The 140400-nt window shown below is 51.5% G+C and overlaps 3 protein-coding genes and 1 long non-coding RNA gene across 8 annotated transcripts; 3 read left to right on the top strand and 1 right to left on the bottom strand.

The window, feature by feature from the left end:
• Positions 1–34213: 34213 nt before the first annotated feature.
• On the top strand, positions 34214–80812 carry IFFO2 (intermediate filament family orphan 2). Of its 2 annotated transcripts, XM_006188325.3 has the most exons (9): positions 34216–35212; positions 65980–66040; positions 67232–67327; positions 68502–68642; positions 70009–70148; positions 73730–73850; positions 73990–74082; positions 74985–75115; positions 76298–80812. In XM_006188325.3, the coding sequence occupies exons 1-9, from the start codon at positions 34554–34556 to the stop codon at positions 76401–76403; spliced, it is 1548 nt and encodes a 515-aa protein (XP_006188387.3). In that variant the 5' UTR covers positions 34216–34553; the 3' UTR covers positions 76404–80812. The 2 variants fall into 2 exon arrangements, with proteins under 2 accessions (XP_032351199.1, XP_006188387.3); XM_032495308.1 differs by lacking the exons at positions 67232–67327; positions 68502–68642 and having other exon boundaries at positions 34214–35212.
• On the bottom strand, positions 70151–71852 carry LOC116668272. Its single transcript, XR_004325371.1, has 3 exons — positions 71733–71852; positions 70836–70944; positions 70151–70274 (listed from the first exon to the last, which is right to left on the bottom strand). It is a non-coding gene; the product is annotated as an uncharacterized LOC116668272 (long non-coding RNA).
• A 1580-nt stretch (positions 80813–82392) lies between the features above and the next one.
• On the top strand, positions 82393–112320 carry ALDH4A1 (aldehyde dehydrogenase 4 family member A1). Of its 4 annotated transcripts, none has more exons than XM_006188267.3 (15): positions 82401–82707; positions 92064–92157; positions 92718–92810; positions 96519–96566; positions 97342–97497; positions 99227–99376; positions 99454–99528; positions 100602–100789; positions 103179–103252; positions 106311–106507; positions 106660–106707; positions 107442–107594; positions 108302–108423; positions 109245–109363; positions 110087–112320. In XM_006188267.3, exons 1-15 carry the CDS (start codon positions 82646–82648, stop codon positions 110197–110199), a joined length of 1692 nt encoding a protein of 563 aa, XP_006188329.1. In that variant the 5' UTR covers positions 82401–82645; the 3' UTR covers positions 110200–112320. The 4 variants fall into 4 exon arrangements, 3 of the variants coding, with proteins under 3 accessions (XP_006188329.1, XP_032351197.1, XP_032351198.1); XM_032495306.1 differs by lacking the exon at positions 82401–82707 and adding an exon at positions 85214–85263; XR_004325370.1 differs by lacking the exon at positions 110087–112320 and having other exon boundaries at positions 82393–82707; positions 108302–108521.
• Positions 112321–116383: 4063 nt separating this feature from the next.
• Positions 116384–137422, top strand: TAS1R2 (taste 1 receptor member 2). The gene is made up of 6 exons (XM_006188266.2): positions 116384–117223; positions 119047–119347; positions 121755–122528; positions 126850–127059; positions 135351–135474; positions 135944–137422. The coding sequence occupies exons 1-6, from the start codon at positions 117048–117050 to the stop codon at positions 136870–136872; spliced, it is 2514 nt and encodes an 837-aa protein (XP_006188328.1). The 5' UTR covers positions 116384–117047; the 3' UTR covers positions 136873–137422.
• Positions 137423–140400: the final 2978 nt, after the last annotated feature.

Raw genomic sequence — 140400 nt, 5'->3', positions numbered from 1 at the left:
GATTTGTGGAATATCAGATTATTAAAAAAAAAAAAAAAAAAGGAAGCACTTTGGGACATTTCCTAATCCAGTGCTGTCCAATAGAAGGAGAGCAGAAACCACAGATGTAACTAAATTTTCTAGTACCCACATTAAAAACAAAAAAAGGAAGCAGGTGAAATTAATTTTAGTACTATATTTCATTTAACTTATTAAATCCAAAATATTATCACTTCAATATGTAATCATTATAAAAAGTGTTGATGAGATATTTTGCATTCTTTTTTCATAGTAAGTCTATATTTTATACTTATAAAATCTGTCTTTTACACTTACAGCACGTCTTAATCCAAATGTTAAATTTTCTTCAGAAACATTTCATCTGTCTTTAGATCTGATCAAATTTACAATGGAAAAAAGTAGGTTCTGTTTGTTCCAACTGTACCTAAAAATTCTCCAGGGACTGACTGTGTATCAGTTTTAAAATTTATATTAATTAAAACGAAATAAAATTTCACATTCACGTCCTCAGTCTCACTAGCCGCATTTCAAGCAAGTGGCTACCATATTGGATAGCACAGCCCTAATCCAGTAAGTTCACCTGATGGAGGGGGAAGTGAGGTCCAGAGAGGGGAGTGGCCTTGGCCAAGGCCACTGAGCTGAGTGGGACAGAGCCAAGGTCTCCTGACTCTGTCAGGGCCGTTCCACTCTGCTTCACCAAGTACCCTGTTGTGAGCAGGTCGTTGAACACTGACCCAGGAAGCAGCAATCTTGGAAGTGGAATAGGGGAGCAAAGCCTTTCCTTGCTTCCCACTTCTCAGCAGGGAGAGTCCCAGCCTGCAGAAGGCACCGCTTGAGGTGGTAAGACTTCATATCTTGCTGAGGCTCAATTTCTTGCTGTAAACTGTAAACATCTTAGTGTTCCTTTATTTTATGTTAATCTTGTCTGGGTGATCAGTGCCTGCGGAATGAGTGTATAAATGGCATTAGCGTGCATTTGTTGAGCACCTACTGTGTTCTAAGCACTGCAACCAGTCTTCGGGACACCGAGATGATGATGGCCCAGCTCCTGCCCTCAAGGAGCTCACCTTCTGGCCCAGAGAGGACAGAGTGGCAAACACATCATTTAGGCTGCCTGCAGGGTAGTGTGGGCTTGCTTGTGGGAGCGAGCACATGGCATATCTGGAAACACCAGCACACAGCCTGTGGGGCTGGTTGAGTCCTTGGGAAAATTTGGAGGGAGCCCACACCTGGCACCACTGGGTGTTGGGCCTTGGCCTGGGGGTGTGGGGGTGTTTGGGTAACAGCCCAAAGTCTAGGAGGGGTTGTTTGGTTGCTGATGTTTGGCACTGAGAGGGGCTATTGTTAGGTGATGTCTCAGCTTGTCGGTGCGCAGTATTGGCTCAGGACCACAGGGCGGGTATTGCCATCAATTAACATCGCTTCATTAATGAGAACATCTCTCCATCTCTTCATTGGTCACCCATAACAGCATCCTTATCTCTCTCTCTCTCTTTCGCCCCTCCTCTCTCTCTCCCTCTCTCACACACACAACCCAGCTCCATAATTTAATTTGTGGAGCCCAAAGCACACCGAAAATATAGGGTCCCTTGTTCAAAAATTACGAATTTCAAGATGGTGACATTAAAGCAGAGCATTAACCAAGCACAGGGCCCCGTGTGACTGCACAGGCCACAAGGCCAGGAAGCCGACCCTCCCCTCACAAGGTCCCTGCGGTTGTCATTGGACTTGTGCCTTCCCTGCTCCTCACCTGCTGTGAACGAGGTGAAAAGCGTTTCAACCAGTGCCAAGATTTGAGATCTGTTATCTCATGTACTCTGTCGACATCCGGATGTGGACGGTGACTGTCGTGCCCACTTTACATATGAGGAAATGGAGGTGCAGAGGAGGGCCAGGCACTCAGGCTCATTTCCTTGCACCCCCACATCTCCTCCTAAGAGGAATTGGCCATCTCATTCTTAGTGTCCTTTGTCATTTTTTTCTAATATTCTTTTCCGCTGAAGAAAATGGGGAACCTAGTAAAAAAAATGGAATCACCAAAATCCTCTAGTCTTGTGCAGTCACTCTTCCCTCTAAGGTGTCCCCACCTGGCCCGAATCACCAAGGATTCCCAGGGGCGCGTGTTTCTTGGAGTACCCCCTACAGTTGTTCTTGTCTCTCCATCCCCACGTGGACTCAGAACCTGCCCATCTTCCTTTTACTCCTCCAGGGGTCACTCTCCTGAGCAGCACAGGCTTTTACTGACATCACAGAGAGAACTGCATCACAGAACAGCAAACAGTTGGAAGGTGCCATTAGATGCTCATCCTCTTAGCCATGTCCTGGCCTCCCTTGCCTCCTAGGACTCCTTCTTGACCCAGGTTTCCCTTGAGTACCTCCTTACTTCTCTCCCTTTTCTCCCTGGTTCCTAGGCTGCCTCTTTCTTGGCTGTCCATCCATTCACTCATTCATGCACGCGTTCATTCCTCACTGAGCATCTGCTGTGTATCAGGCACTGTGTTTGGTGCTGGAGATACAGGGAAGAAAAGATGGGCAAGTCTCTGTCCTCATGGGCTCCCAGTCTGGTGGTGCTGGACCCAAAATATCTGAAATAGATACATAGGTTAGCTTCTGCATTTCAGTGTTGACGGGTGCCATGAAGGCAAAGGATGGAAGATTAGAACAAGATGGGGAAGACATGTTTTATTTTTATTTATTTTTTAATTGAAATATAGTTGATTTACAATGTTGTGTTACTTTCAGATGTATAGCAAAGTGGTTTGGTTTTACATATATATATTCTTTTTCAGATTCTTTTCCATTGTAGGTTATTACAAGGTATTGAATATAGTTTTCTGTGCTATACAGTAGGTCCTTGTGTTTATCTATTTTACAAATAGTAGTATATATCTGTTCATCCCAAACTCCTAATTTAACCCTCACCCTCTTTCCCCTTTGGTATCCATAGGTTTGTTTTCTATGCGAGTCTGTTTCTGTTTGTAAATAAGTTCATTTGTATTATTTTTTTAGATTCCACATATGTGATATCATATATTTGTCTTTCTCTGTCTGACTTAACTTCACTTAGTATGATCATCTCTAGGTCCATCCATGTTGCTGCAAATGGCACTATTTCATTCTTTTTATGGCTGAGTAACATTCATATATATATATCCCCCACATCTTCTTTATCCAGTCATCTATCGATGGACATTTAGGTTGCTTCCATGTCTTGGCTATTGTAAATAGTGCTGCTATGAACATTGGAGTGCATGTATCTTCAAATTAGAGTTTTCGGGGAAGACCCATTTTAGATTGCATGGCATTAAGCTAAGACTTGAAAGATAAGCAGAGGCCAGTTTAGGGAAGAGTGTCCCTAACAGAGGGAGGGACCCTGAGCATGGAGGAGCTGGGGGATTTTTGGGGAGTAGAAAGGGACCCAGGGTGTCTGGACAGTAGTGAGCAAGAGAGTGGAGGGGATGAAGTCAGAGGTGGGGGAGATGGTGCAGCCTTGGAAAGGGGCTGGGATGTAATTCTCAGTCCAGCAGAAGCTACAGCAGTCTTTTGAGCACGGGAGTGACGTGATCTGAATTACACTTAAAGGAAGATTTCTCTGGTTGTTGGGTGGAGAATGCATGGGAAAGTGGGGGGCAATTGCAGAGAATTTCGGGGTTTGTGTGATGGATGAGGACAGCTGAGTCTGGAATGGTGGTGACTGAGGCAGAAGATGAGGACAGATTTGACATTTATTTTGGAGGTAGATCCAGTAGTGTGTGCACTGTGTTTGGTGGTGGAAGGTAGTAAGGAAGAAAATAGGGTTATCAAAGGTCATCCTATTTAACCTCCTTATAATTAAAGTAATACACAAAAAATTAAAAAGATTGATGAGGATGTCATGTGTTGGCAAGGAGCAGGTAACTTAAATACCATTTGTGGGAAAATCAACAGGGAAATCTTATTTTTGGAGCATACTTCGGGGTTGTCTACTTAAATGTGAAATGTATATGACCACAGACTTGGTTTCTTAGAATCTTCCCTAGATAAGTGGGTAGGCACCTGCATGCATAGAAACATGGACGAGAATTTTCATTGCATCTGTGTTTGTGCATCAGAAACTGTAAACAACCTTAATATCTATCAGTTATGGATGGGTAGACCAGATCCATGCAGCAGTTAAAATAATTGAGGTAGATCTCCTTATACCAACATGAAAAGATCTCCTAGGTCTATGGGTAATGGAGAAAACCAAGTTACACATCAGTACAGTACATACATTAGAATATCAGATATGTAAAAAAAAAGAAAAAACCGCTAAAGAATGCTGCGTATTTCTAAATAGGCACATCTAGGCAAGATGCGTAGGAAAGGGACTCAAAGGCGTGACATTAAACTCATAGCGGTGGTCACCGATGAGAGGGTGGGCACTGGGGTGGGGTGGGGGGCCTTATGTGTTTTGTTTGATAATTTCACCACGAATCTATTTTTGTGCGTTCCTGGTGTAATTAAGAAGTGAAAGCTAAACCTAATATATATTTGTTGTAAAGTCTCTGGAAATACAGCTATGCAAAGGAGGGGGAAAGTACCCATATTACATCCCACAGGTAAGTATTCTTAAGACCTTACTACATAAGCTTCTAAATCTGTTCTATATTTTATTACATTTCAAAAATAAAAATATTAACTGTTAAACATACTATTTTATGACTTGCTTTTAAAAAATACTATATTGTGAGTATCTCTCCATGTCATTAAATGTTCTCTCAAGCCAAGTTTTTTTTTCTGTTTATTTATTTATTATTTATTTATTTCATTGACGTACAATTGTTTTTTTTTTTTAATGGATGCATGTAATGTTCTATGCTGCTTGCATTTACCATCATGCATTTAAATCCCCTGTGGCTGACACACAGCTCTTTTATAGTTTCTCTATATTATCTACGACCTTGTAAGTACATCTTTATATGGCTGTCCAGTTGTTTATTTAGGATAATTTTATTCGGAATCTATCTGGGGTGAAGCTGTTTTAAAGCTTGTGATGCACAGTGCCCCGTCGCCTTCCATAAATGAGAATCCATTGCAGATAGCACAGGGCGGTATGTTCCCGACAGGCCACCTCTGCCTTAAAGCCTTTCGAGAGCAGCTTCTTGTCCAAAGGGAGAAGGGTTCCTAAGAGAATCACTGATGTCTCCCTCATAGGAGACGTTCAGAGACAGAAGAGATGTGTCTAATCTGGGTTGCTCTGCAGAGGCAGAGCTGCCCAGATAACCTGTTGAAGTCCCTTCCAGAACTGATCTGAGGCTCCAATGACAAGAAGACAAACCATGTAGACTGCATCAAGGTTCACGCTGACCTCTGACTGTGAGCGCTAAGGCCCCTGGGAGGATCTTCAAAGATGCTGTCTTCTGAGATCCCAGGTCAGGAGTCAGGTAACCTCGAGGCCCATGAAGACAGAGTTCCAGTACGGATTTGCTATACCTTCCAAGGCTAGCCACCTCAGAATGTGTTTATACCTCCCCAAATAAGATCCTGGGTGTTTGTAAGCAGCAAGGAGGAAGTCATGTGATGGGAGGGTTCCATGGTGAGCCCCAAAGGTGACCAGTAAACTCTGAGTTTTCCTAAGGGCTGGAGAAGCTTTGATCTATGAGCTGTGGCGTGTGCTCCTGGCTCCCAGGGCAGGCTCAGGGAAGGATCCTCCAGCAAATCGTTGATTCCCCATCCTTTATAGGACCTCTCCACCTACCTTTCTTCAGGCCAGTGCCCACATCATAGATAGAAATAACCATCCATGTGACCCAAACATCCATGAGGAATAACCATCACCCCTGCAACCCTCAACTGCCTCTCCTCCACCGGTCCCTGCTTGGTTTTCTACAAATACTAAGTGTCTGAAGACATACAATGAAATCATAGTATCATTATTAACTCTCTTAATGCCTTCCCCCCATTTAATTGCTCTAAGCTACAAAGATCTCTCAAATAGATTCCTTTTCCCTATACCATTTCCCCTACAACCATTGCCCCCTGCCCAACCCTCATCCCTGCAATAAGAGCAAACACTTATGTAGACCTTGTCATGGGCTAGGCATCGTTTTAAGCATTTTAACACTCGTGATTTCATTTAATACTCAGAAGACTCCAGGGAGGCAAAGCCTCGTGGCAGGTCTCCCCTCTCCAGTCTCTCTTTGGCATCCACACCACCCTCATGGTTGCGAGAGTGTGGATGCTTACATGTGGCAGTTGCATTTCCTTTTTAAAATTAAGAACATCTCATCCATGTAAGACATATAAGCGAAATACCAATACTGCTACTACTAAATTCAAACCCTCATCATCCAACTTAGGAGAGTGGACGTTATAAATTCCTGAAGCCTCCCCTAGTCCCTCCTTGAGCTACTCTGAATTTTGTATTTATCATTTCTTTGCCCTTTTCTTTCTGGTTTTCTCACAGGTGGATGCAGTCCTGAGCAATACATTGTCTAGTTTTGCGTGCCTTTGAACTTTGGAGAGAGTTAGACTGTCTGCATTTTCCTACAGCACGTGTGTTTTTGATCGACACTTTGTTTATGCAACTCGCCCATGTTGTTGAGTAGAGTAATACATGCATTTTTGCTGCCACAGTGCAATGCATGAGGAAACCACAGGTCACCAATCCATCCTCCTCTTGATGGACAGAGGGCATCGATATTTATTGCCTCCCCCGATGCACATGTGTAAGAGTTTCCAGGCACACTTAGGATAGAAATGCTGGGTAGGAAGGTATACGCATCTGAACTTGACCAGACAATGCCAAGTTGCTTTCCAAAATGGTTGTATGAATTTACACTCCCACAAGCAGTGTAATAGAGCTCACATTGTTCCACAGCCCCGGCAACTCTCGGTGTTGTCAGACATTCACACTGGTGCCAACCTGGTGGGTGTAAATTGGCACATTATGGAAGTTTTCGGTTTGCATTGCCCTGATTCCTAATGAGACTGAATGTCTTTTCCTATTTATTGGTAATACTTGTTTCCTTGTCTGTGTAATGCTTGGTTATGTTTTTAGTCTTTTTTTTTTTTTTTTGCTGTGTTGTCTTTTTTCTTATTGATTCTGTAGAAGATTTAATTTTTTCCAATCCTAATCTTTTGTAAATTATATGCATTTCAAGTATCACTTCCCAATCTGTGGCTTGTCTTTTCACTTTCTAAATGCTGTGTTTTTGTGAGCAGAAATTCTTATTCTTGACATGGTAGAATTTATTGATGTTTTCCCGTGTGGTGTGTGCTTTTTGTGTCTTTTAAAGTAAGTTCTTCCCTCCCCGAGGCCAATAGGGATAGTTTCCTCTGTTTTCTTCTAAAAGTTTTGCCTTGCACATTTAGGTCTTTAGCCACCTGGAATTGATTTTATGTAAATAAGGATCCGGTGTCAGGGTTTTTTTCCATGTGGATAAGCAACTGTCCAACTCCATTTATTGAATAGTTCATCTTCTGCAGTACTTTAAAAAAAACACCTCTTCTCTTGATCACGTTTCCATTATTCTTGAGTCTGTTTCTGGATTCTCCAGTCTGATGCACTGGTCTCTGTGTCTGTCTCTGAGCCAAAACCACACTACTCCGATTAAAATGCTTTAAAACAAGTCTTAATGATCACTTTATATTGTGTGTGTTGATACCCAGTAGGCCAAGCCCTACTTGTAATTCTTCAGGAATGTCTTGGCTCCTTTTGGCCCTTTGCCCTTCCTTAGCACTTACAGAGATGTCATATGCCGTGAACACTTTATTGAGGTTTTATTTGGAACTGTGTTGAACGATGAATTAATTTGTACAGATGTTATATTTTATATAGTTAATATTTGTTTATATTTGCCTGCATGGTTGTCTCTTTTAAAAAATTATTGTTCTATCTTGCACTTTTGACCTTACATCTGGGCTCATTTTCTTTCTTCCTGAGGTACATTTTAAAACATTCCCTTGTGGGGAGGGTATAGCTCAGTGGTAGAGTGAATGCTTAGCATGCACGAGGTCCTGGGTTCAATCCCCAGTGCCTCCATTGAAGATAAATAAATAAATAAGCCTAACTGCATCCCCTCAATCAATCAATCAATCAATCAGTTGCCACTTAGACATTCTCTTGACAAAAGTTTATTGGTGGTCAAGACACCCAGTATTGGTTTATTTGAAAATTTTGTCCTTGTTCTTGAAAGATAGTTTTGCTGGGTACATGATTCTAGTGACAATTATTTTCACTACAGGACAATTATTTGGCCCTTTGAAAAAATATTGTTCCCCTGTCTTCTGGCAATAGTTGTTAGGATTGAAAGTTAGCTGTCCATGAATCCTGTTTCTTTGTTGATAATCTGGTGTTTCCCTCTCTGACTGTATTTTCTCTTTGACCTTGCTCTTTTGCAGGTGCATTATGTTATACATAGATGTAGATTTAAACTTTTGCCTTACTTGAGATTTACTGTGCTTCTTGAGTGTGATGATTCTTGTCTTTCATCAATTCTAAACAATTCTTGTCATTATCTTTTCAATTATTGCTTCTCTACCATTGTATTAGTTTCCTAGAGCTGTTGTAACAAATTACCACAAACTTTGTGGCTTGAAACAACAGAAATTTATTCTTTCACAGTTCTGGAGGCCAAAAGTCCTAAGTAAGTATGACTGGGTTGAAATCAAGGTGTCAGCAGGGCCGTGCTGCCTCCAGGGGCCGTACTGCCTCCAGGGGCTGTAGGAGAGAATCTACTCTTTGTCTCTTCCAGGTTTTGGTGGCTGCCAACCCTCCTTGGCTTGCAGCAGCATTGCTCTAGTCTTCACGGGCAGTATCTTCAAATCTATCTCTGTTTTGTCTTCATGTAGAGTCTCCTCTGTGTGGTGTCAGATCTCCCTCTGCCTCCCTCTTATAAGGATACAAATGATTGCACTTAGGGACCCTAGATAATATAGGCTAATCTCCCTTTCTCCTGACTCTTAACTTAATTCACATCTGCAAAGACCCTTTTTGGCCATGTATGAAAGTAGCATTCATGGGTTCCAGGCATTGGGACATGGATATCTTTTGGGGAGCCACTTTTCAGCCTACTTCACTGAACTCCGATGAGATTCATGTTACAGCTTCCCGCTCTGTTCTCGATGTCTCTAGTTTCTTTTTCATAATTTATAATTTTATCTTTCTCTGCTACATTCTAGATGGTTTCTTCAAATATATCTTCAATTTCCCAATTATCTATTCAGCCCTATTTAATCCAGCTGTCAATTTTTAAATTTCATGTAATATGTTTTTCATTCCTACTTGGTTCTGTTTGGTTCTTTTTCAAATCTCCACGGTCATTTTTATAATCTCTTGTTCCATATTCAGTTTGATTCTCTTTTTAATTAATTGAGTTCTTTCAATTGAATGTGGCTAGAGAAAAATTCATAACTATTTTGTGAATGGTGCTGTGAAAATGATCAGAGAAATGGGCCAGTTGCTGGAGGTGAGAGAGGGTCAAAAAAAAAAAAAATGAAGGTTGAGGAATTACTTTAAGATAAGGTAGAGATCTGTATGGTGATGAGAATGACCCAGCAGACAGGGGCCAGCTGATGGGGCAATGCCCTTGTGTAGGGAAGACAGACAGTTTCAATGCACAGAGGCAGTGATGGAGCTCAGGTACTGACAGCCACAGTGGAAATGCAGAGCAGAGTTGTATAGGTTGGAACGAAGTGATGGATGGGTGTGGGCCATCTCTTCTGGGTGCTTCTTCTCCCTTAATAAATAGGAAGGGAGGTCATTAGCTGAGAAGGAGGATGGGGAAGAGGTGTCTGAGCTGCAAGAGGCAGAAGCTGCGAAATGCTCGTCTAGGAAAGTGAGTGAATGGACTGGGAAGTGGAATGTGATTGTCTGGTGGCCACAGATACCCAGTGGGCTGAATTTGATAAGAAATTGATCACTATGGCTGCATTTTTCTGAAGCACAAATTTGACCATGTCCATCCCCTGCCTAAAACCCTTATTTGCTCCCCTGGCTCTAAACTCCTTTGTATGACAAGGTCCTCCATGACCCCAGCTCTACTAGATCCCAGTTAGGCCCTTTGCACCCAATATCCCAGAGCTGCTTACAGCCCCCAAACAGATTTTGTACCTCTCTGTCATGGCTTTTGCTGTTCTCACTACCTGGAATGCCCTTCCTGTCTCTGCCCTCCAACGATGAGTCTGTCCATGAAGTCTGCTTCCCTCTGCCTCCAGCCCCTCGCCCTACAGTTCCCTGCGCAGGCTTTTCTCATCTATTACAGCTCCTATAAAACTTTACTGGCTGTCAGTTATTTATGGTTCTGCCTCATCTTCCCTATTGAGGGCACAGACTATGACCTCTTCTTTCTGTATCCCTGGTGTCCTGCACTGAGCAGGCACTAAGACAGAGTCTGCTGAGAGGACTGACCGAGGGCTTTTAGAGGAGAGCTGGGTCAGGCCAGCAGGGGTGTTACTCAGAGTGTCACAGTGGAATCACTGGGCTGTAGAGAAAAAACCAGAACAGTAGCCAGGAAGCTGAGCCAAGGCCTGAGGTCAGGAGAAAGCAGGCCATGCTCCCCAATGAAGGGCGGAGAGAGGGATGGATGGAGAGGCTGTGGGAACTGGATGGGTGGGGGAGCTACATGGTCTGTGACACACGTCTTTGAACGCTGAGCACCTGGCAGCGTGATTCTGGGCTGTCACGCGGTCCTTGTGCTCGGGAGGGGCACAGGCTGCTGTGAAGTGCTTTTCTTTCTAGGGATCATAGACTTCTAAAGTAGGAGAGATGGAGGAGTCTCTAAGCCCCTCACTTCCAAAGAATCAAACATTCGACTCTGGCTGATCTCCAAAAATGCCCATAGGGAATCAGGTCAAAGGATGATATACAGATGGCCTGGAGTCGTGCCAAGGGTGGTGCTTCGGTATCAGGCTCCCTGTCCCCCCACAAGCTGTGGTGCTGTGGGCAAGCTACTCTGCCTCTCTGAGCCTCAGTCCTGTCATCTGTACAAGGAAGGTGATGAAGAAGACACATAACCCCATTAAAAAATGGGCAAAGAATTTGAACAGCTATATATCCAAAGAAGATGGCCAGTAAGCACACGCAAATTTGCTCAACATCCTTAGTCACTAGGGGAATGCAGATCACAACCACAGTGAGAAACAACTTACACCCATTGGACAATAACAAGTGTAGACAAGGGTGTGCAGAGTTGAAACCTGCATGCGTTGCTGGTAGGAATGGCAAATGATGCAGTTGCTTTAGAAAAACATCTTCTCAAAATGGTACTCAGAGAATTAGCACATGACCCAGCAGTTCCACCCCTAGGTAGCTACTTAAGAAAAATGAAAATATATATCCACACAAAAACTTGCTCATGAATGTTCATAGCACCGTTATTCATAATAACAACAAAATGGAAACAATTCAAAATGCCCATGAGCTGGTGGATGGAGAAACAAAATGTGGTATTTCCATTCAATAGAATGCTATTGGACAATAAAAAAAGATAGAAATACTGAAACATCTACAGCAGGGGTGAACCTCGAAAACATTATGCTAAATGAAATAAGCTTGACTCAAACGACCACATGTTATATGATTCTGTTTATATGAAATGTGCGGAAAAGACAAGTCTATAAAGACATAAAATAGATTCGTGAATGTCTACGGCTGGTGGGGGCAGGGTGTTGGTTTGGGGGAAATAAGGAGGGACTGTGGATGGGCAATGTCCTAACATTAGATTGTGGTGATGGTGGTCCGACTCTGTACATATAATAAAATACACTGAATTGCATGCTTAAAATGGGCGAATTTTGTGGTATGTAAATTATGTCTCAATAAGACATAATTTAAAAAAGAGAAGAGAAATAATGGTGTCTCTTCTGCAAGGTTGTTGGGGGATTGAGTGAGAAATTGTGTGTATGGGACCCAAGAGCATGGAACAGAGTAGGTTCTCATAGCAGATGAAGGGGATGTCCTCATTGGCCCTCCCCCTCATGACTCCACAGCGCACAGGCCCCACTTCAGCTGCTGCCCCTCCAGGATTTACCTGGGGGCTTTCTCAAGCCCAATCTGCATTCATATCCGCATCTGTACCTGCATCTGTAGCAGGTCTGAAGTGTGGGACGTTCACACCCCTCCCCAGCAGGACACACTTAATGATAGATGGGAGTTGGGACACTGGCTCCCAGAATTTCCCCACTGGGACTGAGCCCCAGCTGCTCGCTGCTACCTCCCCTTTTCGAGCTTGCTTCCCCCCTCCCCTACTGGCATTTCCTGGGATCACCTCCCCAATAAACTACGAGTTCAGGTATATGAATCTTTGTAATGGATCGGCTTTTAGGGACAACTCACGCAAGGCAGTGCTCCCAAGCACAGGCTGTGCTCATGGTCCCAGTAGGGCTGATCCAGTCTCCTGACACAGCGGGCCCATCTCCATGTGCTCCCTTGCACTGTACAACCCGGGGCTCTCTACATTGAGGAGGGAGGACTTGCCCTGGAAGGAGCTGAGGCCCAGGGAAGGAAAGAGGGGGACCCGAGGATCCCCCAGGTGATGATAAGAGCTAGGTGGGCTGAAGAGTACTTGGTGCCTGGCACTGCGTGCAGAACACTGCCAGGGTATCACTTCATCCTCACAGCAGCTCCGTGCTTCATTTGACTCAGTTGAAAACTGAGCTCAGAGAGGTGAAGGGACTTGCCCAAGGTCACACAGCAATTAAGTTGTGATGTCTGAATTTGTACCAGGGCCTGAGCTCTTGGACCCTGCACTACCCTGGCTGTCTCAGAGCCCTGCTAAGCAACTGACCCAACTCCTTTTCATGTAGACTTATGAGGAATCTGTCTGGGGGAGGCTTTTATTTGCTCTGCCTGCTACCACACTGGCCCCAAGCCCAGCTATAAGGACAGCATTCAGGTGTGTCTTTGGTTGGGCGGTTTTTACACATCTCTTAGGAGAGAGCTGGGGGGCTGGATGGGGAACAAGGATGCTGGTGTGGCCTTCTTTGAGGTTCCACTGACTCATGGACAAGGCAAGCCTCTTAATCTGTTTCCTGGCCCATAAACCAAGTTTATGTGGTACACTTTTGGATTTGCAAGGGGCTGAAGGAGCTGCTGTGGGGGCAGCTCCTGGTGTGGCCCTGGGGAGCCTGGGCTCCTGGGCCCTGGATTTGGGGTCAGGGACCCCCATGAGAAAGCAGACTTGTACTTGGTCAGGCTGAGTCCCACCGCTGGGGCCAGTTTGCTTTGATCAGCTAGGAGTGGAAGGGGTGGGGTGGAGCTGAGGAGGAGAAAGGCGGAGGGAACTCACTTTTCCTGAGTACCTAACCCAGACCTGCTGCTCCCTCGGGCACTGGGGAGTCACGTAGGCAAGAGCCAGTTCCCTCTCTCGTGGAACCCCCATCACTTGGCGCGCAGGGAGACAAAGAAACTGACAATTACAATCACAGTGCTGTACTAACAGCGGACATTTATGGAGCCCTCCTGCTATGTAGGGACCTCACGGGTGTTATCTCATCCAGTCCTCACCCGGACACCAGGTGCAACCGGCTGCCCCCATTTTACAGGTGAAGCAGCTGAGGCAGGGCAAGCCTCTGTCACCTGTTCAGTGACACAGGGCTAGAGCTGAAAAGAGCAAGATTTGAACGCGGGCTGTCTGGCTCCAGAGCTGCTGGCCAAGCCTCCCCTTCTACTGCCTCACCAGGGGCTGGGGGCATGGAGGAGCCCAGGGCAGGGAAGGATCTGCTCTGTTGGGATTAGGGTATACAGCGGTCTCCATACCAATGCCTGGTTGACGCTTTGAAGGATGGGTAGGAGTTGGGTGCAGAAGGTGCAGGGACGGTGTTCTGTTAGAAGGAACAGCCTATGCATGGTAGAGAGGCCTGAGTGAGTTTGATGGGTTTGGGGAGTTACGAGTGGTTCAGCATTGCTGGAGCATAAAACATAGGTAGGGGAGAGGTGAGGTGAGGGCAGAGACCAGGCTCAAGGCACTAAAGGCCTGTCTTGTCCTGCTAAGTCTATAGAATTTTCTATATGATACAGTCCCTACCCTCCAGAGCCTTTTCTGAGCCTGGGAAGATGAGCCACGTTGTCACGAAATGAAGATGAATTATCTACCACCATGCAGGTACCGCTGTGGGGAGGGCAGAGGAGGGAGGCCTGCCCTGGGTCCAGGAGGGAGGGGCCATGGGGGAGGCTTCCTAGAGGTGGGGCCATCTTGCTGGGGTTAATAATGGGAAGAAGAGGTGTGTGAACAAATGTGCAGAGGTTGGGAAGAAAGTGCCAGGTGTCTTTGGGGGCCATGAGGAGGATGAAGGGATGGGAGTTGTGGGAAGAAAGATGAGCAAAGCATATATGGTGTTTATCCCTGCCCACCAAATGCCCCTTTGGAATCTGACCTGGGTTCAAATTCCGACTTGCTGCTGATGAGCTTTGTGACCTCGGGCTAGTCACTAAACCTCTCTGAGCCCCAGTTTTCTTTTCACCTGGAAAATGACCGGAAACAAATGATGATAACCTCCCACGGTTCTGATTAGGGATTCACTCACTCTGGGACTATCCCCAAGATCTTTGCCACGTCAGCAAAGCACCTCCACCAGCCGTCAGAAATATTTTAGACATTGTGGGCCATTTGGTCTGTGTTGCAACTACTTACCTTTGCCATTGTAGCAGGAGAGTAGCCATAGACAAAAATGTAAATCAATGAGCATTGATGTATACTAATTAAACTTTGTGGACACTGAAATTTGATAATGGATGAAGATGTGAGATCACACACACACACACACACACACACACACACACACACGGAATACTACTCAGCCATAAAAAAGAATGAAAAATTTTGCCATTTGCAGCAGCATGAATGGACTTGGAGGGAATTATACTAAGTGAAATAGGTCAGACAGAGAAAGATAAATACTAGATGATATCACTTATTTATTTTTTAAATTGAAGTATAGTTGATTTACAATGTTGTTAGTTTCTGGTGTATAGCATAGTGATTCAGTTTTACATACATATATTTGTCATATAATTTTTCATTATAGATTATTACAGTATATTGAATGTAGTTCCCTGTGCTATACAGTAGGTCCTTGTTGTTTATCTATTTTATGTATAATAGTTTGTATCTGCTAATCCCAAACTGCTAATTTATCCCTCCCCCCACTTTCTCCTTCGGTAACCAAAAGTTTGTTTTCTGTGTCTGTGAGTCTCTGTAAATAATTACATTTGTGTCATTTTTTTTAGATTCTACATATAAGTGATACATTATGATATTTGTCTTTCTCTGTCTGACTTACTTCACTTAGTATGATGATCTCTAGGTCCATCCACGTTGCTGCAAATGGCATAATTTCATTCTTTTTTATGGCTGAGAATATACCACATCTTTTTTTTTATGGGAACATACATGTATTTGTTTTCATATTCTTTTTCATCATAAGTTACTACAAGATATTGAATATAGTTCCCTGTGCTATACAGTATAAACTTGTTGTTTATCTATTATATATATATTAGTTAGTATGTGCAAATCTCAAGCTTCCAATTTATCCCTTCCCACACCCTTTCCACCCTGGTAACCATAAGTTTGTTTTCTATGTCTGTGAGTCTATTTCTGTTTTGTAAATAAGTTCATTTGTCTTTTTAAACATTTTTAGATTCCACATATAAGTGACATTTTTCTTTCTCTTTCTGGCTTACTTCACTTAGAATGATGATCTCCAGGTCCATTCATGTTGCTGCAAATGGCATTATTCTTGTTTATGGCTGAGTAGTATTCCATTGTATAAATATACCACAGCTTCTTTCTCCAGTCATCTGTCGATGGACACTGAGGTGGTTTCCATGACTTAGCTATTGTAAATAGTGCTGCTATGAACATTTGGGTGCATGTATCTTTTTGAATTAGAGTTCCCTCTGGATATATGCCCAGGAGTGGGATTGCTGGATCACATAGTAAGTCTGTTTTCAGTTTTTTGAGGAATCTCTATACTGTTTTCCATAATGGCTGCATCAAACTACATTCCCACCAGCAGTGTAGGAGGGTTCCCTCTCCTCCACACCTTCTCCAGCGTTTATCATTTGTGGACTTTTTAATGATGGCCATTCTGAGTAGTGTAGAGTAATAGTTCATTGTAGTTTTGATTTGCATTTCACTGATAATTAGCGATATTGAGCATCTTTTCATGTATCTATTGGCCACTGTATGATATCACTTACATGTGGAATCTAAAAATTACAAGAAACTATTGACTATAACAAAAAAGGAGACTCACAGGTATAGAGAATAAACTAGTGGTTACCAGGGGGGGAGAAGAACGGGAGGAGGGGGTAATAGCAGTAGGGGAGTAAGAGGTAAAAACTATTAGGCATAAAATAAGCTACAGGGATATCTTGAACAACATGGGGAATACAGCCAATATTTTATAATAACTATAAATGGAGTATAATCTTTAAAAATTGTGAATCACTATTTGTACACCTGTAACATAATATTGTACAGCTTTACTTAAATTTAAAAAATGAAATTTGAATTTCATATGTTTGTCACATAACACAAAATCTTATTATTCTTTTGGTCCCCCCCTGCTATTTAAAAATGAAAAAGACAATTTTTAGTTCATGAACGGTACAAAAACAGGCAGTGAGACAGATTTGGTACGTGGGCCACAGCTTGCTGACCCCTGACTCAGACTATCATTTCTTTAATACTTTCTTTAGATCCCCCCTTTTACCACTCGAAAAAATTCATTTGAAAAGGGAAACTTTACATCCCATCAGCGCCATTTAACATGAATGGGAGGTGACCATAAAAATAGCACGAAAAAGCAAACTGGTATCATTACATTTTCAGCAGGTCCAGCTCAAGGGTTCAAGCCTGGGGCCTGTTCTGGTTAAAAAGACACAAAGAGGTGTCGGGGACAAATAGAACAAGACAGACCTTCTCCTGGTCAAATTAAAAAAATATATATATGGAAAGGGAGTGAATAAGAGGGTATCTCATTATACAGGTCAGTGTTTGATGCTGTATCTTGTATGGCTTCACATCCTCTTGTGGGAGGTGTTACTGATGTAACCTCAAAAGTGCCATCACCCTGCCTGACTGTGGGGCTGGGGACTGCTCGTGGTAGCACGCGGTCCTGAATTCGAATTGAGATCTCTGACTATCGACTATCGGGGGAGGAAAAACACTGCCTCTGACCTGCCTGCGGGGCATGAGCCAACCTCTGTAAGTGTTTTGAAATCACTTAATGCCAAGTTGATGGCCAGTGCAGGGAATTATTATTGTTAATAAAATACTAATCACAGTAATGGTGGTGAATTCAGGCTGATGAAATGTTGGTACCCAAAGGCCTCAGAGCATCTTTTAAAAAGCATTGCTAAAGTAATAATTAAAATTGTAATAAGGGTGAGTCAAGGACACGAAAATAACGTAGGCCTGGTGGAAAAAGGCAACTGAGATAGCCTTGGGACCCTACCTGCCCGCTCTGAGCAGAGGCCTGCAGGAAGATAACAGAGTCAGGCTGTTGGGGATTTTGAGGCCCCAAGTGAGATGATGGCTTTTGAAGTGGGGCCTCGTATTGGAGGTTCCTGGGCCTCGGTAGCCTGATCTGAGAAATGTGGATACAATACTTTATGTGCAGGAAGAAGGGGGCTGGACCAGATGAGCCCCTTAGGTCCTGTTCCAGTGCCGCCAGCTCTTACCTGATGTGAATCTCAAATCCTGGTACCCTGGTCATCTCAGTAGCCAGGTGCTCCTCAACTGGGAGAAAATATTTAACTCAGGGGTTGCAGACTTGCTATGTGGGGACCAAATCTGGCCCTTCGATAGGTTTTCTCCAACTGGTAAAGTTAAAGTTTAAAAACCAACCTTTGGGATTCATTACATATTATAAAGTAATAGAAATAGAAACATGCACAGGACACAATTAAATAGCTCAGTGAACTGTCACTTAGCAAACAGCTGTATAACCACCACCCAGGCCAAGAGACAGAGCACAGCTTGGCAGGCCCTCCGGGCCCCCTCGTGTCTCCTCCAACCACCTGACATCATTGAAAACAAATTTTTAGTTTGATCATGTGAGACCATTTTTTTTTTTCCTGACACTATTACCGACCCCAGATTGTGGGGTTTTTTTTTTCCACACCAATTCTGTAATTCTCCGACACCAAATAATGGTCCAAAAGTTCTGACACTATTTGGAGTTAGCACAGATCCCGCAGGTTAAGGGCTCAGTCCCATAAGACTGCCCTCCCACACCCACTTCAGAAGCCAGTGACAAGTCCCGGGGGCCACCTGTACTTCTGTCCAACCGGCAATAAATCCAAATCCCGTGGTCCCCTCCTTAGGTTTGGTAATTCACCAGAACAGCTCACAGAGCTCAGGATAACACTTGACTTACTTTTACTGGTTTGTTTTAAAGGGCACAACACAGGAACAGCCAAATGGGAGAGAAAGATGCTCAGGGAAGGTGGGCATGAAACTTCGTTGGCCCCTCAGCGGCACCACCCTCCAGCACCTCAATGTGTTCACCAACTCAGAAGTTCTCTGAACATGCCATTTAGGGGTTTTTACGGAGTTTCATTATTGAGGCATGTTGGATTACGTCACTGGCCATCGGGGACTGAACTCATCCTCCTGCTCCGCTCTCTTCTCTAAAGCTTGGGGAGGGGAGGCTGAAATCCCAACCCTCTAATCTTTCTGGCCACCAGCCCCCATCCTAAAACTGTCTAGGGCTCCCCCCACCGTGAATCATCTCATTACCGTACAAAAGACAGTAAACTAGAAACAGTTTCAGAAGCTCTGTATCAGAAACCAGGAACTGTGGACAAAGACCAAGTATTTATTTTTTATTATACCACAGAGCATCTTCAAGCAGGGGCAGGAATACTCCACTTTGCCGCAGACCCTCCCACCTCCTGTTGTCTTGCACTGCCCCAGATTTGTGTTGCCTACTCAGTCTCTGTAGGTATTTGAAGTGGTGATTGCTGCTTAATAGATGCTCTTTGTCTTAATAATAATAGAAATAGTAGTTTTCATCCTCATCATAATATAATTATAATAATAATAAATTAGCTGTCAATTGTTGGGTTTTTAGAACATGCTGGAGACTGTACTGAGCACATCAGACACAGTATCTGGTTTAATCTTTACAGAAATCTTTCCAAGTAAACTCTTATACTCTCCATTTTTCCGATACGGCAACCAAGGATCAGAGACTTTGAGTGCATTTCCCAAGGCAGCACAGCAAATATCGTGGAAAGCTGATTGAGCCCAGGCCTTGAAGTGGGATGGGGTGATGTGGGGAGTGGGACCAGCTCTAATCCTCGGGGAGCAGTTTTATGTTGTGGGAGGGGTACAGGTTTGGGGATCCGATAGGCCGGGGTGTTAACCTTCCCGCCACCACCCTGGACAAGTTGCTCAGTCTTCCGGGCCTCAAGTTCCCTCTCTAGAACTTGAGCACAATGAGAGCCACCTCACAGGCTCACTGTCAGGACTGAAAGAGCTCGGTGCTGAATGGAAGCTCCACAAATGATTACTTGCTGCATTCAGCCTAAGCAGAGGGGTTGCTGGAAACCTGGGATCCCCATGGAGTGTCCTGTCTCTGCCTCCTGCAAGACCAAGTTCAAGGTCACCTCCTCCAGGAGGCCTCCCCAGGTTCCCAGCAGCCCCACTGCCCTCGTCTTTACCTTCAAATTCCCCAGGACTTTGGTTTATGGGACAAGATCCCGTCCTGTACCTGCTGCCCCTCCCAGCCTGGTGTACACACTTTCTCCTCTGAATGGCTTTGACCTCCCAGAGCACTTTAGACCTTGTCATTCATCACATTTGACCCTCTGTGGGTGTCACTGGTGAGCCTGCTCGTCTCTTCCCTGAGCAGCAGAGGCTCCTGGAGGGCAGGGGTCTGGGGGAGAGTGGACGGTGAGGCCTGGCAGACCCTCTCCCACCCCTTGCCTGCTCCGGGGCTCAGCCGAAGGCACTCCTGTTAGTGAGGGACTTCTGTGGGCCTCCTGTCCTTTCTTGGCAAGGAAATGTGTGGGGATGACATTCCTTTTGCCAGAGAATATACTGGGAGTTACACGCCTCTCACTTAACCACCCCATGAGTTTTTTTCAGATGGTATATTAATTTTTTTATTTTGGTAAAATAGACAAAACATAAAATTTACCATTTTAACCACTTAAAGTGTACAGGTCAAAGTGGCATTTAAGTGCATGCACGATATTGTGCAACCATCACCACTATCCATTTCCAGAACTTTTTCATCATCCCAAGCTGAAACCCCGTGCCCATTAGACGACTCCCCACTCCCCCCGTCTCTCCAGCCCCTGGTAACCTCTTTTCCCCTTTCTGACTTTATGACTTTGCCTGCTCTCGACACCTCACATAGGGGAATCGTACCGTGGTTATCTTTTAGGTCTGGCTAATTTCACTTGGGATAATGTCTTCTAGGTTCATCCCTGTCATAGCACGTGTCAGAATTTTTTTTTTCTTCTTATGGCTGAATAATCCCCCATTGGATGTCTACACCACATTTTGTTTAGTCATTCACCTGTAGATGGACACTAGGGTTGTTTCCACCTTTTGGCTCTTGTGAATAACGCTGCTCTGAGCATTGGTGCACAGTATGTGTTTTAGTCCCTGCTTTCAATTCTTGGGTATATACCTGGGAGTGGAATTGCCGGTTGTTCTGTGTTTAACTTGAAAGACTGCTGAACTGTTTTCCACTGTGTCTGCACCATTTTATATTCCAGCCGGTAGTGCACGAGGGTACCTGTTTCTCTACATCCTGGTCAACACTTGTTATTTTCTTTTTCTTTTTTCTTTTTTAATGATAGCCATCCTCATAGGTGTGAGGTGGTGTCTATCTCATGTGACTACACTCCCTATTAATTTAAGGGTAGCTCTTATGGCCCCATTTTACAGTGGGGGAAAACCTGAGGCTTACAGAAGTTAAATAACTTGAGGTCACATACTCGGAGCTGGGATTTGAACCCAGATCCCAGGGGCTACAAAGCTCACAGTCTTCCCACGACCCCAGCCTCCCCACTTGATTTCCTTGAGGGTGGGGACTGTGTCTTCCTGTTCCTTTGTGGACACCAAGCAGGAAGTGAACACTATCATAGAATCACCGCATTTGGGATGACTGAAAGGTCCTGAGTGGCTGTCTAGCCCAACATCTCATTTTTCAGCTGGGAAGGCTGAGGCCCGGAGAGGGGCAATTCACACCTGAGTGAATAGCAGGACAGAAGCAGGTGTCATGAGCTGCGGGTCTCGTCCCCAGGTCCTGCTGGCTCTCCCAGAGGCATCTAGCTTTCCCACTCTGGAGTGCTGCCTCTCTGGCTGCTGGCCACCCTCCGACCTCACCCATGGCGTGGATGGGTACAGGGAGGCGGGTCTGGACTCCAGGTCAGGTGACCAGTGTCTAGGTCACAGGGGATGAGGTGTGTCTCCCCAAAGGCTTCTCCAAAACAGACGTCAATCCTGCCTGTGGGCTGGGTGGCTTAAACCTCCTGTGACAAGTAGGGATGGTGGGCAACCTTGAATGGGACCACCAGAGGGGAGGGCTGAGACCAGAGAATCCTGACATCTGGCCAGACTAGCTTGTTCCTCTAGACAATGCCAGTGGTTGTCTCCAAAGGAGGCCAGAAGGTTCCATGGTTGGATTCCAGCCAAAAGGTAGAGGCTTGCTTGTCTTGGCTACATGGGAGGGGAAGCCATCTGATATGGGGGACCCAGGAGGTAAAGGGGTGGGTCTGTCCATCCACTGTATCAGGGGAGTGCAAGTCATAGGGACAGAGTGTGGGGTTAGAGAAAGAATGTGGGCTTTGGGTTTGTACAGCCTGAGTTGCAGTCCTGGCCAGACCACAGATTAGCTGTGTGACGTTTGCAAGTTATTTGAGCTTCCCGGGCCTCAGTTTCCTCATCTGTAAAATGGGGGTCTAAGCATGTGTTCATAGCATTGCATGAGGATTGAATGATTGCCTGCGTGAATAAAGTCAAGGGAATTGCCTCATCCAAACAACTGCTCAACAAGGTGAGCTGTAATTAATTACCATTTTCTGCCTCATCTTGAGCTGCTAGGACTGGGCTGGGTGAGGAGCTAAATGTTAGAGTTCTGTCAGAAGTGACCTTTCCTCCCAGTTAAGGCTCTCCTGGGAGAGGCTCTTCCCCTTCCGTTCAAGGCCCCTTTCACCCCTGCATCTCCATCTGTCATTGTCATTTGTGACACCATCTCCTCCCTCTTTAACAGGGGTCAGCAGATGGAAACTGGTGGTGTTACTACCCCTCCCAGGGATGTTCTCGTTTCAAGGTGTCCTTTAATACCCCTAATAGCAAGGAGCAGGCGCTGATGACTTCAGAAGTCATCACAATACAAAAGGATGTCAATAACAATAATGACCTTTTTATAGCCATCTGCCACGTGCCAGGCGTTGCTCTGAATCCTATATGCATTCCCTTATTTGATTGTCCTAACAAAAGTATGAGGTTGGGACTTCTATCGTCAACCAAATTTTGTAGGTGAAGAAAGTAAGGCACAGAGAGCTTAAGTAACTTGTCCCTTGTCACATAGTAAGTGGCAGAGAATGGATGCAAACCCAGGCAGCCTGACTGCAGAATGTCTATTTTACCGAGCGTTCAACGTGCACCAGGCATGTCTTCAAGATGCTTGAATCTCATGATTATCTCTGCCCGGTGATGTGTTGGATTTCTCTTTCAACCCTCACACCAGCCCTATGAAGTAGATATTATTACCCTCAATTTAAAGATGAGAAAACGGAGGCCCGGAGAGAGAATTGCCTTTTCTTGCCTCTCCTGCTGTTGCAATATTGCCTAGGAAGCAAGTTTAGGCTCAGGAGCTGCTTTATCCTGAACACCCCCCAGGGATGGTGGGAGTGCCAGGAGTGGGAGAGAAAGCATTGGCTTTGGAGACAGAAATTCAAGTACCATTTCCACTACTGCTAGCTTCATTGCTCTGAGAAAACTCCAGAGCCTTGTTGAGCCTGGATATTCTCATGAGTACAATGGCAGAAGTTATGCCTACATCAAGGGCTATTATGAGCCTGAAATGAGATAAGATGCTCAGAGCAGAAGGCACATAGTGGGTGTTCAGTAAATTGTTTCATTGCCCTTAAAGCTACATCTTTTGCTCCGTGTTCTCATAACACTTGGCCTGGTGCCTCTCTTGGTCCACATACTAGAGGTGAACTAGTGTCTAGTTATTCAGGACTTGGGGCTGGCACCTTCTCGAAGTCAAAGGCCACATCTCATGCATCTTTAGATCTCCCACTTGGCCCAGAGCTTTTTATGGTGTGCAGTAACATTTTTTTTTTCCGAAGTGAAAATAGCTTTTCTATTTTTCTCCTTATAAAGGTAGTAAGTGCTCATTTTTAAATGAGGAAAGATAGCACAGGGAACTATATTCTATATTTTGTAGTAACCTATAATGAAAAATAATATGAAAATGAATATATGTATGTATAAAAATGACTGAACTATTACAGTGTACACCACAAATTGACACAACATTGTAAACTGCCTATACTGCAATAAAAAAAAAATGGGGAAAGAATTTGACTGGCCTTTTCATCTTGATGTGAGGCTTAAATGAGATAATGCTGGTGACATTCTTACCATTGTGTCTGGCGTGGATAATAATAATAATAATAATAATAATAATAATAATAAAATGATAATAATTAACTAATTAATTAAATTATTATTATTATTATTAATAAAACATATAAAGGTATGTAAAAGAGTAAAAACCATCAGCTGACTTTTTGGATGTCCTTACAGACTTTTTTCTATGCGTAGACACATAGACAACCCTACAAACATAAGGTGAATAATTTTTTAATTTTTTAAATTTTTATTGAGGAATGGTTGATTTACAATGTTGTGTTACTTTCTGGTGTACAGCAGAGCGATTCAGTTGTATATATTCTCTGTCTGATTCTTTTCCATTACAGGTTATTACAAGACACTGAATATAGTTCCCTGTATTATACAGTGGGACCTTGTTGTTTATCTATTTTATGTATAGTAGTGTGTATATGTTAATCCCAAACTCCTGATTGATCCCTCTCTCCCCAACCCTTCCCCTTTGGTAACCATATTTTGTTTTCTATGTCTGTGAGTCTATTTCTGGTTTGTAAATAAGTTCATTTGTATCATCTTTTTTTTCAGATTCCACATGTAAGTGATGTCATATGGTATTTTTCTTTCTCTGACTTACTTCACTTAGCTGATAGAGTCCACCCATGTTTCTGCAAATGGCATTATTTCATTCTTTTTTTTGGCTGAATAATGTTCCATTACATATATCATATACATATACCACAACTTCTTTATCCAGTCACCTGTCGATGGACATTCAGGTTGCTTCCATGTCTTGGCTATTGTAGATAGTGCTGCTATGAACATTAGGGTGCATGTATCTTTTTGAGTTAGAGTTTTCTCCAGGTATATGCCCAAGAATGGAACTGCTGGATCATATGGTAGTTCTATTTTTAGTTTTTTAAGGGCCCTCCATACTGTTCTCCATAGTGGCTGCACCAATTTATATTCCCATCAACAGTGTAGGAGGGTTCCTTTTTCTCCACACCCTCTCCAGCATTTATTATTTGTAGACATTTTAATAGTGGTCTTTCTGCCCGGTGTGAGGTGATACCTCATTGTAGTTTTGATTTGCATTTCTCTGATAATTAGTGATATTGAGCATCTTTTCACGTGCCTGTTGGCCATCTGGATGTCTTCTTCGGAGAAATGTCTATATAGATCTTCTGCTCGTTTTTCCATTGGGTTGTTTGTTCTTTGATATAAACTGTATAAGCTGATTATATATTTTGGCAATTAATCCTTTGTTGGTCTCCTTGTTTACAAATATTTTCTTCATTCCATAGGTTGTCTTTTTGTTTCATTTTTGGTTTCCTTTGCTGTGCAAAAGCTTTCAAGTTTAATTAGGTCCCATTTGCTTAGTTTTGCTTTTATGTCCATTACTCTCGAGACAGATCGAAAAACACTTTGCTGCGATTTATTTCACAAAGTGTTCTGCCTATGTTTTCCTCTAGGAGGAGTTTTAGAGTGTAAGATGAATACTTTTTAAATGAGTGATTTTTATTTTATTTTGTAATTGAAATATAGCTGATGTACAAAGTTACATAAGCCACAGGTGTACAACGTAGTGACTGACAATTTCTAAAGGTTATAGTTACCACAAAATATTGACTCTATTTCCTGTGCTGTATAATACACCCTTGTAGCTTATTTATTTTAAACACAATTGCTTGTACCTCTTAACCCTCTACCCGTATCTTGCCCCTCCCGTATTTCCTCTTCCTACTGGTAACCACTGGTTTGTTCTCTATGAGTCTGTTTCTTTTTTGTTGACTTCCATAATTTGCTTTATTTTTCAGATCCTCCCTACAAGGGATATGGTTTTACAGTGTCTTACAGTGTGCGTTTTCGCTTCAGTGGCAACTGGAGGTGTGCCGATAAAGAGAAGTGTGTATTATCCTCAGGATCGCTTGGGTATGACTTCTTATGGATGCTCTGTCACTTAGTCAGTCCCCAGTTGCTGGACACCTAGGTGACGCTTGTCATCTGATTAAGTTGGGCTGGGAGAGGCAGGGCAGGTGTAGACCAAGGGAGCCTCTGGCTGGCTGTGGCCTTTGCAGTTACGAAACAGCCATCGGGGAAGTCACCAAGGCTGACGTGGTGACTTCTGTGGAAAGTAATTTCAAGCTTGCGTTAAGGACAATTAGGGAGATGGTCCTGTCATCGGGGTCTGGGATGAGCTCAGACGTGCTCCTCCTTCTCAAAGTGCTGGAAGGGGCAGTCCTCCGGGAAGAAGGGCTTTGACTCATTCCTCTTCTCACAGTCACCTCCCGGGAGGCGTCCCCACGGCTGGCCTGTCTGTTTCAGGAGAAATAGGACCACGGGCCACAGAGGACCTGCCTGCCTTCCTCTGAGGGCTTTTCCTGACATGTGACAAGCTGTCTGCAAACCAGAAAGCAGAGGTGAGATAAGCGAGGATTGACCCAGCTCACCTTCCAATGCGAGCAAAGCCAGCCAGTGGGGAAGACAGGAGGGTCCCCACGGGGTACGGACTCCCTGCCCTGCCTTGTGGTTGCTGGAGCTCCCAGGGCTTCCCTGGCACCAATTCATGCCTCCCTGTCCCCCACACAGCTGCAGGGCTCTCTCTCCCTCTGAAGTTGGTGCGAACTCTGCAGTGTTCACGCAGGATCCGGCTTAAGGTTTTGGACCTGTGATCTCTAGGCTCTGGAATGAGGGAAAGACTAGAACTAGCTCCTTCTCTCCAAGCCTCAGTTTCCTCATCTGTAAAAGGGGAGTGAAATCCTTCCCTCAAATTGACGAGGTTAGGATAGAATGAGCTGATGCCCATGAAGAACTTAGAGGATGCCTGGCACGTGAACTATTTCTACTGGAACTGATCCGAGCAGGATAACGTGAGGGATGAGTGAGATGCCACGTGTGGAGCAGAGAGAAGGCTCTCAGTACCTGATGGTTCTCCCCCCACAGCCTGCTTTTTTTGTTTGTTTTGTGTGTTTTTTGCCCTTTTTCTGTACCTGTTGGTTCTTGAGGTCTGGGCCCATCTCTTGCGGCAGAGCTGGGCATGTGGGTTCACGCAGCTGCGCACTTTGTACTGCTTTCCAAGGACAACGAGAATCAGTTCCAAGAGGTCATCTCCTGAGAGTGGGCTGCGGGCTTTCAGAGAGCCATCCCCCTCTGTCAGGCTCCCTTCCAGGAACTTAATAGACAGCATTTTATTTAACCCTCACCACAATCCGATGGGGCAGAAGTATCTTTTCTATTTTTATAGGTGGGGAATCGGAGGCTCAGAGAGGTCCTGTGTCACATAGCCAGTAAGGAGCCATTTTGTCAAGCACTGGGCTTAAAATTAACTAGGGCACGTGAAAGGGAAGGGCCCTGCATCCTCCATCCTTGGGGCTGGACCTCTGGCTGCACTGGAAGAGGGGGAGTGGCCTGGGACTGGGGTCCAGGGTTTGGCTTCTCCTTCCCAAGGAACTGTTGGTCAGATTGATGGTGTGCTTCCCTCCTTCAAGGAGCTCTCCCTTCTTGAGATGAAGGAGACATGGAACTGCAGACAAATGAATCTGCGACGGGGAAGACCGGGAGGCCCCCTACCTACCCTGGTTTTGGGGGTGCAGAGTGGCTTCTCGAAATACAAAGGAGTGACTACACAAAATATTTTTAATATTGAAGTGTAGTTGATTTACGATATTGTGCATGTTTCAGGTGTACAGCAAAGTGGTTTTTATATAATTTTTTTTCAGATTATTTTCCATTCTAGGTTATTACAAGATATTGAATATAGTTCCCTGTGTTCTGCAGTAAATCCTTGTTGCTTATCTCTGACTATACTAAATATTAGCTAGGATTTGGAGCAATCAGAACTCTCATACACTACATTTATATGGCCAACTTGGAAAACCGTTCGGCAGTATCTACTAACTCTAAACATACATGTACCCTGCCACACAGCAATCCTATTCCTCGACTTCTGCCCAAGAAGAACAAGTGCTCACGCTCACCTAAAGACAGAGATGAGAAAGCTCCTAGCAGCTTTACTCTGAATAGCACCCCATCCAGAAACTGCCCAAATGTCTATTCACATTAGAATGGATAAATGCATTGTGACATGTTCATACCATAGAATACTACTTAGCAAAGAAAAAGAACAAAATGCTGCCACATTCAACTACAGGAATGGATCTCCCACAGATAAGATTAAGCAAAAGAAGCTGAAAACTTACCCTATGATTCCGTTTACATGAGACTAGAAAGGAATCCATGATGAGAAAAGTCAGAACCTGACTACCTTTGTGAGGTGTCGCTGAAAAGGGGCACAGGGGAGCCTTCTGTGTGCAGGAAATGAGCTGGGTGGGGAGGACACTGGAGTGCACATACGTAGAAATTCGTTGATCCATATGCATAATATTTATGCTCTTTACTGAAGGTATGCTATCTCTCAATGAAAAGTCAGAACAAGTCAGCAAACAAAGAAGGAGAAGTGGTGACAAAGCTGAGATCAGGAGAATCAGTAAGAGCTAGCCAGCAAGAAGGGGAAGAATGTCTCTGGAGGTGGAATCAGCATGTGCAAAGGCCCAGAGGCAGGAATGCATGGTGTTGCTTCTCATCATGGCTCTAGGCTCATCTGATGATGCTGCTACCCCTCGCTTCTCTGTGCCTCTTCCCACTTGCTTAAAGGCCTCCACCTTGGAACAGGGTGGCAGAAATCACTCCTCAGATCAGTGTTTGAATGTTCCACCTTTGGGTTGATGAGGAAGAGGCTAGAACCAGAGCAGGATGGACAGGACTTGGAGTTCAAAGTTGGGTTCAAAGCCCCACTCTGCCATGAATTGTGTGTTCTCAGGAAGGCCCCTTCACCCCTTGAGCCTCGGGCTCCCCATCTGTAAGAAGGGTCTTTAACAAGTAGAGTTTTAGTGACAGAGTCAGGGTAAAGGAGATGTTTAACAGATGCCTGTTATATGGGAGTCAGGGAATAAAGCCTGCGAGCAAGGGCCTCCCCAAACTCGTGGCTCCCTGTAGAATGATCCAGCATGGCCCTAGTTAGGCCTCTCCAAACCCCCGCCTTGATTTCCTGTCACATGGAGCTCAAACCACTCCCTAGAATGGTGAGTGGGTAGGGGTTTGAGGAAGGTGGACTCATGAGAGGTGGTGCTTAATACGCACTGGGTGCTGCTCTCAGCTCTTTACACCTGTGGACTTGGTTAATCCTCACAGTAACCCCATAAGCTACTACCACCCCATTTTACAAAAGGAGAAACTGAGTCCCAGAGTAGATGACTCACTTGCTCACAGTCACACAGTTAATTGATGGAGCCTGGCTCTGCATCCCCTGCTCATAACCACACTGCCACACAGCAAGACTATATGGTGCTGCCCGGCTGGCCTTCAGGAGAATAGCCCGAGGAGGCCTGGAGAAGGTGCCGGAAGCAACCAGGGCTCCCCCAAGGCTGCTGACCAAGATCAGTGCCGTCCGGGGACACTCTGGTGCTCTGACGACAGTGATACCCACGCCCTTTTCGAGGAAGGCGAACTCACCCAGAATAATTGTTGAGGCAACAGGCAGCTTAAGCTGCCTGTAAGCCTGGAGGTGCCCAGGAGGGATGAGGCCGGGCAACGTGCCGCAGCTCCCGGGACAGGCAAGAGTTGCCCTTTCTGCCAGCTTTTTTTTTTTTTTTTTTTTTTTTTTTGTGAGATGGGACAGCTCAAGCATTTGCCTGTGCCATTTAAAGGATTAATTTTCACCTGTAGCATCATGTGAGGCTAGCAGCCGCTCCCTCTCCTCTGTGCCGTCATGTTTTACTGCTCTCTTTTATTTCACCATGAAGACACCTGATGGGAATGTTCTAGAAACTGCCGCCTGGGGGTGGGGGTGGGGGATGCAGGGAGGAGAGCACTCCTGGCAGCAGGACTGGACTCAGATGCCAAGGCAGCCCCTGGATGTGGGATCATTGGAGAGGCTTATTTTTACCCCCTACTTCTTTAGACATTGGTGGGCTTTTTGCACAGGCATAAGCAAAAAGAACAAAAAAATTATGGTGATAAAAGCTAATACTCATTGCGCACTTACTGCACACTGACTTTACATGCATTAGCTCATTTAACCCTTACAAAATCACCCTTTGGTGTCAATATTCTTATTAGTCCTATTTCCAGATGAGGAACTAAAGTGCAGAAAAGTAAATAAGGTAATGAAAAATTCAAGTATTAAAACTGAAAAAGAGACTGTCAATAGAAAGGAATGACTTACCGATGCTGCAATGTGGATGAACCTCAAACACGTGATGCTGAATGAGAGAGGCCAGGCATGAGAGATCACATGTTGTGTCATTCCATTTATATGAAATGTCCAGAAAAGGCAAATCTATAGAGACAGAAAGTAATTAGTGGTTGCCTGGGGCAAGAGGTGGAAACAGGGAGAAACAGTAAATGGCATGAGAGATGAAATATTCTAAAACTAATTTATAGCGATAGTTGTGCAACTTGGTTAACGTCCTAAAAACCGTTGAAATGAGTGGATTATATGATATGTAAAACATGTCTCCATAAAGCTATAAAGCAAAGAAATACAGTTAAAATGTGAAAATCTGACATTTACTGAACATCCATTATGTATTTTACAGGAATTATTTCCAGTGCCAACAACTCATTCACTTATTTATCTGGATGCATCTTTGTTAAGCACCTACTATGTGCCAGGCATCATGCCGGGATATGGGGGTATAGTGGTGAACTCAACCGGGTTCTGGTTCAAGATCCCTGCCCTGATGGGAACTGTGGTCCAGCGTGTGTTGGGGAGGTAGGATGGGGCAAGGGTGGAGATGCAGATGAAAACGCCAGCAATGACGAGTGCACCTGCGTCTGTCATGGGGTAGCCGTGGTGTTGGCATAGCCTAGAGGAAGCACCCCCACCCAGACCCGGTCATGCTGGGAACGCAGAGAAGCTTTTGTGCATGAGGCTGGGGGTAGTTACTAGGTGAAAGGGCACGGGGGTAGGGTGGGGAAAATGAAAGTTGTTTGTCCATTCGTTCATTCTTCCTTCATCCTCTGTTCATTCATTCAGCAACTGTTTATTGAGAGCCTGTCATGAGCCCAGCACTTTGACGGGACAGGCAGGGTGGCTGTGACAGAGGCAGAGGGTATGAGAAGGGCCTCGTGGGTGAAGTCATGCCCATTTCATGGATGAGGAAATGGAGCCCCAGGGAGATGAAGTGACTTGCCAGGTTACACTGCTGGAGCAGAGATACAAACTTACGCCAACTTTGATTCAAAAGCCCATCTCTGGAAACATTTTCCCTTCTTGCCTCCAAGAAGAGGCCAGGCAGCTCAGACATACCACTGTGATTTTGAAGGTCGTGAGTAGGTATCCTGCTAAGAAAATCCATCCTCGATCAGTGGGTGGGGGCTGGCATCCCTTCTGGGGACATTCCCAAGTCTGTTGGGATGACCCTTCCCTGCCACCCAGTGAGGATCCACCTGTAGTCCCTTTGGATGATGAGTGGCGGAGGTGATAGTAACCAGGACTGAGGGAAAGGGACTTTTGACTTCACTGTCTGTTCAGCTTGGTAGGACTGATCATTGGACAGGGAGTGGGGCCAGAATTCTAGACCAGGCTTTGCCACTAATTATCTGGGCACCCTGGGACCAGTCCCTACCCGTCCCTGGGCCTCCATTCTTTTGTTTCTAGGATGCAAGCACTGAGCTTGCTGCTCTCTGAGCGCTCTCTGTCTGACATTGATGACCAGGACTTCTGGCCACAGAAATTTCAGGAGCTGTATAGGCCGGAAGTGGGGTGATCAACACATCCTGGTTTGCCTGGAACTTTCTGGGTTTCAGCACTGAAAGTCCCACATCAAGGGAAGCCCCTCGGTCCTGGGCACATGAAGACAGTTGGTTACCCTAGCTGCAAGGACTTTAGATCAGCTTCCCTTCTCATTTTGCCCACAAAGAGCAAGACACAAAGCATCTCGCTTTTGCTCCTCTGTGACCACAGAACTATTTTCTAGCCATTTTGTTTGTATAAATCATGTTTCTGTGACTCAGTTGAAAAGCTCTTCAAGTCCAAGTCCCACTTCCTCGGTCTCCTTTAGCTCTCCTGGTCCTGCTTAGCCATCTCCTTCAGGTCAGACTTCTGTCCTCTGAACCCCCTCCCATGTCCCAGGATGGTCTGTTTCATTGTCTGTCTGCATTAGCTCCCTGGGCCTCCTTGCGATCTTGCATTGCTCATGGCTGTTTCCCTGCCATTAGGGCAGGGTCTGTGCTGAAGCAGGTGCTCAGTTAATGATCTTGGAATGTCTGGATCTCTCCAGGCCCAGGACGAGGCTAGGCGCCAACCCCTGCCCCTCCAAGAGGCCTTCACACCCCAATTCCAGGGCAATGCTGTTGGCAGGACAGATCCTGCCGAGAAAAGGCTGCAGGGAACCACTCCCCAGGTGTGGCTTCTTAACCCTTTCTGTGGGTTAAGGTCCCTTGGGCATCTGGAGAAGCCTGTGGACACATTTCATAACAATTTCTTAAAAATTACATTCGGATAACAATGGAAACAATTTTACTAAAATATTATCAAAATATTGAAAAAACTTGTGATATAGTAACATGTGCTTCTTTATTAATACATTAAATAAGATTGAGTGGTGAGTCTAACATGATCTTAATTTCAGAGTTGGGGCAGCTTAAATGATACTTTGAGGTATCTATAGAAACTGAAGGTGATGTGAAAATACCTGTGATTTCTATTAGTGACCAAATCACAGGGACTTCTACTTGTTGCCTGCATTCATGATCAAGGGAAAGGCTAAATACCATTTATAGACTTTAATAAAAATAAAGATGTAACTTTTGTCCATCCCAGTGTCATGGACTTCTCAGAAGTCTATCCTCAGCCCCCTTGGGGATCCATGAACTCCTGCTTTAAGGCAAAGGGTTTTGATTTCTTAGGTAAGATTAAGCAAGAAAATCACCAAGAGGAGAACAAAGAGTACAGTGCAGTGACCCCATCGGGTTGGGTTAAGCAGAGAAAGGTTTCAAGACAGGTGAGTTTCCGTGCTGAGTGTTGCTAAGGTGAGCCCAGGAGCTGGGGCTGAGGGAAGGAAACACGGGGAGGATTTGCTCTTGTGATTGAATCAAAACAGCCGACTAACATCAGAACTACGACCTCACCCCAGAGCATCCCCATGTTTCCTTTGTGTCTCTTCTGTCACTGAGAACACCAAGCCATTGTCCCTGTAAGACAGGGTACTGGCCCTCAAACTTCCACACAAAGAGACAGAATAAACACAAAAATTAATAACAAGACAAAAATTAAATTGCAATTCAAAAAATGCAGCCGGAAGAAACTGGAACATGCCACATATTTGGTTAAGCACACACAGTGCAAGCCGCAGGCGTTCAAAGGTTGGGGGTCACCTCTCCTCTGAGAGTTGTGGTGAGGATCAAAAGGGGAAATGAACAAGAGGCCGGGGGTGTCAGAAGGCCAGTTAGAGCATGTGCTTTGGGATGGCTTGCTGCTCCTCTGGGCTCAGTGACCTCCATAAAAATGGAGATAACAATGACAGTACCCGATATATACTCAGTAATGGGGGCTATGATTACCATTCAAAAAATAACGATCCATGTTTGCAAACTGGTTTAAGAGACATAAGGAGACTGGAGAACTTCGTTTTTAGGATAGTAGATCCGAAAACAGAATTGCATGAATGAAGGAATGAGTGAATGAATGAATGCGTCCTCGGGCTGGCTCCGCCTTCGAGACCTGTTCTGCCCTCATGCTGCCCCCTCAGCTGTTCGAAGAAATGGACCTCTAGCAGCATCTCAGCATATGAGTGTGCGCTGGTGGGGAGGTGGTCATTCGGGGCCGGGGAGCCGCAGCAGCCCAGTCTGAGCTTGCGGGTGTCACATTCCGGGAGGGTCTTCGCTCAGCCTCCCCACTAGCATCCCCACCATCCGCGCTGCGCATCCTTGGGCCCGAGGACCAGCGAGCTTGGCATTGCCCAGGCTGATTTGGGGACGACAAGACCCGCAGTTAGAGGCGGGGGCAAGCGGTCGAGGAGCCCTCCAGGGTCCACCGCGTGGGGGACGTGCCGGCGGAAGCGCTGCCTTATCCTGGGAAGGTCGATCTAGGCCGCCCCAGGCTGGAGTGGGGGTGGGGTGCGGATGCACCTTCGGATGCTCTGATCCCCCCAGCCTTTCCAGGACGAGGTCTCCCTCACCCCGTGGGAATTTGGGGTCAGGGGACTTGGAGTGGGCTGGGAGAGAAGCGGAGCCTCCTTGTCAGAGGACGTGGGGGAGGGGGCTCCCTAAAGGGGGAAACAAGCGCTGCCGAGGCTGCCGGTCCCTTTAAGAGGCCGGGCTGGCTCTGCGGCGGTTCCACCTAACCGCGTGTCTGGTGCAGCTCTGCAGTCCTCATCCCGGGGCAAAGAATCGGAGCCGGACTGGGCGGCAGGACCTGGCGCAGGAGAGGGAGTGGCTCAAGCGGGAGCTGGGAGGAGCCAGAGCTGCAGACAGCAGGTCCACCGAGCAGAGAAAGCGGGGAGCCAGGGTGTGGGAGGAGCCAAGGGGCCGTGGGCTGGGCCGGGCGCTGCGGGCCTCGAGGGCGGGGCCTAGAGCTGCTGGAGCGCCGCAGAGGAAGGCGCGGTGGGCGGGGCGAGGATGGGGGCGGGGCCTGTGTCTGCAGTGGGCGGGGCCCGCCGCAGAGGGGCAGTGCCGGCGGAGAGTCCTCTACGCGCGGCTGCCGCGGCGCTTCCACAGCGTCTCTGACAGCCCCGGCGCCGGGACCCGCGACCCTCGCTACCTCGCGCCAGCCTCCGCGGCCTCCACCGCGGCCCGAGTCCATCCCTCGCCTCGGCGACCACATCCGGGGGCGGTCCGACTCGCCGTCGCCGCGGAGGCTGCATCTGGCGCGCATCTGGAACCACCCGGCCGGCCGCGCTGGAGCCCGCGCCCGCCCTGGCCCGGCCGCGCCGGGAGCCCTGCCCGGAGCTGGAGCCGCACCTGGAGCCGCGGGCCCGGGGCCCTGAGCCGCGCAGCCGGCGCATGGTGAATTCGCTGCTATTCGGGGAGATGGCCTTGGCCTTCGGCTGCCCGCCGAGTGGCGGCGGCGGCGGGAGCTGCCCCGGCGGGGGCGGCGGCGGCGGGGCCGGGCCAGGGCCATCTCCGGTGACGGCGGCGCTGCGGGATGACCTGGGCTCCAACATCCACCTCCTGAAGGGGCTCAACGTGCGTTTCCGCTGCTTCCTGGCCAAGGTGCACGAGCTGGAGCGGCGCAACCGGCTGCTGGAGAAGCAGCTGGAGCAGCAGCAGAGTGAGCGCGATCGGCGACTGCGCTACAAGACCTTCTCCCGCGAGCAGGCCGTGCAGACCGGGCCGGATCTGCTGCGGCCACCCGCGCCCGGCGGCGGGCACGGCATCGGCGCGGCGGCCGGCGCCAACGCCAACGCCGTGGCCCTGGGCGGCCTGCCTCCCGGCGGCGGCTCGCACCCGCAGCACTACGGCCGCCTGCCCGGGACCATCTGGAGCTACACGCAGGTGCGGCGCACGGGTGGTGGCGGCGTGGAGACCGTGCAGGGCCCCGGCGTGTCTTGGGTGCACCCCGACGGCGTGGGCGTGCAGATCGACACCATCACGCCCGAGATCCGCGCGCTCTACAACGTGCTGGCCAAGGTGAAACGCGAGCGCGACGAGTACAAGCGAAGGTGAGTGGGGGGCCGCCCCTCCCCCCCGCACTCCTGGGGAGAGGGCGTCCAGGTCCTGGCGACCGTGGAATGTATGCGTTCGGGAGAGGCCGGGGGAGGCCAGCTGATCCTAGCAGGTGGGCTAGAAGCTGTGTGTGCAGAGCGCCCTACACACGCTTGGAGAACTCAGTTATCCAGTTCCAAGAATGGGGGCGGGCGATGACTACGGTGGGGGACACCTCCATCCGTCATTGGACCAGGCACATTGTTTTCTAGGTGACATAATGACCATCGGTGTAAGTCTTTTATGTGATCTCATCCATCCTCAGGGCAACACAGAGCGTGCAGCATTCTTAACCTCTTTTGTGTATAAGAAAACCTAGGCACAGAGATGCAAGTGACTTGCCTGAGGCCGCTTGGCTAATAGGTGGTGAAGTCAGGATCTGAACTGGTGACTTTAACTACTCCTGGCCAGTCTGTCTTCCAGCTTCGGTATTTTCCTAAGGATGTAGTAGGTGGGCTCCCCTCCCTCAGTGCGTAAAAAGAAATAACTCTTAACTAACCCACTGGCTCTTTGTTCTTTGAGTTAAATGAGACGGTATGTTTGAAAATGAATGGGTATGTCCGCCGGGAACAAAGTCTGCTGTGTTGCTCCAGCTCTCTAAGGTCCAGTTGGCTGGGATGGATAACCAGCCCTACAACAGACTGGCCACAAGCTTTTAAAAACACCCTCCGTCACCCCTCTTCTTCCCACTCTCCAATTCTCATGGTTTTTTGGGTCCCAACAATCTGAGCCCTAAAGGCCGACAGGAGGAGATAACCTTGGGCTGGTAGCTGGGCACTGAATGGACCAGGACCACCATCTCTGGCTGGAGTGTGGCGTGGACTCCCTGCTAAACTGGCTAGCACATTCCTGCCTAGCCCAGATTCCCCAGCTGGGAAACTGACATTGCTTCCTGCCTGCAGTCTGGCTGACGGTATTGTCTGCTCGACTTTCCGATAAAGAGGAGAGGGGTCTGTTTCTAGTATCTCAAGCTTGGATGGGGGCAGGGCCCTCTGCTGTGACCAAGCATAAGCAACTCTGCACTGGATGCTGTGGCTCTGAACTCCTGGGCTTAGAGGATGCCCTGAGAAGGCTCTTTCCTTCTACTCCTTGAGTCCTGGTGCTCACATAAGCACAGAGAGCTGGGCATGCATCTCCTTCCTTTTCTGCTCCTGGGCAGGCTGGCCACTGGGCAGGACTCAAGTGCCAGCTCTGGCACCTGCCAGTGAGAACCACCGGCTGAACCACTTGGAAGCCTGTTTGCTTATCAGAGAAATGGGAATAATAAAGGCCACCCACAGTTGGATAAGGGGAGAGTAGACCCGTGATACTTTTTGGAGGGTGTAAAGTAATCAAAAGTGATGTTATTAAAGATGATAGGCTCTTTGTCAGGCTGTCAGGGAGCAGATGCCTGGAGTCTTAGGCCTTTCATGCAGGGCCTGGCTTCCTAGGGGTAGGTCTTAGACCCCGCTGGGAGACTACTCTTCTCTGTTGATTCTCTCTTGAGGACTTGAGAATGGCCTGATGCCTGGTCATGGGGAGGCCACCTCTCTGCCCCTCGTGGGCAGCTTCCTTGAGGTGGGGCAGAGAAAGAGGCACTTGCTCTCGATGGTGAAACTCGGAGGGATGGGCCCTCCTGTCTGCCACTGTTGACTGTGTCGTCATGCCCCAAGCTCGCGCTGTGTTTGTTTTATTGTGTGTGTGCTTTTTGGACCTGGCTGCTAAGGAGATGGAAAAACCGTGCCCAGTCTTTAGAGGGAGATGGGTTGGCATTGAGCAATGCCCGGTTCCAGTTGCACCCAGGGTGTGGGGTGTGATGTCAGCTCTGGCGCTGGCCTGGAATGAGATGGGTGCTGCTGAGACAGGTGGAGTGTGGGTGTCTCTCTTCCCGCCCTTCTGAGGTGTCTGTGCCCCTTGTCTTCTCCCACTTTTTGTGTGAACTGGGGAGACGCATCTTTTCTGCAGTTGATTCAGGACTCAAGTTAGAGTTTTCCAAAGCAAATATACTACCCTTTTTAAGCCTCAGTTTCCCTATCTGTCAAGTGAGAGGAGGGTGGACTAGAACGCCCTGAAGGCAGAACCAAATGTGGAACTGTCATCTGTAATCCCAGTTCTAAGTGTCAGTGGATCAGAATAGCCCCATCAGCCACATTGATTGGATTTAGAATAGGTAACTGTTCTATATTTGAGCCTATAATCTAAATGTATACAAGTAACGTTCTGTTTTTACTTGTTTCTCTATTTGGGCTTCTCATAAGAATTTTCTTCTGGGAGGAGGGAAGGCATATGGTCAACTTTTTGAAAAGTTTAAAAGCCACTGGGCTAGATAACCTCAAAGGCTCTATCAGCCTTGACAATATATAAATCTGAGCTCCCAGACGGCTCCTGATCTGTTCATAGGAGAGTGAGACCAAGGTGGTTGCCTGGGCTCTTGGCCCCTGAAGGCTTCAGACCCTTCCAGGATGTCTAGCATGGAGCCCTAAGCAGCAACCAACAGAAGGAGCATGTGCTAGCAAAGGAAACTTCCAGGGTTTCCTCTGGTCTACCTGGAGGAACTTGCAGCCTTGGAGATCCTCACTTTGCTTCCCCAAAGGGCAACCCGGGATGTGTAGCTCAGTGGTCTCCAACTGGGGACTTTTTGGTTTTCATCTCCCTGAACTGTGGCTATATTCATGTACCACCATCTACATTATTACTTACATAGAATATATTAAACAGCTTTATTGAGGTATAATTTGCATATCATAAAATTCTCCCATTCTACGTGTCCAATTCAATAAATTTTAGTCAATCCACAGTGTTGTGCAACTATCACCACAATCCAGTTTTAGAACGCTTGCATCATCTCGAAAACATCCTTCATGCCCATTTGCAGTTAATCCCCATTCCCACCCCAGACCAGGCAAACACTGATCTGCTTTCTCTTTCTATAAATTTGCCTTTTCTGGACATTTCATATAGATGGAATCAGACAATATGTTGTCTTTTGTGTCTGGCTTTTTTCACTTAGATAATGTTGGTAAGGTTTGTCCACGCTTGTATCAGCAGTATGTTCCTTTATAATGCTGAGTAATATTCCACTATATGAATAGACCACATTTTGTTTTTCTGTTTACATACGCAGTCAATAAAACATCAATTTAAAAAGTCACCCACGTACCACCTCACATCATCTCATGTGCTGTCAGTGGTACAGGAGCCCCGATTTGGAAACACCAGCCCAAGCCAAAGCCCCTGGCCCTGCACACTCCAGCTTTGATTTCCCCTTGGTCCAATCAGCTCTGAGCTCTTTCCCATGAGGGAAATGTGGTCACTGAAACTGTAGCCGATGAGGTTGTCAAGCGTTGATTTGGAAACCAAAACAAACATCTCTACCCTGTCACCACCCAGTGTCACTGAAATATCCTGTTCTGAGTTTGCAAGTTTGGGGGCCTTTCCCTGGGAGATTCCTGCTGAATCTATCTGAACTTTAGATAAACAGCGAGTTTTTTGAATTTGCATCCTAGAGACCCAGACTCAGGTCTGGCTCTGCCATTAGGCACTGTGTGACCTCGGGCTAACTGCTGCCCTCTCTGAGCCTTAGGTCCTCCACCTATACACAGCGGGCTTCCTTTAGATGATCCCTCTCAGCTCACTACGAATCGGTCTGTGACTTGGAGAGGCCCTGGTCAGGGCTGTGCTTTCTGCCTCCTGGGATGACAGTGTGGCCTTTCTCTGTTCTGGGCCTCCCCTTCTCCTGCCTCAGGCCGAGTGTGGTTTGGAATCAGCTGGTTTTGTCCCCACCCCTTGCAAGTTGCTGGGTGTCTGTGCCCCTGACTCAAGTCAACCTGAAAGTCTTGGTTTGTTTTCCCTGGAACTTCGTTTAAGAGCCAGGAGGGCCCACAGTGATCGTTTAGCTTGGCGGTTTTCAAGTAGGCTCTTTGAGGCCCAGAGCAGTGTGCTTTGGGGCAATTCTGGGGACGGGGGAGGGCGGAGCATGACGGATTTGGCCCACACCAAACAGCAGCTCCATTTTCATGACTCTCAGATTGATATTCTGAGGGAGATTCAATTAGAAAACAGGGTTCTACAGTTTAGAAGAAAAGAAAGAAAGAAATTGCTGATTCAGCTGAATACTTTCACTTTAGAGATGGGGAAACCGAGGCCCAGAGGGAGCTGATCTACAAAGCTGAGCTGGGTAGGACTTCTGCCTGCCATTGAGAGCTTTTCTCACTGCTCCAAGGTGTTGCCTGCATCATCTGCCTTCCTTTGGGGACTCGGCAGAATTCTTTCCACCTTTGTGTGTGTCTGCCTTTAAGCATTTTTTAAAAAGCTACTTTCAGGGATGGGAGGGACTTTTGTCACAGCTATTTCTGATCATGAGCCGGAAGGGGCTGAGCCGTTGGCCCGAATGGAGGACTCCAAAAAGGGTTGGTGGGGGAGCCAGCTGGAGTGTCCCCTGCCTTTTCCCATCACGCCCTGGGAGGCCCTTAAGCAGGTGGGTGCTGGCCCCTGAGTGCCCCAAAGCCACAAGACTGCTCCGGAAAGCTGCTTTGTTCCCTGCCACTTCCATTCTTTCTGAAGCTAGTGTTGATATGGATTCTTTATTTCTGATTTTCCTGGGAGGCTGCCTGGGTTGGTGGAAAAAGGGTTTGAATCCCAGCTCTGCCGCTCTCTGTGTGACTCTGGGCAATTGCTTGGCCTCTCTGAGCTGCCTGAGCCACTGCTTTCTGTAAAAGAGGGAGAATAACATTGCTCTTCTAGGGATGGGGAAGAAGTAAATGAGCTCATGTGTTAAGGCACCTAGGGCTTGTAGGCTCCCCGAAGAACCCCCACCCCAGCACAATGCCCCCCCCACCCACGATGTCTGCTCCTTTCATTTACAAGGATTTCTCAGCACAGCGCTGGACTGCCCAACACATCCATTTCAGGACACGTTGCCGCTTTCTGTCCCGTGGATGGCGCCAGAGATGGTGCTGGGGGCGGAGGGAGAAAGGGCTGCTTCTTTGTCCAGCATCTAAGGAGGCTGTTCTTCCTAGTCTTAGTGGTTGATTTGTGCCTCCGGAAATCTCTGGCCACCCCCTGCCCTTTCCCCTAACCTCCTTTAAAAGAAACACACAACCGCCCCCCTCCATCTAGCTCCTCAGTATTCCAAAGTCTCTTGGCTAGACTGGCAGGCTCTTTGGGGACGCATTGGGGAGGGATTTTCCGAGCCTCAAGCTAGAGGGAGGGGAATGAGGTCCCAGAAAAGAAAAGGAAGCAGGAAACAGGGAGACAGCTGACGCTGAAGATTCCTTCTCCCAGGAATGTGAGGCGGGGCTTTTGCCTTGGCCACCGGATGCGAGGCCCCTGGGCCCCCACTAGCATGTGCGCGCGCGCGCACGCGCACGCGCGAGCACACACACACACACACACACACACACACACACAATCGCATGCACATGCGCACTCAGGCTCTCTCGCCAAGCCCATGCCCACATCCCCACACGTGTCACTGTTTGAAGGACATAGAAGGGTAGACCCAGAACATGAACACATCCTTTGCTGCTAGGAGGTGTGGGGCCTTCCAGGGAATTGATTTAAACTGTGCCATGTATCAGTGATACCGGCGCCTGTGGACTTTGCATGGGGAGTCCTGGCTTTTGATCCCGTTGATGAGATGCAGCCGGGCTGGCCCTCTATTTAGTTCCCATGTCATTAGAGGCTGGAGGCCTGGGACAGGGAAGAAGGCAGCCCTGTTGTCCCCTGTGCTCAGGAGCAGGATGTGTTGCTCTTCCCTGACGGTCTTCCGTTGGGCATTCCTGAGCATCCACTACCTCGCCCATCACAGCCCCCTACACCCTGAATCATAATTGACTAGTATGTGTCTGCTCCCTCCACTGACCGTAAGCCCTGCGGGGGGCCGCCTCCGGTCTGTCTTCTTTGTCATGTACTCGCAGAGGCCAGCCAGGGCCTGGCCAGAGTCCATGCTGAGCCAGTACTTGTGCAGTGAGGAGGGCTCTGTGGCTGGCTGCTGCGTGCTGGTAGGCCCCAGTGGGGCAGGGTTGACACTGATGACCCCCACACATGGGCTCTACACCTGGAGACTTGCAGCTGGTGGAGGGAGCAGTCTGGACTTGGAGTCAGGAGATACATGCTCCCATCCCGACACATCAGTTCAACAAGTCTGAATGAACACAGGTCTCCTGGTGCCAGATGCTGGATCCCTAGCTCAGAAGTTAAAAGCTGAGCAAGCTTAGGCTAGTCGCTTTGCCTCTCTGGGTCTCAGTTTCCTCATCTGGAAAAGGGGGATGCTGAGATCTGTGTCCCGACATTGTGGGAGCAGTTAATGGGCTCACAGAGCTACAGCATTTTGTAGATGGTGAAGTTACAAGAGTTACACGGCCAGATTTCACAGGGCAAAAGGGTGAGTGCTCTAAGAGGTAAGCAATGCTGGCCGGCTTTGTGAGGTGGACAGAAGTCAAGAATCAGTCTAGGAGCTGGAGGGAGGGTGGTCCATGACCTGGCTGGCAGCAGCTGGGGGTTGTGCAGCCTCTGTTCATGGCTGGCCGTGAAGTGCTTAGAAGACCCCAGGCCAGGTGGGAGGCTGGTGAAGATTTCTGGTGCTACTGCCTGCCTGCCAAACAGGGCAGTGCCCTCCCACTCTCAGCCCCTCCGTGGGCACCTGTGCTTGGCTTCCTGGGCAGGATGTGGTTTCCTTATCTAGTTCGTGGTACAGGAGTAGTTGTCACCCAGTTTAAGCTGGCACATGCTTCTGGTTCCCTTGAGGGCCTGTGGCCTGGCCGAGCCCCCTGGGGTGTGGCAGGGGGGCAGCTAGAGCCCTGTGGAGTCTGGGTTGTGGTCCTGGCTTGCCTGTGGTGTGATCTGAGCTTCCTGCTGCCCACCTGGGAATGGGGAAGGTGGGAAGACAGACTTACTCAGTGCCCTAGGAAGTTGCTTGTCCCTGTAACTTTATGTGTGATTTGGATTCTGTGTATGCTGCTTAATCTCTTGCACCTTAATGTGTTGCCCTGTAAAATGGGGGTAAGATTTCTCATGAGTTCTGCTTCACAGGGTTGATGTAAAAATCGTTTGAGATAGTGGAGAGTGAAAACATTTGAAAAAAGGTTTAAAAATAGTCATAGTGACTTAATAGCCACTGTTAATTGAGTACCTACTATGTACTAAGCTCTGTGATGACTTCTTTAAATAAATGAGATTTAATTATTAGAGCAATCCTGAGAGGTGGGAAATCGATTCTGCTCATTTTACAGATGAGAGGTTCAGAAAGGTGAAGAAATCTGCCCCAGATCTTGCAATGAGTCCATCAAATTGGCTAAAGAAATAAAATAAGAAATTAAAAATCATGGAGGGAAATACTGTTATCAACAAAACAAACAGAAAGACTTGAAAACCAGTGAAATGAAAGTTTCAGAAATAAAAAATATATAGCTTTTGAAATGACCAACTCAATAGATATGTTACACAACACACTACACATAGCTGGAGAGAAATACTGAGCTAGAAAAATGGTCTCCTGGGTCTCCAGACTCCGAGTCCAGTGCTCTTCCCAGGGGAGGTGCAGGCTGGCCTTGCCTCATGCCGCCTGAGGGCTGGTGAAGGCTGGCACAGGGTGGAGGAGGCGGGCGGGAGGAAGGCTGAGGTGTGGGTCTCCCCCGGTGCCTGTCACAATATTGCTGCGGTGGTGGCAGAACAGGAGGTGGCTGCTGTGCAGGGAAGACTTCCTGCTGTGACTTTACGGTGATTGTTTCTTGGGAAGCCAGTGAATCACTGGCAGCGGGAGGCAAATGAGCCTCCTGAGCCACCATAGAGGGTGGTCCAGCCCCCCTGCTCTTTGAAGACTGGACTCTGGGTGAGGGGAGTTGCTAGGTTGGCACCCCTACCTAGCTGGTGGGCCTGGCAGGGGAAGGGATGGCAAGCAGGGAACACGAATTATTACTGAGGCTCAGAGAGGAAAATTAACGCTCTGAGTCACACAGCAAAAGCTAGGGCTGGATGTGGGTCTCAGACTCGAAGTTTTAATGCTTCTTCTGTCCCACCCAGCACCTACATGCTCCCAGGGCAGTGTCAGGGGTTCTCACCACCTGATGACAAGCTGGAGAGAGCAGAGGGCATTCTGATGGCTGGAGGGAAGCTGGCCTCCACCCTGGGCCCATGCCTTCCTAACTTTTGCTTTCAGTTGGTGGCGTGAACTTTGCCAACAGTACAGGGAACTTATTACAGTCACGCCGTGCCTCTCATTGGGGAAGAGGAGACTCCTGGGTGTGGGTGTCTGAGAAGCCAAGGTGCCCTTCTCTGGACAGTGGCTGGACACCACCTTGTGCCAGGCCCCACGCTGGACACTGGGGTGAAGCAGACACAGCCCCTGCCCTCAGGAGCCCAGAGTCTGGGGACGGAGGCAAATGTGACAATGCCATGTGACAAGTACCTGCCCAAGTAATGCCTGTGCAGACTACGGGCACAATAAGTATTAATTAGTTAATTAAAAAATCTTTATATACCATTTACTGTTTGCCAGGCTCCATTCAAAGCAGTTTACCAACATTTAATTCATGCCATCTCGTAATAACCTTATGAGTTGGGTACTATCATTAGCCCATTTTAGGGATGCTGAAACTGAGCCTTTGAGACATTGAAGGAAGCCTGGTCAAGACAGGAAGCAGCAAGCCAGGATTCAAACCCAGGAAGTCAGGCTCCAGATCCAACCTTGCATTCTATGTGGTTGGTCCCCAGGAAGGGGCATGTCCGTTGCAAGCAGCTTTCCTGCTCTGAGCCTCAGTTTTCCCTTTTGTGAAATGGGGGTAATAAATCTGACTCCCATGGAGCCATTTGGAAGATTAAATGAAGTGCACGGAAGTGTTTTATAAACTGTTGAGTGCAGTGCCCGGAGTGACTAAGTGATCGGAAGCTCTAGGCCCCACTCACACTGCTGTTACTTCTGCCCATGCGACCTGGGGCTACTCAAAGTTCCATGAGATGTCTTGTCCTCCCCTTGCCTTTATAGTCACGTCTCCCCGGGATCCCAGGACAAGCGGGGATGGGGTTGCTGGACAGAAACCTGTGAAACTAGCTAGTCAGCTCAGAGCAGAGTGTTTGTGTGGAACTTGGAAAGTGGGAAGAGAGGAATCCAAGAGTGTGCCTACAACCTATCAGCTCTGTGACCTTGAGAAAGTCCTCTCTTCCTTATCTGCAAAATGGAGATGGGTAGACATAGTACACGGGTAGCCCTGGACCCTGGCCCGGCAGAGCTGGGCGGGGCCTGTCTCCGAGCTGTCTCCGAGATGCTTGCTCAGCGCGCTCTGGCCTGTGTGCGCTGACTTCGGGATGTGCAGTTGAACCCAGCTCCCCCCCCCCACCCCGCTCATCTGCCACCCGATGGAGAGACACCCCCGCAGTAGAGACACTGCCTCCCACCCTCTTAATTGGCCATTTTTATTACTTGGGTTATTTAAGAAGGTTCTTGGCTCGCTGCCCCCTGTTTGCCGTCTAGGGGGAGGGAAAGAGCTGCTGGTCTAAGTGGACCTTGGGAAATTCCCTGGCGGACAGGCTCCTCTTTGGGCAGGGTTGGGACATCTTCCCAGGGCCCATCGGCACCCCCTTTTTACCCTGGCCTGCCTTGGTAATGGGCAGAAGGCCATCTAGGGGCAGGGGAGGGGGCAGGTAGAGACTGAGACTGTAATAAATTGGGGAAAGCTTGTTGCGAAGTCAGAAAACAGGACCAGAGAGAGCGCCTTGGAGCACTGGGTGCAACCCTGGAGGGAACCCTGTAGTGCTCTGAATCCAGGGATTCTGGAAGGTACCTGAGCCAGCTTAGGGCCAGTCAAGGAAGGCTTCCTGGAGGAGGCATCACTTGAGTTGTATTTTGAAGGTCCAGTAAGAGTGGAAGAGAAGAGGAAGGGGTGCTCCAGGTAGAGAGAATAGCTTGTGCAAAGGCCTGGAGGTGAGACTGCCGTGCTGGTGCACAGCCTGCTCCCAGGCCCAGGCTGGAGTCTGGACACAGCCAGTGCCTGACTCACCTGCTCTTTCTTCTCCCTCTCGGCCCTTCCCTTTCCCCTCCCTCCCTCCCTCCTCGGGGCCTTCTTGGCTCTCTGTTCTGATTTGCTGCCTCTTATCCTATCTCCTCACTTTTTCCCTTCTTTCTTGTTTTGGTCTCTGTTCCCTGTGGCTGGCTCTCTCACCCCTGCCCTGTCCCCCATCAGAAGCAGGGGACGGTGGTGAAAGGGTGCTGTCTCCCATCCCTCTGCCCAGTGCCAGGCTTCAGTAGGGGATTCTTTGCCGCTCGGGCTTTGTGGGCCCGTGTGTGAGCATTTGTCTGGGAGCCTCTGTCTAGCCCTGTAGACTTGGAGCTCCCGCGGGTCAGGACCCTACCTCTGTCACCCCAGACCCCTTGTACTGCAGGGGGCTGGGGTCTTGACGTCATCGTGGTGGGCAGGGGAAGTTGCCTGGTAAGAGAGAGAGCTTCCAGGTTAGAGGTCAATGCCAGGGCTTCCCTGGCCCCATCAAGATCTGGGGTTAGGATTCGGCATGCATAGGGGACTGGGGCTGGGGAGGGTAGGCTGCTCATCTCGCCTCTCCCATTGGACCATCCTGCCTGCCCCTTCTCCCTCACAGCTGTGACGTCCTCTTCACTCCCGGTGTGCCCAGAGGGTTTGAGGCTCTCTCTGAGGTCAGTTAATCCATCCCCTGCTTCCAGGTGACATCATTCTCTGTCATTCCAGATGAGTAGATGTGCCTGGTGTCCTTTGAAGAAGACCTTCTAAGAGTTTCTCCGTCAGTGTTTTGTATTTTTCTCTCTACCTGCATTCACATACCCATGACCATTTTACAGATGAGAAAACTGAGGCCCAGAGAAGGAGAGTTAACTCCCTTGATGTCACACAGCAGAGGAGGGGAGGGAACCCAGATCCCCTAAATAGGGTTCCTTTGAAACCCTTGGCCTAAGAGATTATTCTGGAGGCTGTAGTCCTTTAAGAAGGGGTTTGGAAAACTCCCAGAGGCCAGGGGACTTAGATTGAAGAGGCCTTGGAGCCTGTCAAGGGGAGCCCATGGAGACTGAGCACTGGCCCTTGACCAGACATCCGGGTCCTCGGTGCCACAGAGGAGGCTCTCTGGGCCTACAAAAGAGACATCTGAGGTCGCCTTGGGTCACTTCCCTGGCCTCAGCCTGGCACTGGGGCCTTGGGGTGTTGACTGACTAACTGACCTACCATCTTCTTCTGCCAGCCCTGGGTCAGCTGGGTCTTTTTTCTGTGCCCAGGTTCCCTCTTGCATAAAATGGGATAATGAGACCCACAGAGTTGCTGATAGGCCTCGCCCAGTGAGGGCCATTCCCATCCCCTTTCCTCTGGGGTGAGCCCTGGAGTTGGAGGTCTGAGAACTTTGCCCACAGGGAGGAGTTGGGTGAACTGTAAAGGCTGATCCCCTGGTTCCCACAAAGACCTTGTTTCCTGAGTCCCCATTCCAGGGCTGTGGCCTGACAAATAATATGTTGGGATTTATCTAGTTTTATATGGAAAGTCTTAATATGACATCGCAACTGGTTTGACATTTGCCTTTAAAGAAAATACTGACACTGAAAAAATCAGGACTTTTCCAAGCTGGGAAAACGAGGCCGGAACTCACCAAGCTACTGACGGAGCCAGGATTAATCTACTGCCACGTTCAGGGGAGCCTCAACTCCTAGGTTGTCCCTTAAGGCATAATCTATCCACAGGGAGTTTAAAAAGAAATTGTTCACTCTTCTTTGGTTGCATTGATGGCTTGATCAGGGCCTTCACTTGGGTGGGAGCTCTGACCCTGGAGTGAGACTCCCTGGTTTGCATCACCACCCCGAGCCTCAGTTCTCTCATCTGTAAAATGGGAATGACAACCTTCGCTCACAGGTTGCAGCAAGGATGCAGTGAGAGAGTGCACGCTGAGTGCTCAGTGTGGTGCTAGCCCCGGAGCTGTTATCACTCTGTCCCTTCTATCCCAGCCTGGCCCTCCTCAGCCGCTGGGCCTCCATACAGTGAGAACTGCCTATTCCTTCCCCCTTCCGGCTGCAGAGTGGCCATTGTGTTTGGAGCACTTCCTTTCCCCAGCAAAGCCACCTGCTTGGCCAGCGAGGAGGAGGTTACATCCCTTCTTGTCCCTAGCAGACTGTCAGCGCAGGGTCACCGGTAGGGCAAGACCTAGCATTCGAGGCTGTGGCCAGCACAGTGTGTCGCCTGGAGCCTGTGGCTTCCAGTGGCCTGGTTGGAGAGTGGTCCTGAATGGAGAGTTTCTCTTTATCCCTGCCTCCCTGGGGTTGGGGGGACCTCTAAGTCCCAGCATCCTTGTGTGGATACGGAGGCAGCCACAGGAGGTCACATCCCTGGCCTGAGGTCTCACCGTGAGACAGGGGCAGAACTGAGATTCGAACCTAAGTCTGGTGGACTCTTCCAGGTGTCTCTTGCCACACTTGGCAGGCTCAGTATCCCAGGCTAAGGAATGGGCTGCACGTTCCAGGCCCTGGTCCTTGGGCTGAGATACAGGGGTTCAAGTCCTGTCGTGCCCCCTGGCAGTCAGCAGGGCAGCTGTTTTTCCTTCTGGGTCTCTGTCGGGCCATGGGAGAACGGCTTCCAGGGTCCTGTCCAGCCCACAGACTGTCTGTGCAAGGCCTTGTGGGTGAAGCGCTTGCTCCCAGACCTTGGCAGAGGGGTGATGTCGAAGGCCGTCTTGGCATTGTTTTTCAGGGTTGACGTCAGGGCAGCTGGTTTAGGGTTTCATCTCTGAGACAAAGGCTGCTTTGTACCTTCTGCTCGGTTTAACTACAGACACATCACCCCCACCCAAGGTGGGAAACAAGGTGAAAGGGATTGCAGGACCCAAGCAGAGAAGCCTCCGAGGCTTGGCGCCCCCTCAGCTCCTCCAGGAATGAAGTCAGGATCTCATAACCCCATAATACTCATCTCCCTGCTTCTCAAGGGAGCACATCCCATGTGCCCAATGCAGCGCAGAACATCACAGACCTGTTCTCTTGAACCTCACGATACTCTTGAAGGGTAGCTGTGGTTATCCCCACTGTAGAGATGAGGAAACTGAGTCTTGGCAGGTGAAATGACTTGTTACTTGTCATAGCTGGAAAGTGGTAGAGCTGGTATGTGAACTTGGGTCTTAAAAGATCCTCCCTGGGTTCCACTGCTGCTGAGTCTCATTTCAAACCCAGCCTTGGGAGGATGCTTCAGGAAGGGGAGGCGCCCTGGGGGAAGGCTGGAGCAGAAAAGTTTTGTGGCTTTGGGAATGTTGCATATATAAGTATTGTATGTAGGTGTGTACACATCTGTGTACAAGTTAGAGAAGGGGGTTGGATGCTGGAGGGTCACAGGAAGGTGATTCCAGGAGGCCTTGTGGGTAAGTGGAAGGAATCATTCCAGGGGACACCTCGGATGCTGTGCTTTTCTTTTTCAGGACTTACCCCACTTGATCATTCATTCATCATCCATTCATCTATCCATCCATCTATCTCCCCCCATCCATCCATCCATCCACCCATCTATCCATCCATCCATCCATTCATCCATCCATCTATCCATCCATCCATCCATCCATCCATCCATCCATCCATTTTCAAGGCCCCTCTGCTTGGCCCTATGATTGGGCCTGGGGAATGGTGCTGCATGAACTTGAAAGGCAGACGCCTGTCCCTAGCGAGCTCGCCTAATGACTATTAAATCAAAGCTGCAAGAGTCCTTAGAGATACTCAGTTTCTACCCCAACACACACTTTTCAGAGAGATAGTGACTTGCTGAAGTCCCAACAAGTTGGCAGCAGACCTAGGACTCAGAACCAGGTCCGCGGACCCCAGCCCATGTCCTCCCACCTCTCCTGTGCTGCCAGCTGCCTCCGGTCCTGGCTGACAGCCTTCCCGCCCAGCCCTTCCCTCCTTGGCTCTTTTGGTGTGTTTTGGGGCTTTTCTGGAGCCCTCTGCAGCCTCTGTCCCAGGGGATTTCCAGAGATACTGGTTGGACCAGCGTGCAGGCCCCAGACCGGAGTCGAGCCTGGCTGTGCTCCACCCTGAGGTGACACCATTGTCCATTTGGAAAGTCAGTTTGGCTGGGCACCTGAGAGCAGAGAATCTGAGGCCTTCTTTGCTTGTGGACACCAGCTTGCTGTCCCCAGAGGGGCTCCAGAGGTCATCAGTTCCTCCCTTGCCTTGAGGGTGGGACCTTTGCAAATCCCACATAAAGATTTTACTGTCTTCAAGGGCATTCCAGAGCCTTGTAGATGTGCCTTCTAGTGTCCTTGTCACCTTTTCTGTTGGGAGATGCGTACTGGTCTCTAGCCATGATCCCATATGCTGCATTTCCCCTTGTTTAGCCTCCCACAGGGTAGGGGAATGGGTGGAGCTCAACTGCCGGGTGAAGACTCTTTCCAAGTTCTCAAGGCAGCACCAGTCCTCCTCTGAACCCCAGAAGCTTACCTTCTTCCTGCCCGGGGTCCCTCTTGACTCATGCACGCTCCTTGAGACGTGTAGAAAGGATCTGCCCAGGCGGTCTAGGATTCCACAAGTTCCCGGGGACAGGGGCACATTCCTTCTCCCAGAGCCATGGAGCCCTCTGAGTGGGAAGTGGCCCTGGGGCCCAGGGATCACCCAGGCCCCACCTTTCCTGATGGGGAAACTGAGGCCCAGAGAGATTGAGCAGCCTGCCTGCAGCCATTCAGCCAGCCTGGTGGAGTTGGGTCTCCTCCTTCACAGGGCAGTGCTGATGCTGGCGTTCGGGCAGGGGAGTGGCTTTTCTAGCCTGATAGAAGTAGCCGGTGGCCTTCGGACCTGGCAGTCCCTGCCCCAGATGGGTGTCCTGGAAATAAGGCAGCTGGCCCCACGTGGCTCCACAGGGTTCCCGGGCCAGGAACCAGCACCCTCCCTGCTCACCCTCTGGGTTGGCAGATTCCAGGCCTGCCCTCGGAGCTGAGTGCTGACACCTCCTCCACACCCACCTGTCCCATGGTCCCTCTCACTCCACCTCCTCCCTGGCTCCCTTTTGGCCCCTGGGAGGCCCCTCACCTCCAAGGGTGGAGGGCAGGAGACCTGAGTGTATAACAGTGATTAAGTGGCCAGGGGGACCCTGACTTCTGTGGCTGGGGCAGGAAGAGGTTAAGCAGCTCTGCCTGCTGGGGCAGGACTCCCAGCCAGTGTTCTGGCCCCTCGGGCCAACCAGGCCATCTGGCTTGGCAGACGTCACACTAAGTTCCATCTGTCCCAAGGCAAAGTCACCAGGAGGAGGCCGCCTGCTGCCTTTGTGGGCCTGCTGGGGTGGGCGTGGACTGGCCGTCTGTCCCTAGGAGGCCAGGCTAGTTGGGAAGGGGCCCTCCGCTGGCAGGCTGCCCAGGGGGTGGCTGGCTGAGGGAGAGCCTGAGCTCCCAGGGCTGGGCAGAGCTTCCCTGTGCAGATGGGGCCCGAGACATCCTGGGACGCGGGCAAAACAAGCCTCGCACCCAGGCCCTGTGAGCTGCTCTGCCCTGTGGCTCCACCCACAAGCTCATTCAGTCATTCATCCAGTGTATAAATACCAGTTCAGGGCCTGCATGTGCTGGGTACTTGTAGATTCGGATGCTAGACAGTGCCTCAGTCTCAGTATGGGGGAGAGGGACCCAGGGAATGAAGCATCCAAGGGCAGAATGGCACATCTTGACCAAGCCCAGGACCCTGGACCCTAGAACAACCCCCGCACCCCCAGCAGCTGGGACTGGGTCCTGCTTGCTAAGATGAGCAAAATAACATTAGATGCTTGGTGATCGTGATCTTGTATAATCTTCACAACCCAAGGAGGTAGGTACTATTGTCGCCCCCATTTTACAGATGAGGTAAATGAGGCTCAGAGAGGTCAAGTCACTTACCGGGCCACCAGCTGGGGCATGGCTGAGTCTGTCTCTCTGATGCCAAAGTGTTTTGAGATAAGAGGCAGCAGGACTGCGTGTGTGGCCTCACCCCTTCCTGCAGGCCACTCCTCGTTCCTTTTCTTGGACCATCTCCTTTTGGCTTCTGGCTGAGTCCAGGGATTGTGTGGCTGAAGGACCAAGTCTCAGTGGGGAGAGAAGCCTTAATTGGGTTTGAGTTAGAAGGGAATCTCTGCTGGCCCCTTGTCAGGGCTGGGGTTGGTGACCCTCTGCCTCACCCTGGGCTGGGCACCTCGCAGGATGCGGGCAGCTTGGAGGACTGGAGGATCTCCAGTGTCTGCAGGACAACCTGCCCATCTGAGAGCCCTGGGGGCTGGGCCAGGCCTTGGAGACCCTCACTTCCAAAGCTATACTGGCAGCCCGGGGTGAGGCCTCTGCACATCACTCTTATAGTTTGGAGGTGATTCACTTGGAGTCCATCCTGACCCCTGGGAGACGGAGGTCCACACTCCCTGACCTTCTCCCTCCCTGACCTTCTCCCTCCCTCTAAGAGGCCACCTGGCACAGAGAAGGGAGCATCAGCTTTTGGATCAGAGAGACCCGTGTTCTATTCCAGTATCTGCTGCTTTATTAAGGTGAGCAGAGGCAGGCAAGTCTGGTGATTATGAGTTTGAACTCTGGAGCCAGACTGCCTAGATTTAAGTCCTGGTTCCACTACTTCTGAGCCCTGGGACCTTGTACAAATTGCTTCACTTCCCTGGACCTCAATTTCCTCACCTGTAAAATGGGCATAATAATAGTACTTACCTTGCTCATAAGGCTGTGGTGAGGATTAAATGAGTTAGTAACACTGTCACCTAACACTTCTTGTTAACTGTTATGATCATGTGACCTGGACAAGTCACCTTACCTCTGTGAGTTTCCCCACCAGCAGAATTGGGGTGAGGTAACCAGTAAGGTGCTCTGCCAGGGGCATTACTGTCACAGAAGGTTCTCTGGGAGTCTGCTGTTTTTGACTTCTCTCTCCTTGGAGAGGTGTGCCCAAACCCCTTCAATGGAGGGAGGAATGCTGTGCGTGTATGTGTGTGTATTGGGGGTGTCCTGGTGCCCTCCCCACTGGTTCACATCAAGTTGAACGTCGGGATTGCAATACGATGAGAGGCTGGTGTTAAGTAATGTGTCTGTCCCCTGGAGCTGCGTGCAGTCACTAATCCCTCTGGGCGCGGGCGATCGCAGTCTCATTACCTGTCCCCGCTGTGCCTGCAGCCTTCCCGGCTGGTTATGACAATTACAGCGCTGCACCTGCCCGCAGTGCCTGCCACAACCCATCCCCTGTGGCACGAGCCCCACGTGTAATTGGTTCCCTGGGTCCTGGTCACTCTTCCCTCCTTCCTTCCTGGTGGTGGCTTGGGTCGGTCTTCTCCCCTTACCAGGAAGCACACAGGCTCTGGGTTCCAGTCCTTGCTCTGCCCCTGCCTGCCTGTGTGACCTTGGGCCCGTCACTTCACCCCCCTGAGCTTTGGGCCCATTGCAAATGGCCTGGACTTCTGAGCATACCCTTCTAAGGTTTCGGGTCCATGTTCTGTTTTGTTTTTGTTTTCTTTTTTTTAATTAAAAATTTTTTTTTATTATACCTGGAGCCTGTTTGTGCTTGCCAATCCTCATTTAATCCAGGACTGGGGTGGGGGATGGTCACCCCCATTTCACAGATGAAGAGACTGAGGCCTGGAGAGTTGACTCAAGGCTACAGGGCCTGGGTTTAAACCCAGAATGGGGTGTGTACCAACTCCTGCCTGGTGTGCACCAACTTCTGCCTGGTGTGCTCTGCTTGGCTGCCGACCCCTCGTGGGTCCAGGCACGCTCGGCTCGGAGTGAGTGACGTGGCTTTGCTGGGAAGGCTACGTTGAGGGCAGGCCCACACTGCCTTGCATTCACCTGTGGGGCGGCACGGTCGCTTGAAATAAACAACAGAGAGACCCAAAGTGCACATTAGGTTTCCAAAATAGCCTTGCGAGTCGCTGTTTTTCCCTCAAAGCTGTAAACATTTCCTTGGGCGGGGCTCCCCCAGCTTCCTGGGCACAGACCCCCCTGGGCCTCCTGCTTCTTGGCCTGGGTCCCCAGACCCCCTCCTGGCCTCTGGACTTGAACAAGAGATGGAGCCCTGGAGGCTGAGAGCTGCTGACTCAGCAACCCCAGGGATGGGGGTTGGGTGGAGGGTCTCTTGGGGCTCAGCCAGGCCTGGGGAGAGAGGCTAAGTCCTGGGGATGGAGAGCTGTGACCACTGACCTGCCCATCATCTGCCCTGTGAGAGGTAGGCCCAGGTATCAAGGTGACAGAAGAGGATTGTTGGAGGAGAGTGGAAGATCTGGAAGGAACTGTGGAGGTTGTCTGGGGAAACCGAGGCTGACAGGGAGGAAGGGGCAGGGAGGCGGAGGTCATGTCTAAGTTCAAGGACACAGAGTGAGCTGGTGCTGCGCTCACTCCAGACTGAGTCTCCTAAGGAAGTCTTGTAGGTGATACTCGATGGGCCCTTTAGCCAGCAAACATTGATTTGGTGCCTGCTGTGTACCCGGCTCCATGATGGGCTCTGGGGTTGCAGCTGGGAGCCAGAGATGGGCCTCCTTTTTTGCAAGGGCTGAGTTAAGTGGGGGAGGCCAACAGGTGAACAGATAAACTCAGTAGCAAGTAACCAGCATTTGGAGTACAGAAGAGGGGCACTTGACCCTGACCAAGGAGCCAGGGAAGGCTTCCTGGGGGAGGGGGTATAAAAGCTGAGTCCTGAAGTTGGCATAAGATTAGGAGAGAGAAATGACCAAGAAGGCGTGTAGAGGGAGCCTTCCAGGCAGAGTGTAGAGCACGTGCAAAGGCCTGGGGGTGTGGTGCCGCTTGGCACACCTGGGGCTGGAGGTGACGTGGGTGATGCTGTCTTGCCTTGCTCCGCCCTAGCACGTGGCCACTTGCTCCAGGGCTCATCACACACCAGGTGGGAACTTCTACCCTTTTGGAAGAGAGATGACAGGGCCCATTTCTCAAATGAGCTGAGCTCCCAGCCCTTGCTCCTTGGGGAAGGCAGAGTGCCACCCCACTGAGGGTGAGGAAGGACAGTATTTATGGTGGGGTCTTCCTCCACCCAAGGGAGAGGCAGCTCTTGGACTAATGGGGAAACCAAGGCACTCGCTGCTGAGCTGGGGTGAGGACCCAGGGACCCTGCTTTTCCTTGGCTGGGCATCTGCCGAGTCCCGAGAGAGTGCGGGCTCGTCACAAATGACACTTTCGAGGGACACAGAAGCTTTTCTATATCCATAATCTTGACCCAGCAACCCACTCCATGGAGATAACAGGACAAATATGCAAATATGTGTGTACCAAGATGCTCTTTGCTGTGTTGATTAGATTGCAAGGATGCGGGAATGGCAGCGCAGGACCCATCATATTAGTGATGCCGCAGCCCCCTGCTGTATCACCTGCTCGGAAGGATGCTCACCGTATGTTGTTCAGTGGGAAGAGCACACTTGAAGACCACACGTGGTCTGATCCCGTTTTTACTATTAAAAGATCTCATAAGAGGAAAAAAAATCTCATAAAAAAGCATTGGGAAGGTTTGTGTAGCCAATTTTAGCAGAAATTCTCTTGTATGCAGGATTGTGGGTTTTTAATTTTTTTATTTGTTTGGCTTACCTGATTTTTGTCTATTTTTTGTGTGATCACTGTAAAATATTCATGCCACTTAAAACAAGAGGAAAACAAGCAGGTATTTTTGTCTTTTTAAAAATGTAAGTGGCTTTGATTTTTTTTGATTAGATGATACATTACATGATTCAAAATTAGAAAGCCGGAGAAGAAGAAATTCTGACCCGTGCTACAGCACGGATGAACCTTGAGGACATTATGCTAAGTGCACTAAGCCAGTCACAAAGGGAGAAACACTGTATGATTTCACTTGTATGAGGGACCTAGAGCAGTCAGTCATAGAGACACAAAGTAGAATGGTGGTTGCCAGGGGCTGGGGGGAGGGGGGGGGAAGACTTGTTTAATGGGGACAGAGTTTCGGTTTTGCCGGACGAAGAGTTCTGGAGATGGATGGTGGTGATGGTTGCACAACAATTTGAACGCACTTAATGCCACTGAACTGTACACTTAAAAATGGTTAAAATTGTAAATTTTACATTATGAGTATTTTACTACAATTTTTAAAAAAGGTACAGAAGGGGACTGAGTGACAAGTCTCCTTCCCACCCCTGTCCCCAGCCATGAGGCTCTCCCTCTGGAGGTAACCACTGTTTTCAGTGTGGTGGTAGACCCTTGCTTTCTTTCCCTTCTCCTACCCCGGGTACCGATGGGCAGGGGCAATTCAGACGGGGCCCCGTCACTCATGGGCAGAGCAAAAATGTCTCCCAGCCCCGAGAGCCCGGAATGAGCACCCCCTCCCATTCCCACTCCCAGGGCACGAGGCAGCGGTGCCTAGTTCTCCCAGCCCCGATGGGTCGGAAGGACTGAGCACCTAAGGCTGGGGTGTAGGGCAGAGGTCCCTCCTGGAGGGAGCTCCGGAACTCGCTGCCCCTCTTGCAGTGGGAGGAGAATACTCTCAGTTCAGTCCTGTGCCCCTGAGTGAGCACTTGGGAAATGTTTGCTGACTCTGTCGTGGGGGAGAGAAGATGGAATCTAAGCCCACAGCCAGAGGGGCTGGGCTGCGGCAGACTCTGAGTCTGCTGGGCTGGGCATCCCAGAAACACCCGACGTTCACTCACCAGAGCGTTCTCGGGGCCGGGTCTTGTACCAGTGCTGGGGCGTGGTGATGAGATGGCCTTCTGTGTGTCTTTGTTTGAGGGCTCCATGTGTCATCAGATGTTGACAGCAGGGAGATTGGTTTGGTACCCGGGGATCCTGCCAGGTGCCCGGGGCTCTGATCATCTACAAAGCAGAGCTGCCTCCCCAGGCTGAGCCGCCCATTCTCCGTGGCAGGAGAGACAACAGGAAGACCACATTCTGTGGTGAATCGGTGCTTATCTACAGAGCATTTACGAGGAGCTGGGCTCTTGGCTAAGCGTGTAACACATGCAGATTCATTTCATATACCAGCCCCACGAGGCAGGTGCCTCTGTTAGCCCCCACCTTAAAGATGGGGAACCAGGAGCACAGGAGGTTCAGTGCTTTGCCCCAGCCGGTTGTGGGGGTGGGACAGGTGGCAGGGCTGTGGGCAGATCGGTCTCGGCCAGTGCAGGTAGAACGCTAGGATAGGGCCTTTCTGCCCCAAGAAGTGAGTCAACAGGCAAAGCCAATACCCTGGCTAAGCAGCCTTTTCCAGGTCAGTGCCGGTGACCTGGGGGGTACACATCTGTGCTGACCCAGGGCTGGTAATTTGGGGGTGTTTTCTGAACAGTGTGCTGGGCGGCATGGCAGGGAGTGTGGTTTATGAAGTCGATGAGACAGTCTTACCGCTGAGAGGCTGCCCGGATTTGAAGTCAGATGGACCTGGACCTGGCCTGGGGCAAGTCATTTCACCTGGGCCTTGGTTTTCTTGCCTATAAAGTGGGAGTGATAATGCCTGGCTCACAGAGCTATGGTGGGAGTACAGTGACTTTCACTAAGTGCACAAAATAAGCATTCTACAGTAAAAGCAAGTCCTCCCTTCCTCCAGGAGAGCAGAGTCTTATGAGAGAGGCAGAGAAGGGAAAATGTACAGCACCCTGGAAGCCATGAAGAAGGCATGCGCCGAGGCTGGAAGCACTGTGCCCCTAAGTGAGCACAGTGACTCATTCTGGGGGGAATCAGGAAGGGCTTCCTGGAGGAGGTGATGAAGGTGTCACAAGCCTGGAAGAGGTTGGAAATGGTGCTCCAGAAACTTCACAGAGGCCTGTGATTTGGGCCAAGATTCCTCTTCACTGCAAGGTGCTCACTGAGCCACTTCTTGGAGTGGCTTACTTGGTTGGGGGGTTGTGCCCACTGGGTTTGGTTTCTAGACAGAGGCGCTGGAAGGAGGGCACTGCCCTGCACACAGCTCTGGGTGACGGGTGTCCACAGAGCTGCAGGTCGCCAAATAAATGATACCGAAGTGGGAATGGGAGTGATACTGGGCCCCCGGACAGCTGTGGACACCAGGTGACTGGAACAGAAGACTCGTAAGCAGCTAGAATCTTGGATTGGCACTGGGGCAGGTGACCAGGGGCATTTCCGGGCCCGTGAGAATGCCCTTCAGTGTCTTGTGCCTGCCAGAGTGGCACCATGAAACCAGCAGGGCTCTGGCTGGTGGGACCCCCCTCCTGCCTTGGTCTCAGCTTCTGTCATGGTGGCCCTCGTCAGGGCAGACCTCAAAGGCTGAGCACGTGCCTGTTCATTCTTAGGGCATGTCTGGGAGCACCAAGGGCAGAAGCAGGACACTTGCTGGGTTTTGTTGGCAGTGGAATCAGCGGTGTCAGCATCTGGTTCCTTTCCCTCAGCCACCCCAACCCCCATGTGCCCCTGGTCCCCCAGCTGAGTGACAGTGGCATTTCACTCATTCTCATTATCTCCCTGCGGAGAGCCCCAGAGGCCAGCCAGCTGCCCTGGAAAGTCACTGCGAGAGTGGGGATGACTCCATGCAGCTCAGCCCCACAGCCCGTTGGTAGGGCTTGCTTTTACCTCCCTGCTAGGAAAATTCACTAATTCACTAGCCACTCTCTCAGTGGCTTCCAGATCCCCAGAAGATCAGGGCAGGATGCAGAACGGTCCCTGCTGAGGTGGTCCAGGCCTTACACACCCTCCTGTGCCTGTCCCCGACCCCCAGACCAGTGCAGGCAGGGTTAACACCAGAGATGAGAACGGCTGTTGTCCAGCAAGGGGGCCTGTGTACCTTCACTTAAGCTCATTTAATGTTGGTGAACCCTGCAAGGCAGGATATCTACCCTCATTTCACAGAGAAGGAAACTGAGGTTTCTAGCTAGTGGGAGGCGGGCCCTCCACGAACCGCACAGTGGCAGACGGCTTTCTCTGTTTGCCTGCTCTTCTTAGTGGGGCCGGTGGAGAATCTTATCCCTGATTCTACAAGGCTGGCGCAGCTCATGGAAAGCCCTCCAGCACTGATTAGAGAGTGAATGAGTGCATGCGGCCACCCCACCCCCAGCTCGTCGGTGACTGGTGGTGAGGACAGGGGTCAGTGGCCCGATCCTGTTACCCAGGATAACTCTGGATGGCGGTGACGTCCCTGAGGTTGTCACCTCTTCCGGGCTCCAAGGAAGGGCCACATCCAGTGTCTGCTGCAAGTGTCATATCCAGAGGGACTCTCAGAGATCATATTAGAGACATATTAGAGACTGAGGCCCAGACTGAGGAAAACGGACCTGCTGCGGTCATGCAGTAAATTAGTGACAGAGTCAGGACTTGAACCAGGATCTCCTGCCTTCTAGTCCAGAACCCCCTCCTCCTCAGGGTGCTTCTCTGTGGACCTTGGTCGCCCGCCTGCCCCCGAGCAGCCCAGTCCTCTCCTCTGGGATCCCTGGAGGCAGCTCCTGTTTCAGGGTGTGTGTGTGTGTGTGTGTGTGTGTATGTGTATGTGTGTGAGTGTGCTAGGGAGAGGTGCACACTTAAGAGGGTGGCTCAGCCCGGCCCATCCCCTGCTCGCAGCCTGTGCCCCGGCCTGCCCGGGCCATTACCGCCCGCCTATAATGGAATCGGCTGCCCTGGTTAAGTGTTCACATTAAATTAATGCCTCCTCCACGGAGACAATCAGTTGGCATTTAATTTGTGTTTCCTTTGGAGCAGCAGAGTACAGCTGGGCAGCCGGGCCTCTGATGGGCACGTCTGTGAGGCATCTCTTCCCCAGATCAGGGGCTCAGTGCCGATAGGTGCACCAGAGTCCAGGGAGGAGGATGGTGAGCGCGGGTGAGGCAGTGCGGGAGGTACGCGGAGAGTGGGGCGTGGGGGAGGGGAGGCCTCTCCGCTCACAGGCTGGCGGACCCGGCCCTCCTTTTACTGGGGAGAGAAGATACAGTAAACCAGATGAGAGGAGGAAGTCAGGAGATGGAGAGACTCCATGCGTTTCAGTGTTGGGCTTCCTGGGAGGGGGACCTCCCTCAGAGAAAAATGGGTTCACACCACGGATTCCCGGCCCCACCCCCACTCCCACTCCCCGTATTGCTCATCTGTATTTTTTTTTCCTGCCACAAACATGAATTTTTTAAAATTTTATATTTTATTGAAGTGGAGTTGATTTAAATGTTAGTTTCAGGTGTACGGTAAAGCGAATTTAGTTATACACATGCGTACAGACATAGGTAGATACATATATTTTCAGATTCTTTTCCGTTAAAGCTTGTTACAAGAAACTGAATATAGTTCCCTGTGCTATACAGTAGGTTCTTGTTGTTTATCTATTTTAAATATAGTCGTGTGTCACAAACGTGAATTGTTTGTGATCTTAGACAAGGAGGGTGGTGTGGAGTGAGGAAGTTGACTTACTTGTGACTTGTCAGCTCTCTGGGGGGTGCTCAGAAGAAACTAAGGGGTGAAGGCCCACCGAGCGCCCACTCTGATCTGTTACCCATTGGCTTCTGGGAAACTGCATTTGAAGAAGGGTCCCCCTGGTCTTTGCCCCCTAGTCTGTCCCCCGGATCTGCCTCCCTGCCTGCACAGCCTTGTCCTCCAGCTCGGATATTAGTCTAGAGAAAAGCCTGCCAGTGAGGGCACCGGCTGGGTCGCAGCTCTGCTGCAGAGCCCTGGGGACAGGGGGGCAGAGTGGCTCCAGCACGTCCCCGCCTGTCTCCTGGCAGCCCTCACCCAGCCGTGCTGCAGTGGGGTGAGCTCCCCGTGGCCCGGGTGGAAATTGCCCTCCGCCCATCTGCCCTGCGCCAGAGGCAGGGCCCACGCTTGGCCCAGAATGAAGTTTTCCACTGGCGGCTCCAGCCCAGTCTCACCTGAGCTTGCTTCCCATCACCTGAGTGAGTCGGCCTGGGCGTGCCGGCGGCTCACCTTCCCTGGAAAGGTGTGGACCGTTCCCATGGCGCCCTCCCAGCTCTCTGAGGTCTGGCTGCTGGAGCCAGCCGTGGGACTCTGCAGTTCACCCTGAGCCACGGAGCATCAACTGTCTGCTCTGTGCGAGGGCTGGGGCTGAGCGTTTTCACCCGTATGTCATTCTCACAGCCACCCTCCAAAGGGGCGCTGTGCTCCCCATCTCACAGATGAGGCAGCTGGGGCCCAGAGAGGGTAACTGCCTTGCCCAAAGTCACACAGCTGGGAAGTGGCGGGGGCAGGATTCGAACCCAGCCTCTTGGTGCTCAGGAGTCTCCAGGACTTTCTCCCAAGAAGCCCCAGGGCTGTCCCAGGAACCTAAATTGTCCTGCTGGGGCTGCACCCACTTTCTTCTGGAGCTGGAGCCCAGGAGCGCCTTTCTGTGCCTGCACAGGAAGTGAAAAGTCTGTGAGTCAGTCCCTCTGCGGTGACTTCAGCTTGGCTTTCCGCCCCTCAGTAGACCAGGCTTTGTGGCCCCTTTCCTGTGGGTCTGTGTGTCATCATGAGCCGACGGGGGAGGGGAGACCCTGGCCCTCAGTGTGGTGTCGAAGCTGCCCTTCCCCTCCCCCCAGTGCTCTGTGGCGACTTCTCGTCCATCACGTGGTCCAGCCGTGGCTCCTCCGGAATGCGGGGAGACCACATCTGGCTGAGGCGGTGCGGCCACCTCCCCCTCCTGGCCACCTCCTCACACGTGGGCTCCTTGTGTTGTGATGGTGGCTGAGAGCTCAGCTGGGGAGTCACTTCCTCTCCCTGAGCTCATTGTCCTGAGCTCCCTGCTTCCCCTGCCCAGCCTGGAGGGTGGTGGGAAGTGGGAGAGGCAAGGCTTCTTCTCCCTGCCTGCTTCCTGCCCTGGCTGGCCCTCCCCCTGGCCTGGCCTCTCCCCAGGGGGCTCTGGAGCCAAGTGGATGGAGAGGAGCCCCGGCTGGGGCCGTGCAGACTGAGGATGTTCCAGGCCGAGGGGCTCTGGCTGGAGACGGGGTGAGCAGGAGGTCCCACAGCTTGGGTCATTCATTCATTCATTCAACAAATCTGTTCAACAACTGACTCCCTACCAAGTGCGGGTGGGTTTAGGTGCAGGAAGTACAGCCGTGAGCGTAGTTACAGCCAGTTCTTTGTCCAGCACGGCTGTGTTGCGGATCATGCCCAGTGGGTTTGGACACCAGTCAGCAGAGGAATTGGAATGGCTGAGTCGCAGGGGGCAGTAGGCTGGGCTGGGGAGATGAGCCCTGAAATCCAGTCCAGCCAGAACTGGCCCGTGGCTGGGGGCCAGTCACATGACCATCAGAGGATGTGGGAACTGAGTGGCTTTTCTTGAGTGTCCCTGGGATGTGTTGGGTTCATACTGTGTCTCAGCTACAGATGGAGAGACTGAGGCTCTGAGCGATGGAGGCAGATGCCAGGGGAGGCAGAGCTGGGGTTCAGTCTCATGTCTTTCCCCCTCGCTCCTCATGAGCTCTGTCTTGGGCCGGGGGAGGGGAAGGCGCTCTTCTGTCCACTCCCTGGGTGACCCTGCACCTCACTTTCCTTATCTGAACGCTCAGAGGTGTGGTCCACATGAACTCTGGTCCCTTTCAGCCTTCACTTCTAGAGAGTCTCTGAGTCTCTTGTCTCCGCAAAATAGAAAACCCCTGTTGCTGGCTGTGTGATGCTGGGGGAGGGGCTTCAAGCTTTTGGACTCCAGCTTCTTCATCGATAACGTGGAGATAATAATAACCCGACCTGAAGGTTACTGTGAACCTGAAATGTGAAGCCTCTGGGGACGGTGCCTGGAGCATTGTAAGCACTCGGTCTGTGTTAGCCACCCTGTCCCATCATCATCAACACCATCATCATCGTCATTGTCATCCTCGTCACTGCCACCATCGTCCATCCTGCCTGCTTTAGAGGCTGGCGTGAGCATCATAGACTGAGCACTTTGAGGAGCTGGCACTCACATGAAGTTGCTGTTGAAGGATGCCTGCAGGTCGCGGGAGACTGAGAAGATGCTGGGGGCGACAGAAGGTCTCCTTGGTGTGATTGGGGCCTGGCCAGTGCCAGCTGGGGCCTCAGTGCTGTTTGGGGGAGGTGAAGATGGAGGGCTGTCCATCGCTGTCCCTGGTGTCATGGGCTGGCTCTTTGGGTGGGAGCCATGCTTGATGAGATGCCACAGCCAAGCCACCCCAGAAGACGGCACCCTGAGGCCTGCTGCCTCAAGCTTGAGCTCAAGGAGGGAAAACAATGGATGTGGCTGCTGGGGCTTAGGTAGGAGATGACATTTGAGACAAGCCTGGGAGAGCGGATAGATTTCCCGAGGCTGAAGAGGGGGGAGGGAGAGGGAATCCAGTTACCTCTGAGTTTGTTTCCTCATCTGCAAAATAGGGACCACTGTTAGGGGAAGGTGAAATGATATTTTATATTTTGTATGTATATGAAGGGCCGATATAGTGGACGTCACCCAGAACGTGACCAATAAGTGCCCCGCCCTCCTGTCCCTTCAAGAGATAAAAATTTGGAAGTTTTATGAGCTGATGGGTCAGGGCAGGCAGGGGTGGATCTAAATGATTCAGGCCATCTTGACATTGGCTAGAGTTGTTTGTGTGCGGTGGGCCTTCATTTTCCCACCTGTAAAATGGGGAGGTTTCTCTGCAGCCTCACAGCCCACTGTGTGAGCTCGGAGAGGCAGGGTGGCAAAGACTTAAAGGACATGACATTCACCAGCCCCTGACCAGAATGGGTGTGTCCCCTCACGGTGGCAGCTGGCTACTCCCTGGCCTTCCTGCTGGCCCATCTTTGCTTATGTTGGTACCTCTGCCTGAAACACCCGTCCTGCTGAAACCTTACTCCTGTGGGAGGATCCAGGTCAGGGGAGGGGACCGTTCCTGGGAAGCAGGTTTTGGAATGTCAGAGCTCACAACTTGGTGGACCAGTTTTCGGTTAAGCTGCATGTTTCCTCCCCCGGGCTCAGCTGCAGTGAATGCAGGGCATCTGGGGCGCCTTAAGGAACATCACCCGTCCATCCTTTCACACCAGTCAGCCAGAGTAGCTGAAGGGCAAGGCTTTTCTGCACTGTCAACATCGGAGCCGGCACAGCCAGGCTTTCCTGCCGCGGCTGGGAGGGGACATCAGCGTGGGCAGCGGATTCTGTTTGTCAAGCCAGCTGCTGTCAATACACAGGCATCCTTCCTTGGTCTCCTGCGGGCAGGTGCACCGGCTGCCCACCCAGTCCAGCTCTGGAAAGAAAAGGCCCATGAAATCATTTGTGCAAATGTATCAGGGGTGCAGTGTAGCGAGGTGAAGGGGACACCAAAGTGCCTTCTGCAGGGGAGCTCGTTAGAAATGAGCCCTATCCCAGACCTGCTGCATCTGGGTCTGCCTGTGTGCAAGATGCCCTGGTGTGATTCCCATGCACAGCATAGTTGGACACTGGATGCTTTAGGGCATAGGCTAGGCTTGAATCCCATCCCTGCTTACTAGCTGTGTGACCTTAGACAAGTTACCCCGCCTCTCTGAACCTCAGCTCTCTCATCCACAGAATGGATGTGGGGAGCAATACTTTCCCCAAGAGGGTTAATAATTCATATGAAAGCTGATAAGATGCGTACGAGGCACTGAGCCCTGTGCATGGAACTCAGACCTGCTCACCAGTCAGCGGCTGCTACACCTGCAGCTAATGTGTATGGAGATCCAAAGACATGGCTTGTGTTCTGACTCTGGGTTGACCTGGGGCGGATTGCTTTCCTTTGCTGGGCCTCAATTTCCCCATCTGTTCATTGGGTCTGTTGACCCCTGCCCCGCCTTCCTCACAAGAAGGTTGCTTAAAGGAACACTGGGGGTTGGGGGCTGGGCTTCGTCCCCAAAAGCCTGTCTGGGAAATGGGTGTGTGTGTCGGGGGTGAGATGTCCCTGGGTGTCTGCATCTTCACCCCTCGCTGCCGCCTCCCCTGCTGTTGTTGCAAGACTCAGTGGTGAGGCCAGCCTCAGGAGTCAGGCTGTAGCCAAAGCCACCCAGGCCCTCCCTTGTCCCTGCTCTGCTCAGCGGCTTTGGAATCAAGTCCCCTGCCCCCCTCAGGGCAACGTGGCCAGGAGGGATGATTCAGCTCAGGACCTGTGTTTTGGGCCTTGGCCTCCCTTGAGGGAAGCCCCAGATGCCCCATGCTACTGGGTGAGGGGAAGGTGGCCTGAGAACTTCTGCCCACCTGGGATTCCTGTTCCGCATGGAGGGCCTGGGGCCGGACTCCTGCCCTGTCCCTGACATACGGGGTGACTTTAGGCGAATTCCTTGTACACGCTGGGCCTCAGTTTCCCTTTTTTACAATGCGGGTGTTCAGTGAGACCATCCCGCCTCGGTTAGACCCTTAGATTCTCTTGCTGCTTCTCCTTAGCCTCCTCCGTGCCCCTCATCCTGGGCAGGACCCCTGCCCCAGCCCCACTGCCTACTAGGTTCTGGACCCTGCAGCCCAGGGCAGATCTAGACCTCGCCGCCAATACTGGGGGCTGGTAAAGACCAAAAGGAGCGGGGCAGGGGGAGCCAGTTTGTCCTCTGGGAGCCCTGGCCAGGGCCATCGTGTCTCATGTGGGAAAGAGGAGGAATTTTCCTCTGTGTGTGCAAACAGTATCCGTTTTCTCTTGTTTCCAAAAGCCGGTGACGTAACCCACTCTCCATCCATTCCCTCCCCTTTGGCCTATTTTTAGCTGGCCCCGACAGCATCCTAAAATGCTTCCAGACCTGCCTGCTCTGAGGCCATGTAGGGAGGCAGCCGTAGGGTGAGGAAAGAGAGACGCTCCTGGTCTTGTCTGTCCCAGGATGGAGGGAGGGAAGGAGCCTGCCACTCTGGGGAGTGAGGGGATGTGGGTGGGGAGTGAATTAGGGCTCTGATGGGTCCTGGGTCTACAGGGAGCCTGGCTGGGTCACCAGCACTCAATCCGGAGCCTGGTTTGAGTCCTGGCCCCACCTGTCCTCACCCTGACCTTGGGCACCTGATTGCCTTGCTTTCTTCACCTGTAATGGGGATCATGGTGGCATCTCCATTAGAGGTTTGTTTTGAGGATTGAAGTATATCACGAGAACAGTGCCTGGGACAAAGTGAGCATGCAGTTAAGGTGAGCTGGTATTGTGGTGGCTCTAATGCTTACCACCCCACCCTACCTCCAGTTAGTGCTGGGCGTCCACTGTGAGCCCCCGTGCCTTCTCTCCTCTATCCTTTCCTGTCCCACTATCAGCCAATGTGTACACAAACAAGATGACACACGGAAAGCCCCTGGAACTGAGCCTACCTAATAAGCATTAAATAAATGAGAGTCGTAATTTTGTTTGTTTGTTTTAGTGTAATCAAACAGACCTGGGTTCGAAGTCCAGCCCTACCTGCTAACTAGCTGTGTATCTTTGGGCAAGACATTTAACCTCTCTGAGCCTCAGTTTCCTCACCTGTAAGATAGGGATACTAACAGCTAGGTAGGAGATGTCTCTGTTGGTTACGGTAGGTTACAGGACAAGTAGACTCCGAGATTGCAATGGTTAGCATGGTAAATTTATTTCTTGTGGGTGCAAAGAAGAGCCTGAGTGTGTGCTGGCTGCAGCCTGGCTCCCGAATCTAGCCCCAGTACCACACTTTGCAGCAACAGAAGGAGCAGCAACACAGTACTTTACAGTTTGTGTGAAGTGGGGTGGCGGTCCCTCCTGCCGTCATTGCCCTGGGATGCTGTGCTCATGGCTTGCGCATGGCACTGGTCACCACCACCTGGTATTATGGTTATGTGTCAGCCTGGCCGTCCTCCCCAACCACTTCTAGACTGGGAGCTCAGAGGGGCAGGCAGGGATGGAGTCATTGCTGCACCTTCCTTGCCCAGCCAGGGGATGGGCCCAGGGTGGGTGCTGGCATTCTGTTTGAGGCTGGACTGTCCTCCAGGGGAGGCCACCCTCTGACCACTGTCCTTCTTGGCTCTTGCAGATGGGAGGAGGAGCTCGCCAAGCGCATGAACCTGCAGACCATGGTGGACACGCTGCAGGAGGTAAGAGCCGTCGGGGGTCTGACCTGGAGAGGCTCGTGGGAGAACCATGTGGCCACAGGGCAAAGCTGGGGGCAGTTTCCAGCACAGCCTCTCGTCTGTGCTGCCTCCTGCTGCCTCAGGCTCTTCTCAGTGGAGCCGGAGGGCCTCTCCAGCTTGCCCTGCTTCGGGGCTGGGAAGGCACCAGCACAGTTTTGCAGAAAAGCTCGGGTCCAGGAAGCTGGGGCTGAGTCCCGGTGCGGCCCCCCGGCTTGCCGGAACTGACTTGGAGCTGAGTGCCTGGGAAGGAACCGGTGGGCGTCTCACAGGTGGGCTCCCGGCCCCAGGGCGGTTGTGAGGACACTGTCTCGCTCTCCTGGCTCGGTGGCTCTGCATTCTGGGCCCTGCTTCTCACTCGCCTGCTGGGTACCTTGGGCAGCAAACTTTACCCTCTCGGTCTCTGTTCTCTCAGCCAAATGGGCACAAGAGTGGCGAACCCATGAGAAGGCTTGGAAAGCTCTTTCAAACATTTTTTTTAAATGCAAATATTTAAAGCATTGATCTTCTAAGGAAGTTAGAGATGGGTTAAAATAATGTCAATATGTGGAAGGAAAAGGATGACCGTCCCTCCCCTTCTTTTATAACGAAGTACTTTTTACTTTACAAACGTATGACATGCTCATGGTCAAATATTTGAAAAATTCAGAAAAGCACAGAGAGGAAAACAAACTTACTTCCGGTTCTCCCCCCTCCACTGTTGAGAAGTTGCGAGCGACCTTCTGGTCTTTTCTGTGCAAACAGGCACATGCCCTAGATATGTATATTCAGTTACGCTGACACATGTGCTGTTGCCATTCTGGAGATCAGAGATGGTTAAATATCAGTGGTTCTACATGAATCAACCTACTATTTTAACCGATTGGAATCACTTTTACATTCAGCTGCTCTTTTTCTCTTAATGTCTGCCATGGATTTTTCCACACGATAACTATTCCTTTGAGAAGTGTTTCAAGCTGAGCTGTGCCCTGCAGTGAGCGAGGGCTGAGTGGGGATCCAGGCTGGGACCAGATCCTTGGTGCCCCTTCCTTCCCTGGTACATGAGCGCCCAGCTTGGTGGGACATCAGGCGTCCGGGGCTCTGGACCTGTGTTCCAGCCCCTCCTCCCCTTGGGGAGCCCGGCTCCCCTAAGCCCTCCCCCATCTCCATCCCCCGTAGGCAGCGCAGGAGGCCGAAGCCATCCAGGAGGAGATGAACGAGAAGATTGAACGTCTCAAGGCTGAGCTGGTGGTGTTTAAGGGGCTCATGAGTGATGTAAGTGCCACCAGCTGCCACCCCTGGCGTCATGCCCTCCCCCAACACCCATCATGCAAAATGCTTCATTCACTCCTAGGCTCCAGAGCTCGGCTTCTAGTTAGAGTCCTGGCTGGCTGCGTTTGACCCGTGAGGATGACGGATGCATCGGAGACCAGGCCCCTTTCCCCGCCCCCTACCCACTTCTGCTTCCCTTGGTCTGAGTAGAGATGCATTAATCCGCTGCTTAACCCATCCCGCCCTCCCCGGGGCTCCTCTGATAGTCTGTGTGTGTTTGCTCGACTCCTGCCAGCTCCCCACGATGAGGGCAGGTTGTGGCCGTGGGCCTCGGCATCTGGGCACAGTGCAGGCCGACGGCAGGTGGCAGGAGACCCCTGAGTCTGGTCTGCTCCCGCCTAAGATGCTCTCCCAGCCAGTGGTCTTCAGCGGGGTTGCTTTGTAAAGTTGGGAGAGGCCAGCGTGTGCTTCCTTGGGATGATTGGAGCCTCTCTGAGTAACGGGTGGAGGCAGCTGTTGGCAGCAAGGGTCTCCTTCCTGCCGGGGACCTGGTTTCCTGCCACCTTCAAGCAGTGGGCAGTACGTGGAGATCGTCTCCAGAAAGGGGAAGGAGCCCCGGTACAGGTGGCTCAGCCTGGCGTGGCTCCTGGTCCCGGGGGGTGCGAGGCTGGGGTGGCAGCAAGAGGCCACCTGGCTTCCCCTCACTGGGGTCCAGGGGACCCCCCTCGTCCTAGGCAGCCCCCATGGTCAGCCATGGGAGGAATCTCTGCGTCGGGGACAGGTGGGGCACGCCAGGTGGGAAAGCAGGGAGGTCCTTCAGCAGTGGGACTTGTCTTTCTTTTTTCTCTGCTCTGACAAAATAAAACACTGATGCTGCGTCTGCCGAGAGGATGCCTTCCAGCCCTTAGGGAGACCAGCAAACACGGTCTCACATGGTCCACTCGGAATTGAAGTCCTTAGCTCCCACAATCCCTCCACCCCTGCCCTGACCCCGAGTAGCTGGCCCAACCCTTCCCGCTCAGAGAAAGTTCAAGGACGCCCTGGACCCTGGGGCCTCCCAGCTGACCCCAAGGGGTCTCCCAAACCCCCTGCCCAGCAGGAGCCTGGGCTCGCCTCCCCCACCCCCCATGCTTGCTCCGTCCCTCGCTCACGTAACCCCCTGCTGTCCTCCCTGCAGCCCATGACAGACCTGGACACAAAGATCCAAGAAAAGGCCATGAAGGTGGACATGGACATCTGTCGCCGAATCGATATCACGGCCAAGCTGTGCGATGTCGCACAGCAGCGGAACTCGGAAGACGTGTCCAAGATCTTCCAGGTGACTAGGGCCGCCCTGCTCACCAGCCGCCACTCTCACCTGCCCCCGTCACCCTTCCAGAGCAGCTGGCCTCCACCCCTGCTTGGCCACCCCGTCCCCCTCACACCCGCCCATGCCCCTTCCCCCAGAGGTAGCGTTCACCCAACCCTCTGGCCTCCTCAGGGAAACAGAGAATCAGGGCTGCGTAGACTCGTACGTAGGCAGCTCCGACTCCATCGTTAAGGCTGACCGCTTCATCCTAAGGCTGAGGACACCACCCACCCAGGGTGGGGATGTGACGGGCTCCGGGAAATGGTAGAGCTGGGACTAGAACGCAGGTCTCCTGACCCTCCAGGGCTCGGTCGACCCGTCCACCCTGGGTCCGCTGCCCTGCTTCCTGCCTCTTCCTTTGGGAGCCAGACCTAGGTCCTGATGCCACAGTTGGGGAGCCCTGGCCAGGCTGTGGGGGCACTGGGCTAGCTGGCCTGAGCCCTGGCCGATATGAGCCTCAGAACTCAGAAGAGGAGCTTTGACTATTTTTCATTTCCATGGAAGACTCTCTCAATACCCGCTCCCTCACCTCCAGTGAGCAAGTGTGTGTGTCCCGAGTGGAGGCGATGGGTTAGCACTGGAGAGTGTCCTCCAGGGAGGGCTTGGGGACTATCCAGCTGCCTGAAGGGTGTGCGTCATTGTCCGAAGGCTGCTTCTTGAGTTTTGGGTTGTGGTTTGGCTTTTGCTCGAGCCTAGGGCAATACGGTGTGTTGTCGCTTTAAGTGTGTGACTTTGGATGCAGTGGGGTGAGGTCCGGGCTTCCCTGGGGCCCTTTGTCCACCTCCTGCCTTCTCGCCGCCCATCTGCGGGGAAGCAGGGGAGACCATTTCAGCCTTGTCATGTCTTGTCTGCTTGGAGTGAAGGAAGCTTGTTGAACCTGGGGCTGCCTGCCTGTTCATCACCTTTGCATGTGAGCAGGAGGGCTCTGGGAAGCATGGAGCCACCTGTGCCTCTGTGAGAGGTTCTCCTCTCTCTGGCTGGCTCTGAGACATCCCAGGTGCCTTGGTATCCCAGTCTGGTCTGCTCCTCTTCCCAAATCATGGGGCTGCCTCTCTGGTGAAGGGGTGAGCTGAGCCGGCCCAACTACCAGGCCTCCCAGAGCAGGGGAGGGTCCGGGCCATCTGTTCCTCCATCCTGCATGTCTCCCCTCCTCACGCTTTCTGCTAGTGCTGCCTGCTTCTTAGAGGACCTGTGCATCTTTCCCAGCAGTGGCTGGCCCCAGCCACACTCCATCCATCCCGTGGGACACCATCTCCCTTCCCAGTCCACCCCACCCTCCACCCCAGCAGAGCCTCCACCCCAGCCAGTTACCTTTATCTCTTCCTTTCCGGGTCAGGTGGTCCCCAAAAAGAAAGAGCGTAAGGTGGCTTCAGATGATGACATCTCAGAGCAGGACGGGGAGGTGAACCGGTTTTCGGATGACGACGTCGGCTCCATGAACATCACGGACGAGATGAAACGCGTGTTTAACCAGCTGTGAGTACCCCTGCTGCCCCGGCGAAGGGGGCTCCTCTCCATTTCCCCAGATTGCTAGGGTAGGGGTGGCAAGCTGGTGGCCTGGGCTGAAAGTAGCCTGCACATACTTTGGCCCAGCATGGTGTTCTGAAAGAATTTGGAATCATTTTCAACATTTATGATTTGGGGAGTTTCACATTTTTAGAAAGGGCCAAATTGGTAATGATGGTCACATTTGTGGGTAGTTTTTTTTCTTAACTGAAATATAACTGACATATAACACTGTATTAATTTCAGGTACACAACGTAATGATTCACAATGTTTATATGTATATACAGGGAAGTGCTCACCACAAAAAGGCTAGTTAACATCCTTCACCATACAAAGTTACAATTTTTTTTTTTTTTTTAAATTCTTGCAAGGAGCTGCTGCCTGGGTTAGTGGCAGAGTCTGGGCTGGGTATGGTCAGTGGTGGGCTGGAGCCAGCTTGTTCCAGCTCGTGACAACTGACTGTATGCATGCCTGCCCACTCCAGGTTTAGTGATGGTGCATTAGTAGCTTAAAATTTGCCACTGTGGGAAATTGACATGCCACCAATCTGGGCGGCCCTCTCCCACCCCTGCGGACAGCTGGTTTACTAGAACTTCGCTGGGTATAGTCCTCTGGGGCAGGGATGCATTGTAGCCTTGGTCCATCCAGTGCCTTACCTGCAGTCTTGATCCACCTTTAGCTGTAATCCATGTAGTATCCTGAAGTGGAGTCGGGGAGGGGTGGGGAGAGGTGCAGCTGCGGGCGTTGACTGACTCACCTAAGGGCCTTGAGTCAGAGGGGCAGGCTGGGACTGGGTCTCCAGTGTCCTCCTTTCCCTCTGCCCCACTAGCCTGCTCTTGCCTGCTTTCCCCCAGATTCCTCGCAGTTGGGCCCCGATGCCCTGAGAACTCAGCTTCAGCCTAGGACTCCATCCCTCCTCTCCACCCCCAACCTCACCCCACCCCTTTGCATCTGAGGACCGAGCACGCTTCCTGGCCTGATGTCCCCTCCCCGGAGTCCTGGGTTTCCAACAGCAGGGCTGGATTTGAGCTCTTGGCTCTGATGAGCCATCACAAACCTCCCAGAGCCTCATCCAGGAGGGCGCCTCCTATCAGAAGGTGCTCCTGATCATACTCGTTTCAAAAGCCGGGGGCACGGGCCTCTCCTCGTGCTTCCTACAGTGCTCGGGGCTGGCCTAGCACAGGAGAGGCCAGAGATCACTCTGCCCAGCCCCTCTATCACACAGATGAGGAAACAGGCTCAGAGAGGGCTAGCGAGGAGTTGGGACAGAGCGGGGCCCCGACTCTCGGTCCAGTGCTTTGCCCCCGCCCAGCTGTCTTTGTGCTCAGAAGCAATCTCCTTCTTCTGCCCCCCTGCCACACCGTCAGGAAGACAGGAGTTGGAACTGGGCAGGAGGGATTTCCCTGACACTTCCCTGTACTTGCTGTTCCCTTGAAACTGAACTGGATGGGTGTGCCTGGGGAGGGGAGGGGTGCTATCTTGAGGGTGACGAAGAGACTCCTAGACCTTGATTCATCTTTTGACACCCCACCCCCTAATCCATATATTCTCACCTTTTGCGGATGAGAGGGGCTCTGGAAGAGAACATTTGCTTGGGGCTAGCTTTTCGGAACGTTGCTCTGGGCATTCCTGAGTGCAAAGCAGGACTGTACACCCCCTCAAGCCCCGGCTGGGTTCATCTGGTTGAATTAAAGGGCTTCTCTGAAGAAATTGTCCCCAGTTTTCCTAAAGTCACCAGGAATCCATAGGCTGCCCAGGGATGGGGTGAGCTGAAAAGCTGTCCTCCCGTGTATATGAAAGAGCTTTCTTTCTGATGCTACAAAAATGGGCACCTGAGTGTAGACACGTTTAAATTGGGTTCAGTATCCAATTAGATTTATCTGGTTGTAAAATCGCTTAAGTTAAAAAAAATATTCCTCTGATCACCCCCTCCACCCTTGTAGTTCTAGCCAAGGCCATGCAGACCTCACCCTAGGCAGGGCTCGACGCCCCCCCCCCCAACCCCCAACAGCTCCGCTAGCTGTGGGCTGAGACCCAAGCCAGAAGCTGCAGCCAGTTCCTCTGAAGTCTTTGAATAACGCACCCGTGTCAGGGTTGTTTTGTTCTGATCAAAACCGGTTGCTTGGGCTTCAGACCAGGGAGAAGGGGAGGAATTTGCTACTTTCTCTGCACCATGGCCAGCCCTCCTCCTCAGTCCTACACCTCCCCCACTCTCCTTTCTCTTGTCCAGCTTCCTGTCCTTTCTAGTTCCCCATGACTCGGCTGGGGTGTCCTTCGGGTCCCGCCGGGAAGGAAGTGAAGTCAGCAGTCTAGTATGTGATGCTGCGATTCGTCGACCCCAGGGGCTTGCCTGGAGCTGCCCGGCAGGCAGCGCCTTCCCCTGCAGCCCTGTCCCTGGATGCAGGGAGCCACCTGCAGGCTCCCCCAGGAACCACCTTTTGGTGTGGAACCTGGCTCCAGGGGGCGCTCTGGACAGCTCTTTTCCTGAAATTCTTGGGCCCTGCCCGGTGGCCCCAGCCTGGTTCACTGTCAGCAGGTTGGGAGCAATGCCCCAGAGGATTCAGAAAGTAGTTGAAGGAGTGAGTAGAGGGAGTGGGGAGAACCCTGATATGGGAATCTGAGGACTTGGACCCATATCTTCCTCTGCAGCTGACTCACTGGGTCAAGTGATTTAACTCCTATAGACGTCAGCCTTCCCATCTTCTCATCTTAAGCTGAATGATCCTATGATCCCCTCCATTTGGGGTAACCAGTGCATCTCCAGAAACCCCAGTCCCAGGCAAACCTGTATGGTTCCTCCTTCCAATTCTAGTGAATAGGGAAGCCCTGAAATCATGCTTTGCATTCAGATCTGATTTCCAGCATATATTATTCCAGAAGTCCACCTAATCCCTCATCACCTCAGTTTCCTCACCTATAAAATGGGACTAATGATCATGCTCACCTCGTAAGATTGTTGTGGGGATGGAATGAATTGCATTTTAATAGATGCTTAGTGGCCAGTCCTGTGCCCAGCACATATTAGGTGCTTGGTGATGTTTTGATGGGGTGGAAAAAACTGTAGGAAACGGAAAAAACTGTAGGAAACAGAAAAATCTGGTTTCTGGTACAGGCTAGCTGAGTGACTTTGGATAAGTGAATTATTCTTTCTGAGCTCCAGTTTCCTTATCTGTAAAATGGAAATAATGATACCAGCCTTTCCAAGTTGAAGAGAAGATCATATGAATCACCTTGTGCGTAGTAGGGGCTCCAGGAATGAGTTTTGAAATGAATGGAAAACAGTCATGAGATTGGACTCAGGAGGAAAATATCTTTAGTCTACCTTAATGAAAACCTGGCACTTTTAGGAATATACATTTTAAATTGTATAAATAATACATAAATTCATTCTACATTTGCAAAGAGCTGAACTCCACAGAGAAAGTGCATGTCCCCTTTGGCCACTGCCCCGTCTTTCTGGATGGCCACCTGGCAGGAGCACAGTGTCCCTTGCTTCCCCCACCTCCATCCAGGCTTCTGTTCAGTCATGCCCTCCTGTGTCACCTCATAGGCGGGAGACCTTTGATTTTGATGATGACTGTGACAGCTTGACATGGGAAGAGAATGAAGACACGTTACTGCTGTGGGAGGACTTCACCAACTGCAATCCAACCATCGACCTGCAGGGCGAGGTGATTTGGGGCCCAGCTTCCTAGAGGCTGGGAGGTGGGCGCCTGGGGGCACCTCCTTTCCATGACTCCCTCATCCCCTGTTCTTTCCCTGCAGCCCCCACCGCCCAGCTAAATTGTCCCCTCTGTTCTGTTTCCCCAGCAAGAGGAAAACCTGGGCAACTTGATCCATGAGACTGAATCCTTTTTCAAGACACGAGACAAGGAATACCAGGAAACCATAGGCCAGATTGAGGTGAGGCCTTTTCTAGTGAAACTCGTTCATGTTATTGGGTCGAGACCCCCTGGTGATTAAATGCCTGTGCAGACAGGGGCTGGTAGAGAGGCAGACCCAGCATTGGGAGTCGCGAGGCCCACCGATTCCCTGCCTGATGCTGTGCAAGTCACACCCCTCTTAGGGCCTCAGTTTCCTAATCTGTAAAATGGGAGTGGTGATCCCTGTCTGCCGCAGAAAGTTTTTTTAAGTTATTGAACTGAGATGGTGATCTCAAAATGGTGAAAGGTGACATTTGAGTGACATTGAGTGACGCTGGGCACTCAGTCAGCCCTTTAGAAATACACCCTCCCTAGTATCTGCATACCCCAAGTCTGTATCTGGAGGTACCTGGTTGCCTCCACCCTATGCGGTAGGTACTGTGTGCCCCGTTTTCCAGAGAAGGATGTGAAGTTTAAAGAGACCAATTGACTTGCCCAAGGCCCCACAGCCAGGAAGCAGCCTTCAGGCCCAGTTCTCTCTGCTCCAGAGCCTTGCACTTGGCCACATCTATCAGTGAGAGTCATTGCTGTTGTCATGCTGGAGAAAGAGAAGGGCGGCTCCTTCCCTGGGGGATGTATCACTTGGAAGAGGAAAAGGAACAGAAACATGAGAGACTTCAGGGCTTTTCTAATCCAGCCCACCTGAAGGAGTTCAGGGATGCTGGTTAGGGCGGAGTTGCTGGGGCTGCCCGTGTTGCTAAGCTACCATTCCTCGTCCACCAGCAGCAGTTCTAGGGTCCTTGGACCAGTATGCAGAGAGCAGAGGGCAGAGGGAGCGCCCTGGGGGCGTGGTGTCCTTGGGTGGCCCCGATGGGAGGTTGCTGAGAGGTCTGCTACAAGGATGACTTGGACACCCCTTTATCCCGTGTTGATTCCTTTCAGCTGGAGCTGGCCACGGCCAAGAGCGACATGAACCGACACTTGCACGAGTACATGGAGATGTGCAGCATGAAGCGGGGCCTGGACGTGCAGATGGAGACCTGCCGCCGGCTCATCAAAGGCTCAGCAGACAGGTACCCGGCCCTGTCCTCCACGGCGATTCAGTGGCGGTGTCCTCCGAGGGGGATTTGTGGGGCTGCAACTGACATCCTGGCTGTTTCATCTGCCCAGCCCGTCCGTCCATATGTCCATCTACCTGTCCATGCATCCAATGAATATTAGCCACCTACTGTGTGCTGGATGCCCTACACATCTAATCTCACGTAACTCCCGCCACAGTCCTGCCCGCATTGATTCAACAGCTATTGTCAAAGGCTTGCTCTGAGCAAGGCCACAGCCCCTGCTCTCCTGGAGCCCATGCCCCACTTCCTGCTGAATTGGTGGGTGGGGGAGTGGGTGGGGCTCACGTGTGTCCTTAGGAAGCAAATTTCCTTCCTTTCCCATCTTCTACCCCAAGGCCATGTGGGTCTGTCCCCAGGAGACTGACATGCATTGGGCCTCTTTTATTTATTGGGGGACCCCAGGACAAAGACAGAACCTCTGCCTTCGAGGAACATGCAGCCTTTTGGGGGAAGATAGACATGCTGATAATAAAATGAGGCGATGCACATAAAATGCTTGGCACGAAGCACAAATCCATTTATTGAAATGGTTTCTCTTATGACTATTCCTGCAGGCTGTGGTTCAGGCTGCAGGAGAGGGAGAGGCAGCTCCGTGGGAAGCTGTGTGGGCCCTGGGCTTCGCGTGTCATACCTGCAGCTCATTGGTTCCCAGAACCCGCTGTTGTTATCTCCATCTTTCAGATGGAGGAGGGCACACTTAGGTGGGGCAAATAGCTTGCCCAAGACCCCCCCAGCTCATTGGCAAAAGAGGCAGAATTCAAACCCAGGGCTATGAGCCTCTCTCCTGTATGGCCTCCTTTTGAGCTCTGAGTTAATTGCCCAGACCTGTGTTAGGTGATGGGCGAGTAGGAACTGAACTTGATCCATGGTTCCTGGATCAGCACCCAGAGCCATCAGACAGGCTGGTGCAGGGAGGGCGGGGGTGGGGTCCCAAGAGGTCTCGAGAGCCACGTTCAACTCGTGAGCTTCAAAGATGCTAAGGAAAGCTGAGTGAGGGTGGCTCTCGGGAAAAGATCTCCCTCTGAGTCTAGATTTTCCAGGAATGGCTGCTCAATCTGTCTTGCTCTTTAAATCCTTTCAGGGGTCCCCAGGCTGCCCTCTGACATCCCCCTTCCATTCTCTTGTGCCTTCCAGGAATTCACCGTCCCCCAGCTCTGTGGCCAGCAGCGACTCAGGAAGTACAGACGAGATCCAGGACGACTTTGAGCGGGAGGCGGATGTGGAGCCCATGGTCAGCTGATGACCGAGGCTGCCCGCCTGTGCCTGGTGGTTTTGGTGATGGGGGCCTCTGCCCTTCCCTCCCCACGGGGCCAGGAAGGCTCCTCGGAGTGGGGCTCCAGGCCTCACCACGCAGACTTCCTATGCCCTCCCTTCTCTGGAGGCCCTGAGGGACTGCTGCTTCCTTCCGCCCTTCCTTCCGCCCACCACCAACCAGTGCCCCTTCTCCATCCACCCACCCAAGGAATGGTGCTGTCAATTTCTATTGTTCTCCACATTACAAATGCAGACTTCTGTCCAGACGATGCAGTGTTAACTGTGCCTTTTCCCTTAAGCTGAGCCACTTTGAGCTCCAAAGAATTCTTCCTAGCAGGTGTTTTTATACAAAACTCTAAGGTGAGGGCGGGGGCCCCTGGCATGGTACAATGCCATTTTCTACCCTCCCACCTGCTCCTCTGATTGGCCATAAGCTCTGCCCTTCCTCCTCTGCCAGAGCTGGGCTGGAGATGGTCTCCCTCCCCCCCGCAGGAAGGAGCTGTTTGCCTTTGTGACCTTTCCAGGCCTGGGTGGGGACTTCCCAAGGGTTTTGCACTTACTGAAGGGGAGAAAAGGTGGAAGGAGGGAGGGAAGACAAATTTTTATTTTTATTTTTTTGGACCAAGTGGCAAAGCGGAGGGACAAGGCACTGTGGGGGAAGGTGGAACCTCACTGTGTTTAAACTACTATGCAAAAAACAAAACAAACAAAAAAAAGCAGCTTGCCTTATTACCATTGTGGAAGGTAGGCCCTCTCCCAGATTCCCGGTTTTCCCCTGGAGCTGAGAGGGAGGCCGAAGCTAGGGCCATCTCTCTCACAGCCTCTAAGAGTGAGCACTGACTTGAGAGGGGGCTGGGGCAAGGTCGGTAGCGAGGCCTGGGTCCTGCAAGGCCCTTGGCCACCCGATTGATTGCTTTATTGGGACCTCTGTGGGTTGGGGAGGTCTATTATTACCCTGATGACTTGATTTTTTTTTTCCAGCCAACAATAAGGGGATATAGACCTGTAATTTCTCTGTGAGAAAGTCTGAAGCGGGCCAGGCCTGGTATCCACCCCCTTCACCATGGAGCTGGGTTGGTACCACCTGGCGCCATCTTGGTTCTCCACTGTGCCCCAGTTGCCCACTATTTGGCCACTGGCAGGCGTTGGAAAGGGAAGGGGAGGGAGACAGTGAGAGCTGTTGGCAGAGAAGAGATGGTGGGAGCAGGAGCTTGAGTGAGAACCATCCTTGTTCTGCTCATGGACATAAGCTCATCTCTTTCCATAATTAACTGATTGACCATTTGGGGAGTTAATCTGAGCCAGTATCTCCCCAGACTTGAGTGGAGCTGAGTCAGAGGGCACTGTGTTGAGGCTACCCCCAAATCTCAGCTTGGAGCCAGCAGAACAGGCTTTGCTTTTTATATTATTTTTTTTAATTAAAAAAAAAATTCTTTTTGGACCCACTACTGTGGGTATGTTGGCCAATTTTTGGTTTTGTTGGCCCAGGGGCTCCCCCTGGAGGTCAAAGGAGCAAAATGTGCCCAAGGCCCAGAACTTGGGTACCCTTGCTTGTGTCTGCAGGCACAGGAGGGGCTCTGGCCTTGAGTGGATCAGGTCTCCTGTCTTTCCTCCCCAGGGTACCAGGGAACTGTAAGGGCCTCCTCTCTCTTCTGTTTCTCCCACCTGTTTTGCAGTCTTAAAAACATTGTACATAATATTCATATTATATAAATATATATATATATACATATATATATATATACACACACATATATATATATATATATGGAGAGAGAGAAGGAGAGTGTTAGTGACTGCGTGTAATTTTTATTTATCAGAACTTGGTGGCCTTTATTGTGAGTTTACTCCTTTTTTTTTTTTTGGTTAGGGGAAACCTCCTTGCTGGTTCCCTATGAAAGTCTGGCTGAAGGACTTCCATTCCCAGTATCTCTTGTTAGCCAAACAGCCCCTCGTTAGGTACATGGAGGGACGATGGTTTCGGAGCAGAGACCGCCCCTTCCCCTCTTCCTCACTGACCCTTGTTCTAAAGGTTACAGGGTTCAAACATACCTGATTATTATTGTTACTGTTATTGTTATGTTAGTTTTATTTTTATTTTAACCAAAGGTTATCAGAGCCAGGTGGGCTTGGACCTCAGCTGCTGAAAAGATTTTCCGTTTCTGGGAGGGTGAGAAACTGGCTGCACCAACCCCCCACCCGACTCCAGGGTTCCTCTGTCCAGGGTGAGGGGGGCATTGAATGCCGTGGGCAGGCAGGCAGAGTGGAAGCCAGCCCCAGGTTGTTCTTCAAGGTGGTGGGAGGGTGACAGACCTATCTTTAGAGTTAAGACAGTAAGGCAACAATATAAGTATTTGGGGGTAACTAAGGTGACCATGGTGATTGGTGGCCAGTGGTATTAATTTTACTTTCCCCTTTGTACACATAGTACATTTGTCTTTGGGGACTTGGGTACTCTGAATTTGTCTAGGGAGTCTGGAGATGGCAGGAGCAAGAGACAGATGCTGGCCAGAAAGATCCATCCTTTCCCCTGGGAGAGCAAGGACTTGGGACAGGTGGATGGGGGGACAGCAAAGAGTGTTAGTGACCTGCCTCCTGGGCTCGGTCCTGGGTCTTGGCCTCCCTCCCCACCAAGTTCTTTTTTGAGTTAGTTGCCAGTGGGCCCTGCTTGTCCCCTCACCACGAGCCCACAGCTTGCCAAGAAAGACCCCAACGCTTGCTGGGGCAGCACCAGGTCCAGTTGGGACTAACTGGTCCGTCCTTTGTAAAGCTGTAAATACTTAATTTTGATTTTCTATTTCTAAGCCCAGTGTCATATTGACATTGGTATTTTAGAATTGTTCTCAGATGGGCTCTCCTGTGCTGCCCTCTCTCACTCTCCTGTTTTGGGGGGCATTTATAAAAAGAGAGGATTGGGGAGGGGCAGAGAGAGATGCTTCCTTTGGCTCCCTGGTTGTGGAACACACACACATACATACTTCTCTGAGACTCAGAACAGGGGAAAAAATGATTGGCAAGTTAACACACTTTGTTTTCTTGTGGCAATATGTCTAGAAGTCTCTGCTGGGCCTGTCCGTTATGGACTTGGCTCTGTGGATGTAGCTCAGATGACCTGTGGAGAATCAAACCATGTTGAGATGGGGGAGAGGGTGTGGGGCAAGGGATAATATAAGGTGTAACTTAAGCTAAATGTACTCTATTTATAAAGCAAGAGACTCTCATCTATTTTTATGAAAGGAAAGGTTTTTTATTTTAATCTAGGGTAGGCAGTTGTGGTAGCCCAGCATTTTCCTGTGGACAAGATGCATGTTGCTGCTGGATTTAATATAATCAGTACCCCTCACCCCATCTCCCCAGCCTCACCGTCTACTCATCCACACCCATGAGCAGCTTCAGCAGAGCATAGGTCCCCCTTCACCCTGTTTCCCTGTTCCTCGATCCCCCAGCTCCTTGGGCCTTGGAAGTCTAGGGAGGCAGACACTTGTGGGAGTGGGTGGGCAGTGGGGAATTCGGAACTGAAGTGGGTGGTGGGAGGGAAAAATGGCACTAGGTAGGGAGGAGCTCTGCTTCCGAGGGTGGGCTCCGATTAGTTACTCGAACTCTGATCCGCCAAGATCCACTTCTAGGTCAGCGATGCTTGGGAGAGAGTTGAGAAGCAGCAGAGTGTGGGTGACAATGGTCTGTCGATTCAGGGAGCACGCAGCTTCCTTGGGGCCTGGGCTCCAGTGGGTTCCAGGTTGTCAAGCAGCTGGAGCGGGAGTGGAAATGCCATGAGATAACCTATAGCCCAGCCCTGGCTGCTCCTACCCCAGGCCAAGGCCTGGGATGCAGCCCTTGACGTGCTCCTCCAGGGTCCTGGATGAGGAAATAGGGTGCTGGGGGCCTCCTCGGACCTGGGTCCTCCATCTTGAGATACCTAACTCTGGTTCTAGAAGGGCACTCTCGAGTGGGGAGTCTGGAGGTGGCCGAGTGGGTATGAGTAACAGCAGATTCTCTCTGGAAGGAAATTTTCCATGGGTGGAAGATTTCCAGGCTCAAGGTGGGCTGTGTGTTAGTCTCGGGCAAATCCCTCACCATTCACCGGTGCCAAGCCCTCAAAGAAATGAGGCAAAGGCACCCCACCCCACCTCCACTCTGTCATGGACATTTTAGCATCTACCTGATTTTTAGCCCCATCCAGGGAGATTTCCTAGCCTGAAGTCTCAGCCCACCCCCACTGTTGCTGTTTGTCTGCCAGCTGGGTCTAGTGTCAAGGGGAAGGGGGTGGGGGGTTTATACTCATTGAAAGACTACTGATCCTACCGGAAACCAACCTGTTTACTGTACTGTTGTAAATATCATGCCCTTTATATCCTGTATATTGGCTTCTTTTAAATAAAGTGAAATGTCTTAGAATTGATGGTGCTTTTTGTTTTTAATGGAGAAAGTGGTGATGGGGGAGGGGCAAGAGGACAGAGGGTCACATAAACACTAAAACAAAAGAATTAGCCTATTAGTGATCAAGTAGGGCCATCTCACATCACCTGTTATATTTGCATCTCACAATAAAATCTTTGGAAGTAGTTAAAGCAGGAATTATTATACACATTATACAGAAGGGGAAGAGAGAGCCAGAGGGATCACAGACTGAATAACCAGCATAGCCTGGTTTGGAACTGAAGTCCTGTTAATCACAATGACCCCATTTCTTAAACCTCCTCACAGTGCCCTAGAAAGGCCACCTCCTGAGCTGTGGATTTGATGCTGTCCAATGTTCTGGTTTCTTCTTGTTAATGGCTGAATTCAGGGGGACATTGCCCCGTGTGAACTGAGCCTCACGAGTAGGGTTTTTCTTCAAGGATGAAGCAAAGCAGCCACTACCAATTCCAACTTACTTTTTACCACCTCTAAGATTTGCACTTTATACAGTTGGCTCTCCAAATCTGCATGTTTCCCATACTCAAATATGGAGGGCTGACTGTACTGCGCGATTTTATGTAAGTGATTTGAGCATCCCTGGATTTTGGTATCTGCAGGGACTCCACGGATACCGAGGGACAACTGTAGTTTCCTCTCCCACTCCCCACTCTTTGTTTAACAAAGTGCCTTAAAGAGTGTGACCTTCTAGAGAAAGAGTAGCCTGAAATACTGAGGGCATTCTAAGACAGGTATTGTTACTCCCATTTTATAGGCATGGAAACTGAGGCCCAGGAAAGTTATGTGTTTTGCCAGTATCATAGGGAGAACCACGATCAGCCTTGGAACTCTGACTCCTAAAGCAGGTTCTCGGTACACGTTGCTGGAGGAAATATAAACAGATAAATTAGGAGAGAGCGTTAGAAAAGTTCTAATAGTACTTTAGGAATAGAATGGCTTCCTAAGATTCCATCCTCAGGAAGACTTCAGAATCAGAGTTTTAAATAACATTCACGTGTTCATCATCCAAACAACTTCTCCAAGAGAAAACTGAAATTTTGGTTTAGGGGGCAAGTATAAAGCACGGGAGTAACTGGTTCCGCGGCCAGAGGCTTCAAAGGAAAGCCTGAACATCTTATCTGCGAGGACGCAGGCTGATTTATCTAAGTGCTAGGCCGCAGGAAGCTGGGTGGCCCCGCGCCAGACCGGAAAGTGGAGGGTGGCTCGGTCCCGACCAGGAGGCTAGAGCCAGGGACAGCAGGCTCACGGCAGGGGGCTGGTCGCGATGTGGCCCTGCGGGGTCGAAGAACCTGGCAGCCGCCGGCCTAGGACAGCGAGAGTGTTTTGACCAGGACTCCTGCCGCACCTGACTCGCAGACCCGCGGTCCTTCCGCTCCGCCTCACACGTGTCCCATTCCAGCTCTCTCATTGGCTGTTTCGGCCCCTCCGTCCCGGCCTCAGAAGGTTGCAACATGACCGCTCTTCTGATTGGTCCAGGAGCTTCCATGTATCACTCTGATTGGTCGAAGGAGCTCACTCCCTCTCGCCTCCGGAGGGCGGCTGGGTCATACCATAAAGAGAAGAGAGGGAAATGTGTACATTTCAAGGCTTCTCTTTTGGGTTATTTTGCCCTGTCCTTTATCAAGGCCTTAAAAAAGAATTATTTTATTAACAGAAAATAAATATAGAGGCTTTTCGGTTGAGCCCGACTTGGAGGACGGCCGGGGTGATCGGTACCCCCTCCAGCCGACGTGGTGCGCTCCGGGCAGGGTGGTGCAGTCCCGAAGCTCCGGGGACGAACGGTCCAGCAAACAGCCGCGTCGTGAGCTCAAGATGCTGCTGCCGCCGCTGGCGCTCCGTCGCGCCCTGCTGGTTCGCCCCTGGAGGGCGGCCGGGTGAGTGAGCACCGGGCCTGGGGAGGCCTCGAGCGGAGCCTGCTGGCCCGGGGTCCCGGGAGTCGCAGGGTGCCGCGCTCCCTGCCTGTCAGATCCCCACCGGGTTTCCCAGGGGCTCGCCTCCGCTGGGGGTCACTTCCTCTGATGCCGCCGGACCCCCCACCCAGGCCTTCCTCCCACTGCGCTCCCCTCGCCTCCCAAAGATGTCGTTTTCCTTTAGCAAGGAGGATCCCCTTCTCGGATCCTGCGGCAGGGTGGGGTGCCTCTGTGCTCTCTTGGCTCCCACGCTTAGAAAGTAGCCGCCTAATCACTCTTCTTTCTCTTGATACTGGATCTTCGAAATTTGCCTGCCGCGGGAGCGGTGGCTTCCTCCAAGGGCACCTCTATTTTTAGCACACCCCGCTACTCACCTCCCCACCCTCTGTTTCACATTCAGGACCCATTGCTGGGGGTCCCTGGGTCTTCCCTCTCTACAGGTATTTCTCTTTCCCTCCTTCTTCCCCTTTTTTCAAGTTAAGTGTTGGGCAGGGAAAAGGACTCCTTTCTTCTGACAGATGGAATAATGATATTTATGGAGTGCGTATAATGTGCAAAACCTGTGCTAGGCACTTGGTATGTGCCTTATTGTGATGATTAATAAATGAGTTAATACTTGTAAAGGGCATTGAACAGTGCCTGGCACGTAGGCAGTGCCCAGTTGCTATTAATCATGATCGTTATTATCACTGGTATGTAAACTTCTGTGGGTAGATATTGCTACAAATTACAGATGAGGTGTAGTTTTGGAGTGGAGCTGCCCTGCAAACCCAGATTTGCACACTCTCGCGCTGTGGAGTTGTGTTCCTGGACCCTTGCCCACTCAGTGGCGAATGTTCTCAGAGCCCCTTTCTGCTCTGGGCTTAGTGGAGGATGGAGGTAGGACACAGATCCTGCCCCACAGGGGCTGACAGTCTGGTGAGGCTGCACCCCTATGGATCCGTGTCCCTGTCCGCCTCTTTCAGAGCTGGACAGCTTCTGCCCCCAATTTGAGTTTTGTTTGCCTGACCCCTAGGACTGTGACCAGTTATGTCTCCCCTGCTGAGCTCTGCCCTTTCTGAGTTAATCAGTGTCCCAAGGGATGGTACAGGGTGCCTGGGCACGGATGAGTTTCAGCACTGCTGTATATTTTCGGGGGTGGGGAGGGGGGCAGGGGAGCAATGGATATGAAAGAGAGGGGCTCTTCTTCCAAACCGAGATCGGGGACCATGCTCTCCACACCCTCCACATGGTCCCATTTGCAGGCCTCTCCCCTCACTCTGAAGCCGCCCCTCTCAGACCCTAGATGGAAGCTACAAAAATTCACGTGTTTACTGAGTACCTACCGCATGCAGATGCTGTGCTAAACGCTGCAGGGCAGGGTACCCAGGGATTTACCTGTGGATAGAGCCTTCCAGGAATTTTCAGTTTAATGGGGAAGAAAGCCTTAGACATATAAAACCTCTAAGATCTGGTAGGAAGAAATCCATATTCTGAAAAAATATTTAAAAAGCTCACAACAGCAATAGTTATCAAGCAATCAAGTATCATAGGCCTGGCACTGTGCTGATAAGCACTGTATTATTAACATTTTACGGATGGGAAACTTATCTGCCCATTAAGACAAATGTTAAGACCGAAATTGCAGTCAGTCTGACTCCAGACTCATGCTCTTAATTACAAAGCCTCCCAAATGGAGAAAAAGCATTTTGCAATCAGAGAGAAGGCATTTTGTAACCAGGTCTGGAGGCTCAGGTTACCTCTTCGGATATAGCAGCTGGCCTGCTGGCCGGATGCCCTAGACAGGGCTTCCCCACCTCGGTAACATTAACATCAGAGCCTGGTAATCTTTTGTTGTGGGGGCTGCCTGTACATTGTAGAATGTTTAGCAGCATCCCTGGCCTCTACCCACTGGATGCCATAGTATCCCCTAGTTGTGACAACAAAAAAATGTCTCCATACATTGGTAAATGTCACCTGGCAAGGGGGTAGGGGGGCAAAATCGCTCACAGTTGAGAGCCATGGTTCTAGAACAGTTGTGGTGTTTGGTCAGTTGTTTAGAACACACCTGTGGCATGCCAGGTCTGCATTTATGGGGAAACAATTTTAAAACATTTTTTAGTGATCTCCCTCAGTGTCCTATACATAAAACTCTAGTGCGGAGAAAAACCATCTCTTGAGGAACTGATATGGGTGATATTCTGAGTGTTTCCCTTTTTGCCTGGAGTGCCAGGAATCTCAGCCAATTTTTAAACACACTCTTGATTATGCCTTTTCTTTTTATTTAATAAGTATGTGTCCATTGTGAAAAGTCCAGATAAAGCAAAAAAGGGTTATTAAACTCACCTGGCACCTTACCACACAGAGGTAACCACTGCCATCATTTTGATTACTAGCCTTTTCATGTTCCAAGGATCTGTATGTGTTAGAAAAACAACAAAATGGGCTCATCTGTGAATACTTTTTTGTGGCTTGCTTTTCAGTTCAGACTTATCGACCTTACTGTATGTCCCCGGGGCCTGGAACTGTGACTGGCATCTGGTAAGCCCTCAGCAAACATTTGGTGACTGATTCCTTCCTTGTCAACAGATATTTATCACAACCAGTCTTGCAGACCATCCACAAACACCTGTCCTTTACGGATGGCCCAGGGACCATCACTAAGGGCAGTGGCTACCGTTTACCTTTTATGTAGGTTATTTTACCTACCTCCTCAGCAACCTACAGTGTAAGTGTTACTGTCCCCACTTCACAGATTAAACAACTGAGGCCCGTGGAAGTTAAGGAAAAGTCCAAGGCCTTAAGCTAGGAAACACCAGACTGCCTTCTGCCTCCTTTGACCCTGACCTGCCCTTGTCTCTATTTCATTAACTTTGTCATGTGTGTCCTCTGCAAATTCTCTTTGGAAAGAGCCAAGATACATAGTTATATTTATCTATAAATTTAATAAGTGAAAAAACTAACCCAGGCACATAGTAAGCTTACAGTAAATGTTAATTTTTGTCCCTTGCATGCTCTTGTATCAGACGCTGCTGGGTACCGGGGTCCAGAGGTGGCTCCAACCCATACCCCACTCCAGTGTCAGGAAGCTTGTGGGCTGGAGCTCCCCTGCAGGAGTCCTGAAAACTTTGGATTCCACTCAGCCCACGTACTTGTCTAATTTTCCGAATTACAAAACCACCCAACGCTTGTCCCAGCCTGCCCGCCTCTTGGATGGGCATAGGGGCCTGGTACCTCCCACCGTTCCCTGAACATACTCTGCCCTTTCACCCCTCCAGGCAGTGGCCAGAGGGGTGTTTCTGGCCTGGAACATCCTCCCCGGGGAACCCACGCTCACCCAGCACTTTGTGGCCCTGCCAGGGCAGCTCTCCTTTGGCCCTTCTGGTGTCCTATCTGTAAAATGGGGATAATCCCATTAACAGCCACTCAGCACAAGGATTAGAGATGTGACAAATGGCTTGTAGGGGGCCAGGGACCCAGTGTGTGCTCTGTGAATAACTTAGTAAAGGAATAAGTAGACCCCACGGTGACCATAATACTTGCTTCTAAAGTTATAAAAATCTCCACTCAGGTGGCAGTCGGTGCAGACACACACACCTGGGGTACCTGTCTCTGGTTCCCGGCATGTGGCTCAGTGCAGAGTAGGGGCTGAACAGTTGCTGTTGGAATGGCCCGCAGGACACCTTGGGTGCATCATGGCTCCACCTCTTAACAGCTGTGTGGCCCTGGGGAGGTTACTTGACCTCTCTGTGCTGCCTCTTGTTCCCATGTAGAAAAGGAAGATAAAAGTAGCCATTCTATACAATTGTCTTGTAGAATAAACAAGTTTGTCCATGAAAACCACTTTGAAGAGGGGCCGGCACCTAGAAAACTTAGTAAGTGTTGCTTCAAGCGTGATTTTGGTTCCTCCCACCCCACCCACCAGTGGGCCACGTCATGAAGTGAAGGCCCTGGGCTGCAGCCGTGTGACCTTGGACAAGTCACTGCCCATCTCGGGGCAGCCTCTTTGCTGGGGTGAGAAGTGGGGAGGTGCTGGCCAGGTGGCAAGGAGGATGAATCCAGCCCATCAGCTGACTGTGGGTCTCCCTCCACCTTCTTCGGCAAGAGCTTGTCTCCCAGGTGAGGAACCCTGGGTTCAAATCCTGCTCTGTCACTTCCCGAGCTGTGACCATGAGCCGTTAACCTCAGTTTCCACACAGGTAAGACGGAGGTAATAACAGTCTTTAGGGTAATGCGCTTGTAGGTGAAGTCAGTGAGGTCATCACTCAGCACTGCCAGGCCTGCGGGAAATGCTTCACAGAAGCTCCCTGTTGCAGCTGGACGCCCCTCCCTTCTGGCCCCGCCCTGGGCTCTGTGCTTTCTTCTCACCTCCGCTGCTGATCCCTTATCTCAGAGATAAGGAGGATTGGTCTTATCAGGTCCCAGATAACAGCCCCAAAGCCTGGAAGCAGAATGAAGTAAGGACAATTTCCTTTCTCCTCCTCTCCTTGGCCTTGGCTGCCCCTGACCCCAGCCCCTGGGGACCTGGTTCTAGCGAAAGGACGCAGGCCTGGGAGTCCAGTCCTGGGGGCCTGCTGTCCACTTGCGCATTAATTGTTTTAAAGGTATTTCCCAGATGCTTACTGCGGGCTGGGCGGTGTGTCTGGTAGTGAGCGGAATGGACACAGGCTGGCCCAGTAGAGCCTAGGGCCTGGTGGGAGCACAGTCAGAGCTCTGTAATGAGGGTTGTCACCTATGAGAAGCTCCGATAGGGACCCCATCCAGGCGGTGCGGGGCTAGTATCTCCTGCAGAGAGGATGGCAGACAAGACCAGGGTGGCCAGATTGCAGCAGACGAGGTCAGAGGGGATGGGGGGTGATGGAAAATGAGTCTGGAGGCCACGGTAAGGATTCTAATTCTTTACTGTAGAAGACATGAGAAGCCACTGAGTAGTTTTGAGCTGAGCACTTACTCTCTCTATCTCTGGGTCATGATCATGTTTTCATATTAAAACGGTAACTTTGGCTGCAGTTTGGAGAGGAGCTTGGAGACAGTGGAGCAGGAGTGGCTGTTATAGTCATCCAGGCAAAAGCTGATGGTGCCTTGGACCTGGGAACTCAGCAACCCCGCCGCATCCCCTTGCCCTGCTCGCCTTCAGTCTCCCCCTCTGTAAATTCCGGAGCTTGCGTTGGAGGCCCACAGCTCCATCCAGCCCTCACATCACCTGTTGCAGGAGCTGTTCTGGTGTTGTGGCCTTTTTGGCTCAGATCCTAGGACCTGCAGAGGGTGGGGAGGGGCAGCTGGGGTCTTAGGCCTGGGCCATAAGTCCTCAGGTGAGCAGAAGGGGCACCCCAGGTTGTTAGGGGAAACTGAGTCAAATTCAGACTCTGCGTTATGCCTCCTTCCTGAAGTGGGAGGACTGAGAGCTGCCCTAAGAAGGCCGGGTTGGATTCACCTTTACATTCCAGAGCCAGGCACCTGGTAGGTGCGATGCACACTGGGGAGAGCCGTTTGACCGCATCTGAGCTCTCCGTATCCTTGCTGTGTGGGATAGATGGGTGCTGATTGCATGAATGAATGAGTGAATGAATGAGGAATGTAGTCCTGCCTAGAAGGACCTTGCAGACCCTCATAGAGGCCCTGAGTCCTGTAAGTGATTCAATCTGCCTTCCCCTGGGCCAGTGGAAGGGTATTCAAGTTACCCCAAATGGTCCATGAGCCACAGAAAAAGAAAAAAGTTTGTCAGGCATCCTTGGATTATTTTTGACTGACTCAGGCTAATCTTTGAACCGGTCTCTGTTCCCCAAGCCACATTCAGACAAATGGACAGTGGGGCCAGGGCCTAGAGACTTTCCAGGCACAGAGATAGCCTTGGGGGGCCTCTGCCCCGGGAAGGTAGAGCGAGACCTGCAGGATTTCTGTTTATGACATTGCCTGGAGGGGAACAGGGAGGGGAAGGCTGGTAGCTTCTACATTTTGAGCTTCTGTGCTGGGTGGGACGTGCTGCTGAGTTTATTCCAGGAGTATTTTTTGAGCCCCTGATCCTTGGGGGTGTCTTTGAAAGCCCGGCCTGCTAAAATAAACGTTCTGGAAGACCTTTACAGTTTTCTGATTTAAACCTAAGAGCAAGAGGGGTAAGGAAAAGGCAGGCTTGTCATCCTCACGGTTACTCTGCAAGGATCATGGTGTCACCCATTCCTCAGGTGAGGCTTGCAGATTCTGTAATGATGTGCTGAGGTCTTGCCGCGGGTGTGGGTTTCATCCGGGATGTGTCTGCTTCCACGGCCTGTGCTTTTCACACCCACCAGGACCTGGCGACCAGAGAGAGGGCTCAGCCGGCCCACCTCCTGGCTCCCAGCCCAGCTCTGGGAGGACATGTGGATACCTGATTGACTTGTGGTGGCGTGCTGCTGCCGAGTCCTAGAGAAAGGCATCTGGAACCTTCCAGATGGCAGGGGTTGGGTTGGGGAAGTAGATGCTGCCTTCCTCTTTCCTGCAAGGCTGTTGAGACATGTAGCCGTTGGAATCTTCAGGCCTCTCCATTCTTCCCCACTGCAGTGGGTGGGAGGGGGCGGTGTGGATGCTAATTTATTAAAATCTATAGTTGTGCATTATTATCCCTTCCTATCTCCAGAGCAGCCCTGAGAGATGGGTGTCCCTGTGTGAGCCCCTGGTCTTGCTCAAGGTCACATAGCTCAGCCAGAGGCTGCATTAGCCTCACATTTCTCCCTTTGGTTGGGGGAAGGTGGGGCCTGAGGAATGTGGTGGGTGTGGCTGGGGCGGAAGTGGGAGAGGAGGTGGAAGGCCCTGGGGCTCACTTTGCCCTCAGGAATCCTGGGTGAGCAGCCTCCCCCCTCCCCACAACTGCACAGGCCCCTTTCCCCGTTCCTGACTGCCCTCCTTGCCCTGGGCCATCACACCCGCTCTTCTCTCTGCCTGGACTGCTCTTCCCAGCTCTTCTCAGACCTCCAGGTCTCTGAGGTCACTTCCTCTGAGAGGCCCTCCCTGATCACCCTGGCTGAAGTAGCCCCGCCCTTCTCCCTTCCTCATTTTCATGTCCCTTCTGTCACCATTGTGCTCCTTTCTTGCCTTGTCCCCTGGAGGGCAGCTGCGTGTAACTGATCCAGGAAAAAATGGGGGACTAGAGGATGGCCGTGTCCCAGGTCTCAGCTGAGGCCCTGGGATGCTCCCCACCATGTGAGGGTTTTGGCTCTGCGCAGGAAAGAATTCAAGAGTGAGCCACAGTTGAGTAAAAGTAGATTTATTCAGAGAGATGCCCGCAGGCCGTCTCAGAAGGCAAGAGAAGGCCACGAGGTACGGGGCCGGGTGCTTAGTTGAAAGTGAAAGTAGATCCACGCTCCGTGGACAGGGTGCGGTCCGTCTCACTCAGAAGGGAGACTGGTGGCCTCAGAGTGTGGGGTCAGCTAGGAAAAATGAGATTGGCCCCGAGATGTGGGGGCTGTTAGTTTTTATGGGCTCGGTAACTTCATATGCTAACAAGTGGGAGGATTATTCCAACTACTTTGGGGAAGGGGCTGGGAGTCCTGGGAACTGGGCCACCACCCACTTTTTGACTTTTTATGGTCAACCTCGAAGCTGTCATGGCGCCTGTGGGAGTGTCATTCACCATGCTAATAGCTAACAATGAGCGTATAACTAGAATGAGGCTTCTACCATCTTGGTGCTAATTGCTGCGTCATTCCTTGAATGTCTGTGCCGCCCCCCCCCCCCCCCCCCCCCCGTCTCACAACCAGAGGTCTTGCTGTCTTGGTCACTGCGGTTTCTCCAGAGATAGCAGGTGCCCAGTAACCTTATAAAATCAGTGAAGGAACTGCCCTCCCGGCCCCCGGTTTTGTCCTTCCTCCAGGCCTCCCAGGCTGGGTGTTCCCAGACCCCTTCTCAGGGAGAAAGAGGGAAGAAAAAGTGCCCGACACTCGTCGCCAGGCCGTTTGGTTCTGTTGGAGGACCCCAGCCTCAAACAAGGTCACCCTGAGACCATAATGAAATGAGGTGGAACAAGCCCGCTTCCTACTTGAGTCTAAGCCCAGAGGTCACCGTGCCACCCCCGAAGTACCAGTCACCTGCCCTCTTGCCGAATGAGGAGCTGCTAGTTTTTCACCCAATCAGATCGTTGCCCTGCTTCCTGACAGCCTCCGAGCCAGAGCAAACCCCAGCTTCCTTAGACCCTCCCCAAATCACCCAACCAGAACCCAAGTCCTCCAACAGGTTCTTTCTAACCCCCTCATCCCGCGAGGCCCTGTGGTCCTCCAAGTGTGTGCCCTCTGTCCCACAGTGACCGGTAACCCAACTCATTCACCCGCAGGGTCTCTGCCCATGGGGCACTGACCCCAGAGGGAAATAGATCTGGGTTTTTCTGGACTCAGATCCAGGTTTCCCCTGATCTTGATCTTGAACTACTCTTTTTCCTTTTAGGATGTAAATTACCTGATTTCTGCAAGGGGCTCCTTGTGAGGCTCTTTGGATGCCACGATGGCATTGACAAGTCTAATGTGCCTTCTGTGCACTAGGTGGCCTTGCTCAGCATTTATTGTCCTTGCTTACAGATGAGGAAACTGAGGCCTGGACAAGAGTTCCCACAGCTGGGGCTCCAACTCTGGACTGATGGACTCTTACCCACCTGCCCTCCCACCCGCCTGGGAACCCCCAGACACATTAGGGGTGGTTGCCACTGGTGGTCACTGATTAGTGAAGTCACACGGGCCAAGACTGGATAGGGTCTCCAGAACAAGGAGTCCTTGGAGCTCAGTACCCGGGAATCAGACCCTGAACCCCTACAGCAGCTCTCCTTGTGGCTGGAGACCGAGCGAGCTCAGGGCACTCCTCCAAGTTCACGGCCACCTCTTGGATGTACTTGCCCACCCGGAGCTCAGCTCTTTGTACCAAGAAAATCTCAGCTAGCTCACATTCCAGTGAGACCCAGTTCTGAAATACACTGCCTTTTCAGCTTAGAGAAAGAAGTAACTTGGGTCTGTTTGGGAGAAAGTCTGCATTATCGGGAAATACAGGGAGAATAAACCCTCTTTATGTGCGAAACACAAAGCAGTGGTTTTGCATCTGTGAATTTAAACCTCAAGCCCCATGTGAGTCTCTGATTATTCTCACTTAATGTAGAAAGGGGCTGGGAGGAGGCGGGTCACATGCCCAAGGACATGTAGTGGCAGGACCTGGACTTGAACTTGAGTTTTGGACCCCAAGGCCAGTTCTTGTCCCCTAGTTCTATAGTTGCTCTGGATTTCGAGATTCTGGGCCAACCCAGGATCCCCTTGTCGGAAACAGAGGGTCTGGGGCTGGTGGTGGCCACTGCTGACCTGTCACCTCTGTTCTTTGCCCTTGCTTCCTAGGCTGTGTTGGAAGCACACCTCCTCCCTGAAGGTGGCCAACGAGCCCATCTTGGCGTTCACGCAGGGCAGCCCCGAGCGAGATGCTCTGCAGAAGGTAACGAGAGGGTGGGAGGCACCCAGTGGTGTAGGTCCTGGAGTGGATAGCCTTCACAAGAAAAGCCCCCAAGATACCTCCTTGTGCTGACAGCCACCCACCCCCTCCTGCCTCTGCACTCAACCCTGGAAGGAAGCCTAGCTGGGGAGAGCTGTGCTTCTGGAAGGTGGGAGGATCTGGAAGCAGTAGGGTGGCAGTCTGGGTCTCGTTGGGGCCCCAGGTCAGGAGTCATCAGTCCACAGATGCTTAAAAACATTCTCCCATTAATTAATGTAGAATTGTGAGATTTCACATAAATTTCAGATGCAGTTTTGGAATCTTTTCTGTAATGGAAAGACCTGGCCACACTGGACAGGAAGTGGCAATTGAGGGGGTGCTAAGTTCTGCTCTCCTCCCGCTCCCCTGCTGGGAGCACACTGTCTCTGACCACAGGTCCGGCCTGGCACCCTCCTCATCTCTGTTCCTGCCTGGGCACCTGTGTTTACAGACTCTGCATCAGGGTTTTAGGCTGGGAGTGGAGGGGAAGGAAGTACCCCTCTGACCTCTTGTCCCCTCCCCAGGCCTTGAAGGACCTGAAGGGCCGGACGGAAGCCATCCCGTGCGTGGTGGGGGACGAGGAGGTGTGGACCTCAGACGTGCGGTACCAGGTGTCGGTAAGTCCAGTGGGCGGGCAGGGCTCGGCCTCGCCCCTGAATCTTGGGCTGCACATAAGCATGTCATGTGGGGCCTCTGCCTCCAAAGGGGCTTAGAGTCCACTCTCAGATTTTGAATTTTGTGCACTGGCATAAAGCATCCAAAGGCATTTGGAGGACTCATGAAAGGTGCTAACATCACGCCTGCCAAGAGGAAGTTAAAAACAGCAGCTGTCTCCGCCTTTGCCATCGCTTTAGAAAAGTTGATCCACTGACCACCTAGGAAGTAGGAAGCAAGGGTAGAATGTCAGAATCAAAGAGAATCCTTCCTTTAACAGATACACACTATTATATGTGAATTAGGCGACAGGATTAACTGTATGACGCGGGGAACGATATTCAATAAGCTGTAGTGAAAAAAACCTGAAAAAAATAATGTAACTGAATAACTTTGCTGCACACCTGAAACAAACACAATATTGTAAATCAATTATACTTTATTTTTTACTTTTATTTATTTATTTTCTTTTTTGCCGGGAGGGGTAGGTAATTAGGTTTATTTATTTATTTACTTTTTTCTTCTTTTTTTTTTTTATTATTTACTTTTTTTTTCGGTGGAGTTACTGGGGATTGAACCCAGGACCTCATGCATACTAAGTGTGCACTCTACCATTGAGCTATACCCACCTCCCTCAACTATATTTTAATTAAAAAAAATAAAAGATAATCCTTCCAAAGAAAGGACAGTCACCAAAGCCCTCGCCTGTATTTGGGAACCAGGGGTCTAGCTGACAATGAGCTTGTGAGAGGTAAGCACCCAGGTGTCACCTCCGCCTAGAAGCCCTCTTGTTGGAGTCCAGGCTCCACCCACAGACACACCTGTGAGGCCCTGTCCCATCGGCACAGGTTCCTCCTTCAGTCCCTACCATTTCCCTTGGAGGCTGGCAGGGCAGGAAGCGAGCCGCCCATTTTACAGAGAAGCTCAGAGACATCAGATGACCCGCCTGGGGCGGCACAGTTAGACGTGGAACAGGCACGAGGGAGCCAGGTTCCCCAGGACCACGTCCCGTTGGTGTTGATTCCAATGACTTCGTTCCCACCCTGACTATTTCTAAAGAGGATTTGGAAGCAGTGTGTTAACTAGCTTAAGGCGGCGGGATCATCTTGCTGTCACGTGATCGAGAACCGTGCGGCCCGGGGCCTACTGGAGATGGCCACAGCCTTGTCTTTAGGCCTCCTGGTCCGCAGGGGAGAGGGGAACACGCCCCTTACCTAGTCAGAGTGTTCCTGAAACAGATCCCACCTGCACAGTAGGAGAAGCAGAGCCGTCTCCATACTGGGCCCAGAGAGACATTTCTCCCGAAGGTGTCAGAAGGGCACAAGGATGTGACAGGCAGGGTCCTCATAAGAATCTCACGTCTCATGCACAGATGATTCGTGGGCCTGGTTCTCGTGCACCGTCGTGCGGGCTGAGGACGTCATCAAAGCCGGTGCCTGAGGATGCCCAGAGGTCACGCTGCAGGCCCCACGGCCACTGCTGGGGTGGGTTTCTCACCAGGAGCTCAGGCTGCAAACTGACAGCTGGCAGCTTTGCTTCCAAAACCTAAAGATGGGGAGATTTCACATATGAATTCGAATGCCTGGCTTCTCAAAAGAGAGGGAAGATGAGGTCACGTGAGTGGCCTTCCTGCAGGCCCCCTCACCCGGCCGACCCTCCAGTGGCCCCAGTCCCCACCGTTCCCTGTACACCATGCCCAGCCCTCTCCACTCATCCCTGGTGCCTCTCTGGCCCCAGCAGGCCTGTGAGAGCCTGGCTGGAGCAGTCACTGGCCTGCATATCCCTTAAGCATCTTTCCTGCGTCTTTCTCTTGGCAGGGATTTTACTGGATGCGGGACAGCTATCAGACAGCCTGCCTTTCCTAACAAGTCCCTAGGAGACATCCAGTCTGGCTTAACAGTTCAGAAATGTCACCCACTCCTGTGCCCCAACTGTCAGTCTGTTCCAGGGTGAGAGTGACATCCTTTGGTGACAGCTGGGGATCTTGAGCGGGACCCAGGGCTGAATGGAAGTCCGCAGTGCTTTCCCACAAGGTGGCCTGAGGGTGAACCCCTGGGCCTGCTCCAACCCCAGGCAGAGGCCCCTCCCACCCCTTTTTATCCCTTGTTATGGCCTGGACAGTTTTAGCCCGGAAAGGCTTAAAGCAAATACCCACCTTAGCTATGAACAAGAGCAAAATGTGCGTGTGTGTGTGTACACACGTATATATGTTTTGGCATTTTGGGTATGTGTGGAGTTTCTATCTCTGTGTAGCGCACCCAGTTGTAAAATAAATGCCAAGGTATGTATACGAGGTGCTTTATGCGATGGCATTATTAGCCTGAAGCCTGTTTAAAGCTGGAAGTCAGCTTCCAAAAGGATGACTTTAGCTCTTTCTAGGAGAGTACTGGGAAATCATGATACTAAAACCCGTCCATCCATCCAAGCAAGACTCTCTGGCCCCAGACCCAGAGTCAAGTGCTGGGACGCCACAGTGAACATGGTGGACAGCTCTGCCCTCACGGAGCTGACCCAGGGGAGAGTGAGACTGGTGTGCAAAGGAACAAACCAGAGAATTCCAGATGGCGAGAGGGGCTGTGGAAGGTGCAGGTGTTGTGCTGGAGATGCGAAGGCGGGATGGCCTGCAGGCCTGTCTGAGGAGGTGACATCTGAGTTGAACTCCAAGGATGAGGATGGGCTGGGGACCCACTGCCAGCAGAGGGGTGTACAGGTGCAGAGTCAGGAGGAGGCTCGGTCTGCTGCAGTGCGGGGTGGAAGCCAGTGGGGCTGGTGGATTCTTGTTGGCTGTGGTTAAGAGCCTCTTCCAAGGGCACCGGGAGCCACTGAAGAGGGTTAAGGAGGGTGAGACTTTCAAAGAGCCCATTGCTCTTTATCAGAAGGCTTTCTAATGTCAGGATAGCAGAGGGATTAAGGGTGTGGGCTAGGCGGAAGATGTGCCTGCGGATGTGCATGTGTGGAGGGCCAGGAGCCCGTGGGCGGCCAGGGAGCTGGGATGGGAAGGCAGGCAGAGGACCACGGTGAGGAGTCCACAGCAGGTGGGAGGCCAGGGAGGCTGGTGAAGGCGTCGTATGGGAAACCATGAGAACAGCTCGGATCAAAGCCCTGAGGATTCCAGCCCTGGGCGGAGAGGCGCAGTGGACAGCTCTGGGGGGTCGACCTTAATTGACGAGCTCCCTGCCTGCCCTGACGCAGTGGGCTGGGGCGGCCTTTGAAACTGTGCAGTGCCACTCCCTGAGGGTGCTGGGCCTAGAAGCGGGCACCTGACCCCAGCCGGGCCAGTCAGAATTACCTGCCCTGGGAACTTGGAACCAGCATCAGGCGTCTTTCTTTGTGGGGCTGGGAAGCACCCAGAGCTAGTAGGTGGAAGAACTGGGATTTGAACTTGGGTCTGTCTGACCACAAGGTTCACACTTTCCCTGAAAGACTGTTCAGTACATGCCTTGCTCCTGGAATGTGAATCTTCCAGAGACCATCACGTGGCAGGTGCTCCGTAACCCTCAAACCCTCGATGGGGAGAGGTCAGCGTGGGTGGGGGCGACTGGAGAAGGCTTCACGGGGATTGGAGGGGCGAGAGCAAGGTGCGCTGAGGACTCTGAGCCTGGGCTCCATCCCTGCCTGCCTCAGCACCTCCCTCCTGGACAGCAACCTTACACTTTTCTCTTTTTTTTCAGCCCTTTAACCATGGACACAAGGTGGCAAAGTTCTGCTATGCAGACAAGGTGAGTCCTTGGTCACCCCGTCTTGCCCTGTTAGTTGCTGCCATGGGGGTGGATGCCAGTCACCACCTCTCCCTCTGGCCTTGGGGGGTGGGGCATCGGTGGGTGGCTGGCACTGAGGGAGTCCCTGGACAGGTGCCAGCGGTGCTGGGGTTAACTTGAGTCAAATGACACTGCCTTGGCCGGGGCTGGCACATCCCTGCACATGCCCCATGTGAGGGAAGCTACCCTGATTGAGGGAGGGGAAGTAGATTCTGGAAGACTGAATTGGGGAGATTGGAGACATCACGGATGGAAAGTTGGGCAGAGAATTGGCATCCAGGAGGGCCAGCGAGAGGGCACAGGGTCACTTGTGGCAAGGGATCAAGGAGCTGGTATCAAGGAGGCAGTTGGCAGCTGGGTTGCCAGCAGCAGGTGTGTGTCTCTGGCTACAGTTCTGGCCTGGCAAGGGCAAGTTCAGGCCCTGACCTCAAGGGCTGGAGGCTCTGGAGAGCGGGTTCAGGAGCACCAGGCCCCAGGAATAAGAGGAGGCCCTGACGAGACCACGAGAGAAAATGGAACAAGTCCGTGGCACACTCTCTGGACTAGAGTGGAAAAGGCTCCGAGCCCAGCTGGTGATAGGACATGGTGTCTGCAGCTGTGTAGGGAGGGGGCTGAGGGCCAGGGGAGCCAGGGGTCTTCCCCAGGTGAAGTGACCTTCAGATCTCTCCTCCCTCCCTCACTCCTTTGGGACCCTTCCTGCTGCAGGAGGAAGCCCCAATCTTTCCCTCTTCATCAGGCCCTGCTCAACAGAGCCATCGAGGCCGCCTTGGCTGCCAGGAAAGAGTGGGACATGAAGCCTGTTGCAGACCGAGCCCAGGTCTTCCTGAAGGCAGCGGATATGCTGAGCGGGCCGCGCAGGGCAGAGGTCCTAGCCAAGACCATGGTGGGACAGGTGAGGAGCCTGTGGACACAGTTGGGGTTGTGGGGGGAAGCAGCCAGACCACATCCATTCAGAAGGCATCAGCTGAGCAGCTTCTGCGTGCCTGGACCTGCTGTGCGTGCTGGAGCCTGGGAGGCGTCCTAGAGGGACAAAGCCTAGGAGAGGGGACAGACTAATGTACATTGTAGGCGAGGTGGACAATACTAAGCTTGTGTGTCCTACTCTGGAAATATCCCCTCCTGTCCATCTCTGTCCCCGCCCTGAGCCAGGCCTTTGTCCCCGCCCTGAGCCAGGCCTTTGTCCTGTTTTGCCTGGACTGACAGCTGCCCTGCACAGTCCTGCAGGCTCGGTCAGACCCCTACAGCCATCAGAGGGGTCTTTCTGACACCTCCAGTGGGTTACTCCAGGCTTATGAACCACCAGGATCCCTCTGTCGCTGAGAGTCACAGCCCAAGTCCTGAGCCCAGCCCTTCCAGTCCCACCTCTGTCCAGCTTGCCAGCCACTCTGCCCTTCCCCCCGAGGCCAGCCCACCCACGATGTCACCAGTCTGGGCCTAGCAAGAATCCTGGATACCGCAGGGGCCCCATCTCCTCCTGCCTCTGTCCCGTGTCCCCTGCCTGGAGTGCTCTCTCTTCTCTGCCTTGTGAACTCTTAACTGTCAAGGTCCAGCCCAGATATCACGTCCTCTGTGAGCCTTCTAGAACCTTCTTATTCCCAAAGCATCAGTTCTGCCTCTGTGGTCCCCCCACAGCATGCTGTTCCGTTGTCAGTTACAGCTCAGATCACACTGGGGTGTAATGACCTTCTCTGTGTCTGTTGCCCCTTTGCAGGCTTTTTGGGCATAGTAACCACATGCTAATATCCTCTGTCTTTCTGGGTCTTGCATTGTTGTCTTCCTGGAGTCCTAGAAGCTCCCGATAAACTTTGTTTTTAAATGGAGGTATAGGGGGATTGAACCCAGGATCCTGTGCATGCTAAGCGTCCGCTCTACCACTTGAGCTATATCCCCCCCGCCCCCCAAACATGTTTTTTGAGTGCATGAATGTTGAGCCATTGAGTGGCGCTAGCAGCACAGAGTGCTGGCGAAGGAGCAGAGGGAGAGAGGGTTAATTTTGCCATCCCCAGAACAGAGCCTTAGGGCTGTGGGTCTGACCGGCGCTCTCCGGTTCACCATCCCATATGAGAGCGCCCTCTGCTGCTGCACGGGGTGGTATGACAGCTCCACACCCAGCTAAGTGTCTCCTGATTCAGCAGAGCCCCTGGGGTGGGTGTCGGGCTTCGGAGTGTGCCAGCTGAGCCACACCTGGGCAAGAAAAGACTCACACACTCCGAGACCAGATTAAGATGCTTCTTTATTTGGCTTAAGACTTCGGAGCTTGTAGGAAGCACGGTGGCCGTACAGAGCAGGAGCCCGTGCGTGTTAGCTCAGCTTCCCGTGCTCTGCAGCCTGAGCAGGCTGAGCAGGTGCCAGTGGTCCTGTGTGCAAGGACCCCCCCCACCCCATTTAATAAAGCCTGACTCTTGCTGCCCAAAGTCCTTGCCCCCGTGGCTTACATTCTTCATCTAAGGACCGTCTAAGGAGATGTTTACAGGCAGCGGGCTTCCTGATTCTTGGCCCGGACGCCCCTAGTGAGGAGGACACGTACTCATCCCTGCACACGATGTCACCATGGGCACAGGGTCCAGGGCTCACGGGAAGCACGTCCTCCACCACTGACTCCTCGCTCCTCTGCCTCGCAGGGGAAGACAGTCATCCAGGCGGAGATCGATGCTGCGGCTGAACTCATTGACTTCTTCCGGTTCAACGCCAAGTTTGCTGTGGAGCTGGAGGGGGAGCAGCCCATCAGCGTGCCACCCAGCACCAACAACGTGGTGTACCGGGGGCTGGAGGTACCCCCGGAGCTGGCGTGGGGTGGGGGGGCTGCCGGCAGCCTGGGGCATGGCCTCACCGCCTCCTCCTTCCCCAGGGCTTCGTGGCGGCCATCTCCCCCTTCAACTTCACTGCGATCGGCGGCAACCTGGCGGGGGCGCCGGCCCTGATGGTGAGATGTGGGCAGCAGGTGGGGTCGGCGGGAACAAGGCATCACACCCCTCTCAACAGACAGAAGGGCCACGTCTCAGCCCCTGGGGTCCCAGCCCTAGTCCTGGGGAGAGGCACAGAAGGTGGAGGCTGCTGGGGGCTATGGAAAGGCTTTGAGGTCACAGGCTGGTTTGGGTCCCAGCTTTGCCCAACTCTATCTGGGTGACCCCAGACAAGTGCCTGCACTCCTCTGAGACAGTTTCCTCATCTGCAGAGTGGGAACCATAGGAAAGCTTACATTCCAGCTTTATGAGGAGCAAATGAGACCGTGCTTGTTACAGCAGGCAGGCCTGGCCAGTGCGGGCTGAGTACATGGGGGCTGCTGATAATGATGATAATTACAGCTCACCTTTGCGTGCTTGCTCTGTGCCTGGTGACTTACGTGTTAGGGTCACGTGGCTAGTGAATAAATGATGGAATAGATAGGGATTTGGGCTTGGTCTGTCTCTGGGCAGGTGATCTCGAAGTGGATGGACTCCACTCCCATTGTCAGGGTGAGGGTGGCCATCACTCTTATGAGCTCTCAGTTGGTGGAGGAGACCCAGCCCTACCCTCAGAGGGCCTGGTGGCTCAGGGTGGAGCAGGAGAAGGGCTGACAGTTGTCGGGGGCGGCTGGGTGATCTCAAAGGGTGCTTGTGCACCGAGCCGTCCTCATGTGTCTGTGCTCAGATGGACGTGCCCACACCCGGCGCCCACATGCCCTCAGCGGGGGCACGTGCAGCAAGAGCCCTGTGAGCTCTTGCCCAGCCACGCCCCAAGAGCACCCAGCAACTTGGAAACAAGCAGAGCAGACCTGGCCGAGGGGTGCTGGCAGGACCAGTCGGTGCAGGCTTCTGGAGGAACAGAACCTTGGCCAGAGTGTAGGAGCAGGCAGGGCAGGGCGTAGGCTTTTTGAGTATGGTGCCTGGCGCAGGGAGGAGTGGGGGTGAGGAGAGGACATCCTGGCCTGCATGGAGGTCCACTGGTTCCAGGGGAGGGATGGCCATACTTTGGGGTAGGGTGGGAGTTGGGGTCATCACCATGCCTCCCGGACAGGGCAACGTGGTCCTGTGGAAGCCCAGTGACACTGCCATGCTGGCCAGCTACGCCATCTACCGCATCCTCCGGGAGGCCGGTCTGCCCCCCAACGTCATCCAGTTTGTGCCAGCTGACGGGCCCACGTTTGGGGACACTGTCACCAGCTCAGAGCACCTGTGTGGCATCAACTTCACAGGCAGTGTGCCGTAAGTCCCCGAGGTGGGGTGGGCAGGGTGGTCCGGGGATGCTTATGAGGCCTTGTCACCTCTGTCCAGGAGCTGAGGTTGTAAACCCAGAGGTCAGGCACTGACTGTACCCTCTTCCTCACTGTGTGGCCATGGGTGAGCCACGTCACCTCTGAGCCTCCATCACTCACCTGTATAACAGTAGCAATGATTCCTACCGTGTAGAGTAATTGTGAGGATCAAAGTAGGTAATGAACAGCAAAGAGCATCACAGGCTGGAAACAGCCTAAGGGTGTTTGACAATAATGGATTTTGGTGCCACCTCTGTCTCTGCAAAGGGCACGGGGGACCTTGGAATGAATTGGAGGAGGTGGCATGTAAGCAGATGAGTTGGCCAGACAGAGGTGGAGGAGAGTGTTCTAGGAGAGGGAACAGGACATGCAGACGCATAAGGTTCAATTTCTTGTGCTCTGGGAGGTGGACGTGGTCCTGCAGGGCTGGACTGTGGAGCTTGGGGCCGAGAGTCAGAGGGTGGGGGTGGGACATGGTTCCATCACCATCCCACATTTATTCACTGACTCACTCAACTCGTGTGTGTTGAGCTCCTGTGGGGGCCGGGCTCAGCAGCGAATGCGTGGAGTGGGCAAGTTCCTACCTCTTGAAGGATTTAAGTCCTATGACTTTAAGGTCCTGTGAGCCTGCAAAGGTCTCTGGACTTTATCCTAAAGGTGATGGGAGCCATGGCAGGGTTTATGCAGGGGGAGTGGCTTATCTGTTTCAAGCAGAGATTACAAACCGTAGGTTTCCAGTTGGACCTGGTGAGTGGCTATGTGTTCTCTGACTCCTAATAGAGATGATCCAAGCTTGTATAGTTGGGACAGTTCCATATAAAAATCCAAAAATCCAGTGTTGGCCTCTTGTGAGAACTGATTGCACTGGGCTTACATTTCGATATATACCGCTGGCTGGAGGCGGGTGGGTCTCTGGCTCCCCACCATCCCAAGAGGCCCTGGGTCTCCGGGTACCTGGTCTGTCTCACTCATCCCCTGCCCGGCACCCCCGTCCCTGGGCTTCTGCGTGTGCAGCCTCCATCCTAAATGATCGCTCTGGCTGTTCTGAGTGCAAGTCTAACAGCTGGAAACAGGAGACGGGTTAGGAGGTGTCCACACCCAGGGAGAGATGAACCCGGGTAGAGTTGTGGGAACGGGGAGAAGTGGGCTGTGTCAAGTGAGGAAGTAGCAGGGAGACTTGATCACCTGTCTGTGGGGTCAGGGGCCAGTCAGTGGGAACATTCAGGCTCAGGGCAGGATGTGGGCATCGTTCATCAAGGTGGGCACCCCAGATGGCTGGGCACCTGGCATCCTTGGGAAGAAGATGATCCAGATGCTGATCACTTTGAGTTTGAGGTCCTGTAGGTCATCTGGGTGGAGATGTGATCTCCACTCCGGCCGTTCCAGGTGCCCCAGGGACACGTGTGGTGGCTTCTCACCCTCTCTGCCCAGACTCAGGCTTCCCGACCCCGTCCCCACCAAGGTTTGCCGGGTGACGCTGGCAGCGTTAGAATTGCTGAGGAGGGCTGTTTTCCAAAAGGCCCGCTCTGCCAGCTGCGGGCCCCGCGGGTCCCTGCCTGTTAGCGGGCGGAGCGGGCCTGGCCCCCCGTCTGCCATGCTCTGATGAACAGCAGGCTTAAAGGTGGGAAAGTCATAAATTAGTATTAGCTACTGTGTCACCAGCTCCCTGGTGATTAGCATTTTTATTGTTTTGTGGTGCCGAGGTTGGTCACACTCGGAGCCCGGGGAGGAGGCGGGGGCCTGAGCTGCCTCTCCCTGGACCCTCCTTGGTTTGGTCTCGGGAGCCTGGGGGTGAGCTCAGGGCACCCCTCGCAGACCACAGCAGCGTCTGCCTCCCACCCCAACCCCAGCACCCGCAGCCTGCCCGGCCCTGTCCTAAGCCCTTGACTCAAGTTAGAGCTGTCACACAACCGCCCTGTCAGGCAGAATCGTTCTCCACAGTTCCCAGATGAGGCACAGAATTTGAGGCTCAGAGAGGTTAAGTGATGGGCTCAAGATCACACAGCTGTGTGTGTCTGAGTCAGGACTCGAAGCTAGCACCCCCGGCCTCAAAGCCTGGGCCTTCTCTGCTCTGTCTTGCCGCCGAGCCTCCCCTTGCACCCTTCTTGTCGGCCCAGAATGCAGCCCGTTTCCAACTGCCACCACCTTCAGCCCTCTCTCCCCCCGCCCCCACCACTGTGACCCAGACCTGCCTCCTGCAGGGCTACTGACCCTGGCACTCCCCCCTGGGCTTCCCAGCCCCTTCCTCTGGGAGGGCCTGTTCTCCACCCACCAGGTCCGTTACCCTCTCAGCTCCCTGAGCCGGGGACCCTAATCCCTATCCCATCCTCTGGTTTCAGCACCTTCAAACACCTGTGGAAGCAGGTGGCCCAGAACCTGGACCGGTTCCGCACCTTTCCACGCCTGGCTGGAGGTAAGGGCCCCCCTCCCTGCGCCCTCCCCTGTGGCCCCAGGGATCCCTCCCTCCCCTGGCCATCATGAAAGAGGAGAAGCTGGAGGTGATGTCCCTGGAGGTGGGGCGGCGGTGTGGGCCCTGCAGGAGCGGAGGACTCCTTTGTAGGTGGAGCCCCTGCTCTGGCAGGTCCTGGGGATTGTGCAGAGCACTTACGCCTCAGAGTGTGCATTTTTCATTCATTCTTTCATTCATTCATCATTCAGCAAGTAAATTATTAAGTATATACATAGACACTTTCTGGACACTGGGGGTGCAGAGATGATGAGAAACCAACCCTCACGAACTTCTGTTCCAGCAGCAGACGGGCAGACAGTAACTGTAGAGATAAATGACTTTTAGGGAGTGAGAAGGGCTGCCCATAATTAAAGGAGGGGAAAGAGGTGACAGGCAGGGACGCCCAAAGACTGGACATGGTGGGTGACCGTGACCTAGGGTGTCTGGGTGGGGAGGAGCTTCTTCCAAGGAGGACACATTGGAGCTGAAACCTGACCAATGAAAAGAAGCCAGCCTTGCAAAGACTAGGGGATGGACTGTCATGGGCACCAGCATTGTCCGGTGGAGCTTTCTGGGATGATGGACGTGGTCCGTGTCTGCGCTGTCCAATCTGGTAGCCACTGGCCACGTGTGGCTATGGAGCACTTGAAATGTGGCTGGCGGGACCGAGGAAGTGCGAGTTTTGTTTTGTTTCATGTTAATTAATTTGAATTGAAATAGCCACGTGCAGCTGGTGGCTGCCCTGTGACAGAGCCCACATCTGGGCGGAGGAAATAGCAAAGGCAGGGGCCGTGAGGTGGGAATGAGCTTGTGTTTGAAGAAACAAGGCCAGTGTCGCTGGGGAAGGGGGGTGGAAGTGCAGGAGAGGAGGCTGGGGGGTCAGCAGGGCTCGGTCTTGTTGAAATAATCATTTGCCCACAAAGAAACAGTTTCACGGTCAAGGAAGTTTGGCGTGTACGGTGCTGAGAGCAAAACGAACTCCTTACCTGTCGGATTTCTCAGGGCCTTGAATGCCCCAGTACGCCTTGCTTATCTTCAAGAGCAGGGGCTGATCTGTGATGTTTCCCAAACTCTTTGGGCTGTAGAATCCTGTTTTTACGGAGACCCCCAAGGACCACATTTTTCATAGAACACACTTTGGGAAAATGCTGAGATCAAGGTGAGGGGGTGGGGAGAGGGAGAGCGAGCTGTCTGGGTCACACAGCGCAGTAATGGCACAGCTGGGGCTGGTGGCTCAGCGTTCTTGCTCCTGGGGGTGAAGTGGGGCCCACAGGGAAACTGGACCCCACCCCTGAGCTGGTGGGAGCTTTGATGGGGGTGTCAGGGAAGGAGACCTTCAGGACCAGCTGTAGCATCTGCAACTTCCAGCCCGCCCCCCCCCCCCGCCTTGTGCCCTAGTCCAACCTTCACAAGATGGGGAACAGTGAGCCCCTTCGCTGTCCGCGGTTCCTGCTGTCTCCTTCCCACAACCTCCCTGAAGGAGAGAGACCACTGCTTCCCCACCTCCAGTATGAGGCTTCGTCTCTCTATGCCTCAATTTTATTGTCTTTTTTTTTTTTTTTTTTGCTTGTTCCCCACAGAGGTAAGGGGAAGAGGCATTAAGTTGTATTAGTAATGTTATGGTAGTAACCAGATGTGTTAACAGCAGCTTATTTGAGGTCCATCAATCCTTTGATGGCTGTCATTCTCCGACTGCCCACATCTGAATACATTCTGCTACCATGGAATCAATTTTCTTGTCTTTAAAATGGGAATAATAATGGGAGGCTTCAGTGAGACGGAGCACAAAGTGCCTTGAACTGAGGCTGGCAGGTAATTAGTGCTTGGTAACATAACCTGTTTTTTTTTTTTTTTTCTGCTAAGTTTACTGAAGTGTAGTTGATTTACAGTGTTAGTTTCAGATATACAGCAAAGTGATTCAGTTGTACATACACATCAATTGTATACATATACATAGTTTTTCAGATTCTTTATATATTCCATTATATGTTATTACAAGAAATTGAATATAGTTCCCTGTGCTATACAGTAGGTCCTTGTTGTTTATCTGTTTTATGTATAGTACTATGTATCTGTTAATCCCATACTCCTAATTTATCCCTCCGCCTGCTTTCCTCTAGTTTGTTTTCTGTGTCTGGGAGTCTATTTCTGGTTTGTAAATAAAATTTGTATCTTTTTTTAGATTCCACACATAAGTGGTATCATATGATATTTATTTTTGTCTGTCTGACTTACTTTGCTTAATATGATCATCTCTAGGTCCATCCATGTTGCTGCAAATGGCATTATTTGATTCTTTTTTATGGCCGAGTAGTATTCCATTATATAAATATACCACAACTTCTTTTCCATTCATTTGTTGATGGGCATTTAGGGTGTTTCCATGTCTTGGCTATTGTAAGGAGCTGCTGTGAACAACATGCCTTGAACTGAGTGTGGCAGGTAGTTAGGACTTGGTAACAGTTGCTACTCTTAGCTAACATTTAACTGAGTGAGGAAGCCAAGGCCAGGAGGATGCAGTGCTCTTCTGAGGCCCCTCATGCTGGGGAGACTGGGAAGGGATGTCCCCACCATGGGGAGGGAAGAAAGACCAGCCCTGGCTGTTAACATGAGTTGGACCCCTCTCATCTCTCTGGGTTGGGGGGTCAGGGGAAGGCTCAAAGGAAGCTGTGCCCACTGCTGGGAATGGACCAGCCCTGGAGAGCCTTGGAATCTGGTCCTTCCTCTGCCTTTATGTTGGGCTTAGTTTTCTCATCTGCTTAATGGGGGCGCTGGTCTCAATGACTGCTGATGTCCTTCACCCTTGCCTGGGCCTCAGTTTTCTCATCTCTGGAGTGGGGGACAGGCCCTGCTCACCAGTTTCTGGGAAGTTGTCCAGCTCTAACTGCCTTCTTTCACTCTCGTCCGCCCAGTGCTGATCCCAGGACCCTGCGGACAGGTGTAGGTAGTGTGTTAGGTCCCTGGGCTGGCCAGGGGAGCCTGCCTCCTGACTCATCCCCCTTCCCAACCCCGGCCCCTGTAGAGTGTGGGGGGAAGAACTTCCACTTCGTACACCGCTCCGCCGATGTGGACAGCGTGGTGAGCGGGACCCTGCGCTCCGCCTTCGAGTACGGCGGCCAGAAGTGCTCAGCCTGCTCCCGCCTCTACGTGCCCCGCTCGCTGTGGCCGCAGATCAAAGGGCGGCTGCTGGAGGAGCATGGCAGGATCAAAGTGGGCGACGTGAGTGGCGCCTTCATCCCTGCTGCGGCCCAGCGGGTGGCTGATGGGATTGGTGGCTCCCGTGCAGTGGGGCCAGGGCGTGTGGGGAGGGGGCTCCCTTTGTCTCGGGCCCGCGGCCACTCCGTCTCTTCCTGTGTCTCCCCTGCCTCCAGCCTGCAGAGGATTTCGGGACCTTCTTCTCTGCAGTGATTGATGCCAAGGTACGGGTGGGAAGCAGGGCGTTCCTGGGGGGCTGTGCTCTGGGCTGGGTGGGAGAGGAGGGAGACTCTAGGGGTGACCCAGACCCACTGCTCTGAGCCGGGAAGCCTGCAGTCCCCACTGCTCCGTTAGCCTTGGAAAGGGCAGAGGCATCTATACCCAGAGAAGAACTCACCTCCCGCACCCGCTGCAAGCACGCTCGACAAGCTGCACACATACAAATAGCCCCGCACGTCTGTACCTGTAAACCTGGACATGCGCTTGCCCGTGAACACGTTTATGTAGGTCTCTGTGTGCGGGCGTGCACGTAGGTCCCCCACATGCACACGCACATCCACGTGCACACCTGTCTGCACACGTAAGCAAATCTGCCCGCGTGTGTGCACATTTGTGTACAGGTTCTTACATGTATATAGGCGCACGTGTAGGTCTACATGAAGACACACACCTATAACACAGGGATACCTAAAGTGGCTGTTTGAACGTTTATGTCTGTGTGTGATGTTTATAGGGACATATACGTGTAGTTCTACCACGTGTGTGTGCACACATGCCATGGCTCACTCAGGCCCTGGCTTTTGTCCTCAGGGCCTCCCCCCACCCCCAGCACCTCCCTCGACTTCAGAATTTGGGCCCTTTGAGGACAGGTGTTTGGGCTGAGTGTGTTGGGGGGCTGCTGCTGGGAATGGCCTCCAGCCGGCCCTTGACGCCCCTCCCCGTCCCCCGCCCTCCCTAGTCCTTTGGCCGCATCAGAAAGTGGCTGGAACATGCCCGCTCCTCCCCGAGCCTCACCATCCTGGCAGGGGGCCAGTGCGACGATTCCGTGGGCTACTTCGTGGAGCCCTGCATCATCGAGAGCCAGGACCCCCAGGAGCCCATCATGAAGGAGGTGACATGGCTGGTGGCCTGGGGCTGGGAGGGGGCAGCCTCTCACCCAAGCAGGGCATGAGCACAGGCGTCAGCCCATCTCACAGATTAGGAAAGTGAGGCCCTCCAAAGGGAACGTCTCACGCCCAGTGAGCGCAGAACCAGGCCTTGAGCTCGGGCCTCCAGACCCCACATCCCCACCTCTGTCCTTGGCACTGCTGACCCGGGCTGGTGTCACAGCACTTATGCTGCCCACAACCACTCAGGCCCCTGCAGCCATCTTAACAGCTGAAGTCTGTAGACTCTTGACAGGGGGCCAAGCCCTTGACTGAGATGAGGTGGGTACATCGTTCCCATTTTACAGATGAGAAATCAAGGCTCCAAGAGGTCAGGGCACTTGACCGGGGTGACAGTGATGTCATCCCCTGGGCCAGCTGTTGCCAGAAGTCTCCCCTTTCCAAGGGCCTGGGCCCTGGGCTCTGAGTGTGGGTCTGGCTGGCAGGGAGGCCAGAAAGTTTCCTTGGATCTTCTGCCAGGTTGGGGTGGGGTGGGCAGGGCAGGAGCTAAGCATCGTGCCACCCTCGGAGGGGAGGGGACCGAGCAGGAGGCAGAGCCTGGCCCTTGCGGGGGCTGAAGAGGGGGGCCGGGGAGAGGCAGAGGCCAGAGCAGGGAGGCTGGGAGACTGGGTGCTGGTCCAGGCGGGGCCTGACCCTGGGGCCTCTCTCCCAGGAGATCTTTGGGCCTGTGCTGACCGTGTATGTCTACCCAGACGACGAGTACAAGGAGACGCTACGGCTGGTCGACAGCACCACCAGCTACGGCCTCACGGGGGCAGTGTTCGCCCAGGATAAGTGAGTGGCCAGAACTCCTCTGCTCCAGTCCCACCAGGTGCCCTGTCCCCACAGGACCCTGCTGTCTCCGGAGACCGCCCTCCTGGACGTGGATCATAGTAATAATGCTGCCCTCAAGTTTTTCTCCATTACCCTTACCTCAGCCCTGACTGGAGATCTGCCTCCCAAGAGACAGATGCCCAGAGACAGCTGGGCTCTTTGCTAAAAGGCAGATTCTGGGGCCCCACTCTTGGTCGCTGACTCTAGGGATATTGAATCAGTGCTTTTGACCTGCTCCTGCGGGTCCTACCGGGCCCACCGAGTGAGATCATGGCTTCAGTCTGCGGGGGGGAAGGCTCGGGCCAGGGGCACGCTGCTCGTCCAGCACAGGCGGGATTCGAACCTGGGTGCCATGACAGTAAGCTTGAGGTTTTGTCCTTTCCTTTCCCCATGGCACTGGTTGCCATCCCTTTTCTGCCTCTGAAAGTAGAGGCGGGATTGGGACCTGAGGGGAAGGCCGGGAATCCGGGAGGTCCACACCCAGCTCCCGGGGGTAGGAAGATTGGGCCAGGACGGGCCACTCCCTTGAGTACGGGCAGTTTGACCCTCATCTTCCAGTTCAGTCCTGACAGCAGCCCTGTGGGGGAGGCGTGCCAACACCCTCCCCAGAGGAGGAGGCTGAGGCCAGGTGTCGCAGGAGCGTGTCCGAGGGCTCCCAGCTGGCAACTGGCCACGTGCTCGCCGGGACAGCCAGTGTGGGCTGGGGCAGGGTGTTGGAGGTTGGCCCTGGGGCTGGAGCCGGGGTGAGCCCGCTGCCCTCCTACTGCTGCCCTGCCTTGTAGGAACGTCATCCAGGAGGCCACAGAGATGCTGAGAAATGCTGCCGGGAACTTCTACGTCAACGACAAGTCCACTGGCTCTGTGGTGGGCCAGCAGCCCTTCGGTGGGGCCCGAGCCTCCGGTGCGTGGGCCCCCTTTCCAGAGGGGAGCCAAGTTCCTGGTGGGAGACCCTCTGTCTCTTATCTCGAGGGTGTTAAGAGGAGCAGGAATAGCACCATTTCCTGAGCACTGTGGGCCAGGCGCTGTTCTAACTCAGAGTCCTTGCCAACAGCCTCATGACCTCAGGCGCTTCCATTCTTCCCATTTTACAGAGGGGGAAACTGAGGCCCTGGGAGGAGAAGTGACTTGCTCAAGGGCACGTGGCTGGGAAGGGGTGGAGCCAGGATTTAGGTCCCAGCACCCACACCTTTTACCATCATACTCTGGGTCATGTCAGTGCAATGCCTCCTATTTATAAATGCGGAAACTGAGGCTCGGCTAGGGGTGGTGACTTGCCAGATGTCCCAGCTGCCTAGTGGCGGAGCCAGGGCCAGAATGCAGGTCTCCCGACTCCCAGTCCAGTGCCCTCCCTCCACCACGCTCCTGTGGCTCCCAGGAGGGGAGCATGGGCTCCTGCCTGCTCAGCGGCTCCTGCCTCCCCCGACCACTCCCGGCCTCTGGCTGAGTGCCCTCTGCACAGATGTTCTCAGGAAGCGCCAGCCCCTGCGGCTGTGTTAGGGTTAGTTTAGCTGTTTGCTGCCCGTGCCGGTGCCCCATTTATTCCATCGGCTCCTCCCCACCCCTCTCCCTTCTGCCCAGAGCTGTCGTATCTTTTTGGAGATAAACAGACCTTTCTTTCCTATAGGGACCAACGACAAGCCAGGGGGTCCTCACTACATCCTGCGGTGGACGTCACCCCAGGTCATCAAGGAGACGCACCAGCCTCTGGGGGACTGGCGCTATGCGTACATGCAGTGAGCCCCACTCGGCGCCACCTGTCTGTCCGTCCAGACGACTGACCTCAGTGCACTGGCCCCTCTACCCCACTCCCCATGGGACAACCCACTTTCTAGGGCCGAGGCCTGCCTCCCTACCCGCCACCAGCCTGTATCCTGGCCTGTCCCACCCCTTGGGGTCAGGTGTTGGACTCTGGTTTGAGATCACGCTGAGGGGAGTATCAAAACCACCACCCCTTACCCCATCGGCTGTCCTGGAGACTCCATCTGGTAGCTGTGACCTTGGTGCTGTCTGGTCCTCCACCTGTCCCTCCCTCTTTCCTCTGCACTGGGGCCCAGTGGCTCAGGGACCTGGGGAATGGCGGTGGAGTTGCTTCTAGATCTGCTGGGGAAAAGGAGACAGCTCTGGGCCCCTTGGCAAACCTCGTGGCCCATGGAGGCTCCTGGCCTTGGCCCTGCCTTCTCTGGGTCTCCAGGATTCGGTGTGACCAGGGTGGTCTTCAGGGCTGGCAAGTCATGGCTGCTGGGCGTGGGGGTGCCAGCTGGCCTTGCCCTCTGGGTCAGGGCCACCCATTTCCTCACTAGCTCTTTGCCCAGATGCACCTGTGCCAGCAGGCACTTGTGCCCGACCACACGCCTTACACCCTGCGTGCCTTGCTGCAGCGTGCCTGTGCTCCCCGAGGCCCACAGCTTCCTGGCCGTCTTCACGTGGGGCTTGGGGAGCTGCTGCAGGTCACCTGCTGAGCTGTGGAATGGGCTGGTCCTTCCTGTTTGGGCTGTGAGTGTGGAAAACCTTGGTGGCGGGACCTTCCTGCTGTTTCTCTTGGCTAGTGGGTCCTGCCTCTAGAGACGGCCACTCAGAGCCTAGGTTGGCCTGGGTTTCCTGCAGGAGCTCAGCTCCCACTGGCTGTGGTTGAACAGGCTGGGGTAGAGGTTGCTCCCACCTTCTCCCAGCCCGCTGAGACCTCGCCTTGGGTCCCTGTCCAGCCCGGGCCAAGGACCCCTGTAGAATCGTCCCTCTGGCATGTTAGTTGCTCTGTGTGGACTGGCCTTTAGGAGGCCTGTTCCTTGATGCAGCCAATGGGTGGACACTCGCAAATGCATCCTGGGTGGATTCGGGTGGCCAGGGAGCAATAAGGGGTGACTTTGGAGGACAGCTTTTAGGGGGCCCTCCTCAAGCATGGCTGGCATGGGGCCCGCATGGGGCTGGAGTGGCCATTCCCCAGGTTCATGGTCGGGGTGGGTCCCAGTGTTGCCGGGGCAGCGAGGGCTCCGCGTCCTTCCAGTTGTTTCCCAGGCAGCGCGGGGGCCGGAGGTGTTCCTGGTTCTACTGGTTCTGCACTGTGAGGTGGCAATGGGATTTGCCCTGATGCTACCTAATAAAATGTTTGCTACGTAATCAGATCAGTGGTCTCTCTGGTCGGGGGCAGTGGGTGCTGGTCAGCTTCTAAGTGCGATGGTGTTGCTAATGTGTCCCTAGGTGTCAGTGCCCTCAGTGTGATGGAAGGAAGGGTGGGCACCAGTGATGCCAGTCCCTGCCACGGGTGGTGTGAGCTCTGGGGCCAGACGGGCTAGGTTCAAATCCCAGCTGCAAAAAGTTGCATAATCTCTCCAACCTCTGTCTCTTCGTCTGTTAGATGGAAGTAATTGCGCATGCGCGCGCACACACACAGGTTTTCATGAGAATTCAATGAATTAATGCATGTAAGTGCTTAGAACAATACCAGGTATGGAATTAATGATTCAACCATTTACCCGTTGCTGTAACAATCACTGTTAAGTGTTATGTTAGTTGAGTTTATGTGTTAACTTGACTGGGCTGCAGTGCCCAGATATTTAGTTAAGCATTATTCTGGATGTTTCTACAGAGGCGTTTTTTGGTTGTGGTTAACATTGAAATCAGTGGGCTTTGCATAAAGCAGTTTACCCTCCCTAGTGGAAGTGGGCCTCATCCAATCAGCTGAAGGCCCTTACAGAACCAAGACAGACCTTCCCCTTGCTGGAAGGAATCCTGCCAATGGCTACTTTGGACTCAACTGTAACCCTCTGCGTCTCCGACCTGCTGGCCTGCGCTGCAGATTTTGGGCTTATAGCCTCTATGATCGTGTGAGCCAATTCCTTACAATAAATGTCTGTCTCCGTGCCTCCTGTAGGTTCTGTTTCTCTTCAGAACCCCAACTAATACACGTGCCAAAGACTTTGCGTGTGTTTTGTCTCTTGACAGCATACTGACGTAGCACTGCCGTGCTCCCATTTTGCAGATGAGGAAACTGGGGTGCAGAAAGGTGAAGGGACTTGCCAAGGGTGTGGTATCACCAGGACTTAAACCCATGTCTGGTTCCAAAACCCGTTCTCTCTCCTCCGTCCAGATGTCCACATGTGGCTGGCAGAGACCTGCTCAGCTGGCCAGGTGACCTGGCGAGGAGTGACCATGACCAGTTAGCTTGAGCCCGGAATCCATGGGTCCACCCCCCGGGGCCAGCTGACTGGGAGAGGAAGACACACGTGTCCTGGCCTGTCTGCACCAGCAGACAATATAAAGGGACGGTCCGTCGGTTAGGGCGGTTGGCACGGAGGCTCTCAGGGGTGTGGGGAGGGGGAGGGAGAGACTCGAACCTTGGCAGAGCCCCCATGCCCTGGCTCACCCAGGGGTTGCTGCTGATTTGTGGCAAAAGGGACAAAGGGCAGCACCCAGAGTGTCCTGGCTGGAGCTCACGGAAAAGAGGGGTATTAACTGCATTTTGCAGCCGGAGGATATTATTAAGGCCGTGTTAATGTCTGAACCAATGGAGTGACTTGCTCAAGGTCACACTGAGGCAGCCACAGAGTTGGCTGATTACTGGCCGAGTGCCTTACCAGGTAGCTACTGCCTGTCTTCTGTGGAAGGACCAGAGGAGGTCAGAGGTAGAATGACGAGCCCAAGTTCACACGGCTGGTTAGTGGGAGGGCTCGGTTTGAACCCAGGGAGCCACGGCCCATGCTCCCTGCCACCTGCTCCATCTGGTCCCCGACTCCCAGCTGTGCCTCTGCCCTTGTCCTTCTACCCTGTCCTCCCCTGGCCCAGTGCCTCTGACTCCACTGAATGAGGGCAGGGGTGGCTCCAAGTCATCACTCACGCTGTTCTTTCTGCTCTCCCTTGTCCCCCAGACTCGGGACTGGTGGCTCCCGAGGACCCAGTGCCCACCTGGGTGCCCCAGGCCTCTTTGCATGGTCACCACAGTAAGTCCCCGTGTCCACAGTGGCCCAAGGAGCCTCTTCATTTCCCTGCTGTGGCCGGGGGCCCCGCCGCAGGTCTGGGCTTAGAGCGTGAACCATTTGACTGGGGCCGGATGTCCCTGCCACCGCCATCCTGTGGGCTGTCAGTCGGGCGTGCCTGCTAAGGAAATGAGGGGCCACCTGTGCTCTGGTCACCAGGCAGACCTGGAGCTCCTGATGGGGGGGCGGGGGCGGGCAGAGGAAGCGGCAGGGTGCAGACCCACCCTCCTCACAGAGTCCTGTCTTCATTTTCATTAATGTGCTTACCCACGCATTCGTCATCACCCTGCATGTTCGGTCTAGAGGCCAGGTAGCACACGGTTAAGAGCCCCATTACTGGAACGCAGGCTGGGTGCAGGCTGGGTGCAGGCGTCAGTTGCCCCATCTATGCGGTAGGTAAGTCTGCAGAGCGCTGCAGACCGTCCCAGCTCGGACACACCCGCCACGCTGTGGGTGCCCCTAGTGCCCCTGGCATCTTCCCGCATGTGCTGCCCTCACAAGGGCCCCGATTTCTGTCTCCAGACTGCAAGCCACATTGCTCGTGTGTCCAGGCTGTGTCCCTTGTACCGCACCCAGCCCTCCCCCGTGGCGGGCTCGGCCAGTGCCCTCTGAGTTAGTGGCTTTCTCAGCCCCTCTTACTCTCCACCATCACACCCAGAGGCTCCGGTTGACTTAGAGGCTCGCTCTCTCTTCTGCCCCCTTACCCACAAGCTTTGCTAAATAACCTGGCTTGGCTGGGAGCCTCCAGAACATTCTAGAACATTCTAGGGCCTCCCAGCAACTGGCATCTTTATTCTCCCTCTTCAGAACTGACACAGAGTTGTTGTCCCCAGTACGTGGCCCTGAGGTGGAATCTGCACTAGGGGAGGGCAGCACCAACCCCTGTCCCCATGACAGCCATAGTGGTGACGGTTCCTGCCGGCGGGACACACCAAAATCAGATGGTACAGGGTTGAGACTTTGGCAGCCTGGGTCTGCTTCCAGCATCACCACCTATTAGATGTGTGACTTCAGGCAAGTTGCTTAACTGCTCAGTGTCAGTTTCCTCATTTTAAAAATGGGAGTAAAAGTGACTGCTTTGCAGGGTAGTTGTGAAGATTCAGTGATACAGTGCATAGGAAGTGCCTGGCATATGATACGCCGAAGAAAAGGAGCAAGTTAGTTGTTATCCCCAGGACTCCCTAAGTGTCTGGCCAGGCAGGTGACTGCGGTCTTGGGGGCCCCCAGAATGCCACCAGGGACCCAGTTCCAAGGAGGCTAGTGTAGCTGTAGTTTGGGGCCCGTGATGCAGGAGAGAGCAGGGCAGAAAGGATGGGTGAGCTGGGGCCGGGCAGGGGGAGGCCTCGAATGCCAAGGCGAGGAGCTCAGTGGTGATCCTGCAGGCAGTGCAGAGTCCCAGGAGAGGTTGGAGCCAAGGGGTGGGAGACTCACAGCTGTGCTTTGGAGATTTAAACTGTCAACATTTGGGGGACAGAGAGGCCCAGACCAGAAGTGATGAAGGTCTGAGCTTGGGGTGTGGCAAAAGGGGGAGGGGTCTGGAGAGAACCTGTAAGACAGACGGTGAATCAGCACTGGGGCTTTTGATTAGCTGACCCGGAGGGTGGATAAGGGCAGTCCAGAGAAGACCTCCCTCCCCCCCAACCCCACTGTACAGATGAGGAAACTGAAGCCAGGAGCGGGAAAGCCAGCCCTAGAACCTATACCTCCAGATACCCCCTGCAGGACTCTTCCCTTCATTCTATGGACTGGGTCTCCTCCTCACCCCACTGGTTCACATAGGCCCAGAGAGGGCCGGGGCCAGGCCCCAAATCACACAGCAAATCCCGTGTCTTTCCACAGCACCATGAGGCCTCTCCCTGGTGGTTTTAAGTGTCTGTGGGTTGACACCACCCCAGGGGAGGTCAGGGCCAGGGAGGGGGTGCTCCCTCTGGAGTTGCTAAAGACAGCCAGCATCTTTCAGGGTAACTTCAAGAAGCTCTGGGTTCTGTCAGCTGGGCACAGAGCCCGGGGTGCCCCCTGTGGCAGGTCATTTCATTACAAGAAGGAACAATCTCACACTCTGGCAAATTCACCTTTCTCCAGGTGGTTCACACATGCCATTCTATTAATACCTACATCGATCCCATGAGGCCAGAATTCCTATTTCAGTAGGAAACAGAGGCTCAGAGAAGTTAAGAAGCCTGCCCAGGCTCACACAGCAAACAGAGCTGATGTCCAGTCCAGGTCGGCCAGAGTCATGCTCCCTCAGGGATCCTCAAGTGTAGACCCACGCATCAGCAAGAACCAGTCAACGATGTAAGTCTGTTACGGGGGGCCCGGAGACGACGCAGACAGGAGGGTCACTGCAGCTCAGAGCAGAACCTGATTGTGTGAACTGGGGCCAGGGAAGGGTTCTTGGAGGAGGTGAGGCTCAAACTGGCTCTTGAAGGAGGAGCAGGGCTTGGCAGGGGTGGGGCAAGGGGAGAGCACTGGATTTCCAATCCCCTTTGTGGCCCTTAGAGCCTCCTCCTCCCACAACCCTGGACCCCAGGAGCAGCGGACAGGCCTGTGACAAACCCCTCTGGGTGGGGCATTGTATAGTAGGCCCCTCCGTCTCCCTCTAGAACACACATTTGAGGGGCTGGAAAGGACCAAAACAGCATTCTGTGGACAAGGGTCTCTGATACAAGCAGGTCCCTAATTTGCCAGAGCTGTCTCCCTCCATCCCACTACTTGGGAATTGTCACCTTTAATGTTAAGAATTTTCAGCTTAACTTTCTTCCATCATCCCTGACCCTGGATGCTGGATCCAAGGGGGGACACCCAGAGGTGGCCCCCTCTACAGAGCTGACTGACGGATCGTTGGGCTGACAGATGGCACCTGTCAGAGGGAGAGAGGCCCTCTTCCCTCCTCCCTCCTCCCAGTCTCTTTGCTGCTGTTCTGCTATTTTTATCAAAAGCAATGACCTCGCGATGTTATGTGGCCTGGAGGTTAAGAACAGAGCCCTGAAACCTGGCCGTGTGATTTGAATCCCAGCTCTGCTGATTGTGCAACAGACGGTGAATTTCTGAACTTCTCTGTGCCTCAGTTTGCTCATCGGTGAAATGGGGTTAGTAAACGTCCCCGTTGTTGTGAGCACTGAACGAGATGGTGAATGACAAGCACTCAGCATGATTCCCGGTTCTTATCGTCAATGGCTGCGGTTTTGGAACATCTATGTTGGGCCAGGTGCTGTGACACATCATCCCATGCCAGGCCCAGCTTGGTCAGGCTCTGAAGTGTGGGCTCCGTTTGCCAACCGAGTCTGTCTCCTGATGGGACCATGTACTCCCAAATGTTTGAAACATCAAGAGGATGAGACCTGACCTCATCCGAGTGGCAGAAGTCGTGGGTGTGGCCAAGTGACCAGGACATGCTCTACCTCCAAATGGGGTTCGTCTAGGCCATCCAGGCTCCTAATTCCAGCCTCTTCTCCTTCCCCCAGAGCCCTCAGACCTCTCTCCCAGGTCCCAGGTGCTTTTCTGCCCCAAGGACAGCGGCAGGACCAGTATGTAAATGTCTGTGCAAATCCCTGGTGTCAGGTTGCCAGCTCTCTGGGGAGGCAGAGCCAGCTCTGAGACCCCCACTTCCCAGCAATGGGACCCCAGGGCAGGGCGGTCTGCTCCCTGCTCTTCCTGCTACGGGCCCTGGCTAACTCGGACTCGGACTTTTACCTGCCTGGGGATTACCTCCTGGGGGGCCTTTTCACCCTCCATGCCAACATGAAGGGCATCGTCCACCTCGACTACCTGCAGGTGCCCAAGTGCAAGGAGTGAGTCTCAGAGTGAGGCTGGAAGTGGCAGCGGAGGGCGCGGGCGTGGGGGTGAGGTGGGAGCTGGCTGAACCCGGACCTGTGGTCCTGGGGAGGCCAGGCAAGGACCAAGGAGTCAGAATGCTTCTCATTCAGTGCCAAACCCCCATCCTGGATGCACCCTGCTGGTTCCCAGGGAGACCCCACATAATGTACATTATCAGATTCTTTGGCGATTGTGTTCTGAAACTCTGAGACTTGGTTGTCCCGATGCCTTGTCTCCTAGTAAAGAATTACAGGAGTTTTGAGTTTAGAGGGGTCTTTATTTGAGGGGGAGGTAGGTAATTAGGTTTGTTTGTTTGTTTGTTTATTAATGGAAGTACTGGGGATTGAACCCATGACCTCATGCATGCCAAGCACACGCTCTACCACTGAGCTATACCCTCTCCACTAGAGGAATCTTAAAGACCATCGAAACCACCCTCATGCCCTCTGGCAGCTGTGGGACCCCCAGTGAGTCCATGCCAATGCCCAGGTGTTCCACCTTCCGGAGGCGGAATGCGATTTTTCTAACGCAGGTTCTCGGACTGGAAGGAAGGTTTGCATTTTCCCAGGGCTGTGGTTGGGTGGGCGGGGGTGTTTCTAGGGCTGGAGGAGTTTCTTCTGCCCACCCTCACCCCTTCTGTGAACCCCTTGGGGTGGCAGCATCACTCCGAGATTGAGTGGGCCACCATTGTGCAAGCGTGGAGGCTGGGACACTGGAGCTGGCCTGGGATTATAAAATAGTTACCTTGTGCAAAGAGGATGAGGAGGCACTCTGAGAGAGAGGGAGAAAGGAAGGAGAGTGCCAAGATGACTAAATCTGACTATAAGAAACACATCATTTGTAGGATGTTGGGGAAGATGGTACGCTGGCTTGAGAATGGTGAGGGTGAGGGTGCCAGTGATGGTACTAAGCATGATGTTGGCTACTGATGCTTGTGATGATGGTGGGAAGTCCAATGAAGTGATGGTGGTGATAGAAGTGATGGCGGTGATGTTGATAATACTGACAATAGTAATACAGGTGATAATGAAAATGGTGATGCTGGTGGTGGTGATGGTGATGGTGACAGTAGTGGTGGTGGTGGTGGTGGTGATCTTGGTGATGGTGGTGATGATCTTGGTGATGTGGTGGTGGTGATGGTTATGATGGTGATGGTGGTGGTGATGGTGATAGTAGTGGTGGTGGTGGTGGTGGTGGTGGTTATGATGGTGATGGTGGTGGTGGTGGTGATCTTGGTGATGTGGTGGTGGTGATGGTTATGATGGTGATGGTGGTGGTGATGGTGATAGTAGTGGTGGTGGTGGTGGTGGTGATCTTGATGATGGTGGTGATGGAGGTGGTGGTGATGATGATGGTAGGGGTATTGATAATGGTGGTCACAGATACGAGGTGACCGTGATGGCAGTGGCGATGATACTGGAAACAGGAATAGTAGGTGAGGATGGTCACCGTGGTGATACGGGTGATGGAGGCTGTGGTGGTGGTGGTGGTCACACTGGTGGACACTGGTAGAGTGGTGGCAGAGGTCATAGGGGTGGCAGTACTCATAGCAGTGGTAGTGACTGATGGTGGCCACCGAGCTCATAGCGTCAGAGGTGGTCACAGGGACAATGAGGATCTTAGAGAGATGAAATAGTAAGAACGACGTGGTGAAAATGCCAGAATCTTCCACAGTGGTTCTTTCTCGGGGGATGCTGTGGTTTTCCTATTGGAGGCAGGCGGGACAGGTCGGCTCCGGCCTCCCCTCCCCTCCTCGCTCTGATCTGTTGCCCACTCCACCCTGTTGTGGCCGCTCCAGGTATGAGATGAAGATTCTGGGCTACAACCTCATGCAGGCCATGCGCTTCGCAGTGGAGGAGATCAACAGGGCCAGCAGCCTGCTGCCCGGCGTGCAGCTGGGCTACGAGATGGTGGATATCTGCTACGTATCCAACAACGTCCAGCCCGTGCTCTACTTCCTGTCCCAGGACGACTACTTCCTGCCCATCCAGGAGGACTACACCCACTACAAGCCCCGCGTGGTGGCCGTCATTGGACCTGACAACTCTGATGCCGCCATAGCTGTGGCCTACTTCCTCTCTCTCTTCCTCCTTCCACAGGTGAGACCCCTGGGCCCTGGGGAAAGGGCCTGGGGCAGAGGGCAGCTGAGTGATGGTCCAGAGGGCTCACCTCCCCCTACCCATCCTGGGGGCGGGTAGATGGGGGAGCAGAAGCAACATCAGGACTTCCACCCCAATCCTGGGAAGGCAGCCAGCCTACTGGTTAAAAGCTCAGGCTTTGGAGGCAGGCAGACCTGGGTGTGCATCTTGGCTCTGAGTCTTGACAACTGTGAGACTCTGAGCCTTGACCACTGTGAGACTCTGAGCCAATCTTAACTCTCCTGAGCCTCAGTTTTCCCACCTCCAAAGTGGGGTGAGAAGGGTTCCATCCTTGGACTGTCTGATGATTAAAGCGTTCAACAATGAGAGTTTCTAGTGCCCAGTAGGTAGTCAATAATGTTACTGTTGTTACGTTAAGCATCTCGCATGAGAATGAAAACCTGGAAAGTGCTCATTGTTACGCTGTAGGGTTGCCTAGCACAGGGTCTGCTGCACAGTAGGTCCTCAAAAATATGCTGTAGTATTACGACTGCTATTATAACTATTTTCATTACGATCGCGTGATCTAAAGGGAGTAGTTTGGAACTGGCAGAAAATCTCTTGTCATCAACAGCAGCTAACCCAAGGCTTGGCACACAGTGGGTAGTTACAGATGCTGTAATTTTTGCTGTTGTTTTTATATCAGGTGCCACAGATCTGACTTGTAGTATGCTCGATAAATGTTAATATTCTTATGTGAAGCATCTAGTCCAGGACTGAACTCATTCCGTCATTCGTTTAACAAATACTTGTTGAGCACCAACTGTGCCTGCTACTGGTGTAGGCGCTGGGGATACAGCTGGGGAAATACACAGAAATCTGCCCTCCTAGAGCTTATCAACTAGTGGGGAGAGACAGACGATACGTGCAAATAAATATGAGGTATAAGATGATAGAAACTGAGAAGTGCAATGGATAAAAGGAAAAGTCAAGCAGGCTAAGGGAGATGGGGCACATCGGGGGGCAGGTGGCGTGGACACAGGGACGATGGATCTCCATCTTGAGGGAGGTGAAGGGGGAGGGAGCTCTACGGGCATCTGGGAGAAGAGCACCCAGGAAGAGAGGTCAGGAAATGCAGAGGCTGGGAGATGCCTGGTGTGTTTGTGGAACTGGGTGAGCAGAACTGGGACTAGTGGGAGAGCGGGAGGTGGTGGAGTCAGAGCAGCAAGGGCTGGAGCCAGTGATGGAGCCTCTTAGGGACCAGGGAAGGACTCTAGCTTTTCTTGAGTGACATTAGGAGCTGTTGGAGGGTTTTGAGCAGAGGAGTAATGTGACTGGTGTGCACGTGTGTGTGTATGAGAGAGAGCGAGAGAGCAGGGTCACCCTGGAGGCCACGTTAAGTGTAGACTGTAGTGGGGAGGGAGGAGAGGGGTGATGTGGGGAGATGGTAGGCATGTGATGGACACACTTTGAAGGTAGATCCAGTGGGATCTGCTGATGGATTGAATGTGGCATGTTTGGGAGATTCGAACCAAGGAGGACTCTACAGTTTTTGGCCTGAGTAACTGGAAAGATGGATTCACTATTAACAGAGTTGGGGAAGGTTGTGGGTGAAGCAGGTTCAGGGCAGACAGGAGTTCAATTCTGGCTATGTTAAGTTTGAGATGTCTCAGGTAGGCAGCCGCAAATAGGAGTCTGAAATTTAGCAGAGAGGCCAGGCCAGGACTATGGGGAGCGGTTAGCATGGAAGTGGTATTTAAAGCCGGGAGCCCGGATGAGATCACTAAGGGAGGGGGAGCAGATGGAGAAGAAACAAGGACTGAAGGCTGAGGGTCCTGCGAGGTCAAGAGATCATAGAGAAGAGAAGGAAGCAGTAAAGGAGGCGGAGCAACTGATGGGCTGGAAAGAAAACCAAGAGTGTGACATCCCAGAGGCTGAGGGAGGACGTGTGACTGATTGGATGATGGTGGTGAGGAGGAGGAATGCTTGATGCTCAGGGACACACAGTAGGTGCTCAATAAATGTAACTAGATCATGGGAATGATCATGATGGAAACCACTTAGCCCAGGGCATGGCACACAGTAGGTGCTTGATAAATGTTCCTACAAGGATAATCATGATACTGATGTAAAGCACCTGACCTAGGGCCGGGCACGTGATAGATTCTTACAAATGTTATTACAATGATGACCATGATAATGGTGGAGTAAACCAATTAGTTCAGGGTTCGGCACATAGTAGGTTCTCACTAAATGTCACTGCAATGATGACCATGATGACAGTGGAGTAAACTACCTCACCCTGGGCGTGGCTGGCACTATGGGCTCCCCAAATACCACCAGAATGATGACAGCGGGTGGAGATTTCCTGGGACGGGGAGGCCCAGTGAAGCCCTCACTAATGCCAGCGACCCCTCCCCTCTGGCAGATCACCTACAGCGCCATCAGCAACGAGCTGGGTGACAAGCTGCGTTTCCCTGCGCTCCTGCGCACGGTAACCCGCGTGGATCACCACATCGAGGCCATGGTGCAGCTGATGGTGCACTTCCGCTGGAACTGGATCATCGTGCTGGGGAGCGGCGACGACTATGGCCGTGACAACAGCCAGCTGCTCCACCAGCGCCTGGCCCACCTTGACATCTGCATCGCTTTCCAGGAGACACTGCCCACGCCGCAGCCCAACCAGACGGTGACACAGTCGGAGCGCGAGAGCCTGGAGGCCATCGTGGGCAAGCTGCGGCAGAGCACCGCGCGAGTTGTGGTCCTGTTCTCGCCGGAACTGGCCCTGTACAACTTCTTCCAAGAGGTGCTGCGCCAGAACTTAACGGACACCGTGTGGATCGCTTCCGAGTCCTGGGCCATCGACCCAGTCCTGCACAGCCTCACAGAGCTGCAGCGCACGGGCACCTTCCTGGGCATCACCACCGCGAACGTGCACATCCCAGGCTTCAGCGAGTTCCGGGTGCGCAGCTCCCAGGCCAGGGGGCCCGCACCCAACAGGACCACCCCGGGAGCCACCTGCAATCAGGAGTGTGACACCTGTCTGAACGCCACCAAGTCTTTCAACAACATCCTCAGGCTCTCAGGGGAGCGCGTGGTTTACAGCGTGTACTCCGCAGTCTACGCCGTGGCCCACGCGCTGCACAGCCTGCTGGGCTGCAATCAGACCAGCTGCCGCAAGGAGGTGGTCTACCCTTGGCGGGTGAGGCTCCGCCCGCGGAAAGTGAGGGCCCCATGGAGCAGGCGCAGAGTCCATGGTTGCCATGGAGCCCGCAGGACGCCAGCTGCTCTGCTCTAGCCTCCCCTTCCCTTGGTGGGTTCTGTGCAAACAGGTGGGAGAGGCCATTGGGACACGCCCTACCTCCAGACACACAGGAGTCCTTCGTGGTAACAAAACAAAATTTCTTTTTAAAAAAAATTAATTTAATCATCGCCATTCACGATAGTACGTCCTTGGAGATTTGGGTGAAATTCCCTAGAAAGAAGTCCCGCAGGCATTGGGAGCCCCAGTTCCCCCTGCAGCCTCTTTAGGGTGGAATCCTTGGAGACAGGCTTGTGTATTTCCATCAGCTCTGAGGTTCATGGAGGATCTTCTCAGCATCCCAGTTCTGCATCACCTCGAGTTTAAATCTGTGTTTTCCTGGTTTATTCACACACACCCTGCCATAAAGCCTTCGGAAGGTGTGGAAGGTTTTACTGAAGATCTGGAGGAGCAGAGGGGATGGACATCAGAGATGTACACTTTATGTCCGACTGCTGTCGGACAGCTCAGCTTAAACAGTTCTTTGGCTTTTTCATAGATCAGAGCGAGCTGTCCACTCTACTGCTCAGCCACCCCCTTGACCCTCATCTATCTCCTGTCTTTATCTTCCCTTTCCTCCCTTTTTCTGGATACCCTCCCCTGTCACCAAATACCTGTTCACTTCCTTAGCAGAGAAATTGAGTTCACTCTTTAACCCCACCCATTTATTTATTTGTACCCCTTCCACCTCACAATCTCAGAGCCTAACCTAGAGACCATCAGTGTTTATCTTTAAAAAAAAAAACTTCGTTATTCTTTAAAAGGATAACTGAGGCCAGTTGGTAAAATACTGTATTTTACTCTATATCCTGCTACATTAATCATACACAGAATTATCACGGGTGCTTTTCTGTTTTACGAGCACCTACTAGGCATCAAGTGCCCAGTATATATCACTTATATATACATCACAGATATATATGCCCAGTATATATATCATGGCTGTCCTCTGAGGTTGATGATCTACAGACAGGGAGCTGAGGGACAGTTAAATCAAAGTGACTTTCCGGTGATTGCTTAGTGGTAAGTGGCAGACAGTGGCTTTGACCCAGGTCTGGCTCATTTCACTGTGGTTTTCCCACTTCACCGTCCAGTTGCTCCGCCAGCCATGACTGGCAGTAGGTGTCATGCAGCACTGTCGAAGTCTTTCCTTCTCTAATAGTGGAGACCAAGAGCACTGAGCATAGCAACCAGGATATCCAGTCCCATTGCCTGAGCACCCACTATGTGCCAGGCCCTGATCGGTCTCTGCGGAGTACAGCAGGAAGTCAGGGTTGTAGTGATGCATGGGGAGGACAGGGGCCTCACTGGGTGGGAGAGGGGCAGGGAAGGCAGGATTTAAGTAGAGGGGAGAGCAGGCATTGGACACTGCAGGAGGGGCGTGGGAGGTGGGAGGAGGTGACATGGTCATGTGGCCAGTGTGGCCAAAGAGTTGAGGGCAAGGGGATACGGCAAGGGCAAGTGACATCGGAGGACACCCAGCACCAGATGAAGGGGCTTTGGCTGGGACATACGAATAGCCCACGAAGAGTTTCAAGCTGAGCACTAAGATGATGTTTTTGAGACAATCCAGAGGTGAAAGGCTGATAGAGACAAGAGGCAGGGAACTCAGTGCATCCTATGCTGGTTTCCCCCCAGGTCTCCACTGGCATAAACAGTGTCATCGTGTGGATTAAGAAATGATACCTTTTGTGCAGACAAGTTTGACAATGATGGCTGTTGCTCCAGGTGGACACAGCCAGGCAGGGGCATGGCTGGATAAGCTGGGTGGGCTGGGCTCCTGCTGTCCCTCCCTATTGCCCTAAGTGGACCCACTTGTGCAGGGCACAACCTGCACAACTGTACGTGGCGTCCTTACACCTCTCCCCTCCCATGGCTAGGTTATGCCATGCCACCCTGTTTATTTTTGCCATGACACTTAATCCCAAATTGTTGTTCCTATGTTTATTTACTTTCTTGTTTGTGGGCTGGTCCCTACCCCACCCCTCAAATGTAAGCCCAAGAGACCTTTCAGTCCTATTCAGTGCTGTATCCCAAGCTGCTGCAACTGAGTCTGGCTGAGGGCTGACTCTCAGTGAATATTTGTTGAATGGATGGGTGAGTGAGTATTAACTATGTGCCCAGAACTGCACTGACTCCTTTACATGAATAACCATTTATTCCCAGTTACCCCATGAACACAGTTCCTCTGTTCCTCTGTGGTTGCTCTTCCAGATGAAATAGAGATTCAAAGAGGTGATAGGCACCGAGCTAGGGAGTAGCCAGATGGTGAGGAAGTATGGCAGGGGCAGAGGGGATGGAGGGGACAGTGCCCTTAGGAGAAGCAAAGCAAGGGAGAGGCCCTGGGGATGATGCAGAGACTTGGAGATGGAGGCTGGGAGGATGTGCTGCCATGGTGATGGCAGGGGTGGGGTGGTCCAGCCAGGGGAGGCTTGGTAAATCCAGGATGGCAAGTAGGAGGGAGCTTTGGCCGTCCAAGGGGAAATTTCCAGCAGGTTACTGAGGGTCAGAGTACTGAAGTCTTTTCAGAATCTTCAGGTTCAATACCTTTATTTTACAAGTGGGTGGATGGGGCCCTTGGGGCCCTAAGAGGGACCATCATCCAGGCAAGACCACAGCCTGGTTCATTTGCTACCGGCTCGCTCTCTTCGCTCGCTTTCCCTGTACCCTTCTCTCTGCCTCTGTCCACCCCACAAGCATCTCAGATATGGCCCATCTACCTGTCTGTTGGGAGGCAGACGGTGACGAACTGAGCAGAGCTTTGGAATCAGGCAGACCTGGGTTTGAGTCCCAGTTCTGCCACTGCTAGCTGTGCAAACTTGGGCAAGTAATTTAACATCTCTGAGCCTCAGTTTTCTCATCTATTAAATATAAGGAATAATACATACGCTGCTGAGTTACTGCGAGGATGAACAATAATGTACGCACATCACCTGGTGCAGAGAAGCGAAGAGTCCTCCTCCTCTTCCTCATTTGTTTCCAACACCTGTGTGGGCCTTAGGAGAGAGCGTGCGGCTTGGGCCAGAGCCACTGTTGGGGGTCGGGGTGGGGCTAGGGGAGGAGGCAGAAACGAGACTTAGACCTAAAAGGAGAGCCAGGAGAGGCTCAGGCCGCTGCTGGTAATAGTCCAGGCTCTGCCCATGTGGGAGAATTGCAGGGACAGTGCTTTCTGACTCCATACCTTGGACCCCTGGAATCTCAGGTTGCTCAGCCCAGCTTGGCCAGATCACTGCAAGGGTGTGAGACAGACACCAGCACCAGCTCCCCAGGGGCCTCTGCCATCTTCATTCCCGTCCTCAGGCTGACCACTGGGGTAGAGCCTCTCTTCTCTCAGCTCCCAGGCCCTTTGTTCTCAGACCCAGCAACCTGTGCAAATTCCAAAAAGACTTTCAGAGCCAAGATCTCACTCTCTCGGCAAGGCAGAGGGAAGGCTAGGGAACAAGTCCCTTGTCTGTCTGTCTGTCAGTTCCTGAGGTGAGTTGAGCTCTTGGCCCCCAAGGTGTCACCCAATGGATTCTCCCATTGATGGAGGGGAAAATCTAGGAGCCAGAATGATGGGATATGTAAGCTGGAAGCCCTTTTGGGATCAGCCCAGAGATGTTCAGTGACTAGCTCAAAGTCACACAGCAAATTGAGGACAGAGCTAGGACTGGAATTCAGGCCAAAGGATACCCAATCCACAGCATGTTCTAGTTCATACCAGCTTCTGCATAGTGAGAATGATGGGGGAATGGGGTGGGGAGAGACTGAAAAGAGAATTGGCTCCAAAATGTGGGGCAGCAGGCAGGCCGTGGGGGCCAGAGGAGACCCTTGCATGTGGGAAAGGCAGTGGACTCTGGACCTCAGGTATTGACTCCCAGAGGGATGGCCGAAGTGACTTCCAGGAAAAAGGGATAATATTGACAATTCAGTAGAATTCACTCATCTACTTCTTCAGAACCCAGGAGATCAGATTTTTGTTGCTCCCACTTTGCAGAAGAGGAATCTGGGGTTTATAGAGGTGAAGTGACAGATCCAAGGCGTCATGGCAGGTGGTAGAGCCGATGCTAAACCCAGGTGTATCTGACTCTCAACCCCTGCCTCCAAATGGCCACATTTCCAAAGTTTTATTGGCCCCATTTTACAGATGTGGAAATCGAGGCCCATGGGCTGGTAGCATTTCTCCCAGGTCTGGCCCAACCTCAGATACCAGCTCCATTTCCCTTCCCTCTGGCCCCTCTAGCTACTTCAGGAGGTCTGGAAGGTCAACTTCAGCCTTCTGGGCCACCAAATCGTCTTCAACCAGCAAGGGGACCTGTCCATGCAGCTGGATGTCATCCAGTGGCAGTGGGACCTGAGCCAGAACCCTTTCAAGAGCATCGCCTCCTACGACCCATCGCAGTGGAAGCTGAAGGACATTGGTGACATCTCCTGGCACACCCCCAACAACACGGTCAGCAGAGGGGGTGGCAGTGGGCAGGGCCTGGGGGCTGGGCATCAGGGTGCACTCTGGGGTACAGGGGTCCTTTTACCTGGGGTTCATTATTGGTAGCTAGAAGGGTATCTACTTGTGGATGTATTGTCTGGGGTCCTGACCTTCCTCCGTGATGGAGAACTGTCCAAGTTCAGGGCTTTCTGGCTTCTCAGGACCCAGGATCTCAGGACATGCGTGTGTTAAAGGCTTCAACTCTCGTGCCCACGCTACGATGCCCACCCGACTCTTGTATGACCCCATCTTAACCAATTACATCTGGAATGATCCTACTTCCAAATAAGATACTACTCATCTCCCTATTTTATGGGTTAGAACTTGGAAGGCACAGAGTGGTTGCGTGACCTGCCCAAGGCCACACAGCTTGATTGTGTCTCTCTACACAGCACTCAGGTGACACTCTTTCAATGAATACTCACATTTTGGGGACGATAGCTCTGCCTTCCACCGTGTCTGACATCTTTCAGTCTAACGTGCCTTTATTTCACCCTTTTTTCATAATAAGCTGTCAGAATGCTTGGCGTGAAGAAGATAGAGACCCAGCCCTGTGGGGTGAGGGAGCGGATCTAGAAGCTTCTCAAAGAGCCTTCATCACTCTCCCCAACCCCACTCGACCTCTGTTCCAGGGGCATTTGGTGCTTTTACTTCTTGAGCTTTCCAGGATTTTTTCCCCCAAAACTTTAAATTGAAGTATAGTTGATTTACAACGTCATGTTACTTTTAGGTGTACAGCAAAAGAGATTGCTATATATATATATTCATTTTCAGATTCTTTTCCATTGTAGGTTATTACAAGATATTAAATATAGTTTCCTGTGCTCCAGAGTAGGTCCTTCTTGGGGGATTTTTATGGCATCTATTGGGCTGGTGTCTTTATCAATGTGCGTGAGCTGCCATCACCAAGAATCACCACCTGGGGGACTTAACCAACAGAAATGTATTGTCTCAGAGTTCTGGAGGCTAGAAGTTCAAGATCAAGGTGTTGGACGGTTGGTTCCTTCTCAGGGCCGTGAAGGAAACTCTGTTCCAGGCCTCGCTCCTGGCTGCTGGTGGTCTGGCGGTCATTGTTGGTTTCCCTTGACTCCTGCTGCATCACCTGACCTCTGCCTTCATATTCATGTGGCGTTCTCCCTGTGGGCGTGTCTGTCTTCCAATCTCCCTCTTTTATAAAGACATCAGTCATACTGGAGTCAGGGGGCCCACACCACTCTGGTATGACCCCCTCTTCACGAATTACATCCTCAACGATCCTATTTTCAAATAAGATCGTATTTTAGGTCCCGGAGTTAGCACTTCAACACTGGAATTTTGAGGGGACACAAGTCAACACATCACAATGTCTTAGCCTGGGTTTCCCCCAGAAAGCAGAGCCTGAGATGAGGGCCTCTGTGCAGATAGTTCATTCCAGAGAGTAGAATGAACTTAACCTTGCAACAAGGGAGGGAATGTTAATGATCTGAAGTCTTTTTTTAATGTAGGCATTTACAGTTATACACTTCCGTCTAAAGACTGCTTTCATTGTATCTCATATGTTTTATTATTTTAAAAAAGTATCTTTAATTATGGTTAAAAAACATAAACTTTACCATCTTTATTTTTTCTCAATTTTTTCATTGTGGTAAAATACACATAACATAAAATTTATCATCTTAACCATTTTGTTGTTTTGTTTTGGGGGGAAGGTAATTAGGTTTATTTATTTACTTATTTATTTTAATGGAGGTACTGGGGATTGAACTCAGGACCTCATGCATGCTAAGCATGTGCTCTGCCACTGAGCTACATCCTCCCCACCCCATCTTGAACATTTTTAAGCGTACAGTAGAGTTCAGTGGCTATATATTTACACTGTTGTAAACAGCCACCACCATCATCCATCTCTAGAAATCTTTTCGCCTTGCAAAATTGAGACTCTCTACCCATTAAACAATAACTCCTCATTCATTGCTCTCCCCCGGCCCCTGGAAACCACCACTCTACTTTCTGTCTCTGAATCTGACTATTCTGCATACCTCGTATAAGTGGAAGTATTTGTCTTTTTGTTACTGGCTTATTTCACTTGGCATAATGTCCTCAAGGTTCATCTGTGTTGCAACGTATATGTCAGAATTTCCTTCTTTTTCAGGGCTGAATAATATCTCATTGTGTGTATGGATCCTGTTTTGCTTATCCATTCATCCATAAATGGCCACTTGGGTTGCTTCCACATTTTAGCTATTGTGAAATTAATGCTGCTGTGAACACAAGTAAACAAATGTCCCTTCAAGACTCTGCTTTTAATTTTTTTGATTATATAACCAGAAATATAATTGCTGGATCATATGTTAATGCTATTTTTAATTTTTTGAAGAACAGCCATGTTTTCCACAGTAGCTGTACCATTTTACATTCTGAACAGTGCACAAAAATTCACTGTTCCAGTTCCTCTACATCTTCACCAACACTTATTTTCTGTGTTTCATTAGCAGCCATCCTAATGGGTGTGCAGTGGTCTCTCATCGTGGTTTGGATTTGTGCTTTCCTAATGATTATGGATATTGGGCACCTTCTCATGTGCTTTTTGACTTTTTGGAGCTCTTCTTTGGAGAAATGTTTATTCAGGTCCATTTTTTTTCATTTTTGAATTGGGTTGGTTTTTTGATTGTTGCTGAGTTTTAGGAGTTCCCTATATATCTGGATATTAATCCTTTATCATATGTGTTATTTGCAAATATTTTCTCCCACTCTGTAGGTCTTTTTACTCGGTTGATGGTGTCTTTTGATGCATAAATTTGAAAATTTTAATTAAGTCCAATTTGTCTATTTTGGGGGCTATATTCCCTGTGTCGTATAATATATACTTCTTTTATACTTAATAGTTTATACCTCTTAATCTCCTACCCCTATGTTGCCCCTCCTCCCTTCCCGCTCCCTGCTGGTAACCTTTAGTTTCTCCTCTATATCTGTGAGTCTGTTTCTCTTTGGTTATATTCACTAGTTTGTTGTATTTTTTTAGATTTTACATATAAATAATATCCTATAATATTTTTCTTTCTTTGTCCGACTTACTTCACTTAGCATAATATCCTCCAAGTCCATCCAAGTTGTTGAAAATGATAAAATTTCATTTTTTTTTTGGCTGAGGATCATGTGTTTTTTTTCCCTTCATTTTGTTAATGTGTGTATTACATTGATTTTTATATGTTGAACTATCCTTGTATTCCAGGAATAAATCCCATGTGGTCATGGTGTATAATCCTTTTAATATGCTGCTGAATTCAGTTTACTAATATTTTGTTGAGAATTTTTGCATCAGTGTTCATAAGGGATATTGTCGGTAATTTTCCTGTAGTTTCTTTGACTGGTTTTTGTATTAAATTGATGCTGACCTCGTAGAATTAATTAGAAGGTGTTCTTTCTTCAGTTTTTTTTTTTTTTTTTTAAGAGTTTGAGAAGGATTGGTGTTAGTTCTTCTTTAAATATTTGGTACAATTTACTGGTGAAGTCGTCAGGTCCAGAGCTTTTCTATATCAGGAGATCTTTTTGATTACTGAGTCAGTCTCCTTACTAGATATAAGTCTAATTCAGATCTTCTATTTCTTCATGATTTAGTATTGGTAGATTTTGTGTTTCTAGGAATTTGTTTCATCAAGTTTTTCCAATTTATTGGTGTATGATTGCTCATAGTACTCTCTTGTAATTCTTATTTTTGTAAAATCAGTAGCTATTGTCCCTCCTTTCATTTCTGATTTTAGTAATTCGAATCTCCTCTCTTTTTTTCTTAACCAGTCTAGCTAGTGGTTTGTCAATTTTGCTGGTCTTTTAAAAGAACCAACTTTTGGTTTAATTGATTTTCTCTGTTATTTCTCTATTCTCTATTTTGTTTTCTCTCTGATTTAATCTTTATTACTTCCTTCCTTCTGCTAGTTTTGGGTTTAGTTTGTTCTTTTTATAGTTCCTTAGGTTGTAACGTCATTATTGATTTGAGATCTTGCTTGTTTTTAGTGTAAGTGTATATAGCTTTAAATCCCCCCTCAGTACTGCTATGCTGTAGCCCATGTTTTGGTATGTTGTGTTTTCGTTTGTATTCATCTTTAAGTATTTTCTAATGCCCCCCTTATGATTTCTTTGATCAATTGGTTGTTTAAGAGCATTGTCTAATTTCCACAAATTTGTAAATTTTCCAGTTTTCATTCTGTGATTGATTTTTAACTTCATCCTTTTGTGGTCAAAGAAGGTAGTGTGATATCTATCTTTTAAAATCTATCCAGACTTAATTTATGGTCTAATATATGGTCTGTCCTGGAAAATGTTCCATGTGCACTTGAGAAGATGTGTATTCTGTTCTTGTTGGGTAGAGTGTTCTGTATATGTCTATTAGGTTTAGTTGGTTTATTGTGTTGTTTGAGAATTCTGCTTACTCACTTATGTTCTGTCTTATTGTTCTATCCATTATGGAGAGTAGGGTATGGAAGTCTTCAACTATTACTGCGGAACATTACATGTTGAACTGTCTTTTCTCCCTTTCATTCTGATGGTCTTTGCTCCATGTATTTTGGGGCTCTCTTGTTGGGTGCATATATTTAATTGTTAAGTACATATTTATAATTGCTATATCTTCTTGATGTATTGACCCTTTTACTGTCATAAATGTTCTTCTTTTTCCCTAGTAACCATTTTTTGGGTATTTCCCCCATCTGGCTTCCTTTGAAATTTTATCTTTGTCTTTTTTTTTTTTTTTTTTTTTAGTTTGAATGTTATATACCTAGTTGTAACTTTTTAAAAAGTATTTATCCTGCTTGGTGTTTGCTGAACCTCCTGGATCTGTGATTTGGAGTTTGTCGTTAATAATTAGAAAATTCTCAGCTTATTCCTTCAAATATTTCTTCTCTTTCTTGCTCTCTTCTCCTTTGGGTATTCTTATTATGTATATGTTATATATATTTGCAGTTGTCTTATAGTTCTTGGATATTCTGTTCTGCTTCTTTTTTTTCCATTCTCTTTTCTCTTTGCTTTTCAGCTTGGGATGTTTCTATTGACATTATCTACAGGCTCACCAGGTCTTTCCTCAGCCATGTCCAGTCTACTGATGAGCCCATCAAAGGCATTCTTCACTTTTGTTACCGTGGGTTTTTTAAAAATGTGTTGCATTTCCTTTTGATTCTTTCTTAGGCTTTTCATATATCTGCTTATATTACCCATGTGTTCCTGCATTTGTCCGCTTTTTCAATTAGAGCTCTTAGCATATTAATCACAATCATTTTAAATTTCCAGTCTGATAATTCCAAAATCTCTACCATATATATCTGAGTCTCATTCTGATGCTGGTTTTCTCTCTTTAGAATATTTTTTTTCATTAACATGTCTTGTAATTTTTTGTTGAAAATCACAAATGATGTAGTGATTAAAATCAGTGGAAGTCCTCCTTTTCATACATTTAAATATGAGGTTTTATGTTTATCTGGGTAGGAGTTAGGCTATGTTTAATATTTGCTGTAGCTGTGGTGTCAGAGGCTAAAATTTCCTCTAATGTCCCCTGCCTCTGCCCCTTTTTGATCTTCCCTGCTGGCTTTGGGTTTCCCTAGAGACTCCTTTGTAAATGGAATCTGAGCCTTGCAGATCTTATGGTTGTAATTCCCTGTTATTATACAGGAGTCTGAATGATGCGGTGGTAAGATGTGGGAGGAAGGGAGGCATTCTAAAATGATCTAGAGTGACGAGGTTTTATTCTTTCAGTGAGCCTATGCCCTGGGCTGTGTCTCTCTCAAGTGCCTCTCAGCTCTCCCCACCTTAGATGTGACAGGAAAGCTAGTGGGGGGGCTGAAGCTGGGTACTTCCCTTCCCCTATGTCAGTTAGGCTCTGGTAACACAGTTTCCCTTGAGGGCAGGCCTTTGTTAAGAAGAGCAGAATGCTCTGGGTGTATTTCAGATAGGTTACTTTTTCCTTTCCCCTTGCTGAAGAGCCATATATATTTTTCTTCTCTTCTTTGTCTACATGGCTGGAAATATTATCCATAGGCTTATAACCTCTAATTTTATATCTTCAGACTGGACTTCTCCCCTCAACTTTAATTCAGATATTCACTTACCTACTCAAACTCGCTCCCTAGAGGTCTTCCCATCCCAGTAAAGGGCATCATCATCTTTCTGTTGTTTTACCAAAAGCACTGGCATTATCCTCTACTCCTTTCTTTCTCATCCAATCCAGCAGTAAACCTTGTCCACCCTGCCTCCAAAACACACCTAGAATCTGGCCACTTCTCACCTCTTCCACGACTATTTCTTTAGTCAGAACCACCATCGTTTCTCAGCTGGGCTATTACAATAGCATCCCTGGTCTCTTGCTCTGCCTTTACCTCTCACATTCTATACTCAACACAGAAGACGGGGCAATCCTGTTAAAGTGAAGTCAGAACCTGTCACTCCTCTGCTTGGGATCCTCCAGTAGCTTCTCATTTCACTCACAGTAAAAGCCATAGTATTTTGACTCCGTCTCTTTGAACAGATCTGCCATTCTTCTTCTTGTTCATCTTGCTTGAGCCGCACTGGCTTTGCTGCTTCTCAGCTGTGCCAAGCCTCCCCACCACAAGGCCTTTGCACATGCTGTTCCCTCTGCATGAACAGATATCTCCATGACCTGCTCCCTTCCAGCCTTTATGTCTTTGCTCCAGTGTCACCTGCTGGGGGAGGACTTCCTTGCCCTCTCACCCCATTTGAAATTGCAATCAATTCTTCTATCATTTTCCATCTCCCTTGCATGGCTTTATTTTCCTTCACGGTATTTATCACCATTTGTCGTATCACATTTTTATGTGTGTGTTGTCTCTCTTCCCCATGAAAATATTCATCCCATAAGAACAGAGACTTTGCCTCATTTGGTTCATGGCTATAGATCCAGTGCCTGGCATTGGTATGCACTCAGTACCTTTTTGAGTGAGTGAACAAGTGAATATCAGGTTGAGACTCCATGGGTAAGAGGTTGGATTAATTTGGTTCCTTAGGTGTTAGGGGTTAGTGAAGAGATGAGTTTGGAAGGAGGGGGGAGGATACATGGCAAAAGGGCGGTGGGGTGTAGGTCTGGTTATGGTGTGTGTGTTGTGTGTGTTTGTGTGTACATACCTACACATGTATGTGGTCCCGTGGGAGGCAGAAAGACCACAGAGGGCCTGGAAAGGCTGGCAAGGATCAACTGATGGAGGGTCCCTGAGGGTCTTCCATGAAGTTTCAGGGAGGAGAACGAGACGCCTGGAAACATCATGTGACAACCACGTGCAAGAGAGACTACAGGGATGGACCAGGAAGGCAGGTGACCTCTGAGAGGCAAGAAGAGAAGGGCTCTGGGGCCGAGGAGCCCTGCTGTGGCTCTTCTTGTCTGGCCTTTGGTCCTTGATATGTGTACTCTTGTAACACCCTCCTAAATTGGTTATCAGAATGATCTTTATACAAGCCGAATCAATCAGACCACTCCCCACTCAAGAGCCATGGCTGCCTCCCACTGCCCCTACATTTTCAGTGTCAGAGTTGAACCTTCTGAATGCCTTCCACCCTCTCCGTGGGTGTCCTGACTCCAGCCAAGCCCAGATGCAGCCTCTTCCCAAACATGCCATCCCCCTCCTCATCTCCACCTCATTGCTCTTACTGTTTCATCTATTTGTAATTCATTCATTCATTTAATAAACAATCATTGGAGGCTTCCTCTGTGCTGGGCACTCTTCTAGGTTCTAGAAATATAGCGGTAAAAACAAAAGACATAGCCACTGCCCACCTGCTTTTTTCACCTGAAAACTCCTGCCCCTCTATAAAGGCTGTGCCAATTAGGATTCTTGGTGGCAAGTGACAGAAAGTGATGTCAGCAAAAAGTTGATTTATCCTCTGACATCATTGAAAACTCTAGAAGTCAACTGCAAGGCTTCAGGCAAGGCTGGATCCAGGGTCTCACTCTCCATCTCCCAGAACCTTCCTGAGGCAGTTCTCCCCACTGGAGACCAGAGGGCTGAGAGTCACATTCTAGCCATTCAGCAACCTCAGAAAGTCCTCTTCTCAACGGCTGGATGGTGGTACCCAAACAAGGTGGATTAGGTCTTTGGCAGGCAAAACTAAGATGGTCCCTACAAGGATCCAGTTCTAATGGAAATCCCAGTACTGCTCCAACCTCCCAGACAGGGGCCAGGTTTCCCTCCCTTGAGCAACCTGATGGGGAAAGAAAGACAGAATAGGGAGGCCCCCAGAGTTTGGGAAAGAGGACTCAGGGTCTCTTGCCCTCCTCCCTCCAGATCCCTGTGTCCAGGTGTTCCAAGAGCTGCCAGCCTGGGCAAAAGAAGAAGCCAGTGGGCCTTCACCCCTGCTGCTTCGAGTGCATTGACTGCCTCCCTGGCAGCTTCCTCAACCAAACTGCAGGTATGATTTATAGGCCCACACACTTGCCCTGCCCCTGCCCTGCTCTGCCCTGGTGGGGGGTGGTCTCTGAGGCCCTTCACCTTTGGCAGGGTCTCTAGGGTCTGCCCTAGAGGACATAAGTGTCCAAAGGCAGGGACCATGTCTCTCCCACCAAAAAGCGAGGTCTCAGAAGAAAGGAATTACAGTTATTAGGCTCTGAGTCAAGGAGCCCTTGGTTCCAATCCAGCCTCTGTAACTTCCTGGCTTTGTGAATTTACCTGGCTGAGCCTCAGTTTCCTCATCTGTGAAATGGGGTTGCTGTGAGGAGTTGATGAGGCAGTGGGTGTGAGGGACTCAGTGAGCGCTGGCAATGACCGCAGTGGTCACCCTTGGCTCTTTCTACTGCCGGGGCCTGGCCCACTGCAGGCGTGGATGATGTGGGTGCAGGGAAGGTGGCTTCAGCCTGATTGATTGCTGTGGGCTCTTGCAGATGAATTTGAGTGCCAGCCCTGCCCAAAGTACGAGTGGTCGCACAGGAATGACACCTCCTGCTTCAAGCGGAAGCTGATCTTCCTTGAATGGAACGAAGCACCCACCATCATTGTGGCCATGCTGGCTGCCCTGGGCTTCCTCAGCACACTGGCCATCTCGGTCATCTTTTGGAGGCACTTTCAGACGCCCATGGTTCGCTCGGCCGGGGGGCCCATGTGCTTCCTGATGCTGACGCCGCTGCTGTTGTCGTACATGGTGAGCCCCGTGTACGTGGGGCCGCCCACGGTCTCCACGTGCTTCTGCCGCCAGGCCTTCTTCACACTCTGCTTCACTGTCTGCATCTCCTGCATCACCGTGCGCTCCTTCCAGATCGTCTGTGTCTTCAAGATGGCCAGCCGCCTCCCGCGTGCCTACAGCTACTGGGTCCGCTACCAAGGGCCCTACGTCTTTGTGGCGTCCATCACGGTGCTCAAGTTGGTCATCGTCGGGGGAAGCCTACTGACCACGACCACTACCCTCACCCACCTCAATGACCCTGTTGACCCCAAGGTCATGATCCTGTCCTGCAACCCCAACTACCACCAGATACTGCTGACCAACACCAGCCTGGACCTGCTCCTCTCCGTGCTGGGCTTCGGCTTTGCCTATGTGGGCAAGGAGCTGCCCACCAACTACAACGAGGCCAAGTTCATCACCTTGTGCATGACCTTCTACTTCATCTCCTCTGTCTCCCTCTGCACCTTCATGTCCGTCTATGATGGGGTGCTGGTCACCATCATGGACTTCTTGGTCACTGTGCTCAACCTCCTGGGCATCAGCCTGGGCTACTTTGGCCCCAAGTGCTACATGATCCTCTTCTACCCGGAGCGCAACACACAAGCCTATTTCAACAGCGTGATTCAGGGCTACACCATGGGGAAGGACTAGCACTCCCGTTGTCTGCCCACTGGGATGAGGACCTCAGTGTTGGGAGATGAAGGCCAGGGAGTCTTGCTTGCTCAACTCCAGATCGATGCAGGGAAGCCACTCTTGACTCTTACCCCTTTGTCCTGGTCTCTGATTTGACGTCCCTCTGAGGTTCTTGGCATCCTGGTCATCTTTACCCACCTAGTGATGGATGCCTATTTCCATTTTGTTCCTTTCCATCGAGCTTTTTAGCTTGCCAGGCACTGTCACCCCATTCTAGAAAAGACCACCCAAAGTGACCTGTTGGTCTCCAAGGACGAGTCTGGTTTAGCAGCCTACAGCTGCCATCTGGCGGTCACCATGGGTACCTGCAGGTTCCGGCTCCCGGTGAAGGGAAGCCACGCTGGTGGGCTGGGCCCGTGTTGGTGTGGGAAGATGTGAGTTCAAGTAATGCTGCCCGGCCTCATTCACTAGCTGCCCATGTGTCTGTGTCTCCTCCCCCAGATTCTCCCAGAGCACGAACCCCCAGATTCTCTGTCGTCTCTGAGTATGGCTGAGCCCATAAATACTTGTGAATAAAGCTCACTTGGGTGAAATGAATGAGTTTTGTTCTTGTTTTCCAGAAGTCCCCTGAAGAAGATGTGGAATCAGAGACCTCGGTTTCAACCCCAGCATTGCCTCTTCTGAGCTGTGTACCTTGGGGCAATTATTTACATATAGTTCCCCTTCTCTAAAATGGGAGGATCGAAGCATCAGAGCTAATGAGTGCAAAGGACATACAGTAGGTACTTAATAAATGCCAACCATTGCAAATCCACCCGTCCCTGGAACCATCAGGGACAAAATAATGTTGTTTCTTTTTTATACCTCAGTGTCCATGGTATATATTCTAGTCCATGGTACTAGCTTCTGTTGGAAACCAGCCCCCACCCAGCAAATTCTGGGTGTTGTCGTGGGGGTGCTTGTGTCTCACGTGTGCTCCGGACCCACTGTGCCCCTTGGCACTGCCGAGCCTGAAGAGGCCGCGCTGCTGGGTGTGGCTGTGCCCACCCCCGATGGTGGGCTCCAGGGGCAAGGGGCCCTGATTCTCCTGCCCGAGAGTGAGACCTGGCCTCTGACAGCTCACCAGGTCAGTGCAGAGACCTCCAAACTGCTGCCCAGAGAGACCAAGTGATCGGCTCAGGGGCACCCAGCTCAAAGCGGAGAGGGAGCGTCAGAGCCACAGGGCACGCAGGCAGAGACAAGGAGCCCTGAAGACTTGGTTACTGCAGTGACACGGTGGCTTCTTAGAACTCCCCTGGGAGTGATGTAGAGCTTGGCCAGCACCAGCCCTGGCAGGAACAACGTCCCCTGCAGCTGGGACGGCGGGACTGTCTCCTCCTTGTCCTGAAGTTACCTCTCGCATTTCAAGGTGGTGGGTGGTGGGATCTTGGCTTGAATCATCTGGGATTTGGGGCAACGGCCTTCACATTTGGGGACCACTTCTCCATAATGGCGGGGACAATCCCTGTCTCTTCCCGAGCCTTCTTCTGGAGCCTGGCACAGAGCAGGTGCTCCGTGAATACTGACGGACCAGCTACATCCCTGTCAGTTTTCTCTGTCTTCTCTTTCACCACCCGTTCCCCAAACCACTGCGTCAATTCAGTTCATCGTTCATGGCCTTGGGTGCCGGATGCTGACAGGTAGTCACAAAAAATACTTGTCCTTACAATGGAGGAAGACAACATTTATGACCCTCCCTAAGAACTCCATTATTTTATCCATTTATTCCTCACCAAATTCTGTTAGTTGGGGACTGTTAGGGTCATTTTCTTACAGATGGTGAAAAAAGAGACTCAGAGGGGTTATGAGACATCCCCAGCCCCACACAGCTCGCTCTGGGAACCAGGACCCTCTATAAAGTGAGACTCAGACAGCCCTGCCCGCAAAGCTGGTGAGGAGAAACCGCAATCACGTTGTGGGGGATCTCAGTGTTCCCACCAGGGCATGCCTTAGGGAGATGGCTGGTGTGTGCAGTGACCAGGGAAGACTCTGGGGGAAGCTGGCATTTGAAAAGAGCCTTGAAGGACACAGAAGTCTGGGAAGGCAGGACGTTTGAGTGTCGTGGGACGAGTCGGGGTGAAGGGTGGGCAGAAAGCAGAGCAAAGGCAGGTGGAGGGAGGCCCGCGGGAGCAGGTAGTGAGGGTGGCTGGGTTGTGAGTACTGAGCTTGGAAGGATAGCTGAGGCTAGAGGTGGGGGACCCTGACCTAGGTATCTGGACCTTGTCTTCCATGGTGGCTGCTGCCAGCATCCCCTGCACGGGCTGGCTTACCACTGGGGTTGCGGGAGGTGCCGTTCCCAGCTGCCCCATCACCTCTGTGACCAGCCTCCACTTTGCCTCTGTCCTCTTCCCCCAGTCCTGGTGTTGGCCTGGCCTGGTAGGCTAGAGACAGCTGGGAAAAGAGCCCCCAAGGACGGACTGTTGTGTGAACATCCCTGCTCTGTCCCCTCTGCTTTGCTCCCAGGGAAAACCCAGAGCCTGGGCTGAGACTCCGCCCGGCCCTGAGCTTCCGGGGCGGCTCTGCACAGCCTGTTCCTGGATGTGCCTGTGTCCCGTCCCCCTCACCCTCGGGACCAGATTGTCAGAGGCTCAGAGAGTTTTAAGCTCTTAATTCTCTTTTCTTGCATGCTTCTGACGCGTTGGTTTAAACATTTTTTTAAGAGATAATGACCTCATTTTCCTGGTTCCGCCTCCCAGACCGCCATTAGACAGAGAATCCTGGAATCCCAGCGACCTCGGAGGCATCAGCTGCACACCTCTTACAGCCACCCCGAGCTGAGGACTTAATCCTTTCTTGTTCCCCTCCTGTGACAGGAGGCTCACTGAAGACAATGCCACTTATTAGAAAATTCTTCTTAGATTGAATCAGAACCCAGTCTGTGGGATTTCCATCAATGGCCACTAATTTTATCCTTTGGGACCGCAAACTAAGCCTCATTTGTCTTTCTCGTGAAGGTCTTTTATATGTCATAACAAAAAGAATAATTGTCTTTCAAGGAGCACCTACTGTGTGCCAGGTGCTTCATACACATTACCTCTAATCCCCATGATGACCCTGCCTGATGGGTACCAGTGACCCTTGGTGGCCACGTGCTGATGCCTCCCAGCACCCCTCTCCTCCCTCCCCGCCTCCCTCCCTTAGGGGCAGCCCCTGTTCTCCCAAAGGAGATCTGTGTGGTTCTAGGGAAGCTGACTATGTGTCCTGGCTCCAGGGGATGGAGCAGGTGACCCAGGCCAAGCCAATCCACACACACCCTTCCTTTGGCTGCAGTGATTGGCTGGGAGGTGGGCACATGGCTTGGGTTGGTCCAATCAGAGAAACTCTCAGGACATTGGCTGGCACAAAGATTCTTTCTCTAGGAACCAGCAAGGCTGTCAACCCAGGAGTTGGGTGTAGATCTTGTGGGACCGCAAGGCAAGTCAGCCTTAGAGGAAAGCTGCACTTTGCAGAGGACAGAGTGGGAGGATGGAGAAACTGGGTCCTTGGAAACTTTTGAGCTGATGGGTC

Source organism: Camelus ferus, chromosome 13, assembly GCF_009834535.1.
Source record: "Camelus ferus isolate YT-003-E chromosome 13, BCGSAC_Cfer_1.0, whole genome shotgun sequence".
Classification (NCBI taxonomy): domain Eukaryota; kingdom Metazoa; phylum Chordata; class Mammalia; order Artiodactyla; family Camelidae; genus Camelus; species Camelus ferus.
This window is presented reverse-complemented; position numbering and strand designations above follow the sequence as displayed.

Coding starts and splice junctions, on each gene's coding strand:
- TAS1R2 (XM_006188266.2), top strand. CDS start 117,048: ATGGGACCCCAGGGCAGGGCGGTCTGCTCCCTGCTCTTCCTGCTACGG. Junction 122,529..126,849: donor AGGTGGTCTACCCTTGGCGG/GTGAGGCTCCGC, acceptor TGGCCCCTCTAG/CTACTTCAGGAGGTCTGGAA. Junction 135,475..135,943: donor CTTCCTCAACCAAACTGCAG/GTATGATTTATA, acceptor GGGCTCTTGCAG/ATGAATTTGAGTGCCAGCCC.
- ALDH4A1 (XM_006188267.3), top strand. CDS start 82,646: ATGCTGCTGCCGCCGCTGGCGCTCCGTCGCGCCCTGCTGGTTCGCCCC. Junction 97,498..99,226: donor CCAAGACCATGGTGGGACAG/GTGAGGAGCCTG, acceptor TCTGCCTCGCAG/GGGAAGACAGTCATCCAGGC. Junction 99,377..99,453: donor TGGTGTACCGGGGGCTGGAG/GTACCCCCGGAG, acceptor CTCCTTCCCCAG/GGCTTCGTGGCGGCCATCTC.
- IFFO2 (XM_006188325.3), top strand. CDS start 34,554: ATGGTGAATTCGCTGCTATTCGGGGAGATGGCCTTGGCCTTCGGCTGC. Junction 66,041..67,231: donor TGGTGGACACGCTGCAGGAG/GTAAGAGCCGTC, acceptor CATCCCCCGTAG/GCAGCGCAGGAGGCCGAAGC. Junction 75,116..76,297: donor ATCAAAGGCTCAGCAGACAG/GTACCCGGCCCT, acceptor TGTGCCTTCCAG/GAATTCACCGTCCCCCAGCT.